Source organism: Ranitomeya variabilis, chromosome 1 (assembly GCF_051348905.1).
Source record: "Ranitomeya variabilis isolate aRanVar5 chromosome 1, aRanVar5.hap1, whole genome shotgun sequence".
NCBI lineage: Eukaryota > Metazoa > Chordata > Amphibia > Anura > Dendrobatidae > Ranitomeya > Ranitomeya variabilis.
Window position 1 is genome coordinate 445,718,991 of NC_135232.1, and position 144,179 is coordinate 445,863,169.

The following is a 144,179-nucleotide window of genomic DNA, read 5'->3' on the forward strand; positions in this document are numbered from 1 at the left end:
AATATCACAGGGCGCTATGCGAGGGTGCGATGATCCCGGATGTGTACAGTTAACACATCCGGCATCATCGCGTCCCAGAAAGGGGGCGGCCATCCTGACCGTGGACACGTACCCTTACTGGTCTGTAGGAGCCAGAACTCTTAATGGTCGGTAGGTGACCAAATACTTATTTCTCACTGCGAAATGCAAATAAATTTATAGAATTTATACAATGTGATTTTCTGGATTTTATTTTTGATATTCTACTGTATCTCTCAATGTAAAAATTAACCTACCCGTAAAATTATAGATTGTTCATGTCTTTGGGCAAACTAACAAAATCAGCAAAGGATCGAATAATTATTTCCTTCACACTACATACAACACCAAACAATACAAATGATCTGATTATACCCTCTACTTTGTGAATAACTAGCGTCGTGTGACTGACGTCGCAATGCGTCGTTTTGGAGAAAAAGTTGCCCGCAGGATGCGTTTTTTCTCCATAGACTTGCATTAGCGACGCATTGAGACGTATGGCTACATGTCGCATCCGTCGTGCGACAGATGCGTCATGTTTTGGGCAGCAGAGACGCACAAAAAAAATGTTCACTGTAACGTTTTTTTGTCCGTCGGTTCCGCTTTTTCCGACCGCGCATGCGCGGACGGAACTCCGCCCCCTCCTCCCTGCTCATCACACTGGGCAGCGGATGCATTGTAAAACTGTATCCGCTGCCCACGTTGTGCTACATTAACACACTGTCCGTCGGTACGTCGGCCCGACGCGCCCGTACGTTGGACTAGTGTGAAAGTAGCCTTAGGTAGTACAGTAAATACAGAACATTACTTAGTTGTATAGGTATACATATTCTTGAGAGATATATTAAAAATTCTGTCTGAAAATAGAATAGAATTTTTAATGAGAAAATTCTATTTTTCATGATTTATCTGCTATTAGTTTTGTTTAATTTAATTAAACAGGTTTCTCTCTTTAAATCTAGAACATCCTATACTTTGAACCTACCTTATTTTTACTGTGGCAATTAATTATCAGGTATCCCAGTATGAGCCTAAATTTGTAAGTATTAGTAAATTTGTAAGAAAAAAAAACAAGGCCTTGTTCCTGGGTCCGTCCACTCTGTGCATGGGGAGACCTGCCCCTGCCAATATCTACAAACGGGTAATCTATACTCTATTTGCTCTTTAGGGTCTCTGCTTCAGGCCAGTCTCACACGTCCAGATAATTCCGGTACCGGAAAAATCGGTACCGGAGTTATCCATGTCTGTGTGTCCGTGTGCTCACGTGGCACATCAGTGTGGCACACGTGCGGCGGCTGTGTGCCGCCCATGTGCCGACTGAGGACCACAAGGACCGGGAAGGAGACAGCGCTAGAGTTAAGCGCCGTCCCCTGCGTGTGGTGCTGAAGCCGGCATTCATTCCTTCTCCCCAGCAGCGTTCCCTGGAGATAAGGAATGAAAAATCAATGTTTTTTTATTTTTTTTCTGTTTAAAATAAAGTTCCTGGTCACCTAACGCCTCCCACCCCCTGTGCGCCCGCCCACTTGCATTAAAATACTTACCCAGCTCCCCCGATGCTTCCTCTCAGCGCCAGCAGCTTGTCCTGTGTGAGCGGTCATGTGGTACCGCTCATTACATTGATGAATATGCGGCTCCACCCCTATGGGTGACCGCTCACACAGGAGAAGCTGCCGGCGCTGAGATGAAGCATTGCGGGAGCTGGTTATTTAAATGCAAGCGGGCGGGCGCACAGGGGGTGGGAGGCGGGAGGTGACCAGGAACTTTATTTTAAACACAAAAAAAATTAAAAAAAAATGATTTTTCATTCCTTCTCTCCAGCGAACGCTGCTGGGGAGAAGGAATGAATGCTGGCTTCAGCACAATACGCAGGGGGGACAGCGCTTATTGTAGCGCTGTTTCTCCTGCGGCGATACGTGCACACGGAGGAGAGTGCACACTGTTCTCCGAGTGCACGTGTGTGGGATGCTTTGCGGACCGTGCTGCCAGAGAAAAACGGACATGTCTCCGTGTTTTGCACACGGACACACGGTCCTCAAAAAATCACTGACAAGTGCAGAGACACACTGGTTTTTTAGTGTATACGTGTGTCAGTGTCTCCGGTACGTGAGGAAACTGTCACCACATGTCAAATTGCGCTCCTTCCCATTCAAACCCTGACGTGTGCTCGGTCGTTTTCCACCACATATAGAGTATCGGCGTGCTCAGGAAAAATTCCTCAATAAATTATATGGTGCAATTTCTCCTGTTAACCTTTTGAAAATGTAAAAAACATTGCGGCTAGAAGAACATTTTTGTGGGGAAAATTAGATTTTATGTTTTCACAGCTCAATGTTATAAACTTCTGTGAAGAACCTGGGAGTTTAAGGTGCTCACCACACATCTAGATAAGTTCTTTTAGGGGGATAGTTTACAAAATGGAGTCACTTGTGGGGAACTTCTACTGTTAAGGCACATCAGGGGCTCTCCAAACGCGACATAGCGTCCATTCTCAATTCCAGCAAATTTTGGGTTCAAAAAGTCAAATGGTGCTTCTTCCCTTCTGAGCCTTGCCATGCTCCCAAACAGTAGTTTTCCTTCACATATTCCTTATCAGTATATTCACGAGAAATTGCACTACAAATTTTGGGATCTATTTTCTCTTGTTACCCTTGTGAAAATTAAAAAATTGGGTCTAAAATAAAAATTTTGTGAAAAAAAGTTAAATGTTCATTTTTTCCTTCCACATTGCTTCAGTTCCTGTGAAGCACCTGAAGGGTTAATAAACTTCTTGAATGTGGTTTTGAGCACCTTGAGGCATGCAGTTTTTAACATGGTGTCAATTTAGTGTATTTCCTGTCACATAGGCCCCTCAAAGTCACTTTAAGGCTGCCGTCACACTATCAGTATTTGGTCAGTATTTTACATCAGTATTTGTAAGCCAGGAGTGGAACAATTAGAGGAAAAGTGTAATAGAAACATATGCACCACTTCTGCATTTATTACCCACTCCTGGTTTTGGCTTACAAATACTGATGTAAAATACTGACCAAATACTGCTAGTGTAACAGCAGCCTAAATGTGATGTGGTCCCTAAAAAAATGGTTTTGTAAATTTTGTTGGAAAAATGAGAAATTGCTGGTCAGTTTTTAACCTTTCCAACTTTCTAACAAAAAAAATGATGTTTCAAAAATTGTGCTTGTGTAGACATGTGGGAAATGTTATTTATTAACTTTTTTTCTGTGGCATATCTCTGGCTTGAGGGCATAAAAATAAAAATGTTGAAAATTGCTAAATTTTCATTACATTTCTGATTTTTTTACACAAGTCATATCAAACAAATTTTACAACTATCATGAAGTAATATATATATATATTTCATGAAAAAACAATTGGCTGTCCTGAGTTATCTGATGAGGGATGATGGGAAGTTTCCAACATATACCTCTTCTCATAAATCATGAGGAAAGAACCAAGTCCTCTTGGGCCTCTAGAGGCAGATTAATAGTAGTGATGAGGGAACGTGCTCAAATAAGGTGTTATTCGAGCATGCTCAGGTTCTAAGTGATTGAATTCGGTGTGCTTTAAAAATGTTTGAGTCCCTGCGTCTGCATGGCTATTCGCAGCCACAACACATGTAGGGATTGCCTAACAAACAGGCAATTCCTGCATGTTTTGTGGCTGTTGAACAGCAGCGAGACATGCAGACGCAGGGAATTGAACATTTTTTGAGCATGCAGAAAACACTTGGTTAGCACACAAGAATGCTCGGATAACACCTTATCCGAGTACGTTCACTCATCAATAATTATTATCATAGAGACCTGTTCCCACTTAATTTTTTGCAAGAATCTGGGACTCATGAGGATTGGCGGGAACACATAAGCTAACCTGAACTTCCACAGTATTGATTGAACATCTGGAACCCATGGCCTGTCGCTCTAGTAGAGGGACCAGAAATGATCTACTGTCACATTCTCAGAGGTGGCTATCAGGTCTTGAGAATACCCCATAGCTTTGTAAGGGGAAGTAAGATGTTCCATTCCATGGACCATTCCATTGACAGCGGTAGATTACGACAAAGGCCGGAGTCACACTATCGTATAATACGGATGAGTGCTATAAGATAAAAAAAATCGCATAGCACTCGGACCAGTATTCCTCTATGGGTCAGCTCCCATTACTGTTTTTTACCTCGGCCATTTTCAGTGTGCGAGTGAAATCGCAACATGCTGCGATTGTCACCGACACTCGGCCGAGTCTCTGCTCACTCGCACCCATATAAGCCTATGTGTGCGAGTGACACAATGCACATCACTCGAATATGATCCAAGTGATGTGCGTTATACACTGACCCCGGCAATGAAGGAAATGGAGAAATTAGTTAGGAGGATGGCTCCCCATTGGTGCTGCGTTGACTGGTGAATTATCTCATTCATGACAATCAATCGGCAGTCTGAAATCTGACATGGACAATCAACATCTCATCCAATCATTGGTCGGACTGTGCCCTCATACACATCGACCATCGGCTGAACCTGTAGGTATTGGCTGGTTCAAATGACATTAGTCCAATATGTATTGGGGCCTTAATTGACCAGACACTGTCTTTATATCTATTGCTGTAGATAAGCAGAGTATTACTGACTTAAAAAAATATGGAATTCAACACCTATACACATATATTACGAAATAAGTCACAACAAAATTTAGAATGTTTTTTTCAGCAATTTTCTCTTATTTCGCTGTTTTTTTCCATCATGTTAATTATCTGTTGTTTATTTATGCTAGTTTCTGTGACACTTTTCCATTTTAATGTATTTTCTTAATACGGTCAAGTTTAGTCAGTTACATATTTTTTTGCCTATTTCATCATTTGTGACTTTTATAAACGTTGATAAAAGCAGACTGTACGAATTATTACTTTAAAAAGGCATAAAATGAGCGAAAGAGAAACAAAAACATCTTTAAATTTGTGCAAAATTCTCCAAAAGTTTTGATGAATTTGATGAAAAATCTGCTGTTGACTATATTTTGTGCCCCGCCAAAATGCAGGACATTGAACAGGAGTATATGGACACAATATGTTAGGGTATTATGTCTTTGAATGTTCCTGACAGAGAATTTTAATTGCAAAGACTATAGTCTGACTTGACTATTAGTAATTAAATTCATATAAAGTTAGCCATACATGTAAGATAGCAACCTAACGTTCACAGGACCAACGATTATTTCCTCCAACCTTCCATAAACATGCAAATTCAGAAAAAATGTATTTTCATGTGGAGTGAGAGATAAGCTACGGTCACACGCTTCTACCTCTCATCACAACAAAGGATCAAGCATATTGAAATCCAGCAACAAGTGTTTTTGCTGAAATCAGCTGTTGGTGTCATTCAGGAAGGTCCCATGCACATTAATCTAATGAACAGTTTGTCTTGTTTTTAGTACAGAGAATTAGGGATGTGTCTATGCAATTGTAACAGGGGGGAAAGGTGCCTTTAAGAAGACACCAGTGTTATAAATAGCATGTGGCTGATCCCCTTACACAAATTTGGCACAGTATTTTAACGAGGTTTTATAAAGATGTGAAAAAGTCACTCTGAGGCAGGGAATGGTATTAAAACATCAAAATTAACAAAAGGATCAATACTGACCAAAACTCACCTGCCACTTCAGCATTATGCCTTAGTTATCTTCATTGGTCTTTGTCTCATTGACTGCGGTAATGATGTCTGAGGCTACTCATTCCACCAATTGAGCCGTTACAGTCAATCACTGGTCTCACCAGTCTGGTTCTTTACATTGTTGAGGATAGCATTAGACTGATGTCATGTGGTTAGACAAGGACAATATCACTGAAGGCAACAAATGGCAGGGACTGACGGGGACCACCAGAGCAACAGCAGGCCAATATAATATGCTCTGCAACTTATGGAACTCACAAAGATATATATAAAGTATTCTAGGAAATGCAAAATAGGATGCCATCCTAAAGAAATGTGCAGTTGTCAGAAGTGCAGCCCCCATCTGTTTGACAATTATGGCATACCATGTAATGTTTGGGATGGAAACACCCCATTGATGTTATTTTTGTGTGTTTATTTAGATTTGATTTTGTTAAACCTAACTAGAAATTACAAAACTCATTTAATAAAACTCCAACAAAAACCATGTTAAAGGGAACCTGTCACCCCCAAAATGGAAGGTGAGCTAAGCCCACTGGCATCAGGGGCTTATCTACAGCATTCTGTAAGTACGCCTTGTGCCAGAGCCGCAGCATGAAGACAAGAAGAGGACATCATCGTAAGAAGATGGGAGATCCCGGACCGGACCGCGACGCCCATCGGACCAGAGCAGAACCGGGACCGCCCCTGAGTGAGTATAATCTAACCTCTTTTTCTCATCTTTCAGGATACATCGGGGGCTTATCTACAGCATTACAGAATGCTGTAGATAAGCCCCTGATGCCGGTGGGCTTAGCTCACCTTCCATTTTGGGGGTGACAGGTTCCCTTTAAAAACACATAAGGTAAACTTAAAGGCCCCGATTCATTAAGACTGATGTTGTGCATGCCGGTCTCGATGAAAGGGCATGGTGGCGTAAGAGGCAGCTGATTTATTAAGATGTGCATGCCACTTAATGAATCAGCTGCATCATACATGAAATCTTCCTCCAGTCAGAAACTAGAGCAACATTTTAATCATAATCATGCATTAGACAGGAACTCTGTGTTGGAAGCTCTGAGATTAGAACTTGAGGTTGCATAGCCATCCTTTGTTAGTTTTTTAGGGAAGCTTTATATATCATTAATTTGCCCCTTAATACAGCTTTAGCTGTATTCCAAAACAAGGTTTATTGGGACACGCGTTCTTTTTTGCCCCATTCAAATTCCCTCTATCACTTGTGTAGAGTTTTAATAAATTCATCATCCGTTGGGAGAAATGTTGGGAATATCCATTTGTTGTCATGCCCTTTAACAAAGCTGTCTTCCATTTGAATAACTACTGATGAGTGATCAGAGATGACAAAATCCTGTATCTCTATTGATTTCAGCCTATTTAGTATATTGTCAGATCCTTAGATATAGTCGATCCTTGACCATAAACCATGAACCTGTGAGAAATGGGTGAATTCTCTTGCATCAGGGTGTAACCATCTCCACGCATCTTTTATACCTTTATTACATTAAAAGCAAGGTAGCGTGTGTTTTCATTGACATTGGGGTATGAGCCCTCCTATCCTCTCTGATATTCTTAAAAGAATTCATAACACCCCAATTATCAGCAATGGGGAAATGTAAAAGGAAGGGTATCCTCTGCAAAATATTAACCTTATGGTTATCAAAGGGGAACTCTCCCCTTGACTATTAATAATTAATATCCACTTAATAATGCCTCAACGTTTTCCTTATACTATATACTAACTGAGACAAAACAGTGTAACAATAAAGGATATTTATAACACACACACAAGTCTGCAGTCTATAACATACATATATATTTATACCCAAGCTGGCGACTATAAATATATGTATGCATATATTAGTACTACAACACTAATACAGTAATAACATAACAATACCACACATTCAAAACCCACAATTAAGATATGACACAGTAAAAACCCATAATTAACTGCCCAAATTATCCAAATCGCACATTCAATATTAGCCCTCCCATCCATAGCCCTAATGAAGAATACAGGGCCTATTAAGAAAAGGGGATACAGAGTATACTTAAGCCACCATGTAAGTCCATCCTTGTCCCAGGAAGCCAGCAAGGCAAAAGATAGAGAGAGCCACATGATCTTGTCCCTTTTATGTGACCAGCTAAGGCTACTTTCACACATTAGGTGAGAAACCGGATCCGTTCCATCTGGTTGGCATCCTTTTCTTCTGTTTTTTCATCCGGTTTTTGACGGATCCGGTTTTTAAAAACGCCCCTGGGAGGCTCCAAAATGTGATTGGCCCCCTGAAAACTATATATACAGTGTTCCTACAGCCCATCTGTGACAGGTTGGAGAGGAGCAAGTGTTTGGAGAGCAAGATGGATGTTGTTATTGCGAATATTCTGAAGAACAATGTGGATTTCATTGTGTAGGCGAATCGCTTGAAAACAATTGTTCTGGAGAAGGAGCGAGAGAGACAGCGAATTCTGAGTTTGCGCCGAAGGCGTTTGTGGATCCACCTCTTCACTGCGCAGAGAATGACACGTGGGGTGTTTTCTACACTGTACATGGAGCTACGAGGAGACCCAGAGAAATTTTTCTCATATGTGCGGATGAAAGCGGAGAACTTTGATCTATTGGTGGACTGAATTGGACATCTAATCCGAAGGAATGATATGTACTGCCGATTCTCTATTTCATCGGCGGAGCGTCTGATGGTCACTCTTTGGTAAGCCATTTTTATTGTATGTACTTCTGTAGCACACTTTAATGTTTTTGCTCTTGTTTTTTTTTGTAAAACTTTTTGTGATGTTTTTTATAGTATCTCCTACTGCCTTTATAACTGTAATGTTATTGCTGTGATTTTGTAGTAATTTTTGCCTTGCTTTTATTCACAGATTCCTTGCTACTGGAGAATCCCTTTCGTCACTCCATTTCCTGTTCAGACTTGGGATTTCCACCATCTCTGGAATTGTCAAGCACACTTGCCGTGCACTGTGGGACTCTTCGCATGGTGAATTTATACCATATCCCACAATTCAGAGTTGGTTGGAAGTAGCCGAGAAATTCCAGCAAGTGTGTCAGTATCCCAAATGCTTGGGCGCGGTGTACGGGAAACATATTTGTATCGTGAAACCAGCTGGTTCTGGCTCGGAATATTTCAACTATAAAAAATACTTCTCCATTGTGCTGATGGTCATCGCCGATGCGGAGTACAAATTTATAGCGGTGGATATTGGGGCGTATGGCCGCTCAAATGATTCTCAAGTTTTCAAACTGTCTGCAATGGGGCATCATTTGTATGGAAACACCTTTCAATTCCCCCCCAAGACCACTGCCTCAAACCTCTGGGCCACCAATGCCTTTTGTTTGTGTTGGGGATGAAGCGTTCCAACTATCGGAACACCTGCTGAAACCCTACTCCAGCAGTGGATTAACGCAAACTAAAAGAATTTGTAACTACCGCCTCACACGCGCACAAAGAATGGTGGAGTGCGCTTTTGGGATTTTGACCGCCAAATGGAGAGTTCTACTGACAGCTATAAACTTGAAGACTGACACTGTTGACGAGGTGGTGGAAGCGTGTGTTGTCCTGCACAATTATATGATATGCAAGGAACAGATTTCCATTCAAGACCACTCTGAAGAAACCACCTTGGCTGATTATAACAACATTACGCATAGAAGTTCTGTGGCAGTTTCCCGAATGAGGGACCAATTCGCAGAATACTTTATTTCACCTGAAGGAAGAATAGACTGGCAAGATGAGAGAGATTGAACAATTTTTCTTGCACCTTATAACCGTATTTTTCCCACATAGTACCCATTTGTATACCTGTTTGGGTTGTACCCAAAGTGTTTTACATTCCCCAACTTGTGCACCTGTTTGTGTTGTACCCAAAGTATTTTACCTTCTTTTACCCAAGTTGTGTACCTGTTTGTGTTGTACCCAAAGTATTTTACATTCTTTTACCCAAGTTGTGTACCTGTTTGGGTTGTACCCAAAGTGTTTTACCTCTAACCAATAAACCTTTTTTATTAACCCAACTTATTTAACTATACCTTATAAAAAATAATAGAAAGTTGGTTTAAACAAAACAGTTTTATTACACATTTTGGGGAAACACAAAAATAAACTTTTATTTTGCAAAACCAAAATAAACTTTTATAAGTTTGAATAAGTCGGGGTGGAGAGATTGCCGGAGGGGCTATCAGATTGGGACATTTCGACAGTGGGAGTGTGGAGAGAGGAATGTGTTGTTGGTGGTGAAAAATCAGTAGGTAGCGGTGAAGGGGTGGAGAAAGCAAGTGAACGGGTGGACAGGAAACTGGGAGTTGGATTAGGAATTTGGTATGATGGAGGGGTGTAGCTGATGGATTGGGAGGCAGAAAAGGCGATGGGAGGAGAAGAGTGGTTGGGTTAGTGACATGATGGGTGAAGGAGACTGGTGGTAGTGGGCAGGGAGAGGAGGCGTGGAAGAGGTTGTTGGGAACTAGTATGGGGCGGCAAGTTCGTACTCGTCAGGTTGGTGTGATTGGGCACGGGTGGGATGCTGGTACTGGTCTGGATGGTGGGACGGAGCACAGGCAGGATGCTGGTCCTGGTCTGGATGGTGGGATGAGGCTCGGGCAGGATGCTGGTACTGGTCAGGATGATGGCATGGGGCACGGGCACGATGTTGGTAATGGTGAGGTTGCTGGGACGGGGCACGGGCAGGATGCTGGTATGGGTCAGGAGGATGGTAGTGGCTGTAGTGATGGACAGTGGCTGGAGGGGGGGAGGTGTGGTGGCTTGGGAGGTCACGAGCGCTAGAGCAGACTGGCATGATTCCATTACTTGCATCTGGTGATCTGGAGATAGCTTATCCATGCGCTCGAGTACCGACCAGAAAAGTGTGGCTCGGTGACTGACTTGCCTCTCAATGCATCCGTAGCAGAAGTGTATGCAACTCGAGAATGCTTTTAGTTATTAAATTGAAACCTGCAGCCATTTGCTCGGACAAAACTTTGAGACAGTTCTGGAAGGATGCATTCAGGTGCAAGAACTCAGGCGCATAGCTCTGTACCTGACCCCTCTGCCGCTGTCACCCCGAAGCCACAGGTGTACTAGAGGTGGCAGCAGCAGAGGGGTGGGGTACAGGAAAAGATATATCCTCACCAGCAGATTCATGCAATGAAGCCGGCCAGGATGCTCCAGGGCTGGTGGATGGTACCGAGGGATCAGATGTGTGGGAAGGCTGGGAAGGTACAGAGGGGCCGGGACTGTCGAAGTGTCCCTCGGTGGCGGACTCCTGAGGGATCGACCCAGAAGGGTTCAACTCAGCTGCAGGCTCCTGAGTGCTCCCAATGGTGCTGTGGAGGAAAGAAAAAATATATAATTAATATACTGACATTGAATGGCCCTGGCTGAAACAGAAAAAGAGGGTTAGACATGTAAAACATTGGTTATTAAATGTGGTGGGTAATATTTACCTTCGGCTCACCATTCTTGATCTGAGGAATGACAGGGCTTGGGCATATTTGTATCTGCTCCTGCATCCTCCAGATCCACTCGGGGCCCGCATCTCTTTGTTGAACTCCTTCTTAAAGTGATCGCTGATCAACCGCCACCGCTTGACAATCCTCCCACCTGTAAAAAATGGAGAAATACAAATTGGTTAGGATACAATACTTTGAATCCATCAACATAACTGAACTGTGTATACTTACGTGCTTGATTCTGGGCCCGAACATCGAGGTCCTCCCAGTTGTCTACAAGCTGTTGGCAGACTTGCTCCCAGAGTCGATGGGTCACTATGATATCAGCATGGCGGCGGTCACCCATGTTCCACAGTGGCTCCCTGTCTCTGATCAGATCAATGAGGAGGGCAATATTGAGCCTGACCTCCTCACCGTCTGAATCAGGGGCACGCTGTGAAGCCTGTTAAAAAAGCACAAAAAAATAAAATTAGATTCAAAACAACATAAAGAACAAAAAAAAATGGTGCTTACACGATGACGGCCGCCTGCACTCTCATGCCGACGACCCTGGGAGCCATTGGGAGGACCTCTGCATCATGCACCAGAATCCGAACACTAGAAGAAAAATAACATAAAAATTATGTGCTTGTAGGTAGCCTTTTTATGTGTTGTGTGCATTTTGATATCTATAATTATCATTATGTGTATGTTGTGTGATGTCTGTAATGATCTGTTTGTTTGTATGTGTTGTGTGAAGTGTTCTTTCTGTAAGGATCTTTTGCTTTTATGTGTTCGTTGTTGTGTGAGGTTGTGGTTCAGCGATGCATGAAAGAAACATACCAATTGCGATACCACTCCAGGTCTCTCTCCACTCCTTCGGTCTTCTTCTGGAAGCACTTCTTCTGCTAAAGCAGCAGCAGCTTCCTGCAAAAATGAAAGATTGATACATACATTAATATATATATAGATACACAGAAAGAGAGAGACAGAGAGAGAGGAAGAAAATCAATAAAAGCAATATATATTTACCTCAGTGAGCTGCCAACGCGGGGGAGGGCTCCCAGAAGAAGACATGGCTCTCTGCTGGCATGCAGGCTCTCAGGCTGGCAGGGCAGGCTCTCTGCTGGCAGGCAGGCTCTCAGGCTGGCAGGGCAGGCTCTCTGCTTGGAAGGCAGGCTCTCAGGCTGGCAGGGCAGGCTCTCTGCTGGCAGGCAGGCTCTCTGCTTGGAAGGCATGCTCTCAGGCTGGCAGGGCAGGCTCTCTGCTTGGAAGGCAGGCTCTCAGGCTGGCAGGGCAGGCTCTCTGCTGGCAGGCAGGCTCTCAGGCTGGCAAGGCAGGCTCTCTGCTGGCAGACAGGCTCTCAGGCTGGCAGGGCAGGCTCTCTGCTTGGAAGGCAGGCTCTCAGGCTGGCTGGGCAGGCTCTCTGCTTGGAAGGCAGGCTCCCAGGCTGGCAGGGCAGGCTCTCTGCTGGCAGGCAGGTTCTTTGCTGGCAGGCAGGCTCTTTGCTGGCAGGCAGGCTTTTTCTTGCTGGGTGTTGGCTCTCTGGCTGGCAGTATGGCTGGAAATGAGTGAGGGCCTCAATGGCATTGTTTTATATATGTGTCCTGGGAGCAGGCCAATAGGTCTGAGCATGCTCAGATTAAAAAACCGGATCAGGCTGCAGGATCCGCCTTTTTACGAATCCGGCGCATTCCGGCGTCCATAGACATGCATTGTAGTGAAAAGCCGGAAGAGCTGAATCCGGCCCTTCCGTTTTTTTCACCGCAGACAAAAAATGTTACTGTAGACGTTTTTTTCAGATGCCGGAATCGAAATTTTCACCGGATCCGGAAAAACACGGAAGGAAATCTGGGCCATGGAGCGCAATCCGACACTAATACAAGTCAATGGGAAAAAAATGGTTCCGGTTTTTATTTTCGCCAGTTCCGGTTTTTCTAAAAATAGCCGTAATGTGTCTGAATGAAAAAACCTGATGTGTGAAAGTAGCCTTAAAGAGGTGTGTCCAGCCCCAGGTGTGTGGGGATGATGTCACAGTATATTGTCCACTAAGATACATCCCCTCAGTCCTAAATGAAACTTGTTTTTCCAGCTCATGGCAGCTTTGTTTTACAGCAGGCTGGAGGGGGGACTTTGCTCCATGTGGATTACATGTGGGGGATATACCCAAAACATGCACTGAGCACATCTCTATGTAAAGATGTACATTTTGGGGCACCTCCCTTCTACAATCCCTCTGTTGTCGAGAACACGACAATGAAATTTGAGGGAAGTATTGTGCTGGGATTTATTTGCCTACTCAACCCCATTTATAACTTGTGACAATTCAGGATGGAATGAAGTATGATTCTGCACTTAGGTACTTAGACATCATCCACACCGCCATCAGCTCTTCCCTGTTTTTCACCGTAACCCAACATCTCAATCCACAGAGTACACCTTCTTCTTTCTTGGATCTTAATCAAAGTCTTATTGTTGTCAAATCAGTCTTTTGCTATCAAAGTCTTCTTGCTATGTCTTTTCTCTGTGGTCATGTCATTACCGGTCTTCAGGTGTCGGCCTATCCTAATATCATCTTAGTGGTCAGACTCTGGAAAGGCTTCACCCTTACAGTCCATAGGTCAGCCAGCATCATGCTGTGCGTACCCTTCACCCTGCCAGAATTCACGTTACTCTATTTTGAGTATATCTGGCTTGATGAGACAGCTGGGTGTCACAGTCTGTAGATGGGCCTCATGGTATTTTTGTAGCGGAGGCACGACTTCAATCAGGCACGACTTCCATCAGGCATGACTTTACTTTCATCAGAAATGCATCAGACACGATTTCCATCAGGCATGTCTCCTTTATTCTTGATTGAAGATCATTTATGAGGTTCCTCCATAGATAGATACGCAGATCTTTACTAGGCAGGTCAGAATTTCTGGAGTAGGGAGTGATGTCACAATATCTAAGTTGACTGCGGGAAATAACACCATCTAATTCTAACCGACATTCAATCTATCCCTTACGAACTTCACCATTGCTAGGGTTAAAGTGGCAAATACCTTAATTGAGGGGACCTGTCCCTAGAGAACCTTACTCTTTTTCCCCATTCACCTCCCATTCTCACAAAACACATATTACAATTCCATAATGCAAATAGAGACTTAAGCTCTACTGGCTGTAAATGCATAGACACCTTCAGATGAACACACTTACTGAGTATGTCCAAGTACAAGTAGTCCTGCACCCACACCTAAAGTGTCTATATGCACACATATGGAATTTACTACACAATAACACGACAATGAATAAAACACATTATTTATATACAATATACTGTATATATATTGGATTCGGAGTAAAGGACTGGATTTTTCTTATGTCCTTAACCCCCTTCATCGGCTGAGTTAATGGTGCTCAGCCTGACTTCCGTGCATTTGGGTGTCCAGTCTTTTGGTCCTCCTGCAGATCATAAACAGTCCAATATATATAAAATAACGACCAGGAGGAAAATGACAGGAAGAAGTGGTGTTGGGTTTTATTACAGTCTCCTCCTCATGGCTGAAATCTGAGAGGAGATGTTCCAGCTCGGCACCAAAGATAAGAGGGGTGTTCTGGAGTCTCTGAGGGGCAAAGGTCAAGTCTTCTTTCTTGAGTGATAGGTGTTCCTCTACATCGATACCTAAAATGGGATTAAGGGAACAAATACCCTCTGAGAGATCTCCCAGTGCAGTTAATAAACATCCTTATTTGATGTTTCCCTGTCCCACTTAACTCACTCATTCTTTCCTTCACGGTGACCTCCCCGTGTTAACCTTTCTTGAGCTGCCCAGTAATTAGCTGATGCCTCAACTCTCCTGAACCCCACAAAATGAATGCAATTTTCCTTTAGTAATATTCTAGTCAATTGCTTCTGTTCAAAAGAGTAACACACAGCCCTCGCAGCTACTTAACACACTAGGAAAACTAAACATAAAGCTAAGGTACAATGACTTTAGTTGTATCCTGCATCACTGTCAGGACTCTGAACATTTTTTACCTTTTGTGCATTACTGCCCTCTTCCAAGATGGCGTCTTTGGTCTCATGTGCACTGTGTCTTCCTGCTATAAAACTCCACCCCAGCCTTCAGTCTGTGCTAGAGTATTCTGTCTTGCATCCAGCTCTTGACTCTGATTACTCCCTGGCTATACACCTGCTCCTGTGAACCTGTGTGTTGATCCTGCTACTCTGCTCTGAGTTCCTGCTGCATACACAAGTTTCCAGTAATCCTCCTTCATCTGCTGCTCGTGTTTACTTCATCTGCATTTGCTGGACATGTAAGCTGCTGCTGCTTTGCATTAACCTGAGACTATTAACCAGGCCTCCCTGGTTGAGCTAAGATATGATTTGAACTGCCTATAAGCATATCTATCTGTGTCTGGACTAAGTCAAGGATTTATTCGTGTCAAGTATCCTCAAGAATAACTGTGCTTCATAGACTTTCTGCGTGATTGCATTTTCCTCTGAAGTTTCCTATAGACTGCTAAGCTGCGTTTATTATTTGCACCAAGTGTTGTGGACTTGAGTTTCTCTCTGCACCTGTTTGAATCACCGTGTGATAATATAGACTTTACCACTTATAAAACTGTGTCCTGTAGTTGTCTTGTTCCACACAAAGAGTCTCCTGAGTTATCCCCTATAATTATTACAATCATGTTTTAAACAAAACCATGTTATCCGTCCAAACTTCAAGGTCTAAGTACACAGCATAACACGACACTCCATCGTGTATGTCCATTATCTGTCCATGCTTCTCCGCCTGTCTTAGATCACGTAACAACAACCTTTATCCAATCTAAAGGCCCCGTCTCACACAGCGACGCTGCAGCGATACAGACAACGATGCTGATCGCTGCAGCGTCGCTGTGTGGTCGCTGTGTGGTCGCTGGGGAGCTGTCACACAGACAGCTCTCTCCAGCGACCAACGATCAGGGGAACGACTTCGGCATCGTTGAAACTGTCTTCAACGATGCCGAAGTCCCCCTGCAGCACCCGGGTAACCAGGGTAAACATCGGGTTACTAAGCGCAGGGCCGCGCTTAGTAACCCGATGTTTACCCTGGTTACCAGCGTAAATGTAAAAAAAACAAACACTACATACTCACCATCTGTTGCCCGTCAGGTCCCTTGGCGTCTGCTTCCTGCTCTGACTGATCCGGCCGGAAAGTGAGAGCACAGCAGTGACGTCACCGCTGCGCTCTGCTCTCACTGTACGGCGGCTCAGTCAGAGCAGGAAGCAGACGCCAAGGGACCTGACGGACATCAGATGGTGAGTATGTACTGTTTGGTTTTTTTTACATTTACGCTGGTAACCAGGGTAAACATCGGGTTACTAAGCGCGGCCCTGCGCTTAGTAACCCGATGTTTACCCTGGTTACCAGTGAAGACATCGCTGGATCGGTGTCACACACACCGATTCAGCGATGTCAGCGGGACCTCAACGACCAAAAAAAGGTCCAGGCCATTCTGACACGACCAGCGATCTCACAGCAGGGGCCTGATCGCTGGTACGTGTCACACATAGCGAGATCGCTACTGAGGTCGCTGTTGCGTCACAAAACTTGTGACTCAGCAGCGATCTCGCTAGCGATCTCGCTATGTGAGACGGGGCCTTAAGATGCACAGGAAAATAAACAAAGTCAATTTTACAGCTGAACTTCAAGGCCTAGGTGAACTCACACCTCCCTACCTATCTTAGTTCAAGCAACAAATCGAGCATCCATGGATGTGACTCTATTATCCTTCGATCTGTGTTTCTCTTATCATTATGAATTCTATGGAAAACTGGAGCTAAAAATACAATTACCAGTAAATAAACCTCATTTACTTCACAGGGGGTCTGGTAGAAAACAGCAAACAACCAACAACTAACAAATCCTGTTATCATTGCAATCACAATGAACCTCAGATAAAGCCTTTCTGCCTCCTGTCTGGTCTGAACCTCTCTGGTCTAAGGCCATGTGCACACGTTCAGTATTTTTCGCATTTTTTTCGCGTTTTTTCGCTATAAAAACGTGATAAAAACGCGAAAAAAACGCTTACATTTGCCTCCTATTATTTACAGTGTATTCCGCATTTCTTGTGCAAATGTTGCATTTTTTCCTCTAAAAAATCGCATCGCGGAAAAAAAAGCAACATGTTCATTAAATTTGCGGAATTGCGGGGATTCCGCACACCTAGGAATGCATTGATCTACTTACATTCCGCATGTGGCTGTGCACACCATGCGGGAAGTAAGCAGATCATGTGCGGTTGGTACCCAGGGTGGAGGAGAGGAGACTCTCCTCCACGGACTGGGCACCATATAATTGGTAAAAAAAAAAGAATTAAAATAAAAAATTGTGATATACTCACCTTCGATGGCCCCCGGAGTCTTCCCGCCTCTCAGCGGTGCATGCTGTCGCTTCCGTTCCTATAGATGGTGTGTGTGAAGGACCTGCGATGACGTCGCGGTCTTGTGATTGGTCGCGAGACCGGGCATGTGACCGCTCACGTGACCGCGACGTCATCGAAGGTCCTGCACACATACACCATCTATAGGAACGGACGGCGCTGAGGAGATCGGCTGTCTGCAGGTGAGTATAACCATTTTTTAAATTTTTTTTATTTTTTTTTAAATATTCTATCTATTACTATTGATGCTGCATAGGCAGCATCTATAGTAAAAAGTTGGTCACACCTGTCAAACACTATGTTTGACAAGTGTGACCAACCTGTCAGTCAGGTTTCTAAGCGATGCTACAGATCGCTTGGAAAACTTTAGCATTCTGCAAGCTAATTTCGCTTGCAAAATGCTAAAAAAAAACGCGAAAAAAACGGGGGGAAAAAACGCAAAAAAAATGTGGATTTCTTGCAGAAAATTTCCGGTTTTCTTCAGGAAATTTCTGCAAGAAATCCTGACGTGTGCACATACCCTAACAATACATTTCAATGACAAAAGAGCAAACTTAGCAAATAGAAGAAGAGTAAAAGAAACTAAAACAAAACAAACAATCAGAAAGACTAGAGGCCAGATTGAAACTCTGAAAACTGAGTTTACATCAAGGCCTCACTAGCCTCCCTAGTTGTAATCAGCCATTTGGAGGAGTCTGCACATGGATGGGCACATGACACTGAGAGAAAATGCCATTATGTCTGTGAAAATGCCTGTTCTCCTTGACAATATTGCTAGGCCCCTCACAATTACTTGTGCAATAACAGTTCCTCGCAATATGTCCAAAATGACCACATTTAAAACATTTCACAGAATGATATTTCCTCTCCCTCATTGTACCCGGCCATTTGCAGTACCTGGCAATATGGCCGGAGCCAGCACAGGCATAACATCTAACACATGCCATTCCTGATTTAGGGGCCCTGACAGAACATACTGGAACTTTTAAACACTTCCATTACTATGGATGCACTCTTAACAATGTTACTTTTGTATTTTCTTTGTAATTTGGACAGCACATACCTGTCATTACATTTCTTTATTGGATCAAAATTTGATAAAATATTTGATCCCTCACCTGTTCCTTCACTCCCCCCTTTTTGCCCTGCATAGGGCACAATTGGTCAGGGATCTGACCTTGTTTTCATAAACAAAGAGAAGGCCGGCACCACATTTGAAAAATCATTGATGATATTTTTCAGACTAGTAATCAGTTGGGAACTAGTATCCAGCTCCAGACTGCACTGATTAATAATGGCATCACTAGCTGCTGCCATTTCCTTCACAGCTTTGATCTCAGCCCCAGACTGAGTCAGCTGTGCTTCCATATCAACACAATAATTCTTCATATCGAGAAGTTATGATTCAAGACTGGCAATCTGCTTTTCTCTGTCCACATGATACTGATCGATCTCTGCCAGTTGTGTCTGTAAGGCACACATTCTCTGCACATTAGTCACACAACACTGGCAGTGGAAATTTGGGGAATCTACATTACACAGGGATTTCTCATACACACAGATCAGTTTTGCAAACATCTGAAGTCGTCTGCTTGACTTATTCAAGACCTACCGTCTGTCTATGTGCATGCTATCATGCTCTAATGCTTGTTCCAATAGGGCAGACCACAGCAATTCTGCAGATTTGGGTATAGTGGGGGTTACTGGATGAAATTTATTGTGCTTTGCTAATCTTTTAAGGGACGATAAGTCCATACTCACGCTTCCTGAAGCCATCTTGGTCGTCTTCCTTGTCCCTTCTCTGCTGCTTGCAAAGGTCCTTTTATCTCTGGAGCGCCTTTTTCTGAGCAGCTGGACTTTTACCTTGAGAACGACTATGACTCTTTGGAAGAATGGACTGGCAAAGATCACCCCAAACTCTCAAAGATTATCAAGCAAAGGAAAAAGAAAAAAGTTAAAAATCAGAAGACTGGGTTCTCTGTTATTGATTTTGTTCCATGTACAGCTTGTATTGAAAATCTGGGTCACTCGTCTGAACTGTCAGCGCTCTGAATGCACAGAATTACACAACAGTTCACCCTGTATCAATGCAATGTAATCTGTCCACATCCCTATGGCCTGATCAGTTTACAGATGATGACCAGAAATTCACACAACAAAACATGAAAAACAAAATCTAAAACAGTGGGCCTGTAGCTCGCCATTGTAAAAGGATGCGAGTTATACCCTAAAAATACATCCATCATAACCTTTTGTTACAATTCTTTGAAAAAACTTTTATTGGAACCATTACGGCCATATGTATAATAAATACTATAAGTTTCTTCCCCAAACAGGATCATGGGGTGCATTAAAAGAGGTCTGGATACACATGATGAGAGCATTATACTGCCTCTGTACAAATCCCTAGTTAGACCGCACATGGAGTACTGTGTCCAGTTTTGGGCACCGGTGCTCAGGAAGGATATAATGGAACTAGAGAGAGTACAAAGGAGGGCAACAAAGTTAATAAAGGGGATGGGAGAACTACAATACCCAGATAGATTAGCGAAATTAGGATTATTTAGTCTAGAAAAAAGACGACTGAGGGGCGATCTAATAACCATGTATAAGTATATAAGGGGACAATACAAATATCTCGCTGAGGATCTGTTTATACCAAGGAAGGTGATGGGCACAAGGGGGCATTCTTTGCGTCTGGAGGAGAGAAGGTTTTTCCACCAACATAGAAGAGGATTCTTTACTGTTAGGGCAGTGACAATCTGGAATTGCTTGCCTGAGGAGGTGGTGATGGCGAACTCAGTCGAGGGGTTCAAGAGAGGCCTGGATGTCTTCCTGGAGCAGAACAATATTGTATCATACAATTATTAGGTTCTGTAGAAGGATGTAGATCTGGGGATTTATTATGATGGAATATAGGAATATAGGCTGAACTGGATGGACAAATGTCTTTTTTCGGCCTTACTAACTATGTTACTATGTTACTATGTTCAAATGTGATGTGAATCCAGCGTCCCTGGTCATCATGTTCTTGTGTCAGCAAGGTGTATGTGAAGTGTTTGTGAAATAGAATCGTGTCTTTCCTGAGCGACTAACCCTAAAACCTCCCATACCCACAAATGATTAAGTCTAAAAAAATCCACTTAAAAATGTATCCGCTACAGTAACATGCTTTTCTAATACTAACTGCACCACTAAATGCACTATGGACTTCTCTTTTTTTCTGGTGAGCTGGACCTCAGAATATCGGGCTAAAATAAAAACTAGAAAAGATAAAAGAAGTGACTCTTCCCACACCTGGATTAACCCATTCACCGACAGGGTGTTTGTAACATCATAACCTTAATCATTTCTGTATGATTAATAACTCTATGCCAACATTGACATACATTTTTAAAGACAGTACTTCATCCTTCTCCTTACTGGTCAGAGAAATATAAAATTTCCACATGGAGAATAAGGATGATGTCAACAAGCAATATATTTCCTGCTATGTTAGCCAGTATGGGGCATAACTTTTTCAACAATTAAAAACCCATTCTAAACAGGTAAAAAAGGAAGTCCAACTAGCTTGAGGTGATGATTACTCTTCAAGTAGGTGATCTGCTCCGGTGTCTACAGTTTGTTTTCTTTGGGCCCTTGGTGTTAAGTATGTTCCGTCTTCTTCCCTTTCACCTATTTCCCTTTCTGCCTCTATGTCTTGGTGATTCAGAGAGGTGAGAGTCCATGTCCTTTTCAGCCTCCTCAGGTGACTTCGCCGTTTTCCTGGAAAATTCTTAGTACGGCAGGATATTTGAGCATGAATTTTTCTTTGACTGGAACAAAGTTGAGCTAATTTTGCTAAAGGCTCTCCTATGTTTTGGCAACATTAGCTGAGTAATCTTCAAATAGCAAGAGCTTCATTCCTTTAACCCCTTCACCACCTTGGGATTTTCTGGGTTTTTTTTGCTCCCCGTCTTCTCAAAGCCATAACTTTTTATTTTTAAGTCAATATGGCCGTGTGAGGGATTGTTTTTCGTGGGATGAAGTTTGAATGACACTACTGATTTAACCATATAGTGAACTAGAAAATGGGAAAACAATTACAGGTGTGGTCAAATTGCAGAAAAAATTGAATTCTACAATTATTTTGGTTTTTTTACATCATGTTAACTAAATGCTAAAACTGACCTGCCATTATGATTCTCCAGGTCATTACGAGTTTGTGGATACCAAATATTTATAGGTTTTTTATTTAAGTGATGAAAAAAATTCCCAAGTTTGTAAAAAAGAAAAATGGCACCATATTCTGAGTTCCATAGCGTCCAAAGTGATGGCTTAGTTTTTTGGTTCAAGTACAAAACTAGTCCAATATAAGTCCTTATGAGACAATGAAGAAATCCCACAAATAACAATCAAGATAAAAACAAGAATTTTATTGCACAAAATATAAAAACAGAAATAGATCAGCAAGAATAACTGTAGTAGGGGACGCCAACCAAAGTATAAAGAGGGCTAAACACTGCAGCATCGAAAGAACACCCAAATATATAGCTGAAATAGCTTTTAAAACAATAGTCTAATGATATATAGTGCTATAAGGAAATGCTGACAGAATGCTCTAAAAAATTAACAAAAGGAGCCCTTAACAGGATAGATTACACATTACTGGGCAGTACCATATATTATGGGGTCACAAAAACAATGTAATTGTATCAGCTTATCTAATATATAATTGCCTAGAATACTACTTCCTGCAATTTGTGCCAACTTCCGTGGCTTTGTCCGGAGCTAATGTCCGGAGATAATGTCCGGAGCTAATGTCCGGAGCTAATGTCCGGAGCTAATGTCCGGAGATAAGTGACGTCACCAGTGTCCTACACCCAGGCAGAGCACAGTGGCCCCAGGCAGAGCACAGGGGCCCCAGGCAGAACATGGGGCCCCAGGCAGAGCACAGGGGCCCCAGGCAGAGCACAGGGGCCCCAGGCAGCATATGGGGCCCCAGGCAGAGCACAGGGGCCCCAGGCAGCATATGGGGCCCCAGGCAGAGCACAGTGGCCCCAGGCAGAGCACACACCAAATCGGAGGCCGAGGGGCCCCGCCAACCAAATCGGAGGCCGAGGAGCCCCGCCCACCAAATTGAAGGCCGAGCGGCCCCGCCCACCAAAGCGGAGGCCGAGGGGCTCGGCCCCGCCCACCAAAGCAGAGGCCGAGGGGCCCCGACCACCACATCGGAGGCCGAGGGTCCCCGCCCACCAAATCGGAGGCCGAGGGTCCCCGCCCACCAAATTGGAGGCCGAGGGGCCCCACCAACCAAATCGGAGGCCGAGGAGCCCCGCCCACCAAATCGAAGGTCGAGGGGCCCCACCCACGAAAGCGGAGGCCGAGGGTCCCCGCACACCAAATCGGAGGCAGAGGGACCCCGCCCACCAAATCGGAAGCCGAGGGGCCCCGCCCACCACATCGGAGGCCGATGGGCCCCGCCCACCAAATCGGAGGCCGAGGGTCCCCGCCCACCAAATCGGAGGCCGAGGGTCCCCGCCCACCAAATCGGAGGCCGAGGGTCCCCGCCCACCAAATCGGAGGCCGAGGGTCCACACCAACCAAATCGGAGGCCGAGGGGCCCCGCCCACCAAATCGAAGGCCGAGGGGCCCCGCCCACCAAAGCGGAGGCCGAGGGTCCCCGCACACCAAATCGGAGGCAGAGGGACCCCGCCCACCAAATCGGAGGCCGTGGGGCCCCGCCCACCAAAGCGGAGGCCGAGGGTCCCCGACCACCAAATCGGAGGCCGAGGGTCCCCGCCCACCAAATCGGAGGCCGAGGGTCCCCGCCCACCAAATCGGAGGCCGAGGGGCCCCGCCCACCACATCGGAGGCCGATGGGCCCCGCCCACCAAATCGGAGGCCGAGGGTCCCCGCCCACCAAATCGGAGGCCGAGGGTCCCCGCCCACCAAATCGGAGGCCGAGGGTCCCCGCCCACCAAATCGGAGGCCGAGGGTCCACACCAACCAAATCGGAGGCCGAGGGGCCCCGCCCACCAAATCGAAGGCCGAGGGTCCCCGCACACCAAATCGGAGGCAGAGGGACCCCGCCCACCAAATCGGAGGCCGAGGGGCCCGGCCCCGCCCACCAAAGCGGAGGCCGAGGGTCCCCGACCACCAAATCGGAGGCCGATGGTCCCTGCCCACCAAATCGGAGGCCGAGGGTCCCCACCCACCAAATCGGAGGCCGAGGGTCCCCGCCCACCAAATCAGAGGCCGACAGTCCCCGCCCACCAAATCGGAGGCCAAGGGGCCCCGCCAACCAAATCGGAGGCCGAGGGGCCCCGCCAACCAAATCGGAGGCCGAGGGGCCCCGCCAACCAAATCGGAGGCCGAGGGGCCCCGCCCACCAAAGCGGAGGCCGAGGGGCCCGGCCCCGCCCACCAAAGCGGAGGCCGAGTGGCCCCGCCCACCACATCGGAGGCCGAGGGGCCCCGCCCACCAAATCGGAGGCCGAGGGGCCCCGCCCACCAAATCGAAGGCCGAGGGTCCCCACCCACCAAATCGGAGGCCGAGGGTCCCCGCCCACCAAATTGGAGTCTGAGGGTCCCCGCCCACCAAATCGGAGGCCGAGGGTCCCCGCCCACCAAATCGGAGGCCGAGGGGCCCCACCAACCAAATCGGAGGCCGAGGGGCCCCTCCCACCAAATCGGAGGCCGAGGGTCCCTGCCCACCAAATCAGAGGCCGAGGGGCCCCGCCAACCAAATCAGAGGCCGAGGGGCCCCGCCCACCAAATCGGAGGCCGAGGGGCCCCGCCCACCAAATCGGAGGCTGAGGGTCCCCGCCCACCAAATCGGAGGATAAGGGGCCCCGCCCACCAAATCGGAGGCCGAGGGGCCCCACCAACCAAATCGGAGGCCGAGGAGCCCCGCCCACCAAATCGAAGGCCGAGCGGCCCTGCCCATCAAAGCGGAGGCAGAGGGACCCCGCCCACCAAATCGGAGGCCGTGGGGCCCCCCAACCAAAGCGGAGGCCGAGGGTCCCCGCCCACCAAATCGGAGGCAGAGGGACCCCGCCCACCAAGTCGGAGGCCGAGGGGCCCCGCCCACCAAAGTGGAGGCCGAGGGTCCCCGCCCACCAAATCGGAGGTCGAGGGTCCCCGCCCACCAAATCGGAGGCCGAGGGTCCCCACCCACCAAATCGGAGGCCGGTCCCCGCCCACCAAATCGGAGGCCGAGGGTCCCCACCCACCAAATCGGAGGACGAGGGGCCCCACCAACCAAATCGGAGGCCGAGGAGCCCCGCCCACCAAAAGTAAGTGCGGCCCCAAAAGTAAGTGCGCCCCCGGGTGCAAAAGTAAGTGCGCCCCCGGGTGCAAAAGTAAGTGCGCCCCCGGGTGCAAAAGTAAGTGCGCCCCCGGGTGCAAAAGTAAGTGCGCCCCCGGGTGCAAAGTAAGTGCGCCCCCGGGTGCAAAAGTAAGTGCGCCCCCGGGTGCAAAAGTAAGTGCGCCTCCGGGTGCAAAAGTAAGTGCGCCCCCGGGTGCAAAAGTAAGCGCGCCCCCGGCCCCGGGTGCAAAAGTAAGCGCGCCCCCCAGTCCCGTGTGTGAAAAGTGCTGCTGTAAAGCTGGTAGCGCTGTTCAAGCACCATGTATTTCCTTCAGGAAATGCCCATCTATATATATAATTGTCTAAGGGTTTTTCCGTCTGTCTGTCTGTCTTTCTGTCTGTCTGTCTTTCTGTCTGTCTGTCTGTCTGTCCTGGAAATCCCGCGTCTCTGATTGGTCGAGGCCGCCAGGCCTCGACCAATCAGCGACGGGCACAGCATGGCGACGATGATGTCATAATGGAAATCCCACGTCTCTGATTGGCGACCAATCAGCGACGGGCACAGTATCGACATAGATGTCATAATGGTTGCCATGGCGATGATGATGTCATAAAGGTTGCCTCGACCAATCAGCGACGGGCTCAGTCTGCCACGAATTCTGGAATCATCATTGTCCATATACTACGGGGACATGCATTTTCTAGAATACCCGATGCGTTAGAATCGGGCCACAATCTAGTCTAATATATAATTGCCTAGAATACTACTTCCTGCAATTTGTGCCAACTTCCGTGGCTTTGTCCGGAGCTAATGTCCGGAGATAATGTCCGGAGCTAATGTCCGGAGATAATGTCCGGAGCTAATGTCCGGAGCTAATGTCCGGAGATAAGTGACGTCACCAGTGTCCTACACCCAGGCAGAGCACAGGGGCCCCAGGCAGCATATGGGGCCCCAGGCAGAGCACAGTGGCCCCAGGCAGAGCACAGGGGCCCCAGGCAGCATATGGGGCCCCAGGCAGAGCACAGTGGTCCCAGGCAGAGCACAGTGGTCCCAGGCAGAGCACAGGGGCCCCAGGCAGCATATGGGGCCCCAGGCAGAGCACAGTGGCCCCAGGCAGAGCACAGGGGCCCCAGGCAGAACATGGGGCCCCAGGCAGAGCACAGGGGCCCCAGGCAGAGCACAGGGGCCCCAGGCAGCATATGGGGCCCCAAGCAGAGCACAGGGGCCCCAGGCAGAGCACAGGGGCCCCAGGCAGCATATAGGGCTCCAGGCAGAGCACAGGGGCCCCAGGCAGCATATGGGGCCCCAGGCAGAGCACAGTGGCCCCAGGCAGAGCACAGGGGCCCCAGGCAGAACATAGGGCCCCCGGCAGATCACAGGGGCCCCAGGCAGAGCACAGGGGCCCCAGGCAGCATATGGGGCCCCAGGCAGAGCACAGGGGCCCCAGGCAGCATATGGGGCCCCAGGCAGAGCACAGTGGCCCCAGGCAGCATATGGGGCCCCAGGAAGAGCACAGTGGTCCCAGGCAGAGCACAGGGGCCCCAGGCAGCCTATGGGGCCCCAGGCAGAGCACAGTGGTCCCAGGCAGAGCACAGGGGCCCCAGGCAGCTTATGGGGCCCCAGGCAGAGCACAGTGGCCCCAGGCAGAACATGGGGCCCCAGGCAGAGCACAGGGGCCCCAGGCAGAGCACAGGGGCCCCAGGCAGCATATGGGGCCCCAGGCAGAGCACAGGGGCCCCAGGCAGCATATGGGGCCCCAGGCAGAGCACAGTGGCCCCAGGCAGAGCACAGGGGCCCCAGGCAGCATATGGGGCCCCAGGCAGAGCACAGTGGTCCCAGGCAGAGCACAGGGGCCCCAGGCAGCCTATGGGGCCCCAGGCAGAGCACAGTGGCCCCAGGCAGAACATGGGGCCCCAGGCAGAGCACAGGGGCCCCAGGCAGCATATGGGGCCCCAGGCAGAGCACAGTGGTCCCAGGTAGAGCACAGGGGCCCCAGGCAGCCTATGGGGCCCCAGGCAGAGCACAGGGGCCCCAGGCAGCATATGGGGCCCCAGGCAGAGCACAGGGGCCCCAGGCAGCATATGGGGCCCCAGGCAGAGCACAGTGGCCCCAGGCAGAGCACAGGGGCCCCAGGCAGAGCACAGGGGCCCCAGGCAGCATATGGGGCCCCAGGCAGAGCACAGGGGCCCCAGGCAGCATATGGGGCCCCAGGCAGAGCACAGCGATATTTTGGACCACTGTGCGGTGTTTCAGACCCCCTGTGTGATGTCTGGGGCCCTGTTCTTAAGTATATTAAAGATTAAAGTAACGTATATTAAAGTATATTATAGATCAAATTTGACACGTTTATGAGCACCATTGAGTGATATACTCAAGAATGACATAATTTTTCAACATTTTATGGTTTCAAACTGTAAACACTCAGAGTTTTTTTTACTTCAACCAGAAAACCTTAACGGTTCATAAAAAACTTGACTGTTCAGGATATGATAAAAGTCATAGTATTCTGAATCTTTAACTTATAAAGATACCTTTACATGGGGTGATTATTGGTTCCAGATAGGCTTTCGGCCGATAATCGTACACATGGCTGGTGACAGGACAATACAGTATAAACGTTCAAAGGTAAACACTGATAACATTAAAATCTAATATATAATTGCCTAGAATACTACTTCCGGCAATTTGTGCCAACTTCCGTGGCTTTGTCCGGAGATAATGTCCGGAGATAAGTGACGTCACCAGCGTCCTACACCCGCTCAGGGTGGACAAAGATATATGCCTTCGTGGTGCGCGGCACTTTTCTGATTGGTTGCCGCCTGCCGCGAGCGACCAATCAGAAATGTGCCGTACTGTCAAGAATTGTCAAGAGCTGGTGAGTGCAGCCATTTTTTGTTCTTTCTTACTATTATTTATTAATTGTATTATTCTTACATTTGAATAAATAAAGTATATATGGATTCTAGACTCCCGATTCTTTAGAATCGGGCTGCCATCTAGTATACAGTATAATGCCCTACTTTCTGGTACGCCTAAAGTAAAAAAAGATATTTTGTAACCAATCTAACCCAGCTCCAAAGGGGGAACAAGACTGTTTCAGGTTGGCCTTCAGGTTTTTGGATGTTTGGTGTTGTGTTTTTCCCACCATTCGCACCAACCTTTGAAGACATCTCTTGTCAATTTTCTTCTTTCCCCCACGTCCAGGAAGGTTCTTGATGGTTACATCTGAAGTCATCATTCAATGGCAAATTCTTCACATGTGCCTTCAATTAATCACAGGTGATTCTCATTTGTGATTTACCACAGGCGAGTCCATATGTGTTTCTACACTAATTTAATGTAAAGGCTGCCAATACCAGTGTCACAGCAAGCTTTAGGTTTTATTTATTTTTCCCTCCCTGTCATGATACCGGTCTGGGTTATAGTTCTGTCTGCCCTTTTCCCGGGCTGATCATGACAAGAGTTAACTTTGGTCTGCCTCATATTGGGTTCAGGTTTGCTATTTAGCTTCGTTGCATCCTGCAGGCGGTGTCAGTTATAACTTCTGCCTACGGCGTGAGTAGCTGACTCTGGTTATATCCTGATTTGTCTGTCCTGTGTAAGTTTATTCCCCTTCCCCATTCCAACTCAGTGTTTTCCCTTTGTGTTTGGACTCTCTGGTACTTGACTCGGCTTTGTCTCAGACCTGTCTTTGTCTTTTGCTCCTGGTACTTCTGATTCCATCTGGTATTGACCCTCTGGCACGCTTCTGACTCTGAGTTGATTTTCCCCTTTGTACTATGTTACTATCCTGGTTTTTGACTTGGCTTGTTTGATTACCCTGTTGCCACCTGGTGGTGGCCTCGCTGCAGGTCTGCTCTGGCAAGTGTTGCAGTCTTCCCTCCACTCTACTGCCATCTAGTGGAGTGTGCATCTACCTGCATAGTGCGGCGTGACACTCCCATAGTTTTTTATTTAACCCCTTAGTGACAGAGCCAATTTGGTACATAATGACCGAGCCAATTTTTACAATTCTGACCACTGTCACTTTATGAGGTTATAACTCTAGAACACTTTAACAGATCCCGCTGATTCTGAGAGTGTTTTTTCGTGACATATTGTACTTCATGTTAGTGGCAACATTTCTTCGATATTACTTGCGATTATTTATTAAAAAAATGGAAATATGGTGAAACTTTTTAAAATTTTGCAATTTTCAAACTTTGAATTTTTATGCCCTTAAATCAGAGAGATATGTCACACAAAATAGTTAATAAATAATATTTCCCGCATGTCTACTTTACATCAGCACAATTTTGGAAACAATTTTTTTTTTTGTGAGGAAGTTATAAGGGTTAAAAGTTTACCAGCGATTTCTCATTTTTACAACAAAATGTGCAAAAACATTTTTTTAGGGACCATCTCACATTTAAAGTCACTTTGAGGGGTGTACATGAAAGAAAATACCCAAATTTGACACCATTCTAAAAACTACACCCCTCAAGGTGCTCAAAATTTGTTGTGCAATTTCTCCTGAATACGCCGATACCCCATATGTGGGGGTAAACCACTGTTTGGGCGCACGACAGGGCTTGGAAGAGAAGGAGCGCCGTTTGACTTTGATCGGATGCTGTCATGATTCTCAATGGCGAGAGAACATAGCCCAGCATATATGAGAACTAGCTCTTGGAAGATGGAAACTATACTGACCATGAACTAAACCTGCCGCACAACTAGAAGTGGCCGGGTAGCATGCCTACGTCTTTTAACCCTAGATGCCCAGCGCCAGCCGGAGAACTACCTAATCCTAGCAGAGGAAAAGACAGTCCTGGCTCACCTCTAGAGAAATTTTCCCAAAAGGCAGACAGAGGCCCCCACATATATTGGCGGTGACTTCAGAGGAAATGACAAACGCAGTATGAAAATAGGTTTAGCAAAATCGAGGTCCGCTTTCTAGATAGCAGGAAGACAGAAAGGACACTTTCATGGTCAGCAGAAAACCCTATCAAAACACCATCCAGAAATTCCTTTAAGACTCTAGCATTAACTCATAACACCAGAGTGGCAATTTCCGATCACAAGAGCTTTCCAGACACAGTAACGAAACAGCAGCTGTGAACAGGAACAAAACGCAAAAACACACAAGGACAAAAGTCCAACTTAGCTGGGAGTTGTCTAGTAGCAGGAACAAGCACAGAAGGCTTCTGATTACATTGCTGACCGGCAAGAAACTGACAGAGGAGCAAGGTTATATAGCGACTCCCACATCCTGATAGGAGCAGGTGAACAGAGGGGATGATGCACACAAGTTCAATTCCACAAGTGGCCACCGGGGGAGCCCAGAATCCAATTTCACAACAGTACCCCCCCCTCAAGGAGGGGGCACCGAACCCTCACCAGAACCACCAGGGCGATCAGGATGAGCCCTATGAAAGGCACGGACAAGATCGGAGGCATGAACATCAGAGGCAGTGACCCAAGAATTATCCTCCTGACCGTATCCCTTCCATTTGACCAGATACTGGAGTCTCCGTCTGGAAACACGAGAGTCTAAGATCTTTTCCACAACGTACTCCAACTCACCCTCAACCAACACCGGAGCAGGAGGCTCAACGGAAGGCACAACCGGTACCTCATACCTGCGCAACAATGACCGATGAAAAACATTATGAATCGAAAAGGATGCAGGGAGGTCCAAACGGAAGGACACAGGGTTAAGAATCTCCAATATCTTGTACGGGCCGATGAACCGAGGCTTAAACTTAGGAGAAGAAACCCTCATAGGGACAAAACGAGAAGACAACCACACCAAGTCCCCAACACAAAGCCGAGGACCAACACGACGACGGCGGTTGGAAAAAAGCTGAGTCTTCTCCTGGGACAACTTCAAATTGTCCACCACCTGCCCCCAAATCTGATGCAACCTCTCCACCACAGCATCCACTCCAGGACAATCCGAAGATTCCACTTGACCGGAGGAAAATCGAGGATGAAACCCCAAATTACAGAAAAACGGGGACACCAAGGTGGCAGAGCTGGCCCGATTATTGAGGGCGAACTCCGCCAAAGGCAAAAAAGCAACCCAATCATCCTGATCCGCAGACACAAAACACCTCAAATATGTCTCCAAGGTCTGATTAGTCCGCTCGGTCTGGCCATTAGTCTGAGGATGGAAAGCAGACGAAAAAGACAAATCTATGCCCATCCTAGCACAGAATGCCCGCCAAAATCTAGACACGAATTGGGTCCCTCTGTCAGAAACGATATTCTCAGGAATACCATGCAAACGAACAACATTTTGAAAAAACAGAGGAACCAACTCGGAAGAAGAAGGCAACTTAGGCAAGGGAACCAGATGGACCATCTTAGAGAAACGGTCACACACCACCCAGATGACAGACATCTTCTGAGAAACAGGCAGATCCGAAATAAAATCCATCGAGATGTGCGTCCAAGGCCTCTTCGGGATAGGCAAGGGCAACAACAATCCACTAGCCCGAGAACAACAAGGCTTGGCCCGAGCACAAACGTCACAAGACTGCACAAAGCCTCGCACATCTCGTGACAGGGAAGGCCACCAGAAGGACCTTGCCACCAAATCCCTGGTACCAAAGATTCCAGGATGACCTGCCAACGCAGAAGAATGAACCTCAGAGATGACTCTACTGGTCCAATCATCAGGAACAAACAGTCTACCAGGTGGGCAACGATCAGGTCTATCCGCCTGAAACTCCTGCAAGGCCACTGTCATGATTCTCAATGGCGAGAGAACATAGCCCAGCATATATGAGAACTAGCTCTTGGAAGATGGAAACTATACTGACCATGAACTAAACCTGCCGCACAACTAGAAGTGGCCGGGTAGCATGCCTACGTCTTTTAACCCTAGATGCCCAGCGCCAGCCGGAGAACTACCTAATCCTAGCAGAGGAAAAGACAGTCCTGGCTCACCTCTAGAGAAATTTTCCCAAAAGGCAGACAGAGGCCCCCACATATATTGGCGGTGACTTCAGAGGAAATGACAAACGCAGTATGAAAATAGGTTTAGCAAAATCGAGGTCCGCTTTCTAGATAGCAGGAAGACAGAAAGGACACTTTCATGGTCAGCAGAAAACCCTATCAAAACACCATCCAGAAATTCCTTTAAGACTCTAGCATTAACTCATAACACCAGAGTGGCAATTTCCGATCACAAGAGCTTTCCAGACACAGTAACGAAACAGCAGCTGTGAACAGGAACAAAATGCAAAAACACACAAGGACAAAAGTCCAACTTAGCTGGGAGTTGTCTAGTATCAGGAACAAGCACAGAAGGCTTCTGATTACATTGTTGACCGGCAAGAAACTGACAGAGGAGCAAGGTTATATAGCGACTCCCACATCCTGATAGGAGCAGGTGAACAGAGGGGATGATGCACACAAGTTCAATTCCACAAGTGGCCACCGGGGGAGCCCAGAATCCAATTTCACAACAGGATGCCATGTCGCGTTTGGAGAGCCCCTGATGTGCCTAAACAATGGAAACCCCACACAAGTGACACTATTTTGGAAACTAGACCCCTTAAGGAACTTATCTAGATGGTGGTGAGCACTTTGAACCCCCAAGTGCTTCACAGAAGTTTACAATGTAGAGCCGTGAAAATAAAAAAATCACATATTTTACACAAAAATGATCTTTTCGCCCACAAATTTTTATTTTCACAAGGGTAACAGGAGAAATTAGACCAAGAAAGTTGTTGAGCAATTTCTCATGAGTACGTTCATACCCAATATGTGTGGGTAAACCACTGTTTGGGCGCATGGCAGAGCTTGGAAGAGAAGGAGCACTCTTTGACTTTTTCAATGCAGAATTGGCTGGAATTGAGATCGGACGCCATGTCGCGTTTGGGGAGCCCCTGATATGCCTAAACAGTAGAAACCCCCCACAAGTGACACCATTTTGGAAACTAGACCCTTTAAGGAACTTGTCTAGATGTGTGGTGAGCACTTTAAACCCCAAGCGCTTCACAGAAGTTTGTATTGTAGAGCCGTGAAAATACCCCATATGTGGGGGGACCACTGTTTGGGCACACATCAGGGCACGGAAGGGAAGTAGTGACAATTTAAAATGCAGACTTTGATGGAATGGTCTGTTTGGAGACCCCCTGATGTACCTATTGTGAGATGTGACTGCTCTATAGGCCTCCCGCGATGCACTGACAGGAGGTAATGGCTCCTGCAGTGCATCACTGAAGAGGTTACCGGAGTTCAGGCTCTCACTTTACGGCACCACTGGGTGAGAATTTTCTCACGCCAGCGTTGCCGGTGACTGCATAAACTCAGGTCACCTCTCTCCCAGCGGCGGAGGGATACACTGTGGAGGATTACCTCTGCTCAGTGTATGCCGGAGGGCCTTGTAGAACAGTGACATCTCTCAATGTCACTGTTCTATACGGGAGATCGTCGTGGGACACGCGTTATTAAATGGACTACATCGGAACAGGGAGTATACTGTTGGTTTATTATTTTATTTTTGTTACAGGAGAACGAGGGGATCGGGGACTAGGTGATTGGTGAGTATGTACTGTATGTTGTATTTTTTTTTACTATTGAACACATGCATCGTCTGATGGGACTACTGCCCCATCAACGGCAATGCTGTCACTGTCATATGTGACAGCATTCATAGCCGGATGGGAGCAGTAGTCCCATCAGACGATGCCTGGCTACACAGACCCGCACACACCAGCACACACAGGGACACACGCACACAGACACAGACACCCGAACACAGACACACACAAACACCCACATACAGACACACACAGACCCGAACACACACATACAAGCAGACCCCGCAGACAGATACGCACATAGTCTCCGCCTACACACTCTTCCTCCTTCCGATCTGCATCGTTTCTCGCACGCAACTCAGCAGCAAAACCGCAGATCTTTTTAAACCTGTGGTTTTGTGGCGGATTTCACAGAATCAATGGAAGTCAATGGGTGCAGAAACGCTGCAGATCCACAAAAAGAATTGACATGCTGCGAAAAATGAAACGCTGCAAATCCGCGCGTAAACCCTAAACTGCAGCATGTGCACACTAATTCTCAATTTACCATTGACTAACATTGGTTGTGCACTACACAGCGGATTTGATGCAATTCTGCACATCCAAAAACGCTGTGGAAACCCATCAAAATCCGCAACTCATGCACATAGCCTTAGTCTGCGTGCATGCTCCCACTAGGATCCCTGTGGTGGGCCTAAACTCAGGACTTACCAACAGAAAACTGAACATCCTATATCTGAGGATAGCTGATAGTCCATTCACCTGTTAGCTGGGAGGCCAAGAAGTGGATCCTGGACTTATCACCTGCAGCGTAGTTACAGCCCAATCGGCTAAAGGGGGACCCTCCATGTCACAGCAGATGCCTTGGGGGGAATTCAGCTCTGCATCCAATGGTAGATGCTCACCCAAAAGTAATTGTTAGTCTCTAACAGGAATCATAGGAACAAGTACACTTTTCTCCAGTACTCTGAGCAGTTTCTAGCATACAGAGAAATCTCAGCTTCCCGAATGGCAGACAAAAAGACCCCCTCCAGACTCCTCTCACTTCCTTCTCTAAAAAACACCATGAGGTTTGCCACAGAGTCTGTTTAAGAGGCAACAGTGACCTCTTCTGGTCAGAGTCCGGTATTGCAACAATGTCTATTCATGATCTTCTTATACACGCAAATCACCAAGATCCGGGCTGCTCTCAGCAACATGAGCAACATGCAGCCTGGCATTTTTGTCTTGAAAATAGCTCCTGAGACACTTTCATATTCCCTAGTGAAGACTTCTTCATGGCATTACCCACATGGTCTCCAGACTCATCTCCAGCTGTTATTCTGCTGAAGACAAAAGAAGAACTCATTGCTGAAGAAGATAGACCTCCATTCCAAACTTCATTGCCTCCTTTCTCTGCACTCAGGGCCGGACTGGCCATAGGGCACTTCTGGCAAATGCCAGAAGGGCCGGTGCCAGTGGTGGGCCGCTCAATCCGCCGCCCCCGCCGTCGCATTCAACTATACCGGCGTATAGACGCCGGTACAGTTGAATGCAATGATGGAGGAGAGAGCGTCTACAGACGCTCCTCTCCCATCATTCCCCGCTCTGCCTCTGACACTGCGGGTGCGCGATGATGTCATATCATCGCGCACCTGCTGTGTCCCGGGCAGACTGCAGCTGCTGAGACAGGAGCAGGAACCAGGAACCAGGAAGCAACGCTGGGCACGAGGAGAGGTGAGGAGAGTTTTTTTTTTTTCTGGACTGTGGGCCATTCTCGGAGGAGGTGAGGGGAGGAAGAGAAGAGATGTGGGCTGTATATAGTTCTCTGTGGGCTGTGCTCTGTGCTGTATATAGTTCTCTGTGGGCTGTGTATAGTTCTCTGTGGGCTGTGCTCTGTGCTGTATACTGCTGTGGGCTGTATATAGTTCTCTGTGGGCTGTGCTCTGTGCTGTATACTGCTGTGGGCTGTATATAGTTCTCTGTGGGCTGTGCTCTGTGCTGTATACTACTGTGGGCTGTATATAGTTCTCTGTGGGCTGTGCTCTGTGCTGTATACTGCTGTGGGCTGTATATAGTTCTCTGTGGGCTGTGCTCTGTGCTGTATACTGCTGTGGGCTGTATATAGTTCTCTGTGGGCTGTGCTCTGTGCTGTATACTACTGTGTGCTCTGTGCTATATATAGTTCTCTGTGGGCTGTGCTCTGTGCTGTATACTGCTGTGGGCTGTATATAGTTCTCTGTGGGCTGTGCTCTGTGCTGTATACTGCTGTGGGCTGTATATAGTTCTCTGTGGGCTGTGCTCTGTGCTGTATACTACTGTGTGCTATATATAGCTCTCTGTGGGCTGTGCTCTGTGCTGTATACTGCTGTGGGCTGTATATAGTTCTCTGGGGGCTGTGCTCTGTGCTGTATACTGCTGTGGGCTGTATATAGTACTCTGTGGGCTGTGCTCTGTGCTGTATATAGTTCTCTGTGGGCTGTGCTCTGTGCTGTATACTGCTGTGGGCTGTATATAGTTCTCTGGGGGCTGTGCTCTGTGCTGTATACTGCTGTGGGCTGTATATAGTACTCTGTGGGCTGTGCTCTGTGCTGTATATAGTTCTCTGTGGGCTGTGCTCTGTGCTGTATACTGCTGTGGGCTGTATATAGTTCTCTGTGGGCTGTGCTCTGTGCTGTATACTGCTGTGGGCTATATATAGCTCTCTGTGGGCTGTACTCTGTGCTGTATACTGCTGTGGGCTGTATATAGTTCTCTGTGGGCTGTGCTCTGTGCTGTATACTGCTGTGGGCTGTATATAGTTCTCTGTGGGCTGTGCTCTGTGCTGTATATAGTTCTCTGTGGGCTGTGTATAGTTCTCTGTGGGCTGTGCTCTGTGCTGTATACTGCTGTGGGCTGTATATAGTTCTCTGGGGGCTGTGCTCTGTGCTGTATACTGCTGTGGGCTGTATATAGTACTCTGTGGGCTGTGCTCTGTGCTGTATATAGTTCTCTGTGGGCTGTATATAGTTCTCTGTGGGCTGTGCTCTGTGCTGTATACTGCTGTGGGCTGTATATAGTTCTCTGTGGGCTGTGCTCTGTGCTGTATACTACTGTGGGCTGTATATAGTTCTCTGTGGGCTGTGCTCTGTGCTGTATACTGCTGTGGGCTGTATATAGTTCTCTGTGGGCTGTGCTCTGTGCTGTATACTGCTGTGGGCTGTATATAGTTCTCTGTGGGCTGTGCTCTGTGCTGTATACTACTGTGGGCTGTATATAGTTCTCTGTGGGCTGTGCTCTGTGCTGTATACTGCTGTGGGCTGTATATAGTTCTCTGTGGGCTGTGCTCTGTGCTGTATACTGCTGTGGGCTGTATATAGTTCTCTGTGGGCTGTGCTCTGTGCTGTATACTACTGTGTGCTCTGTGCTATATATAGTTCTCTGTGGGCTGTGCTCTGTGCTGTATACTGCTGTGGGCTGTATATAGTTCTCTGTGGGCTGTGCTCTGTGCTGTATACTGCTGTGGGCTGTATATAATTCTCTGTGGGCTGTGCTCTGTGCTGTATACTACTGTGTGCTATATATAGCTCTCTGTGGGCTGTGCTCTGTGCTGTATACTGCTGTGGGCTGTATATAGTTCTCTGGGGGCTGTGCTCTGTGCTGTATACTGCTGTGGGCTGTATATAGTACTCTGTGGGCTGTGCTCTGTGCTGTATATAGTTCTCTGTGGGCTGTGCTCTGTGCTGTATACTGCTGTGGGCTGTATATAGTTCTCTGGGGGCTGTGCTCTGTGCTGTATACTGCTGTGGGCTGTATATAGTACTCTGTGGGCTGTGCTCTGTGCTGTATATAGTTCTCTGTGGGCTGTGCTCTGTGCTGTATACTGCTGTGGGCTGTATATAGTTCTCTGTGGGCTGTGCTCTGTGCTGTATACTGCTGTGGGCTATATATAGCTCTCTGTGGGCTGTACTCTGTGCTGTATACTGCTGTGGGCTGTATATAGTTCTCTGTGGGCTGTGCTCTGTGCTGTATACTGCTGTGGGCTGTATATAGTTCTCTGGGGGCTGTGCTCTGTGCTGTATACTGCTGTGGGCTGTATATAGCTCTCTGTGGGCTGTGCTCTGTGCTGTATACTACTGTGTGCTATATATAGTTCTCTGTGGGCTGTGCTCTGTGCTGTATATAGTTCTCTGTGGGCTGTGCTCTGTGCTGTATACTGCTGTGGGCTGTATATAGTTCTCTGTGGGCTGTGCTCTGTGCTGTATACTGCTGTGGGCTGTATATAGCTCTCTGTGGGCTGTGCTCTGTGCTGTATACTACTGTGTGCTCTGTGCTATATATAGTTCTCTGTGGGCTGTGCTCTGTGCTGTATACTGCTGTGGGCTGTATATAGTTCTCTGTGGGCTGTGCTCTGTGCTGTATACTGCTGTGGGCTGTATATAGTTCTCTGTGGGCTGTGCTCTGCTGTATACTGCTGTGGGCTGTATATAGTTCTCTGTGGGCTGTGCTCTGTGCTGTATACTACTGTGGGCTGTATATAGCTCTCTGTGGGCTGTGCTCTGTGCTGTATACTACTGTGGGCTGTATATAGTTATCTGTGGGCTGTGCTCTGTGCTGTATGCTACTGTGGGCTGTATATAGTTCTCTGTGGGCTGTGCTCTGTGCTGTATATAGTTCTCTGTGGGCTGTGCTATATATAGTGCTCTGTGGGCTGTGCTGTATATAGTACTCTGTGGGCTGTGCTGTATATAGTACTCTGGGCTGTGCTGTATATAGTACTCTCTGGGCTGTGCTTTATATAGTACTCTGGGCTGTGCTGTATATAGTACTCTGGGCTGTGCTTTATATAGTTCTCTGTGGGCTGTGCTGTATATAGTTCTCTGTGGGCTGTGCTGTATATAGTTCTCTGTGGGCTGTGCTGTATATATTACTTTGTGGGCTGTGCTGTATATATTACTTTGTGGGCTGTGCAGTATATATTACTCTGTGGGCTGTGCTGTATACTACTGTGTGGACTGTGCTGTATACTTCTACGTGGGCTGTGCTGTATACTACTGTGTGGTCTGTGCTGTATACTACTGTGTGGTCTGTGCTGAATACTGCTGTGTGGGCTGTGTTATCTACTACGCGAGCTGTGCTATAGTATGCAGGCTGTGCTGTATACTATGCGGTTTGTGCTATATAATATGCGGGCTTTGCTATATACTATGGGGAGTATATTATATTCTATGGGGGAGGCCATGTTATGTACTATGTGGCTGTGTTATATACTATTGTGGGGGTATATTATATTCTATGGGGGAGGCTGCGTTATATACTATGGAGGGCTGCATTATATTCTATGGGGGGCTACATTATATATTATGGGGAGGTGGGCTGTATTATATTCTATGGGGGTTACATACTCTGGGGTGGCTGCATTATACTCTGTGGGGTGGCTGCATTATACTCTGGGGTGGCTGCATTATACTCTGGGGTGGCTGCATTATACTATATGTGGGCTGCATTATACTGTATCGAGGACTATGGGGAATACGTTATACTATATGAAGAACTATGGGGTGCATTATACTATGGGAAGTGAATTGTACTACATGGATGACTGTGGCGGTGCATTATACTATATGGAGCACTATGAGGATTGTGTTATGCTATATGGAGGACTATGAGGATTGTATTATGCTATATGGAGGACTATGAGGAGTGTATTATACTATGTGGAGGACTGAGCAGTGTATTTTAATATATGGAGGACTATAGGGAGTGTATTATACTATATGGAGGACTATGGAGCACATTATAATATATGGAGGACTATGGGGTGTATTTTACTAAACAAGTAAAATGCTGCATATTCGGATTGTTTTTGCTGGAACAAAAAGCCTTGTTGTCAGCAGCACATTGCCAGTGTAAACTGTAGATGTGCTGCTGAAAACATGATACTGTATGGTGATCTATTAGTGATCGTTCTGTCTCATCATTATTCCTCAGCTGGTGGAAAGAGGCCGGGAAACAAGCGTTGAACAACTTCAGTATTGTCGATCAAACTCGTTTAGCGGCCTGAACTCAGCGCACGTAAATACAACAGAAAGGCTTCTGTGTGATGTGCAATATGTTAGCATTTGGGGACCCATTTTAAACTTTGCCTAGGGCCCCACTTTGCCTAAAACCGGCCCTGCCTACAAGTGTACAAAGATATTATACAGTCACCATGTGACAAGTGGGCCTGTGTAACTTCAAATGCCAGGGCTGAATTTTAGTCCCAGTCCGGCCCTGTCTGCACTACTAGCCTTTAAAAATGGGGGTGTGAAGTCAATAGAACACCTGTTTCTGGACGTCTGGCTCAAAGCCCAATGTTATACAAATGCCTTTTTATGTTTTGTGTAGCCACTATTTGATGCCTTTGACTTGGTATGTGACATCTAATTTCACTTGCAGTAAAGAGGCCTTCACAAGGAAACGTCACACTGGTCCTACTCCCAGGATTGTGGTGTGGGGTGACATAATGTACGGTAACTGTAGCCGTCTTATCTTCATTCCAGGTACACTAGCAGCTTGGAGTTAAATTGATTTGGTTTTGTAGTCAGTGGTGCGGCCATTTCTCCAACATGTGAGCAGTATGTGACCTAGTGTGCTACCATGCCCTGCAGTGTCTTCGGTCTCCCATTGAGCACATCTGGAACATCATTAAAGGGAACCTGACAACCCCAAAATAGAAGATGAGCTAAGCCTACCGGCATCAGGGGCTTATCTAGAGCATTCTGTAATGCTGTATATAAGCCCCCATGTATCCTGAAAGATGAGAAAAAGAGGTTAGATTATACTCACCCAAGGGCATTCCCGCAGCAGTCTGGTCCAATGGGTGTCGCGGTCCGGCGCCTCCCATCTTCTTACGATGACGTCCTCTTCTGGTCTACATGCTGCGGCTCCGGCATACTTTGTCTGACCTGTTGAGGGCAGAGCAAAGTACTGCAGTGCGCAGGCGCCGGGAAAGGTCAGAGAGGCCCAGGACCTGCGCACTGCAGTACTTTGCTCTGCCCTCAACAGGTCAGACAAAGTATGCCGGAGCCGCAGCGTGAAGACAAGAAAAGGAAGTCATCCTATGAAGATGGTAGGCCCCGGACCGGACCTTGACGCCCATAGGATTGGACCGCCCCTGGGTGAGTATAATATAACCTCTTTTTCTCATCTTTCAGGATACATCGGGGGCTTATCTACAGCATTACAAAATGCTGTAGATAAGCCCCTGATGCCGGTGGGCTTAGCTCACCTTCGATTTTGGGGGTGACAGGTTCCCTTTAATTATTTGCATAAACAAGTGCATTCGGCGTGGCAGAACATTCCTCAGACAACCATTAATAACAGCATTGATAGCATGTATAAGCGTGTGAGCGTATTTCTACGTGTGACGCTCATAGTCTTTAATGGATAAATCGAGATGTTTTGGAAATGTTGTTTCCATTTTTTCAACATTTGCATATCATTAATATGTCTGTCCATCTTTTTCATAATTGCATGATTTTTTCCTTCTTGGTGTTGCAATTTCAATATGTAGAAGTGTCTATATTTTGCTCATAAACAATAACAGAACTATTTTTGTGGATAACACTGCCCTCTTGTGGGAAAAAACATATTTTTTCTGACTAAAGATTGTTCTGTGGTCTATGGTTTCCCTATATCTTGTTTTAAGAAGATATATTTAGATCTTTGTCCTTTATTTTTCAACATAAAATTGAGAATTGTGGACAATCCTATGGTACCTTAATGGGCCACTCAGACCATAAATAGCAACTAAGCTTTTTCTTGCAAGTAACAAGCGTCAAGCAAGTGATGGAGCAGGCAGAATCACTATACTGTAACAGTGCATAAGATCCCTCAACATGCCATTGTGGTGTGGGTGCAAAGGGGATAAAAGATTAACTATAAATAAAAACAAAAGAAATAAAACCTGGTGACAGTTTGACGCTTTAAGTCAGCTTCAAATGTCATCTGCAGATCATTGGAGCCCTGTGTAAGAGCCCACCATGTGCTCCTCTGCCACCTGACCATGAGTAGTTGCCATAATTTCTGAACAATGACTTTAAATCACATTTTCCATTTTCTGACTTGTGTATGCCTTTTCACGCATGAAATGTTTAAAGGCCCAATACAATTTAGACTAAAGTTGAATAAGACTAATTATTTTCTAATAAGTATGGCAGCATCCAGAAAACTCTTTGACAAATGATGTTGGGGAGGGAAGCAGAGGCATACCAATCATTGAATGGAGCGGAATGGGGCCACCAACACCAGTGACTTTTTCATCTGGTTGTGCATCCTCAGATGCACATTCAGTTGAAAACATGTTGCAGGGCAGAGAGCTACTGACTCCCTGCACTGTAATAGCTATACAAGCCTTACAAGTAGCTGATATCGGTATGTCCAGATGGAGGACAGAATAGGAGACATTATTACAGGATGGTGGCCCGGATGAAGGACATTATTACAGGGTAGGTGCCAAGCACCTGACAGATTGGGGGCCAGAACAGGGGACATTATTACAGGATGTTGGACATTATTTCAGAATGGGGGTCAGGACTGAGAACATTATTACAGGATAGGCGACATCATTAAAGGTCAGGGGATATTGCTACAAGATAAGGCCAGTATGGGTGACATGATTATAGGGTGGGGCCAGGACATTAATACAGATTGGGGGACATTATTACAGTATAGAGAACATTGCTACAGCATGGGGCCAGTATGTGTGATTATTAGAGAGGAGCGGATCAGGCAAGATTCTAATTTGCCTACTCGTTTTAGTGGGAAATTTGATTCATGGAAAAAGCTTGGGAATTTCAATGCTATCGACGTAGATCCAAAAAATGCAATGAAGGCCAGATATCTGGCGGTGAGGAGCAGAAGGGCCAAAAAGGTGAGTATAGTGTTTTGGTTTTTTTACTTTGTAACATTTTGATGACCTCTTATGGTTCAGAAAAATTGTGGCCAGTAGAATGCTACAGGGGCCCATAAATCTGGCCAACACATCATTGGGGGGACATGGTAACATTTTTTAACTGGATCCCAGATACATCTCTAGAGAGAACGTTCCAGCCAACTGCTTTTCAGTGTTTGATCCTTTTGTTCTCTGGCAGATAAATTGCCACCTGGAGGAGTACAAAGGAGATTGGCAGTGGCTCTCTCATAGAGAATACTGAAACACTCCTAGTTTGATAAGTTTAGGGGAGTCGGGGGTGATAGCTATTGAGGGGTTTAACAGTGAGATACATTTTATGCATGTCTGTTTGTGTAATCTATATTCTTATTGCTCAACAATTTTTTTCCTTTGGCCTTATGGTTGGTTGGGTGTTTAGCACCGTATAGATTTTTTTCTGCATGTGATTAACCGGCTCATTGATAACATTTGTTTTTTGAATAGTCATATGTTGATGTGTCATATTTTAAAATTTGGAAATATAGCAATATAGTGCCATTATCTAGTAACAATATGATAGTGTTATCTAGTCATGGTATAGTACAGCTGTATTATTAAAAATGATCACAAGAACTGTGAGCAAAAATCCCAGAGCCACACGGGGTGACCTAGTGAATGACCTGCATAGAGCTGGGACAACCATAACAAAGGCTACCAACAGTAACACACTACGCAGCCAGGGACTCAGATTCTGCAGTGCCACACGTGTCCCCCTGCTTAAGTCAGTACATGTCCAGGCCCATCTGAAGTTTGCTAGAGAGAATTTGGATTATCCAGAAGAGTATTGGGAGAATGTCCTGTGGTCTGACGAAACCAAAGCGGAACTGTTTGGTAGAAACAAATCTTGTTGTGTTTGGAGGCTTTGGGTCTGTTTCTCTGCAAAGGGACCAGGACGACTGATCTGTGTTCATGAAAGAATAAATGGAGCCATTTATCATGAGATTTTGAGTGCAAGCTTCCTTCCATCAGCAAGGGCATTGAAGATGAGACGTGGATGGGTCTTTCAGCATGATAGTGATCCCAAGCACACCACCAGGGCACTGAAGGAGTGGCTTTGTAAGAAGCATATGAAGATCCTGGAGTGGCCTAGCCAGTCTCCAGATCTCAACCCCATAAAAAACTTTTGGAGGTAGTTGAAAGTCTGTGTTGCCCAGCGACAGGCCCAAAACATCACTGCTCTAGAGGATATTTGCATGGAGGAATGGGCCAACATACCATCAACAGTGTGTGCCAACCTTGTGAAGACTTACAGAAAACATTTGACCTCTGTCATTGCCAACAAAGAATATATAACAAAATATTGAGATGAACTTTTGTTAATGAACAAATACATATTTTCCACCATAATTTGCAAAATAAATCTTGCCAAATCAGGCAAAGTGATTTTCTGGATTTGTTTTCTCATGTTGACTCTCATAGTTGTGGTCTACCTATGATGTCAATTACAGGCCTCTCTCATCTTTTTAAGTGGAAGAACTTGCACAATTGGTGGCTGACTAAATACTTTTTTCCCCACTGTATTTAATTATTAAAAGATTTTTTTGAAAAAAATGGCGTGTGCACCCGCATAATTTTATTAGCCAGCAGAGGGAAAGCCAATGGCTAGGGGCACATGTTTATAGCCTGGGAAGGGGGTAATACCCATGAAGCATCCCAGGCTATTAATATCAGCTCACAGCTGTATGCTTAACCTTTACTGGTTATTAAAATGTGGAACCCCAAAAAATGACAAAGGTTCCTGCTATAATTAATAGCCAGCAAAGACTAGTCAGACAGCTGTGGGCTGATATTAATAGCCTAGGAAGGGGCCATGGATATTGCCGCCCCCCAAAAAACGCTTCTATAAGATGCGCCAATTCTGACACTTAGCCTCGCTCTTCTCACTTGCCCTGATGCAGTGGCAAGTGGGGTAATAGTTGGGGGGTTGATGTCACCTTTGTATTGTCAGGTGACTTCAAGCCCGGCGGTTAGTAATAGAGAGACGTCAATAAGACACCCCAATTACTAACACCATAGTCATAGTGTACAAAAACACACACAGAATAAAGTCCTTTAATTGAAAGAATGACAGGCTCCTTTAATAAATCTTAATTAAACCATACTCACATCATCGCCCATTCCAGTGATGCCATTGTCCCCTGCAAGAGAATTAAAATAACAAACAATATTTCTCACCGCTCCTCAGAGAAGATGATAATCCATTTGTCCAATGATGGGTCTAGCTCTGCTACATCTAGATGGAAGGTGGCATGGTTGCATGATGCAACCATACAGCCTACCATCCAGCAGAGACACTGAGCAGCGACTGTTACCACTGCTCAGTATCTCATGGTGAACTCCTAAAACCTGTCTGACATAACCGTTCTCACGCTTGCAGTGCTGTCAGAATCACCCTGGGAGTTCACAGTTCCTTCACCTAACTGATGTCAGATCGAGCGCTGTGGGTAAGGTTTGAACGGTGCTCACGCTTATGTCAGTTGAAGGTGAAGTGATTTCATTGGCTGTGAACTCCCAGGACATTTCTGACTTATAGACGCCTCTCCATTACTAACTTCTGGGCTTGATGTCACCTGACAATACAAAGTTGACAGCAACCCCCCAATTACCCCACTTGACACCGCATCAGGGCAAGTGGGAAGAGCGAGGCTAAGTGCCAGAATTGGCACTTCTTATAGATGTGCCTTTTCTGGGGTGGCAGAGAGCTGATGTTTTTAGCCCGGGCAGCGATATCCATGGCCCCTTCCTAGGCTATTAATATAGGCCCACAGCTGTCTAGCTATTGCTGGTTATTAAATTTTGGGGGACCCTACATCATTTTTTGGGGGAGTCCCCCATTTTAATAACCAATAAAGGCTAAGTAAACAGCTGTGAGCTGATATTAATAGCCTGGGAAGCTCCATGGGTATTGCCCCCTTCCCAGGCTATAAACATGTGCCCCCAGCTATTGGCTTTCCTTCTACTCATTAAGAAAATTATGCAGGAGCCCATGCAATTTTTTACAGAAAAATAATCTTTTAATAATTAAATACATATACAGTAAGCTGCACATGCCCTGTGCTAATTGTATATGTGACTGACATCTATATATATATCTATTCTATGTGTATACTGTATACTGTATGTAATCCATCTATTCTATCCTGTTGGGTCCTGCTGTGATTTTACTGTATGCGGCTGCTGAATTGCCGGCTTTTCATCCACCTATCTAATCTATGTATACATCTAATCTATGTATATATATATAGTGTGTTTTGAAGAATATTTCCTTTGAAAACTATGTGTAAATAACAGAGAATTGCTCTATGTAAAAGCTCGTGTTAAAATTGCATTGCAATCGGATAGCAATCACACTGCATTCAGGTGTAAATCGGATGCTAGGTCTGAAAAATCAGATTGTACTCGCATGAAAATTGCATGACACTTGCGTGAGTCTAGTCCTACTTTTTTTTAACCAAAATTGGAATTTTTTTTTCATATATATTGGTATGAGCCCTTAGAATGAGAGTGAAGTGGCCACTGATTCGCAGCAGGGCTCTCATGGCATAAAATGTCATGCAAGTCCCGTGAGACTAGACACCGACATTGCTGAAACAGTATACAGTACAGACCAAAAGTTTGGACACACCTTCTCATTTAAAGATTTTTCTGTATTTTCACGACTATGAAAATTGTACATTCACACTGAAAGCATATGAATTAACTATGAATTAACACATGTGGAATTATATACTTAACAAAAAAGAGTGAAACAACTGAAATTATGTCTTATATTCTAGGTTCTTCAAAGTAGCCACCTTTTGCTTTGATGACTGCTTTGCACACTCTTGGCATTCTGTTGATGAGCTTCAAGAGGTAGTCACCGTTAATGGTTTTCACTTCACAGGTGTGCCCTGTCAGATTTAATAAGTGGGATTTCTTGCCTTATAAATGGTGTTGTGACCATCAGTTGTGTTGTGCAGAAGTCTGGTGGATACACAACTGATAGTCCTACTGAATAGACTGTTAGAATTTGTATTATGGCAAGAAAAAAGCAGCTAAGTTAAGAAAAACGAGTGGCCATCATTACTTTAAGAAATGAAGGTCAGTCAGTCCGAAAAATTGGGAAAACTTTGAAAGTGTCCCCATGTGCAGTGGCAAAAACCATCAAGCACTACAAAGAAACTGGCTCACATGAGGATCGCCCCAGGAAAGGAAGACCAAGAGTCACCTCTGCTTCTGAGGATAAGCTTATCCGAGTCACCAGCCTCAGGAATCGCAGGTTAACGGCACCTCAGATAAAAGACCAGGTCAATGCCACACAGAGTTCTAGAAGCAGACACATCATTACAACTGCAAATTCAAAAAATTTCATTTTGTTTCTCATTAATGTATACTCTGCACCCCATCTTGACTGAAAAAAAAGAAATGTAATTTTTGGAAATTTATTAAAAAATAACTGAATTATCACATGGTCATAAGTATTGAGACCCTTTGCTCAGTATTGAGTAGAAGCACCCTTTTAAGCTAGTACAGCCATGTCTTCTTGGGAATGATACAACAAGTTTTTCACACCTGGATCCTCTGCCATTCTTCCTTGCAAATCCTCTCCAGTTCCATCAGGTTGGATGGTGAACGTTGGTGGGCAGCCATTTTCAGGTCTCTCCAGAGATGCTCAATTGGGTTTAGGTCAGGGCTCTGGCTGGGCAAGAATGGCCACTCCTTTGTTATTTTAGCTGTGTGCTTAGGGTCATTGTCTTGTTGAAAGGTGAACCTTCAGCCAAGTCTGAGGTCCAGAGCACTCTGGAAGAGGTTTTCAACCAGGATATCTCTGTACTTGGCCGCATTCATGTTTCCTTCAATGACAACCAGTCGTCCTATCGCTGCAGCTGAAAAACACCCCATAGCATGATGCTGCCTGTTATGGACCTGGTGGTTAGGAGCACCCGGAATGACCTGATGAGTAAACTAATAATCGGAACAAGCTCTGGGAAAGTGGGAACTCTGCTGACCGCAAACTCTACTCCTATCACACACACTAGAAATAGCCGTGGAGCGTACCTAACTCTCCCTAGACGCCTCTTCACAGCCTAAGAGCTAACTACCCCTAAAGATAGAAAGAGAAGCCTAACCTTGCCTCAGAGAAATTCCCCAAAGGCAAAGGCAGCCCCCCACATATATTGACTGTGAGTTAAGAGGAAAGTCACAAACACAGGAATGAAACAGGTTTTAGCAAAGGAGGCCAGACTTCACTAAATAGTCAGAGGATAGAAAAGGGAACTATGCTGTCAGCACAAAACCACGCAGAGTAAGCAAAAAGACTCCCCACACCGACTCACGGTATGGAGGTGCCACTCTGCACCCCAGAGCTTCCAGCTAGCAAGGGAATATCATGATAGCAAGCTGGACTAGAAATTAGCAGTACTAAGAAATATATTCAGGAAGCAGTAACAACAAATGAACTAGCAAAGACTTAGCTTCTGCTGGAGTAGACAGGTCCTCAGAGAAGTCCAAGAGAGATCTGAACCAATACTGAAACATTGACAGCTGGCATGAAGTAACGATCTGAGTGGAATTAAATAGGGAAGCCAGCATAGCAATAAACGAGAGCAGCTGACAAAACCAACCTCAGTGACCAGCAGTTCCACTCAAAGCCACCAGAGGGAGTCCAAGAGCAGAACTAACCAAAGTACCATTCATGACCACAGGAAGGAGTCCGAGAACGGAATTCACAACAGTACCCCCCCCCCCCCTTGAGGAGGGGTCACCGAACCCTCACCAGGGCCCCCAGGCCGATCAGGACGAGCCAAATGAAAAGCACGAACTAAATCGGCAGCGTGGACATCGGAGGCAACAACCCAGGAATTATCCTCCTGACCATAGCCCTTCCACTTAACCAGGTACTGAAGCTTCCGTCTCGAAATACGAGAATCCAAAATTTTTTCCACCACATACTCCAACTCCCCCTCAACCAACACCGGGGCAGGAGGATCAACGAAGGGAACCATAGGCACCACGTACCTCCGCAACAACGACCTATGGAGCACATTATGGATGGCAAAAGAAGCTGGAAGGACCAAACGAAATGAGACAGGGTGGAGAATTTCAGAAATCTTATAAGGACCAATGAAACGAGGCTTAAACTTAGGAGAAGAAACCTTCATAGGAACATAACGAGAAGACAACCAAACCAAATCCCCAATACGAAGTCGGGGACCAACACAACGACGGCGGTTAGCGAAACGTTGAGCCTTCTCCTGGGACAACGTCAGATTGTCCACTACGTGAGTCCAAATTTGCTGCAACCTGTCCACCACAGAATCCACACCAGGACAGTCAGAAGGCTCAACCTGCCCCGAAGAAAAACGAGGATGAAAACCAGAATTGCAAAAAATAGGCGAAACCAAAGTAGCCGAACTAGCCCGATTATTAAGGGCGAACTCAGCCAATGGCAAGAAGGTCACCCAATCATCCTGATCAGCAGAAAAAAAGCATCTCAGATAGGTTTCCAAAGTCTGGTTGGTTAGTTCAGTTTGGCCACTTGTTTGAGGATGGAAAGCCGAAGAAAAAGACAAATCAATGCCCATCTTAGCACAAAAGGACCGCCAAAACCTAGAGACAAACTGGGAACCTCTGTCCGACACAATGTTCTCCGGAATGCCATGCAAACGAACCACATGTTGAAAAAATAATGGCACCAAATCAGAGGAGGAAGGCAATTTAGGCAAGGGTACCAAATGGACCATCTTAGAAAAGCGATCACAAACCACCCAGATGACAGACATCCTTTGAGAGACAGGAAGATCTGAAATAAAATCCATGGAAACATGCGTCCAAGGCCTTTTCGGGACTGGCAAGGGCAAAAGCAACCCACTGGCACGAGAACAGCAGGGCTTAGCCCGAGCACAAGTCCCACAGGACTGCACAAAAGAACGCACATCCCGAGACAAGGAAGGCCACCAAAAGGACCTAGCCACCAAATCTCTGGTCCCAAAAATCCCAGGATGACCAGCCAACACTGAGCAATGAATCTCAGAAATAACTCTGCTAGTCCATCTATCAGGGACTAATAGTTTCTCCGCTGGACAACGGTCAGGTCTATCAGCCTGAAACTCCTGCAGCACCCGCCGCAAATCAGGGGAGATGGCAGACAGAATTACCCCCTCTTTGAGAATACCAGCCGGGTCAGGGACTCCCGGAGAATCAGGCACAAAACTCCTAGAAAGGGCATCCACCTTCACATTCTTAGAACCTGGAAGGTATGAGACCACAAAATCGAAACGGGAGAAAAACAGCGACCATCGAGCCTGTCTAGGATTCAACTGCTTGGCAGACTCGAGATAAGTCAGATTTTTGTGATCCGTAAAGACCACCACGCGGTGCTTGGCTCCCTCAAGCCAATGTCGCCACTCCTCGAATGCCCACTTCATAGCTAGCAGCTCCCGATTGCCAACATCATAATTACGCTCAGCAGGCGAAAACTTTCTAGAAAAGAAGGCACATGGCTTCATCACAGAGCCATCAGAACTTCTTTGAGACAAAACAGCCCCTGCTCCAATCTCAGAAGCATCAACCTCGACCTGAAAAGGGAGCGAAACATCTGGCTGACGCAACACAGGGGCCGAAGAAAAAGGACGTTTCAGCTCCTGAAATGCCTCAACGGCCGCAGAGGACCAATTCACCACATCAGCACCTTTCTTTGTCAAATCAGTCAAAGGTTTAACCACACTAGAAAAATTAGCGATGAAGCGACAGTAAAAATTAGCAAAGCCCAGGAATTTCTGGAGGCTCTTCACAGATGTAGGTTGAGTCCAATCCAATCATAAATGGCCTGAACTTTAACAGGGTCCATCTCGATATTAGAAGGGGAAAAAATGAAACCCAAAAAGGAAACCTTCTGAACTCCGAAGAGACATTTAGACCCCTTCACAAACAAGGAATTAGCACGAAGGACCTGGAATACCATTCTGACCTGTTTCACATGAGACTCCCAATCATCCGAAAAGACCAAAATATCATCCAAATATACAATCATGAATCTATCCAGATACTTTCGGAAGATGTCATGCATAAAGGACTGAAACACAGATGGAGCATTTGAAAGCCCGAATGGCATTACCAGGTACTCAAAATGGCCCTCGGGCGTATTAAATGCTGTTTTCCATTCATCGCCCTGTTTAATACGCACAAGGTTATACGCCCCTCGAAGATCTATCTTGGTGAACCAACTAGCCCCCTTAATCCAAGCAAACAAATCAGACAGCAGAGGCAAAGGGTACTGAAATTTGACTGTGATCTTATTGAGAAGGCGGTAATCTATACAGGGTCTCAGAGAACCATCCTTCTTGGCCACAAAAAAGAACCCTGCTCCCAACGGTGATGAAGACGGGCGAATATGCCCTTTCTCCAAGGACTCCTTTATATAACTCCACATAGCGGCGTGCTCTGGCACAGATAAATTGAAAAGTCGGCCCTTAGGAAACTTACTACCAGGAATCAAATTTATAGCACAATCACAATCCCTATGAGGGGGTAGGACACTGGATTTGGGCTCATCAAATACATCCTGGTAATCCGACAGAAACTCAGGGACTTCAGAAGGAGTGGAAGCAGAAATTGACACCAACGGAACATCGCCATGTACCCCTTGACAACCCCAACTAGACACAGACATTGATTTCCAATCCAATACTGGATTATGAACCTGTAGCCAAGGCAAACCCAACACAACCACATCATGCAAATTATGCAACACCAAAAAGCGAATATCTTCCTGATGTGCAGGAGCCATGCACATGGTCAACTGAGTCCAGTACTAAGGTTTATTCTTGGCCAACGGCATGGCATCAATTCCCCTTAATGGAATAGGATACTGCAAAGGCTCCAAGAAAAAACCACAGCGCCTAGCAAACTCCAAGTCCATCAAATTCAGGGCAGCGCCTGAATCCACAAATGCCATAACCGAGTAGGATGACAAAGAGCAAATCAGAGTAACAGACAAAAGAAATTTAGGCTGTACAGTACCAATGGTGACAGACCTAGCGAACCGCTTAGTGCGCTTAGGACAATCAGAGATAGCATGAGTGGGGTCACCACAGTAAAAACACAGCCTATTCTGACGTCTGTGTTCTTGCCGTTCAGTTCTGGTCAAAGTTCTATCACATTGCATAAGCTCAGGCCTCTGCTCAGAGGACACCGCCAAATGGTGCACAATTTTGCGCTCACGCAAATGCCGATCAATTTGGATGGCCAAGGACATTGATTCATTCAGACCAGCAGGCGTGGGGAATCCCACCATAACATCCTTAAGGGCTTCAGAAAGACCCTTTCTAAAAATTGCTGCCAGGGCACACTCATTCCATTGAGTAAGCACAGACCATTTCCTAAACTTCTGACAATATATCTCTGCTTCATCCTGACCCTGACACAAAGCTAGCAAGATTTTCTCTGCCTGATCCACTGAATTCGGTTTGTCATAAAGCAATCCAAGCGCCAGAAAAAACGCATCTACATTAAGCAATGCAGGATCTCCTGGCGCAAGGGAGAATGCCCAGTCTTGAGGGTCGCCACGCAACAAAGAAATAATAATTTTTACTTGCTGAATGGGGTCACCAGAGGAGCGGGGTTTCAAAGCAAGAAACAGTTTACAATTATTTTTGAAATTCAGAAACTTAGATCTATCCCCAGAAAACAAATCAGGAATTGGAATTCTAGGCTCTAACATTGGATTCTAAACTACATAATCTTGAATGCTTTGTACTCTTGCAGTGAGATGATCCACACAAGAGGACAGACCTTGAATATCCATATCTACACCTGAGTCCTGAACCACCCAGAGATTAAGGGGAAAAAAGAGACAAAACACACTGCAAAGAAAAAAAAATGGGTTCAGAACTTCTCTTATCCCTCTTTTGAGATGCATTAACACTTTGTTGGCCAGCTGTACTGTTATAGACCTGGTGGTTAGGAGCACCTGGAATGACCTGATGAGTAAACTAATAATCGGAACAAGCTCTGGGAAAGTGGGAACTCTGCTGACCGCAAACTCTACTCCTATCACACACACTAGAAATAGCCGTGGAGCGTACCTAACTCTCCCTAGACGCCTCTTCACAGCCTAAGAGCTAACTACCCCTAAAGATAGAAACAGAAGCCTAACCTTGCCTCAGAGAAATTCCCCAAAGGCAAAGGCAGCCCCCACATATATTGACTGTGAGTTAAGAGGAAAGTCACAAACACAGGAATGAAACAGGTTTTAGCAAAGGAGGCCAGACTTCACTAAATAGTCAGAGGATAGAAAAGGGAACTATGCTGTCAGCACAAAAGTCTACAAAAAACCACGCAGAGTAAGCAAAAAGACTCCCCACACCGACTCACGGTGTGGAGGTGCCACTCTGCACCCCAGAGCTTCCAGCTAGCAAGGGAATATCATGATAGCAAGCTGGACTAGAAATTAGCAGTACTAAGAAATATATTCAGGAAGCAGTAACAACAAATGAACTAGCAAAGACTTAGCTTCTGCTGGAGTAGACAGGTCCTCAGAGAAGTCCAAGAGAGATCTGAACCAATACTGAAACATTGACAGCTGGCATGAAGTAACGATCTGAGTGGAGTTAAATAGGGAAGCCAGCATAGCAATAAACGAGAGCAGCTGACAAAACCAACCTCAGTGACCAGCAGTTCCGCTCAAAGCCACCAGAGGGAGTCCAAGAGCAGAACTAACCAAAGTACCATTCATGACCACAGGAGGGAATCCGAGAACGGAATTCACAACAGCTGCCACCACCATGTTTCACTGTTGGAATTGTATTGTCACGTGATGAGCAGTGCCTGGTTTTCTCCACACATACCCCTTAGAATTATCACCAAAAAGGTCTATCTTCATCTGATCAGACAAGAGGATCTTATTTCTCATAGATTGGGAGTCCTTCATGTGTTTTTTTAGCAAACTCTATGTGGGCTTTCATATGTCTTGCACTGAGGAGAGGCTTCTGTCTGGCCACTCTGCCATAAAGGCTCGACTGGTGGAGGGCTGCAGTGATAGTTGACTTTGTGGAACTTTCTCCCATCTCCCTACTGCATCTGCAGCGCCCCAGAGTCCTGGTCGTTGCAGTACTGTGGCTCCGCCACTATGGGGAGCTATGGTGCGTCTGATGGCACTGAAGGAGTTCATCTGATCAGGTATCACAGACACCAATACATTTCACAGCCGGGCCTCCGGGGGGAGCTAAGGGTTCTATTCACTAGGCCACTCCCCACCATAGTGGGTAAACTGGGGGTCAGGCAGGAAGTTAGATCAGAAAGCTGACTGGGTTGGAACCAGGCAACACCTTTCTGTAAGCATAGCAGGGAAGGACCGCAACACATAGCGCTAGAAGGAAGGCACAGATTTCCACCTGCTAAGAGAACTCTGGAGGTGCCATTGGACCGGCCGGACTTGTGCAGCCTGGTTATCCAGATTCTGGACTGAGGACCCAGAGATCTTCAGTAAAGAGGTAAAGAGACTGCAACCTGGTGTCCTCGTTATTTACTGCACTGCACCACTAACATCATCGATCCATCATATCTATCACTGTACGCCCCTCGGCAGGGTCACGGACTGGGCCTAGCCACCGTGACGACCCCAGAGCAGAGACTCAGAGGCCCGGTACCGGGTACCCCTCGGCCCTGCGGCGGTGGGGGCGCTACAACTTGGCGTCACGAACAGGATCTACTTAAGCCTGAAGAATCAGGTCATGTGTGCCTTGGAATTGTGATTTGTTGTGCTTGGACTGTACTTTATTGCAAAGACTGTGTATTGCCACTTGCCGCCAGAAGTTCCCGCCAAAACCGCCGCCATTACAGCGCTAAGGAGAGCGCAGGAGAAGAAGAAGGGCGTGGAGTGGGCGTAGACAAGCTGGAGAGCGCGAAAGACAATGGCCGCCCAGTCTAAATATTTCAGCCCCTTGAGGACGTGTCCGTCAGCAGCCGAGATCCGCCTACTGATCCTCAATGGGGGGCGGAGACAACGAAAGCGAAACTGCCCACGAAGGAGAGAGCGGGAAAAGGACCAGGAAGAAGAATTCAGCGACATGGAGGACGCCATGGCCAGCCGCCCGGAGCCGGAGCGTGGGGGTTGGAGCCGAGGACTCCCCCAGCTACCCGGAGAGGCACCGCAGCCAGACCTCCATAGTTGACGCTGACCTCCTGCAGACCGGAGCGGACGAGCTGATCCACCAACTCCCGCAGACGCAGCTGAGCACTGAGGCCGGGTGGAAGAAGATCTTCATCGGGAGCCTCACCAGACATCTGTCGGCAGCCTCGTCTGGTCCGGAGCAAGAAAGAAGTTCCAGCGCTCCGAAGCCAGAAAGCAAGGCCCTGCCGGAAAGCGAGATGCTGCAACCGAAGATGACAACGCCGCAGCGCAAGGCCCTACAACTAGCGTTCCTGACCCCAGCGGAGACGGAGCAGACCGGCACCGGAGGGACCGCATCTGAAGCAGGTATGAAGGACGACCCTGCCCTGACGACCGACACCACTCCAGTGACTGCTAGTGCCACAACTGCTGACTCCATTCCAGTGACTGATCTTGCAGCGGCCGCTACCTCTGCTGCAGCAAATGCCCATACTCAAGCTGCGCAGACCTCCATCGCTGCGCATGATTTAACTGTACAGGAAAGACGGATTAACGGCGTTTGTCCAGCACTGGGTGTAACCCTGGACCTCACTTTTCCCAGGCCAAGAAGGGTTAAGTGCCAGGTACAGCCCTGGAAGCCGTCCAACTAAACCTCGGAAACCTGAATATGTAAATAGTTAACTGTTTGTTTCCCTGCTTTTTGCTGCTTTAAACCCGTCCAGGGTTAACTCTTAAAGGGATCCCTTTGTTGACCCGGGATCCCTATTGTTTTTGTTTGTTTTCTACGTTTTGCACAAGTTATCAAAGAACTGCTGAATCATGAACAATGCATGATACAAACTCCTTGTAAATAGTTTGCACCTTCTTAAAGGGGCTTCTTACTGGTTTTACATACAAGAAGGACTCTTTGCGAAGATACGGTTCTTGGAACCCGCACCGGAGTCCTTACGGTGTACGGACTGGTAGCTGAAGAAGCTGCGCTACCTCATAAAGACTTGGTCCCCTCTTAAAGGGGATGTTCATCGATAGCACTTAAGGAATGATGATGCTTTGAAAGAAGAAGTAATAATGTTGATATGTGAAAGTTATATGTATCCAACTAGTTAATTGTAAAGAAATGCTGATGATGTTCCCTGAAAGAAAGTGAAAGCTAGAAGAAGGTTTAATGTTATATAGAAAATGTTTGATAATGTTGATAGACAACGAGGATAGAAGGTGAACCCTGAGTCCTCCTAGGAGCCATATAGAAATGGCTCAGTGCTCTTAAACTGGAAGTAATGTTATGCTCTATACTGTGTATAGTAGTTGAAAAGGCAGTAGGCCCGGGCTGAACGGGGCGGTCCTGTAACAGAAAGGAGAGGCAGAAGGTCTGGTGCCGTTAGGACAGGCGGTCCTGCAGATTTAAAGTAGGAGAATGAAAAAAGTTAAATTGCCTTATAATGTGATTATAAGAAGGTCTTTAGTGGATTCAGAGTGTACGTCCTTAAAGGCAATGTTAAATTATTGTTCGAGCATTTGTACTAAGTAGAATACCCGGTTGGGTAAGAAAAGTTATTTATAGCATGTTGCTATGATATCTAACCATGTTTGTAACGTTCAAGTGTCCTCACCTCCCATAAAGGGAAGCTCTGTTTAAGTATACTTATTGTTATTGCACTCAACAAAACTGTATGTCTTTTTGCTAACTTGTATTGTTGTTTTCTTCTCAGTCCCGGAGTACTGTGTTTAACCAGGGGGGAGTGCAGCGCCCCAGAGTCCTGGTCGTTGCAGTACTGTGGCTCCGCCACTATGGGGAGCTATGGTGCGTCTGATGGCACTGAAGGAGTTCATCTGATCAGGTATCACAGACACCAATACATTTCACAGCTGGGCCTCCGGGGGGAGCTAAGGGTTCTATTCACTAGGCCACTCCCCACCATAGTGGGTAAACTGGGGGTCAGGCAGGAAGTTAGATCAGAAAGCTGACTGGGTTGGAACCAGGCAACACCTTGTGGCAGAGGGTGTTGTGGGGGAAGATACAGTAGAGTCTCTGTCAGGGGTGGGATCCTGACAGAGGCTTGGCAACTTGAACGAACGTAACGGGACCGTGCCTGCTCAGGATAGCGGCGGTGCCCAAGGAAGGACCAGAAGCGAGATAGATTGTGCTGAGTGAGAAACGAGATCAAAGCAATAGGAGACATACCAGTAGGGGTCGTGCTGTAAGACCGAAGCAACACCCTACTGAGGCGCACTACCGGTGGCCGGAACGCCGAGGGAGTATTACAACATTCAGCTTCAAGCGATACTCTAAACAGCGGCAGGACAGTCAGTCTAAGGTGGGCTGTCTAACTTAAATCACCTATGCAGTCTTGGGGGGCAACTTGTGGAGAGGGGCGACTCTAGGGTCCCAGAAGAGCTCCGAGCCTACCCGTCAAACGGGTGCCGTCCCAACCAGAACATCAGGGAGGGACGGAGGATTAGCAGAACATCATCTAATCGATTTGTGATGGAACTTAAGAAACAGACACAACAGTTGTGGGGACTTTCTGTAAGCACAGCAGGGAAGGACCGCAACACATAGCGCTAGAAGGAAGGCAGAGATTTCCACCTGCTAAGAGAACTCTGGAGGTGCCATTGGACCGGCCGGACTTGCGCAGCCTGGTTATCCAGATTCTGGACTGAGGACCCAGAGATCTTCAGTAAAGAGGTAAAGAGACTGCAACCTGGTGTCCTCGTTATTTACTGCACTGCACCACTAACATCATCGATCCATCATATCTATCACTGTACGCCCCTCGGCAGGGTCACGGACTGGGCCTAGCCACCGTGACGACCCCAGAGCAGAGACTCAGAGGCCCGGTACCGGGTACCCCTCGGCCCTGCGGCGGTGGGGGCGCTACACATCTCTGGAGCTTAGCCACAGTGATCGTGGGGTTCTTCTTTACCTCTCTCGCCAAGGCTCTTCTCCCATGATTGCTCAGTTTGGCTGGATGGCCAGGTCTATGAAGACTTCCAGTGGTCCCAAACTTCTTGCATTTAAGGATTCTGGAGGCCACTGTGCTCTTAAGAACCTTGAGTACTGCATACATTCTTTTGTAACTTTGGCCAGATCTGTGCCTTGCCACAATTCTGTCTCTTAGCTCCTTGGCCAGTTCCTTTGACCTCATAATTCTCATTTAGTCTGACATGCACTATGAGCTATGAGGTCTTATATAGATAGGACTTGATTTGGAAAGGCACACACCTATCAGTTTAATTAAAGACAGCTGGACTCCACTGAAGGAGTAGAACCATCTCAAGGAGGATCACAAGGAAATGGACAGCATGTGACTTAAATATGAGTGTCTGAGCAAAGGGTCTGAATACCTATAACCATGTGATATTTCAGTTTTTCTTTTTTATTAAACTTGCAAACATTTCTACATTTCTGTTTTTTTCAGTAAAGATGGGGTGAAGATTGTACATTAATGTTAAAAAAATGATCTGAATACTTTCCGTACCCACTATATATATATGTATATATATATATATATATATATATATATATATATATATATACACTCACCGGCCACTTTATTAGGTACACCATGCTAGTAACGGGTTGGACCCCCTTTTGCCTTCAGAACTGCCTCAATTCTTCGTGGCATAGATTCAACAAGGTGCTGGAAGCATTCCTCAGAGATTTTGGTCCATATTGACATGATGGCATCACACAGTTGCCGCAGATTTGTCGGCTGCACATCCCAAAGATGCTCCACACAAGGCAGGATGGATCCATGCTTTCATGTTGTTTACGCCAAATTCTGACCCTACCATCCGAATGTCGCAGCAGAAATTGAGACTCATCAGACCAAGCAACGTTTTTCCAATCTTCTACTGTCCAATTTCGATGAGCTTGTACAAATTGTAGCCTCAGTTTCCTGTTCTTAGCTGAAAGGAGTGGTACCCGGTGTGGTCTTCTGCTGCTGTAGCCCATCTGCCTCAAAGTTCGACGCACTGTGTGTTCAGAGATGCTCTTAGGCCTACCTTGGTTGTAACGGGTGGCGATTTGAGTCACTGTTGCCTTTCTATCAGCTCGAACCAGTCTGCCCATTCTCCTCTGACCTCTGGCATCAACAAGGCATTTCCGCCCACATAACTGCCGCTCACTGGATTTTTTTTCTTTTTCGGACCATTCTCTGTAAACCCTAGAGATGGTTGTGCGTGAAAATCCCAGTAGATCAGCAGTTTCTGAAATACTCAGACCAGCCCTTCTGGCACCAACAACCATGCCACGTTCAAAGGCACTCAAATCACCTTTCTTCCCCATACTGATGCTCGGTTTGAACTGCAGGAGATTGTCTTGACCATGTCTACATGCCTAAATGCACTGAGTTGCCGCCATGTGATTGGCTGATTAGAAATTAAGTGTTAACAAGAAGTTGGACAGGTGTACCTAATAAAGTGGCCAGTGAGTGTATATATATATACATATATATATATATATATAGTGGTAGGTAGATCGGCTTACTTGGCAGCACATGGAGGTAGACACAGGTACACTGCGGCTTTAAGAACTTCCTTTGGTTTATTGTAGGCAGCATAGACCAAGGTGCTGTAAAGAAAATACAGCCCTCTGGGCAAAACAGGAAAACAAAACATAATGGTGGCAGAACTAACACAGTCCTTCTGTGTTCGGGATTCCTCCCACTCATGGCTGGCAGAACACACACTGTTCAAGTTCACAAGTCCATGCAACACTTTCCTGGAGTTCTCCCTCTCGAGGCACACATTGAACACTGAAAGCTCTGGCCTTCAGCCATTTAAGCCTAGAACTTGTGACTCTTCCATCATGTGACTGATCACATGATCTTGACATCACACAGTTTCTGTCAGGTATGGCGGACCCCCTCCCACCTTTTTCTTTGAAGGTCCACTAAAACCAGACCATAATATGACTCTCATTTCATCCTCTCAACACGTAGTGTGCTGGAGGAAACTGCTCTCGTTTTACATCACTGACGCCATCATGCACAGTTATACGTATCTCACCTCCATCACATTTTTTTGCCACAATTTTACAGATTACTCTTATTTTATTGTATGTATAGCCTGTCACATCAATAGATGAGCAATAAGACTAAATACAACCATCACACTGAAAATTAATTTATTGAAATACCTGAGCATAATAACAAAACCCAGCCACTTACGTCTGTTCAGAGAGCACAGTGACAGTGGAAAATGTTCTTATCATTGTAGATTTAAATGCACATTTCCATAATACAATATTCATAATGACTTGTCAAATTGAATGCTCTTCACTACTGTAGCTATTAAACTATGTTAAATAAAGAGTAACTCCAGTCAGATGAGAAAAAATATCTTTGTAAAATCCATATTCTTGTCCTCACATTGCAGCATTATGTAACATAACACTATAGAAATGCAATGGCAGTAGTTGAATGGAATCCAATTATTAGTTAACCACGTATCTCAGACAGACATACGTATGTAGCAGTTGCCACCGCCACACACCTTTTTCAATAGAGCAGTTTCTACTTTGTCCTTTAGAATTATGGAAAATAAATTAGGATAAAGATGATTAGCAAACCCCAGATGTGATTTACTATGGCTCTGATGGTAACATGAAATATGTGAAGTATGTGTCCGGAGTAACGTTTGAAAGCACAAAGGGCCCTATTTTTTGTCAATATTTTAAGTGTTTTGCACCATGGTCATATTTCCGTTTGTGCCTTTTTTTAAAATACATATTTTATGAGTTTGTTTTTTTCTTTTTATTTTGCCACTGTATTTGCGGAGTATATGGTTTACAGATGTTTTCGACCCAATTTATCACTTTTCATTTGATCTCCAGTCACCTTCATGGAATGATTGTATGTAGACCTAAAATTTTTATGTACATTTTGTGACATTTTGAACAGGACATGTGACTTTTCGTCCTAAAAAAAAAAATCACAAAACAGGTTAAAAGAAGAGGCAAAAAAGAGCATTTTTTTATGTTGTGCAAAACGCATGCATCATTTTGATGAATTTGGCACAAAAAACGTCAGTGAATACAATAAGACAAAAATGGAAAACTGACTTAAATAAACTGCTAATGGTGAATGGACTCTGTAGTTTGCAACTTAAAATACTGTCTATTCTGGAGGTTTGTTAAAATGCAATATTAAAAAAGAAACAAAACTAAAATTATTGATATTGACAAATAGTGTCCCATTTACCTATAATGGTGTCCAACATCATTACATCGGGGTACTATAATTTTTTCTAACAAGAAAAGCGTTGGAAAAGATGTTATTCTTGTTAGAAACACTAAGAGAAAGACTGGTAAAATCCAAATGTGAACAGAGCCTAAAACTATAGCCATAAGGGATTAGTTTAAAAAAGAATTAACAAGGTAACATTTGATGAGGATATAACATGATCTTCATAAAAAATGCAGAAAAACTCTGAATTTACACAATACTTTGACTAGTGAGATGCACAAATCTTGAAAAATAGCATCTTAGAACCTCTCAGCAACAGTGCCAAGTCACAGAAAACATCCAAAGAAAATACATACATCCTACTAGAAAAAAATAATGGAAAAAACGATAACTATGGAATGTTTAACACTGATAAGCAGATGAAGTCTCACACTGAGATGAATTTCTCTGTAGCTCAGAACTGTGCAATTCTTTCCCTGGACTTGTATGTTTCCATTATAAGAGAGATGACAGGAACTAGACAGAACACAACATAAAATATTTATACTCCGATTCCGGATTGGAATAGTATACAAGCCTTCACTTCATTGTCTTCCAGCCTCAACGTGACAGATACCGCAAGTGCCGTGTAGAAAAGGTATTACGGCTTGTAATGCAGGAAATATCATTATATAAATACATCAATAAATAAGATTCTCTGTATTTGTAGGAAATAGAGGCAAATTCTTTTCTCGTCATGTCGGCAGAATCTAAAGTCTTATCCAATTAAGATAAGACAAGCCTTTCAAAGTCCCTAATGAGACTCATGACTGTGGAAAATGTCCACTAAATTCCCATAGTGATTGCACCGTAGAAGGATCTGTATGTTTATTATCGTCCCGCGGTAGTTCATGTAATTTTCACAGGTGATTTCTTGTGAGCGCAGAGTAAGCTGACATAGGGAACTCCAATAAAAGCCCACTTTTCACTAGGCCAGAATTTAATGACAGGTCCTTGCTCTGGGATTTCAGATGCAGCATCAAAGTAGGCGAAGCAAACACAGCCAAGATAAGCAGCCAGACAGATGAGAATGTGCCTGCAAGACACAAGAAACGTAATAAACTCTCCATCCCGATACCGCTCTCTATTTATTATCCATGAAAGGCCGGCTCTGGAGCTCATCTTACAGTCATTAAAATCTGATATATTCTGTCTCATATTAAACTGGAAATTATACATTCTTTTGAAAAGGTTTGGAAGATCAGTTCTCAATGTTACATAATACATTTTAAATCAAAGAAGCTGTCAGCTTATGAGGTGAGGCCATTTACTGTTCATATCACTATGTTTATTAGTCTAAGGCTGGTGTCACACTACCATAGAATATGGGTGAGTTTATTTTCCCAGGCGTATTCAACATGCGTTTAAAATCACAGCATGCTGCGATTGTCACCGAGACTCGGACGAGACTTGTCAATGCAAGCCTAGGGGTGCAAGAAAAAAATCGCACAGCACTGGGACCATGTGAGTGCTGTCCGATTTTTACACACCGGTGTCCTGTGAAAAGCCGGCAATTCATGTGCAGCATACAGTAAAATCACACTGACAGGTTAGAATAGAATAGATAGAATAGATATACAGTGGGTACGGAAAATATTCAGACCCCTTTAAATTTTTCACTCTTTGTTTCATTGCAGCCATTTGGTAAATTCAAAAAAGTTCATTTTTTTCACAATACTGTACACTCTGCACCCCATCTTGACTGAAAAAAAGCAGAAATGTAGAAATGTTTGCAAGTTTAATAAAAAAGAAAAACTGAAATATCACATGGTCATAAGTATTCAGACCCTTTGCTCAGACACTCATATTTAAGTCACATGCTATCCATTTCCTTGTGATCCTCCTTGAGATGGTTCTACTCCTTTATTGGAGTTCAGCTGTGTTTAATTAAACTGAGAGGACTTGATTTGGAAAGGCACACACCTGTCTATATAAGACCTCATAGCTCACAGTGCATGTCGGACCAAATGAGAATCATGAGGTCGAAGGAACTGGCCAAGGAGCTCAGACAGGATAGTAGCAAGGCACAGATCTGGCCAAGGTTACAACAGAATTTCTGCAGTACTCAAGGTTCCTAAGAGCACAGTGGCCTCCATAATCCTTAAATGGAAGAAGTTTGGGACCATCAGAAGTCTCCCTAGACCTGGCCGTCCAACCAAACAACAATTGTGGGAGAAGAGCCTTGGTGAGAGAGGTAAAAAAAAAAAACAAGATCACTGTGACTGAGCTCCAGAGATGCAGTAGGGAGATGGGAGAAAGTTCCACAAAGTCAACTATCACTGCAGCTCTCCACCACTTGGGCCTTTATGGCAGAGAGGCCCAATGGAGGCCTCTCCTCAGTGCGAGACATATGAAAGCCCGCATAGAGTTTGCTAAAAAACACATGAAGGACTCCCAGACTATGAGAAATAAGATTCCCTGGTCTGATGAGATGAAGATAGACCTTTTTGGTGATAATTCTAAGTGGTATGTGTGGAAAAAAACAGGCACTATTCATCTCCTGCCCAATATAATCCCAACAGTGAAACATGGTGGTGGCAGCATCATGCTATGGGGGTGTTTTTCAGCTGCAGGGACAGAACAACTGGTTGGTATTGAGGGAAACATGAATATGGCCAAGTACAGAGATATCCTGGATGAAAACATCTTCAAGACTGCTCTGGACTGCTCAGACTTGGTTGAAGGTTTACCTTTCAACAAGACAATGACCCTAAGCACACATCTAAAATAACAAAAGAGTGGCTTCAGAACAACTCTGTGACCATTCTTGAGTGGCCCAGCCAGAGCCCTGACCTAAACCCAATTAATCATCTCTGGAGAGACCTGAAAATGGCTGTCCACCAACGTTCACCATCCAACTTGACTGAACTGGAAAGGATCTGCAAGGAAGAATGGCAGAGGATCCCCAAATCCAGGTGTGAAAAACTTGTTGCATCATTCCCAAGAAGACGTATGGCTGTACTAGCTCAAAAGGGTGCTTTCTAGTCAATACTGAGCAAAGGGACTGAATACTTATGATCATGTGATCATGTGATAATTTGCAAAAATTACTACATTTCTGTTTTTTTCAGTCAAGATGGGGCGCAGAGTGTACATTAATGAGAAAAAAATGAACTTTTTTGAATTTAATGGCTGCAATGAACGAGTGAAAAATTTCAAGGGATATGAATACTTTCCGCACCCACTGTATACACATAGAATACATAGATATATAGATGTCAGTGACACATGCATATATATACAGCGGGGGAAATAAGTATTTGATCCCTTGCTGATTTTGTAAGTTTGCTCACTGACAAAGACATGAGCTGTCTATAATTTTAAGGGTAGGTTAATTTTAACATTGAGAGCTAGGATATCAAAAATAAAATCCAGAAAATCACATTGTATAAATTACATAAATTTATTTGCATTTTGCAGTGAGAAATAAGTACTTGATCCCCTACCAGCCATTAAGAGTTCTGGCTCCTACAGACTAGTTAGACGCTCCTAATCGACTCGTTAACTGTATTAACCCCTTCATGACCCAGCCTATTTTGACCTTAATGACCTGGTCGTTTTTTGCAATTCTGACCAGTGTCCCTTTATGAGGTAATAACTCAAGAACGCTTCAACAGATCCTAGCGGTTCTGAGACTGTTTTTTCGTGACATATTGGGCTTCATGTTAGTGGTAAATTTAGGTTGATAATTTCTGTGTTTATTTGTGAAAAAAACGGAAATTTGGCAAAAATTTTGAAAATTTTGCAATTTTCACATTTTGAATTTTTATTCTGTTAAACCAGAGAGTTATGTGACACAAAATAGTTAATAAACAACATTTCCCACATGTCTACTTTACATCAGCACAATTTTGGAAACTAAATTTTTTTTTGCTAGGAAGTTATAAGGGTTAAAATTTGACCAGTGATTTCTAATTTTTACAACAAAATTTACAAAACCATTTTTTTTAGGGACCGCCTCACATTTGAAGTCAGTTTGAGGGTTCTATATGGATAAAAATACCCAAAAGTGACACCATTCTAAAAACTGCACCCCTCAATGTGCTTAAAACCACATTCAAGAAGTTTATTAACCCTTCAGGTGTTTCACAGCAGCAGAAGCAACATGGAAGGAAAAAATGAACATTTAACTTTTTAGTCACAAAAATGATCTTTTAGCAACAATTTTTTTATTTTCCCAAGGGTAAAAGGAGAAACTGGATGACGGAAGTTGTTCTCCAATTTGTCCTGAGTATGCTGATACCTCATATGTGGGGGTAAACCACTATTTGGGCGCACGGCAGGGCTCGGAAGGGAAGGAGCGCCAATTGACTTTTTGAATGAAAAATTGGCTCCAATCTTTAGCGGACACCATGTCGCGTTTGGAGAGCCACTGTGTGCCTAAACATTGGAGCTCCCCCACAAGTGACCCCATTTTGGAAACTAGACGCCCCAAGGAACTTATCTAGATGCATAGTGAGCACTTTAAACCCCCAGGTGCTTCACAAATTGATCCGTAAAAATAAAAAAGTACTTTTTTTCACAAAAAAATTATTTTAGCCTCAATTTTTTCATTTTCACATGGGCAACAGGATAAAATGGATCCTAAAATTTGTTGGGCAATTTCTTCTGAGTACGCCGATATTTCATATGTGGGGGTAAACCACTGTTTGGGCGCACGGCAAGGCTCAGAAGGGAAGGCGCGCCATTTGACTTTTTGAATGGAAAATTAGCTCCAATCGTTAGCGGACACCATGTCGCGTTTGGAGAGCCACTGTGTGCCTAAACATTGGAGCTCCCCCACAAGTGATCCCATTTTGGAAACTAGACCGCCCAAGGAACTTATCTAGATGCATAGTGAGCACTTTAAACCCCCAGGTGCTTCACAGAAGTTTATAACGCAGAGCCATGAAAATAAAAAATAATTTTTCTTTCCTCAAAAATGATTTTTTTAGCCCGGAATTTTTTATTTTCCCAAGGGTAACAGGAGAAATTGGACCCCTAGTGTTGTTGTCCAGTTTGTCCTGAGTATGCTGATACCCCATATGTGGGGGTAAACCACTTTTTGGGTGCACGGCAGGGCTCGGAAGGGAAGGCACGCCATTTGGCTTTTTGAATGGAAAATTAGCTCCAATCATTAGCGGACACCATGTCGCGTTTGGCGAGCCCCTGTGTGCCTAAACATTGGAGCTCCCCCACAAGTGACCCCATTTTGGAAACTAGACCCCCAAAGGAACTTATCTAGATGTGTGGTGAACACTTTGAACCCCCAAGTGCTTCACAGAAGTTTATAACGCAGAGCCGTGAAAATAATAAATAAGTTTTCTTTCCTCAAAAAAATTTTTTCAGCCCAGAATTTTTTAATTTTCCCAAGGGTAACAGGAGAAATTTGACCCCAAAAGTTGTTGTCCAGTTTCTTCTGAGTACGCTGATACCCCATATGTGGGGGTAAACCACTGTTTGGGCACATGCCGGGGCTCGGAAGGGAGAGAGCACCATTTGACTTTTTCAACCCAAGATTGGCTGGAATCGAGTGAAGTGAAGTAGTGACGTTTTGAAATGCAGACTTTGATGGAATGCTCTGCGGGCGTCACGTTGCGTTTACAGAGCCCCCGATATGCCTAAACAGTAGAAACCCCCCACAAGTGACCCCATTTTGGAAACTAGACCCCCAAAGGAACTTATCTAGATGTGTGGTGAGCACTTTGAACCCCCAAGTGCTTCACAGAAATTTATAACGCAGAGCCGTGAAAATAAAAAATCATTTTTCTTTCCTCCAAAATAATTTTTTAGCCTGCAATTTTTGATTTTCCCAAGGGTTACAGGAGAAATTGGACCCCCAAAGTTGTTGTCCAGTTTCTGCTGAGTATGCTGGTACCCCATATGTGGGGGTAAACCACTGTTTGGGCACACGTCGGGGCTCGGAAGGGAGAGAGCACCATTTGACTTTTTCAACCCAAGATTGGCTGGAATCAATGGTGGCGCCATGTCGCGTTTGGAGACCCCCTGATGTGCCTAAACAGTGGAAACCCCTCAATTCTAACTCCAACACTAACCCCAACACACCCCTAACCCTAATCCCAACCCTAGCCACAACCCTAACCCCAACACACCCCTAACCCTACTCTTAACCCTAATTCCAACCCTAACTCTAATTCCAACCCTAACCCTAAGGCTATGTGCCCACATTGCGGATTTGTGTGCGAATTTTTCGCACCGTTTTTGAAAAATCTGCAGGTAAAACACACTGCGCTTTACCTGCGGATTTACCGCGGATTTCCAGTGTTTTTTGTGTGGATTTCACCTGCGGATTCCTATTATGGAGCACGTGTAAAACGCTGCGGAATCTGCACAAAGAATTGACATGCTGTGGAAAATACAATGCAGCATTTCCGAGCTGTATTTTCCGCACCATGGGCACAGCGGATTTGGTTTTCCATAGGTTTACGTGGTACTGTACAACGTATGGAAAACTGCTATGAATCAGCAGCGGATCCGCAGCCAAATCCGCACCGGATCCGCAGCCAAATCCGCACCGTGTGCAAATAGCCTGATTCTAACCCTAATTCCAACCCTAGCCCTAATTCTAACCCTAACCCTAATTGCAACCCTATGTTAGGGGTCGAGTTCCCGCCTCTGGGGAGTGGAAACGGAGCCAGGGTATTCCCAGCAGAATCTCATCCATTCCCTTGGGAAGGACAAGAAGGGAAATAATCTCCTGGTGGGAAGGGGACATGGACAACGTGAAAGGGACAGTCTGGTGTGTGATCTGTAAAGGGAGTGTTGACCCATTCACTACTCTAGCAGTTACTGGTTTGGCGAGCGTCACCAAAGGTATTGCGTGGCGCAGAGCAAAAGCAGAGGACATGAAATTTCCCTCTGCCCCAGAATCCACACAAAGCTCGACAGTTAGAGATGATGAGCCTAACATGATTGTCCCTTTGAAGGACAGCTTGGAGGAAAACGCCGCTGTGTCTAGTGAACCCCCTCCAATGGTTATTAGACGCGATCGTTTACCCGACCACCGTGGACATTTATTGACATAATGTCCTTGTTGTTGTCAATTTCTACAAACCACGGGTACTCGAGCGGTCTGAGACTTAGGTTCCACTCGAGAAACCTCCATGGCCTCATGGGAGTCAGACGCCAGAACATGAGATTCTAGAGGTCTGGCGAAGGTGGGAGCCAGCCGAAACCTCTGCCTACACTGGGTCCGCTCTAACCTCCGCTCGTTAAAACGAAGGTCGATGCGGGTAGATATAGAAATGAGCTCCTCCAGTGTGGCGGGAATCTCCCTGGTGGCCAAGGCGTCCTTAACATTGTCTGCCAGTCCTTTCCAGAACACCGGAATAAGAACTTTATCTGGCCATTCTAGCTCAGAGGCTAGAGTCCGGAATTGGACGGCAAACTGGCTGACCATGGACGAACCCTGAGTTACTGCCAATAATTGGAGCGCGGTATCGTGGGTGACACGGGGTCCCAAAAAGACCTGCCTCAGAGCGTCCAGGAAGAGAGGAGCACTCTGCACCACATGATCATCACGCTCCCAAAGCGGCGTTGCCCACTCCAACGCCCTGCCAAAAGAGATAAAATAAATCCCACTTTCGCCCATTCCGTAGGAAATCGTGCAGCCAGGGGCTCAAGATTTATGGAGCACTGACTCACGAATCCCCGACATAGCTTACTGTCACCAGAAAACTTGCCTGGAAGCGGGAGACGAGAAATAGTCGGAGCAAGGGTGGCAGCGGACAGACTGGCTGCAGCTACACTTGCAGCCTGAACAGTGACATCCACAGCTGAGGTTGTACGCTCTAGAGCCGCCAACCTACCCTCCAGCTGCTGGATGTACCACTGTAGATGCTGATCGTCTGCCATTTACTAGCCAGACCCTGGCGCTAGTGTTCTGTTAGGACTGGCGGAACGCACCGAGTAAATAGAGAGGTGTGATCAGGTGCGTTCGCAGTCCGGGGTCCACCGTGCAGGAGAGAACCTGCTGCTAGCAAATGGCAGCGCTATATGGCGGTGGAAGCGAACTCTGTTAAGTCACAGGGCCGCGGTACCGCACAAAGAGCGCAAGCGAGGAGTCTCAAGACTCGGGATTTGAGTCTGTCTAGACTTCTTGCGCTTAACACCGCTACTGGGTGTAAGAAATAAACTACAATAATATTTAAACACAAGAGTGCGAGCTGTGCCGTACTGGCAGACGCCACCAACCACCCAGGCTTGGGCTAAGAAAGCGCTCTAATGGCGCGTGGCGCCGTACTGGCGGTCACAGCAGTAGACGCTGTTGTGTGTTTAAGTGCTGACAGTTCAGCCAGGCGCTAGATAGCAGCCATACACCATACGCGAACAGTCATACAATAGGGGTGGGATATTTAGGAACGACTTGCACTCATCAACACACACACGTATACAAATGTACACTAGCGCATGACCGTGCGGTCATGCGAACCTTTTATAGCTGCAGCATGTACAGGACCTTCCCAAAAGGACCAATGGGAGGCTGCCACAGAAGTTGAGCACCTTCAGGACCTTCCTGGAGGACCAATGGGACCTGCTGCATTATCTGAACATGTGACCCTCGATCTCCAACAGGAGATCTTGCCCTGGGCATACCTAGAAGAGGAAAAGCAGGACTTAGTCCCAAAAGTGTCTGCTCGCCGCTGCCCAGCACTGGCTTTAATGGCAGAAGCTGGAAAAGCAGCAGTAACCCTTTGCACACAGTGAGACTGAGCAAGACGCTGGGACCGACGTCTCCGCTGAGCAGGCTCCACTGCGGCAGAAGTGGAATGGGAGACCGCAGCGGAGATGGCCCGAGCTTCCCCCTGTGCAGAGGCGGGAACTCGACCCCTAACACCCTAACCCTAATTCTAACCCTAACCCTAAGTGCAATTCTAGCCCTAAGTGCAACCCTAACCCTTAGTGCAACCCTAAGTGCAACCCTATCCCTAAGTGCAACCCTAACCCTAAGTGCAACCCTAAGTGCAACCCTAACCCTAAGTGCAACCCTAACCCTAAGTGCAACCCTAACCCTACCCCTAACGGAAAAACAAAAATAAATATATTTTCTGCATTTTATTATTGTCCCTACCTATGGGGGTGATAAAGGGGGGGGTTTATTTACTATTTTTTTTAACCTATCACAGCGATCAAAATGTACACGGAACAAATCTGCCGGCCGGCAGATTCGGCGGGCGCACTGCGCATGCGGCCGCCATTTTCCAAGATGGCGGCTCCCATGCGAGAAGACCGATGACACCGGGAGGGACATCGGGACTAGGTAAGTATGGGGGGGTGCGATCGGACAGCGGGGGGCGGAGGGGAGGACGGGGGAGGGTCGTAGGGGAGAGGAAGGCGCTTAGGACAGGACGGAGGGGTAGGGAACACTGACGGCGGCTGCAGATCGCCGCCATCAGTCGGTGGGGGGGCCAGATCGGGGTCTCCAGCCATGGCCAATGCATTTGCAGCATCGGCCATGGCTGGATTGTAATATTTCACCAATTTTCATAGGTGAAATATTACAGATTGCTCTGATTGGCTGTTTCACTTTCAACAGCCAATCAGAGCGATCGTAGCCATGGGGGGGCGAAGCCACCCCCCCTGGGCTGAAGTACCACTCCCCCTGTTCCTGTAAGTCGAGTGAAATTGGAGTTAACCCTTTCACCCGACCTGCAGGAACGCGATCATTCTGTGACACAGCATATGCGTCACAGGGCGGATTGGCACCGACTTTCATGATGCATACGCTGTGTCACAGGTCGGGAAGGGGTTAAAGATAGCTGTCTTACATAGTCATCTTTATAAAAGACTCCTGTCCACAGATCAATTAATCAGTCAGACTCTAGCCTCTACAACATGGGCAAGACAAAAGAGCTTTATAAGGATGCCAAGGACAAGATCATAGACCTGCACAAAGCTGGAATGGGCTACAAAACTTTAAGTTAGATGCTCGGTGAGAAGGGGACAACTGTAGGTGCAATAGTAAGAAAATGGAAGAAATACAAAATGACTGTCAATCGACATCGATCTGGGGCACCATGCAAAATCTCACCTTGTGGGGTATCCTTGATCATGAGGAAGGTGAGAGATCAGCCTAAAACTACGCAGGGGGAACTTGTTAATGATCTCAAGGCAGTTGGGACCACAGTCATCAGCAAACCATTGGTAACACATTAAGCCGTGAATGTTTAAAATCCTACAGTGCACGCAAGGTCCCCCCTGCTCAAGAAGGCACATTTGCAGGCTCGTCTGAAGTTTGCCAATGAACACCTGGATGATTCTGAGTGATTGAGAGAAGGTGCATTGGTCAGATGAGACAAAAATTGAGGTCTTTGGCATTAACTCAACTCGCCGTGTTTGGAGGAATAGAAATGCTGCCTATGACCCAAAGAACACCGTCCACACTGTCACAGGACTACTTCACAGCATCAATGGAGGAATGGATGGAGCTATGTACCGTAAAATCCTGAGTGACAACCTCCTTCCTCCGCCAGGACATTAAAAATGGGTCGTGGCTGGGTCTTCCAGCCAGACAATGACCCAAAACATACAGCCAAGGCAACAAAGGAGTGGCTCAAAAAGAAGCATGTTAAGGTTATGGAGTGGCCTAGCCAGTCTTCAGACCTGAATCCCATAGGAAAATTATGGAGGGAGTTGAAGCTCCAAGTTGCCAAGCGACAGCCTCAAAATTTTAATGCTTTAGAGATGATCTGCAAAGAGGAGTGGACCAAAATTCCTCCTGACATATGCGCACACCTACTTGTTTCTCAGTGCAAAATGCTAATAAATATATATTATTTATACAATGTAATTTTCTGGATTTTATTTTTGATACTCTATCTCTCAATGTTAAAATTAACCTACCCTTAAAAATATAAACTATTCATGTCTTTGTCAATGGCCAAACTTATAAAATCAACAAGGGATCAAATACTTATTTCCCCCACTGTATGTATATATATTACATAGATAGATAGAAGAAAAGCTGGTAATTCATCTGCCGTGTTCTGTAAAATCACTGTAGGAACCGACAGGGCAGAAGATGGATTATATTCGGTAAATACATATAGAATAGATATATATATATATATCTATGTCAGTGACAAATGGGGGGTAGTATCCATGGCCCCTTCCTAGGCTATTAATATCAGCCCAGCGCTATGTGCATAGTCTCTGCTGGTTATTAATTATAGGGGGACCCTACGTCATTTTTTTAGGGTCAGCTGTGGGCTGGTAATAATAGCCTGGGAAGCTCCATGGATATTACCCCTTCCCAGGCTATACACATCTGCCCCCAGCCGTCGGCGTTCCCACTGCAGGTTACGAAAATTGCGCGAGAGCCCACGCCATTTTTTTCTGAAAAATAATCTTTTAATAATGAAATACATGTACAGTAATTTGCACACACACACTGTACTAATTGTATTTGTCACTGAAATCTATATATCTATCTATTCTATATGTATTTACTGTATGTTATCCAGCTAATCTATCCTGTCGGCTCCTGCAGTGATTTTACAGAACACGGCAGATGAATTACCGTCTTTTCTTCTATCTCTCTATGTAATTATATATATACATACAGTGCCTAAAAGTAGTATTCAACCCCCTGCAGATTTAGCAGGTTTAATAAGATGCAAATAAGTTAGAGCCTTCAAACAAGAGCAGGATTTATTAACAGATGCATAAATCTTACAAACCAAAAAGTTTTGTTGCTCAGTTAAATTTTTATAAATTTTAAACATAAAAGTGTGGGTCAATTATTCTTCAACCCCTAGGTTTAATATTTTGTGGAATAACCTTTGTTTGCAATTACAGCTAATAATCGTCTTTTATAAGACCTGATCAGGCCGGCACAGGTCTCTGGAGTTATCTTGGCCCATTCCTCCATGCAGATCTTCTCCAAGTTATCTAGGTTCTTTGGGTGTCTCATGTGGACTTTAATCTTGAGCTCCTTCCACAAGTTTTCAATTGGGTTAAGGTCAGGAGACGGACTAGGCCACTGCAACACCTTGATTTTTTGCCTCTTGAACCAGGCCTTGGTTTTCTTGGCTGTGTGCTTTGGGTCATTGTCTTGTTGGAAGATGAAATGTAGACCCATCTTAAGATCCTTGATGGAGGAGAGGAGGTTCTTGGCCAAAATCTCCAGGTAGGCCATGCTATCCATCTTCCCATGGATGCGGACCAGATGGCCAGGCCCCTTGGCTGAGAAACAGCCCCACAGCATGATGCTGCCACCACCATGCTTGACTGTAGGGATGGTATTCTTGGGGTCGTATGCAGTGCCATCCAGTCTCCAAACGTCACGTGTGTGGTTGGCATCAAAGATCTCGATCTTGGTCTCATCAGACCAGAGAACTTTGAACCAGTCAGTCTCAGAGTCCTCCAAGTGATCATGAGCAAACTGTAGACGAGCCTTGACATGACGCTTTGAAAGTAAAGGTACCTTACGGGCTCGTCTGGAACGGAGACCATTGCGGTGGAGTACGTTACTTATGGTATTGACTGAAACCAATGTCCCCACTGCCATGAGATCTTCCCGGAGCTCCTTCCTTGTTGTCCTTGGGTTAGCGTTGACTCTTCGGACAAGCCTGGCCTCGGCACGGGAGGAAACTTTCAAAGGCTGTCCAGGCCATGGAAGGCTAACAGTAGTTCCATAAGCCTTCCACTTCCGGATGATGCTCCCAACAGTGGAGACAGGTAGGCCCAACTCCTTGGAAAGGGTTTTGTACCCCTTGCCAGCCTTGTGACCCTCCACGATCTTGTCTCTGATGGCCTTGGAATGCTCCTTTGTCTTTCCCATGTTGACCATGTATGAGTGCTGTTCACAAGTTTGGGGAGGGTCTTAAATAGTCAGAAAAGGCTGGAAAAAGAGATAATTAATCCAAACATGTGAAGCTCATTGTTCTTTGTGCCTGAACTACTTCTTAATACTTTAGGGGAACCAAACAGAATTCTGGGGGGTTGAGGGGTTGAATAATAAATGACCCTCTGAAAAAACTTTTCACAATTTTAATAAAAAATAAACAAAGAAATAACATTCTTTTTTGCTGCAGTGCATTTCACACTTCCAGGCTGATCTACAGTCCAAATGTCACAATGCCAAGTTAATTCCAAATGTGTAAACCTGCTCCCCTGCAGGGGGTTGAATACTACTTGTAGGCACTGTATATACACTCACCGGCCACTTTATTAGGTACACCTGTCCAACTTCTTGTTAACACTTAATTTCTAATCAGCCAATCACATGGCGGCAACTCAGTGCATTTAGGCATGTAGACATGGTCAAGACAATCTCCTGCAGTTCAAACCGAGCATCAGTATGGGGAAGAAAGGTGATTTGAGTGCCTTTGAACGTGGCATGGTTGTTGGTGCCAGAAGGGCTGGTCTGAGTATTTCAGAAACTGCTGATCTACTGGGATTTTCACGCACAACCATCTCTAGAGTTTACAGAGAATGGTCCGAAAAAGAAAAAAAATCCAGTGAGCGGCAGTTCTGTGGGCGGAAATGCCTTGTTGATGCCAGAGGTCAGAGGAGAATGGGCAGACTGGTTCGAGCTGATAGAAAGGCAACAGTGACTCAAATCGCCACCCGTTACAACCAAGGTAGGCCTAAGAGCATCTCTGAACGCACAGTGCGTCGAACTTTGAGGCAGATGGGCTACAGCAGCAGAAGACCACACCGCGTACCACTCCTTTCAGCTAAGAACAGGAAACTGAGGCTACAATTTGTACAAGCTCATCGAAATTGGACAGTAGAAGATTGGAAAAACGTTGCTTGGTCTGATGAGTCTCGATTTCTGCTGCGACATTCGGATGGTAGGGTCAGAATTTGGCATAAACAACATGAAAGCATGGATCCATCCTGCCTTGTATGGAACATCTTTGGGATGTGCAGCCGACAAATCTGCGGCAACTGTGTGATGCCATCATGTCAATATGGACCAAAATCTCTGAGGAATGCTTCCAGCACCTTGTTGAATCTATGCCACGAAGAATTGAGGCAGTTCTGAAGGCAAAAGGGGGTCCAACCCGTTACTAGCATGGTGTACCTAATAAAGTGGCCGGTGAGTGTAGATAGATAGATAGATAGATAGATAGATAGATAGATAGATAGATAGATAGATAGATAGATAGATACGTTTGTGTCACTGACATCTATATATGTATGTACTCAGTGTGTATATATTTATTCTGTCTATTCTATTCTAATCTGTCATGCTGTGATTAAACTGTACGCGACACATGAATCGCTGGCTTTTCTTTCTATGTAATACATATACACTGTGTTCCAAATTATTATGTAAATAATATTTCCTCATATTTTCTCTAAATTACCTATCTGAATTGCAGTCATTGTTATTTTCCAGTCATCTACTATTCTAGTATAATTGCAATGTTTTGGAAAAAACTGCCTACGAAAACAGTATCTTTTAAAAAAAAAATAAACACTCAAAATGCATGTTCCAAATTATTATGCACAGCAGAGTTTTCAGCCTTTTTTTTTTATTTTGAACAAAAAAATGGTCAATTGTGAAGTTATAAGCATTATCAGCTTATTACAAAATGAAATCAAACAGTTTTCAAGTGAAAACTTTATTCTAGGTGATGTTACATTTGCACGTAGGACCCCTTGTTCAAAAGAAGCTTCTGAACTCTCTCGTCCATTCAATTTGTCAGTTTTTGGATGGTTTCTGCTTCAATTGTTTTGCATGTGGACAGAATACCCTCCCAGAGCTGTTACTTAGATGTGAACTGCCTCCCGCCATCATAGACACTGCTTTTGATGATGCTCCAGAGGTTCTCAATGGGGTTGAGGTCAGGGGAAGATGGTGGCCACTAGTGTTGAGCATTCCGATACCGCAAGTATCGGGTATCGGCCGATACTTGAGGGTATCGGAATTCCGATACCGAGATCCGATACTTTTGTGATATCGGGAATCGGTATCGGGATTAATATCAATGTGTAAAAGAAAGAATTAAAATAAAAAATAGGGATATACTCACCTCTCCGACGCAGCCTGCACCTTACCGAGAGAACCGGCAGCCTTCTTTGCTTAAAATGCGCGCGTTTACTGCCTTCCGTGACGTCACGGCTTCTGATTGGTTGCGTGCCGCCCATGTGACCGCGACGCGACCAATCACAACAAGCCGTGACGTAATTTTCAGGTCCTGAATGCCTAATTCTAGGCATTCAGGACCTGAAAATTATGTCACGGCTTCTGATTGGTCGCGTGCCGCCCATGTGACCGCGACGCGACCAATCACAACAAGCCGTGACGTAATTTTCAGGTCCTGAATGCCTAATACTAGAATTAGGCATTCAGGACCTGAAAATTACGTCACGGCTTGTTGTGATTGGTCGCGTCGCGGTCACATGGGCGGCACGCGACCAATCAGAAGCCGTGACGTCACGGAAGGCAGTAAACGCGCGCATTTTAAGCAAAGAAGGCTGCCGGTTCCCTCGATAAGGTACAGGCTGCGTCGGAGAGGTGAGTATATCAATATTTTTTGTTTTAATTCTTTATTTTACACATTAATATGGATCCCAGGGCCTGAAGGAGAGTTTCCTCTCCTTCAGACCCTGGGAACCATCAGGGATACCGTCCGATACTTGTGTCCCATTGACTTGTATTGGTATCGGGTATCGGTATCGGATTAGATCCGATACTTTGCCGGTATCGGCCGATACTTTCCGATACCGATACTTTCAAGTATCGGACGGTATCGCTCAACACTAGTGGCCACACCATAAGTTTGTCCTCTTTTATGCCCATAGAAGCCAGAGATGCAGATGTGTTTTTTGCAGCATGAGACGGTGCATTATCATGCATGAAAATGATCTTGCTGCGGAAAGCACGGGTTCTTCCTTTTAACCATGGCAGGAAGTGTTGTTTTAGGAACTCCACATAGATTATGGAGTTCATCTTTACCCTTTCAGGGATCATAAAGGGGCCGACAATCTCTCTCTCCCCATTATTCCAGCCCAAAACATTACTCCACCTCCTCCTTGTTGGTGCCTTAGCCGTGTTTTCATGGGGTGTCCATCCTCCACTCCATCCATCTGGACCATAGAGCGTTGCACGGCACTCATCGGTGAACAAAACAGTTTGGAAGTCAGTCTTCATGTATCGTTTGGCCCACTGGAGCCGTTTCTGCTTGTTGCAGTGGATAGAGGTGGTCGACAGGATGGCTTACACACAGCTGCAAACCTCTGAAGGACCCTGCATCTTGTTGTTCTGGGGACGTTGGAGGCACCAGCAGCTTCAAAAACTTGTCTGCTACTATGACAAGACATTTTTGAAGCTGCTCTTTTAACCTTACGCAATTGCCTGTTGGAAAGAGTCCTCAATTTTTCCTTACCAGCACGCACACGTGTGTGCTGGGAATCAGCTACATACTTCTTGATTGTGCGATGATCATGATGAAGTGTCTTGGCAATGTTGATTGTAGTCATGCCTTGACCTAAATACTCCACAATTTGTTGCTTCTCAGCAGCCGACACATCCTTTTTCTTTCCCATTTTGGCAAAAAATGTAGGCTGCTTAATAATGTGGAACAGCCTTCTTAAGTAGTTTTGCCTTTATTTGGACACACCTGCCAAACTAATTTGCACAGGTATCTGCAATTGCTTTCAGTGATATAAAGAGCCCTGACACACATCACCATCAATGAGTTTAAATGACAAACAAAAAAATTCTAACCTTATCACTCCTAAACTCTATGTGCATAATAATTTGGAACACAGTGTATGTGTATATATACAGTATATATATGTGTGTCTGTTTTGATGAATATTTCCTTTGAAAACGATGTGTAAATGACAGAGGATTGCTGTATGTAAAAGCTCATGTTAAAATCGCATTGCATTCGGATAGCAATCGCACTGCGTTCGGATGTAAATCGGATGCTAGGTGGGAAAAATCGGATTGTACTCGCATTACACGCGTGCGACTCTCAGCAGGGAGACTCGGACCGATTTTTCACATGTTTAGTGTGACTCCAGCCTAACTAGTACTATTAGTCTGACATGTTTGTATCACTCTGCCTGTATGCTATGCAATATTATCTATCTATCTATGTATCTATATCTATCTCTCATATCTATATCTATCTATCTATCTATCTATTTCATATCTCTATCTATCTATCTATCTCATATTTATATATCTATCTACCTACCTACGAATCTATCTCATATCTATATCTATCTACCTACCTATCTATTTCATATATCTATCTATCTATCTATCTCATCTACTATATAATTGTCTAAGGGTCACTTCCGTCTGTCCTTCTGTCTGTCTGTCACAGATATTCATTGGTCGCGGCCTGTCTGTCATGGAAATCCAAGTCGCTGATTGGTCGCGGCAAAACAGCCACGACCAATCAGCGATGGGCACAGTCCGGCGGCAAAATGGCCGCTCCTTCCTCCCCGCAGTCAGTGCCCGCTCCATAATCCCCTCCAGTCAGCGCTCACATAGGGTTAAAGGCAGGGGTAACGGACCGCGTTATGCCGCGGTGTAACGCACTCCGTTAACGCTGCTATTAACCCTGTGTGACCAACTTTTTACTATTGATGTTGCCTATGCAGCATCAATAGTAAAAAGATCTAATGTTAAAAATAATAAAAAATCATTACATACTCACTGTCCGTTGGCCCAAGCATCAAAAACAGGCCTTTCCCGCTCCTCGCGACGCTCCGGTGACCGCTCCATGCATTGCGATCTCACAAGATGATGACGTAGCGGTCTCGCGAGACCGCAATGCACTCTTGAGACTGGAGCGCGCGAGGAGCGTCGGTAACCGCTTCGCCTGGATCCGGGGGCCAACGGAAGGTGAGTATATAACTATTTTTTATTTTAATTCTTTTTTTTAACAGGGATATGATGCCCACATTGCGATGTACTGCATGGGCTGTGCGATGTACTGCGTGGGCTGTGCGATGTACTGCGTGGGCTGTGCGATGTACTGCGTGGGCTGTGCGATGTACTGCGTGGGCTGTGCGATGTACTGCGTGGGCTGTGCGATGTACTGCGTGGGCTGTGCGATGTACTGCGTGGGCTGTGCGATGTACTGCGTGGGCTGTGCTATGTACTGCGTGGGCTGTGCAATGTACTGCGTGGGCTGTGCAATGTACTGCGTGGGCTGTGCAATGTACTGCGTGGGCTGTGCAATGTACTGCGTGGGCTGTGCAATGTACTGCGTGGGCTGTGCAATGTACTGCGTGGGCTGTGCGATATACTGCGTGGGCTGTGTGATATACTGCATGGGCTGTGCGATATACTGCGTGGGCTGTGCGATATACTACGTGGGCTGTGCGATATACTACGTGGGCTGTGCGATGTACTACGTGGGCTGTGCGATGTACTACATGGGCTGTGCAATGAACTACGTGGGCTGTGCAATGTACTGCGTGGGCTGTGCAATGTACTGCGTGGGCTGTGCAATATACTACGTGGCCTGTGCAATATACTACGTGGCCTGTACAATATACTACATGGCCTGTGCAATATACTACGTGGTCTGTGCAATATACTACATGGCTGTGCTATACACTGCGTGGGCTATGTTATACAATACGTGGGCTGTGTTATACACTACGTGGCCTGTGTTATACAATACGTGGCCTGTGTTATACACTACGTGGCCTGTGTTATATACTGCATGCGTGGGCTGTTATATACTACGTTGCTGTGTTATATGCTATGTGGGCTGTTATACACTCCGTGTGCAGTGCAATATACTACATGGCTGTGCTATATACTCCGTGTGCTGTGTTATATACTATGTGGCTGTGCTATATACCCCATGGGCTGTGCTATATACTCCGTGGGCTGTGTTATATACTACGTGGCTATGCTATATACTACGTGGCTGTGCTATATACTACGTGGCTGTGCTATATACTACATGGCTGTGCAATATACTACGTGGCTGCTATTTACTACATGGGCTGTTATATACTACGTGGCTGTGCTATATACTACGTGGCCGGCCGCGAACAATCAGCGACACGCGCAGTCCGGCCGAATCCTGTGTATTAAATGTATTATTCTAAAATCTTCATAAATAAACCACATACATATTCTAGAATACCCGATGCGTTAGAATCGGGCTACCATCTAGTATCTATATATCTATGTATCTATAAATCTATATATCTATCTATCTCATATCTATCTATAAATCTATCTATAAATCTACCTATCTCATATCTATATCGTATCTATCTATCTCATATCTATCTATCTATCTAGAAACAAAAAAGGAACAGCACAGTATAATACTTATCTTCAGGTGCAAGGCCCCCAGATTGATTATCCAAACTTCATAGAATTCCAAGAAAGGCTCATTTGTAGCCGAAACGTCGCCCAGACATGTGGGTTGATTAAAATCCTGCACATTTTCCCACTGAAACAATGGAGTACTGCCTCTTTCTTGGAATTCTATCTATCTATCTATCTATCTATCTATCTATCTATCTATCTATCTATCTATAAAGCTATCTCATATCTATATCTATCTATCTATCTCATATCTATATATCTATCTCATATGTATCTATCTACCTATCTCATATCAATCTATTCATCTATCTCCTATCTATCTATCTATCTATCTATCTATCTATCTATCTATCCATCCATCTATCCATCCTTCCATCCATCCATCCATCTATCCATCCTTCCATCCATCCATCCATCCATCCATCTATCCATCTATTTATCTACCACAGAAAATTGGAACAGCACTTTACCAACAGGTGGGTGCACGCCTCCCAGACAAAATATCCAAGACTTGCCTCAATCCAGACATAGGAAAAAATTCAGGCAGCACTCCATAGCTTAAAGGTGAAAAAAAGTGGTTTTAATTCAAACCCACAGGCCACATCATGCGGGTTTGAAATAAAACCACATTTTTTTTCACCTTTAAGCTATGGAGTCCTGCCTGCATTTTTTCCTCTATCTATCTATCTACAGTTGTGGCCAAAAGTATTGACACCCCTGCATTTCTGTCAGATAATACTCAGTTTCTTCCTGAAAATGATTGCAATCACAAATAATTCTTTGGTATTATTATCTTCATTTAATTTGTCTTAAATGAAAACACACAAAAGAGAATGAAGCAAAAAGCAAAACATTGATCATTTCACACAAAACTCCAAAAATGGGCCAGACAAAAGTATTGGCACCCTCAGCCTAATACTTGGTTGCACAACCTTTAGCCAAAATAACTGCGACCAACCGCTTCCGGTAACCATCAATGAGTTTCTTACAATGCTCTGCTGGACCATTTAGACCATTCTTCTTTGGCAAACTGCTCCAGGTCCCTGATATTTGAAGGGTGCCTTCTCCAAACTGCCATTTTTAGATCTCTCCACAGGTGTTCTATGGGATTCAGGTCTGGACTCATTGCTGGCCACCTTAGAAGTCTCCAGTGCTTTCTCTCAAACCATTTTCTAGTGCTTTTTGAAGTGTGTTTTGGGTCATTGTCCTGCTGGAAGACCCATGACCTCTGAGGGAGACCCAGCTTTCTCACACTGGGCCTACATTATGCTGCAAAATTTGTTGGTAGTCTTCAGACTTCATAATGCCATGCACACGGTCAAGCAGTCCAGTGCCAGAGGCAGCAAAGCAACTCCAAAACATCAGGGAACCTCAGCCATGTTTGACTGTAGGGACCGTGTTCTTTTCTTTGAATGCCTCTTTTTTCTCCTGTAAACTCTATGTTGATGCCTTTGCCCAAAAAGCTCTACTTTTGTCTCATCTGACCAGAGAACATTCTTCCAAAACGTTTTAGGCTTTTTCAGGTAAGTTTTGGCAAACTCCAGCCTGGCTTTTTTATATCTCGGGGTAAGAAGTGGGGTCTTCCTGGGTCTCCTACCCTACAGTCCATTTCATTCAGATGCCGACGGATAGTACGGGTTGACACTGTTGTACCCTTGGACTGCAGGGCAGCTTGAACTTGTTTGGATGTTAGTCGAGGTTCTTTATCCAACATCCGCACAATCTTGCGTTGAAATCTCTTGTCAATTTTTCTTTTCCGTCCACATCTAGGGAGGTTAGCCACAGTGCCATGGGCTTTAAACGTTTTGATGACACTGCGCACGGTAGACACAGGAACATTCAGGTCTTTGTAGATGGACTTGTAGCCTTGAGATTGCTCATGCTTCCTCACAATTTGGTTTCTCAAATCCTCAGACAGTTCTTTGGTCTTCTTTCTTTTCTCCATGCTCAATGTGGTACACACAAGGACACAGGACAGAGGTTGAGTTAACTTTAATCCATGTCAACTGGCTGCAAGTGTGATTTTGTTATTGCCAACACCTGTTAGGTGCCACAGGTAAGTTACAGGTGCTGTTAATTACACAAATTAGAGAAGCATCACATGATTTTTCGAACAGTGCCAATACTTTTGTCCACCCCCTTTTTTATGTTTGGTGTGGAAATATATCCAATTTGGCTTTAGGACAATTCTTTTTGTGTTTTTTCATTTAAGACAAATTAAATTAAGATAATAATAACAAAGAATTTGTGTTTGCAATCATTTTCAGGAAGAAACTGAGTATTATCTGACAGAATCGCAGGGGTGTCAATACTTTTGGCCACAACTGTATCTATCTATCTATCTATCTATCTATCTCATATCTATCTATAAATATCATGTCCATCTATCTATATTTATATACAGATGTACTTTATTTATATATTTTTTGCACCTTTCTCCTAGTTAATAACTTTCAACAGTGAGGCCCCTTTGCTGTGTTGTAAGCTGTGTTACGGACTGTGGCTTTTTATGTAAAATGCAGGTAAACTTACTGGAGTTAATCAGAATCACTTCAATGATGGCGGCTCATTCAGATGTCTAATTTTTGTGTGTGAGTGCTATCTGTGGTTTTCAAGGATAGCACTTGTACCTGTGATAGTTTATGAAGCCATTCACATATCCGTGATTTTCTGTGGACTAAACGGTCAGCGAAAAATCACAGGACCATAACAGATTTTGATCAGACAGTCGGATAAAAATTGACATTGCAAGACGATGGGTTCAGGAAAAAAAAATCAGACCGCATTCAGATGGCATTCAAGTGTGGTCCATGTGTTTTAAGGATTGTCACATAGAAGAAGGTTGAGAAACTTTTTTTTCTCCACGCACTAGAAAAAAAACAGATGACACTCCATACTCTGTTCAAAGTCTAATCAAAACAATCTATTTGCTTTTCTCGTACGTGAGAAAAAATTACGCCTGAATGAGGCCTTAACTTCAGTTTAAATGTCATTGTCTAATTCTGAACATAACCACATCCCCAATTATAAGAAGGTGTTAACGCTTATGTAACAACATTATTTTAGTCGTGTTATTTTTATTTTCCCACCTCAAAATCATTTCAGTTTGTTTCTCAATGGATTTGTACAGATTATGGGTGGCATTAACGGTGGAAAAAGTTCTGAAATTATTCTTTTTTTGTATGACTTTTTTGTACATGAAAAAAAACCTGCTTTTTAACAGAGGTGTGTGGAATTATTATTTACATACTTTATCAATCTATTACATGATGAAACTACTTACCATACACAATGGAGGTAGGGGAAGTTGAAATGGGCCCACATTTCACAAAACGCCTTATCACTGATCCAGCAGACTAAAGCTAATGTCCACCAAAAGCCAGACATAAGCCCCAACTTGTAAACTCTCATGTTGTCACATCTAGAAGATAAAAATAATGAGATCATCATAAGGCATATATGTCATCCAAATCTTATTAATCAGTTAATCTGTCACACACTGAGATTCCAAATTTTCTACCTGCTCTGCTCTTGAGTGACAACTGTGGCATTCATCTAGGAGTTTTCTAGAGCAATTGCTCAATGGCAGATGGGGGAGGTTGTGAAACATTCAGTGCAAAGAGCCCAAAACATATCAAAGGTAATGCCCCTTGGGTACTTGGAATTCTAGTTAACAGAGGATTTAATGGAGTTTACCCATGAACAAAAGTGAATTTTATTCAATAGATCTTGGAATAATAATGATTTCCACAATTGGATGTGTTTAAATAAAATGTTCCTGTGCCGAGATAATCTTGTAAATGTGCCCCTGCTGTGTACTGTGCAATGGCTGTGTCTGACCGTACAGGGACATGGTCTGATCATACCACATCTACTGGGCAGGGTAAGGGAGTGTATGGATATTTCAGCATGGGATCACCAATGATTCTTTATTTGAGGTAAAACACTGTTTAAGAAAAGGCAGGGAAATGTTTTATCTCACAAAAAGAATTAGCTGTGATTCCATGCTGTCTTGTCGGTATACTCTCTTTTGCTTCCTCCCCTGCCCAGGAGCTGTGGTATGATCAGACTATGTCACTGTACGGTCAGACATGGCCATTACACAGTACACAGCAGGGGCACATTTATAAGATTATTTCGGCACAGGAACATTTTATTTAAACATATTCAATTGTGAAATGTATTATTATTCAAAGATCTATTGATTAAAATCATTTTTTGTTTGTGGGAAAATCCCTCTAAATAGTGATGAGCGAATATACTCGTTACTCGAGATTTCCCGAGCACGCTCGGGTGACCTCCGAGTATTTTGTAGTGCTCGGAGTTTTAGTTTTCCTCACCTCAGCTGAATGATTTACATCTGTTAGCCAGCATAAGTACATGTGGGGGTTGCCTGGTTGCTAGAGAATCCCCACATGTAATCAAGCTGGCTAACAGATGTAAATCATTCAGCTGCGGCGATGAAAACTAAATCTCCGAGCACTAGAAAATACTTGGAGGTCACCCGAGCGTGCTCGGGAAATCTCGAGTAACGAGCATATTCGCTCATCACTATTTAGAGGGATTTTCCCACAAACAAAAGTTGATTTTAATCAATAGATCTTGGAATAATACTACCTTTCACAATTGAATTGAGGATGGTAACCATAGAGGTCCTTGAGACCTCTATGGTTACTGATGCATGCCTGCTGTGAGCGCCACCCTGTGGTCGGCGCGCATTCAATTCAGCGATGATCTGATGATCGCTGCTATGTAGCATAGCCGATCCAGTGGTGACAGATTGCAGCCTCCCATGGAAGCTATTGAAGCATGGCAAAAGTAAAAAAAAATGTTTTTAAAAATATGAAAAAAAAAATAAAATAAAAAATTAAACCACCCCCCTTCCGCCCCATCCAAAATAAAACAATAAAAAAATCAAACCTACACATATTTGGTATCGTCGCGTTCAGAATCGCCCGATCTATCAATAAAAAAAAGCATTAACCTGATCGCTAAACGGCGTAACGAGAAAAAAATTAGAAACGCCAGAATTACCTTTTTTTGGTCGCTGCGACATTGCATTAAAATGCAATAACGGGCGATAAAAAGAATGTATCTGCACAAAAATGGTATCATTAAAAATGTCAGGTTGGCACGCAAAAAATAAGCCCTCACTCGACCCCAAATCACGAAAAATGGAGACGCTACGGGTATCGGAAAATGGCGCCTTTTTTTTTTTTTTTTTTTTTAAAAAAGCAAAGTTTTGCATTTTTTTTCACCAGTTAGATAAAAAATAACCCAGTCATGTTAGGTGAACTCGTAATGACCTGGATAATCAGAATATCAGGTCAGTTTTAGCATTTAGTGAAGCTGGCAAAAAAGCCAAATAAAAAACAAGCTTGGGATTGCACTTTTTTTGCAATATCACCGCACTTGGAATTTTTTTCCCTTTTTCTAGTACAAGACATGGTAAAACCAATGAGGTCAATCAAAAGTACAACTCGTCCCGCTAAAAAAAAAGCCCTCACATGACCATATTGACGGAAAAATAAAAAAGTTATAGCTCTGGGAAAGAGGGGAGCGAAAAACGAAAACACAAAAACGAAAAAGGGCCGCGGCGGGAAGGGGTTAATAGTTAGAAAGGCTCTTCGCAGTGTTAGACAACCTCTTTGGAGTGTGGGAGGAAACTCAAGTACCCAGAAGAAAACCACACAAACATGGGAAGAACATATAAACTCCTTGAAGATGTTGTCCTTAGTGGGATTTTAAACCAGGACCCCAGCGGAGCAAAGCAGTACTGCTAATCAATGAGCCACCATGCTGCTAAGTATTACCATTCTACATGTACAGTATATCACAGTAACAGCAAACAACAAAGGGTTATGTTCCAGTCTCTCCAAAATGAATTGGAGGAAAGGAAAAACCAAGTGGTTGGTGTTTTTATCCTACAATGGATATCCTACAATGGAAAGCAAGCTACAAATGGGAAATTGAAGTTGATTTTTTTGTTCTGGCTTTCTTTTCTCTGATAACAAAATTGTCATGGTTAAACTGTTCATGGAAGCCTGGCAGCTGTTAATAGAGCTTCCATGGTCCAGTTTAACGCAAGCCACTCCATTTACCAGATCCCAATGATTGCCCTAGCCTTCACCCTTTGTCCCCTGTGCAAGGATCTGGGCTTACACAGGGACACTTGGGCTAGGGCCACAGAGACAGCTGCTGACCAGTGGAACTGGTGGCAATAATGGTCGTCACGTGGGGCCAATACCAAGAGGTGATGTCAGGGATAAAATCATAAAACAACTGGGTGATCAAAATACAAGTCAAAGGCATAAAATGGAATAAATCAGGAAGGCACAACAATAGCAAGGAATAGGGCTGTAGACCATGTTAGCGTAACTTGTTGACTGGCAGAGGAAGCCAGAGATTCAAGGGTTTAAATAGCAGATAGCCCGGCCTGAGACTCTTGGGAAGACACAATCAAAACCAGTCAAGAACCATCTCAGTGGATCGTTGATTTAGCGTCCCATTAATAAATTAGGACTTTTGTGGCACCCACAAAAAATGCAGAGATGCCCAGGGGCTGAAGCAGGAACAGAGGAGTGAGGAAATGGAACAGATGTTACAAAAATGAACCACTAAATCTTTACCCTGTTGAAAAAGAACATTCGACAGCTCTTGCACTAAATCTATTCCACAAGTAGGTTAGTACATACTGATTACTGTAAAAAAAAAAAAAGGCAAATGATGACATATGTGGAGAAAATTCTAAGAAGACTGCATATCTAGTGACAGCAATATCTGACATTTTGCGTAAAATGGACAGAATGAAGGATCAGATGTCTCTTTTCCAGGAAACATGAGGCCACATGTTTGTGAACAATGACAGTGCTGAAACGGCAACATTTATCAGCATCTCCAGTGAGCGCACACAGGAAGACGGCGGCCTGCAGCTTCATCAGCAATGCCTCCCAGTCATGCCATCCATGTTATTGTTTTTGTTTTTTACTCCATAACTAGTTTTAGCAGCCCACACAAAACGTGAAGATGATATTTAAGAATATATTTAATTTCATTTGCTTGTTTTCCTATCTCAAAAGATGGGACTAGTAAGGAACATAGAAACCACAAGCAAGATCAGTCAGTATTTCTCTTCCCATTCTTCTTCACTTTTCTGGTTCTGTGAAAACCCACAAATGCATCATTCCCTGCCATAAAGCCAGCAGAATGTACTTACATTTATGTATCATCAGTGGCGTATATAGAAGAAAGGGTTCCTAATGGTAAAAAACAAAATTGTCCCACAATTACGGGCCAGGTTTTGTACTACAGGACAGAAACGCGCACATACACACACCTTCAGTCCATCTGTATAGGAATCTGTATTGCAATTTTTCTCCAGCTTTTACATACTTTTACATACTTTCTAGTACTGTTTGGGTAACAGAACACATGGCCACCTATTATAACAAAACCCCATTGATTTTACCTGTCGTATTGCATCATTTTTGTGATGTAATGTTCTGTTTGTCTCCCAAGGTTATGTCCTGTGCCAGCATATGGAAAGAGGCTTAAATCTTTTTAAGCCTAGTACATTCATCTATAATACATATCCTAGGGCAACAATGGGTTCTATTGGTATACTCACCTCTTAAGCTCAGTAATAAGTAGAATTGTACAAGGTATTCCCAATGTCATCAGAGATATACTATTAATTACAGGTTTGACAAATGCCAAAACTGTGGTGATGCCAGAGAGAACTCCAACAACAGCTTTAAATCTCCATCTATGACAAAAAAAAATCAATGTTAAAATCATCCTTTTTAGGATAATGGAGAATTTTAAAACTCAAAAGGAAACGTTCATATTTTTCCAGCTATGTAAAACTTTTAATTATACTGTAAACTCTTTTTTTATACATCATCGGTATGGCAAGTCATAAGTGAGATGAACCACACATGAAGGGTCAAGGGTGTGATGGTCAACTGGCACGTGAGTAAGGGGGGCCCATCGGGGTCAGCACTATTTTCAATTGAAGGTGCATTCTCGGATGCACTTATAGTTGAAAACTATTTTGGAGCAATGAAGCACTGGCTCCCTGTCCTGCGCTTATTCCACAGCCGCTGGCGTATTAAAGACCCGCAGCTGTCGAGCATTCTGGCATAACTTCGATGTCGCATGCGGGGCTTGCAACCTGATGCCTGTGTGTCGTCATTATGCAACATGATGCCGGAGTGCTCTGCAGCTGCGCAGTAGGAGAGGCGCAGGGAGCCACCCAGAAAAAGGTAGTAGAGGACTGGATCACTTGGTGTGGGAAAGGGTACAGCTAAGGCTAGGTTCACATTAGCGTTTCTGTGCGCAGCGTATCATCTGCATGCGCAAACGCATGCCAAAACATCATCTTGCGCATGACGCAAACAAAAGCGCTGCGTGCGCATGCATTTAAATGCCTGTTAGTATGCGTTTGCGTTTTTTATGTGCATGGTGGAGGTGGTGACATCATTTTCTGGACATGCGCTGTGTAAAGTACGCATTCTTTCGATACGCATGCGTACCTTACACAGCGCATGTCCAGAAAATGATTGTCCACATTGGCAGAGCCATTGAGATGCCAAAACAGCAGAACCCCCCATATGTGACTCAATTTTACAAACTACACCTCTCAATGAATTCATTTAAGGGTGTGGTCATCATGTTGACACTACAGGTGTGTCACAGAATTTTACACCATTGGACACTGAAGAAAAAACAATCACATTTTTACCACTAAAATTTTGTTTTAGCCCCAGATTTTACATTTTCACACTAGGAAATTAGTAAAAATGGCACCAAAATTTGCCACACAATTACTGCTGAATGTGGAAATATCCCACATGTGGCTGTACAGTACTGCTCAGCCATAGGGTCAGACTCATGAAGGATGGAACGCGATTTGCATCCTGGAGTGCAGGTTTTCCTAGAATAGTTTATGGACTTCATATACAGAACCCCTAAGTGCTAGAAGAGGAGAATTCCTCCTCAGGTGATCCCATTTTGAAAATTATACTCCTTTGGTAATTTATCTACAAGTATAGTGACGATTTTGACTCTATTGGTGTTTCCCAGAAACAAGCAGCAATGAATGCTGCTCAGTGAAAATTGCAAACTGCCATTGTAGTGCCCGTACATTGTAGTCAATAGTACATTGTAGTGCCCAGTACATTATACCCAGCTCATGCTTCTGGATAAATGCACCCATAAATTAGTTGGGTTCTCATCGCTACAGAAATGCGAAACATGTGGATGCTAAATGTTGTTTTAAGCACACTGTTGCTCAGAAGGGAGAGGGGCATTTGGATTTGGGAGCACAGAATTTGCTGAATTTTTTTTTGGGGGGGAGAGCGAGGAGGCAATTCACTTTTTCAGAGCCTTTGTACTACCAGTAAGGTGGAAACCCCCTAAATTTATGTTAACAGATGACAGACCTGAGTGTGGATTTGCTTTTTTTGTGGATTGAGTTGAAGCTTTTATTGGGAACATTTTACATAACTTTTGGGATCATATGCATCCAGCACTCTACGTTGAGCACTTACATTGGGGTTTCCATCTAAATCTCTGAGCTGAGCGACGTGATTCAGATGAAACCCCCGAGGGACTCATTCACTATGAGGCAGCAGAGTTACTCAGGATTCTGTCTGCTATCTGTTCAGCGGTGTCCTTCTTTTCAAAGGTGCACAAAACTGTGTCGGACCGCGCTCTTATGCGCGCCTAAAAAGGCAAACACCGTCGGATGATAGGTCAGACAGCGTCCACAGTGCCTCCATCTCATTATAGGGAATCTTCCACCAAGATGTTACATCTGAATCACTTAAAAAATTTACTGGTGTAAATGCACAGCGCAGAGCACAAGATAAATGTGAGCTGAGCCTTACTTCGATCTTTGGGAGGCAGAATGAAAAAATCAATAGCAGGTGAAGAATTGGTTTTATTTATTTTTCTCATGCCGTATAAGTGATTAGACGACTTTATTCTTCGGGTCGTTGCGAATACAGCGCTATCAAATTTATATATTTTTTTCTGCTTGGCTGCTGTCACTATAAAATCCCATCAGTATCATACACACACCACTACCGGCAATGAAACCGAAGAAGCACAATATATTCATAGTAAGACAAAAATTATTTTAGTAATCCCATATTTAAAACCACTTACAAATCAGAAAACCAAAACACAAAAACCAAAATATCTCAGATTGAGAGGGACCGAATGATCACTATTCACATACAGCATATGATAAGAGCGTAAATATTAATAATGCCTAAAAGGGCTATAGTGAACACCAAATATCCAACCACTCTATGCAGACTGTGCAGCAGCCTAATAGGGGTAGTGGGTCTAAAGCCCAATATATCCCTGGTTATAAACTATCAAGAGCGTACTAAACATCTCCTAATTATCAATATTATTCAGGACGCCCCCTGAAGTGTTTACGAAATGCGCGTCGGGGTTGGAGGGACCGGGACTCTTCACTAAGCTATGTAAGTTAAGCGCTATTCATGTTTTCAACTTTGTATTATTCTCTTGGTTTATATATTGATAATTAGGAGATGTTTAGTACGCTCTTGATAGTTTATAACCAGGGATATATTGGGCTTTAGACCCACTACCCCTATTAGGCTGCTGCACAGTCTGCATAGAGTGGTTGGATATTTGGTGTTCACTATAGCCCTTTTAGGCATTATTAATATTTACGCTCTTATCATATGCTGTATGTGAATAGTGATCATTCGGTCCCTCTCAATCTGAGATATTTGGGTTTTGTGTTTTGGTTTTCTGATTTGTAAGTGGTTTTAAATATGGGATTAATAAAATAATTTTTGTCTTACTATGAATATATTGTGCTTCTTCGGTTTCATTGCCGGTAGTGGTGTGTGTATGATACTGATGGGATTTTATAGTGTAATTAGCACAAATTGATTTTGGATTATTAAGTGTTTACAAATTGGCTGCTGTCACGCATTAAAAACTATTTTACAGAAAAGATTATTATTTTTGCAGAGTTATAACTTTTTTATTTTTCAGCTGATGGAGCTGTATGGCAGCTACATTTTCGTGGTACAAGATGACGTTTTCAGCGGTACCATTTTTATTCACATTTGTCTTTTTGATCGTGTTGTTTTCCAGTTTTTGTTTGGCGATATGATGATAAAGCATCATTTTTCTGCCTTGTTTTTTAATTATTTATGGTGTTCACTGAAAGGGTTAACAACTAGTGGGATAGTTATATACGTCGGTTCGTTCCGGACCCAGTGATACCAAATATGTGTACTTTTTTTTTGCTTATTTTTGTTGTCACATATATTCTATTAATATTTTTCTTTTTTTTATTCTTTATTTTGTGATTTTTTTTTTTAAATATTTTTACAATTTTGCAAAACTATTTTTTTTTATTTCTTTTTTACATTGTCCCAGGATGAGACATCAAGTTTACACTGACTGATCGAAGAACAGTCATTAGAACAGTGAATCACAGGCAGGGAGGAGGCGGGTCAGCTCTTACTCTAAGCAGAAGCTTACAGGCCACCATCCGTGTGTGACCCGGAGTCCATCTTTTGGCCCATGGAGACCATCGGCACAATGCATTCGCAATCGCGTTCTGCCGATTGGAGCAGAGAGGGAAATCTCTCCCTCTGCGATGCCTATCGATGTCGTTTCACTATTGACAACAGCATCAGAGGGGTTTAACGCCCACAATTGGTGCGAACACCGATCGTGGGCCTTGCTGCAAGGTGTCTCATATGGAGCTGACACCTGCACTTGATCGCAGCGGCGCTAAGCCTGAGCCCGCGCGATCGCCAGGAAGTATATGTACAGCGATTTGCTGTACATATACGGTGCATGTTGGGAAGGGGTTGAGGGGTCAAGAGTGGAAGACATTATCTTATGAGGTCAGAATTTGAAGACATTATTATCTTATGACACCAGGATTGGAAAATATTATCATCTTATTGGGCCAAAATGTAAAAATATTATCATGCTATGGAGCCAAAAATTGGAGGACATTATTATCTTAATGGTCCATAACTGAAAAACATTATCTTATGGAGCTCAAAATTTGAAAACATTAATATCTTATGGAGCCCAGAATTGAAGGACATTATTATCTTATGGTGCTAGAATTATTATTATTGTTACCTTAAGGGGGTCAAAAATATAGAGGACATTATTATTTTATGAGGTCAGCATTTTAGGACATTATTATCTTAAGAAGTCAGAATTGAGGAGAATATTATCTTATGGAGCCAGAATATGAGAATATTATTATCTTATGGGAAGCAGAATAGTAGGACATTATGAATTGATGGGAGCCAGAATGAGGACATTATTACTACATGGAGCCAGAATTGTAGTACAATATTACAATATGGGGACCAGAATTCGATGGACATTATTAGTAAACGCAGGCCAGAATTCAAGGACATTACTATACATAGGCCACACTGGGGGACATTATTACCTTATTGTGGCTACATAAGGGGACTTTATTAATGTTTAGGGGTCACATAAGAGAAAAGTTAGTAATGTATGGAAACACAAAGTGAAAAATTCCTACTATATTGGGGCCATACAGAGGCACATTACATCTATATGGTGGCATAATACAGTATATTTGGAAATACTTCCAATTAAGCATTTTAGAATTGGTGTGCAAGTATGGCGGATAGCAAAGTTAACTGTTATCTGTACATGCAAACGCTCTATATAGGAGATGGAAGGTAAATATACAAATTCTGTTATCTATGTTGTTAGTTACCTGTCATGACGGAAAACTCTTGGAAGGTGTCTTTTAGGAAACCACATTGCTAATGCAGACATAAGTACCCAGAGGATAGCCAACTCATCAAGCATCTGTCCCAGGAAACTAAGGGTTGCATGAAAGTAAACCGACCCAATGCCTGTATAAGTAAAAGAGACATACTAGTTTTACCTATGGTATGTAGCAGGAACTCCAAGTATGCTCATGTACAGAAAGCATGCACTGCATTATTGTCATGTAAGGCCCAATGTAGCAATGTGTGACAGGCAGACATGTATTTTTGTATACAGGGTGTGATGCACACGTAGGACACAGAGACATACTATAGTAGACGCAACACATTGTAAGCACCAAGTTGCTGTCACTACCTATGGAAACTCAATATTTAGCATCATCAAGTCATAAGAGGTCAGTATCACTGTGAGGATAATGCTTTACAGTACTGACCAACTTGTGGCCACCTGGAATACGCCTCTAAAGAAATCTGGCACGTCCTTGGGCTACCCATGGGCCAGAAAATGAAATCTATACTAGTTACGCACTCAAACAAAACTCAGCTGCTATTTAGGCTAGTTTTCTGGATAAATTTGTCAGCTGCAGCTTTTACTATTTTATCAGAGTGAATGTTCACCCTGATGGAATACTGATGTGCTGCAGCCAATGACTGACTACATGTCAGGACATGATGACCCAACACACCAAGTCACTCTCCGGGAACAGCGCCACCGACATTGCTGCAAATGCATCTCTACAGATGGTATTATTTTTATTTTAATTGGGGGTCTTCAAATGATTAAGCTGGGGTCGTCCAAACCCTTTAATGATGTTAAACTATATAAATGAACCATTGGCATTTTGAAGGTTTTCACCTAGCAAACCTAGTACAGCCTATGCTACAATCTAATTTGCAACATATTACAGAAGGAAAAGGGACTGTATACTTTTACCTAAGCAGTAACAAAAAAATAGTGATGAAAGTGCGTCAGTAAGGAGAAAAAGAACATAGTCTACATCATTAAATGTCGCATGTCGTATGTACTGGGTCAGATATACGAGTCTGACAATACCCAGGAACTTCTAAGGAGACAATGTGAAAACTATTGTTTTGCTGGAATATTCCGTACTGTAGTCCAGGATGTAAACCCTGACCCGTCTGCATGCTGTACTAATCCATTCCAGAGATATGTGCTTGGGAGAAAGGCAGCAAACAGGAAGCTGATAAGAAATCTTTTCCCATACACGTCATGTTTAGAAGACACCCACACACTTACCAACTACTACGAGCAGGATCCATATTAAATATATCCCACTGTTGAAGTAAGTTGCATATTGTCGGAACAGGTACATGCATATGGGAGGCAGCACAAAAAACAAAATGTTGCTGATCTATAATATAAAAAAGGAAAGTCAAAATCAAAAAGTGAAGCAAATAAACAAATCTAAAGCAAATAAAATAATAGGAATAAAGTAGTAAAATAGAAGCATGGAAGTGGAATGTAGTGCCATATCATCTGTTAGGCCGGGGTCACACTTGCGAGTCTCGTGAATCAATACCCGGCACATAGAAATGCATGCAGCTGAACGGAGCTGAGTGCCGGCGGCAGTGCCGGGTATTGATGCGAGAGACTCGCAAGTGTGACCCCGGCTTTAGGGCTCATTCAGACATCAGATTTTCGCGTACGATTGCTATCCGTGTTTATCATTAGTACCTGTGAGGGTCGGATCAAAATAAGCAATGCAAGTCAATTGGTCCGTGAAAAAAATCAGACTTAATTCGGAAGACTTCCACAGGCAGTTTGATTTTCTCAGATGGAGAATTTTTTATTTAAATTTCTCTATGTACGAGAAAATCAGATGACACTCAGACCACACTCTGATCCAACTCCAACCTGTCTGATCAGAATAATCGGTCCAATTTTCTCATAGATGAAGAAAAATCAAATGTCTAAATGAGCTCATAAACTGCTTTGGTGCTGACGAAGAACTGCCTTTTGTGGGGCACATATCAGAATTCCAAACGTGGCTCTGTTCACATTGCAGATTCCATTATTTTTGCTCAAACAACACAACATCCCACACTGTTAGGTCACCAAGATGGAAGCATGATGAACCCCATAACATCAATAGTGTATCTCAAGAGTCGCTGGTTTTGGGCATTTAAGGGGTATGGCAATAACAGGGCTGTAGAGTTGGTAAGCCAAATCCAGACTCCGATTCTAATTCAAACTCCTCAATTTCCCTGACTTCCGACCTCACAGCATTGCCTCGCTACTGAGCCTGTACATAAAGTGCAGCACAGATTCATCTCAGCTAAAAGCCGAAATCCTTACATCAGGAACAGAACAGACATTTATAGGACATTTCATAACTTTCCCATAGTTTTATCAAAACATTTACAGCCAAGGCGTAGCTAGGGTTTTGATCGGGGTGGGGAAAAACTTCTGAGTGGGCCTCTAACCAGGTAACCTTGATTACAACTGGGTAACGCACCCTAAGGCCGGCCTCACACTTGGCGTAAGACAATACGCCACGTATTATACGTCCGTACTACTGCCGTAATACAGAGAAATGTTCCCAAAATATTGATCCGTAGTCAGGGTGTGTCAGCGTATTTTGCGCATGGCATCCTCCGTATGTAATCCGTATGGCATCTGTACTGCGAGATTTTCGCGCAGGCTTGCAAAACCGACATCTAATGGATTTATGTGCTCAAATGTTCGGGAAAACATATATACAGTATATATATATATATATATATATGTCATTGAGACACATATATATATATTCTGTATTTAGATTTCATTCAGCGCGATATCTGTGAACAGCCGGTAATTCAATTGCCGGCTTTTCATTTCTCCTGCACAAACCCGACAGGATATGAGACATGATTACATACAGTAAACCATCTCATATCCCCCTTTTTTTTTGCATATTCCACACTACTAATGTTAGTAGTGTGTATGTGCAAAATTTCAGCGCTGTAGCTGCTGAAATAAAGGGTTAAATGGCGGAAAAAATTGGCGTGGGCTCCCGCGCAATTTTCTCCGCCAGAATGGTAAAGCCAGTGACTGACGGCAGATATTAATAGCCAGGAGAGGGTCCATGGTTATTGGCCCCCCCGTGGCTAAAAACATCTGCCCCCAGCCACCCCAGAAAAGGCACATCTGGAAGATGCGCCTATTCTGGCACTTGGCCACTCTCTTCCCACTCCCTGTAGCGGTGGGATATGGGGTAATGAAGGGTTAATGCCACCTTGCTATTGGAAGGTGACATTAAGCCAGATTAATAATGGAGAGGCGTCAATTATGTCACCTATCCATTATTAATCCAATTGTTGGAAAGGGTTAAAAAACACACACACACATGATTTAAAAGTATTTTAATGCAATAAACACAGCGGTTGTTGTAATAATTTATTGTTCTCTCAATCCATCAGGAACACCCTCGCTTTGAAAAATAATAAACGCACAAGATACATACCTTCTGGTGAACCGTCTCGTCCCACGAAGTAATCCATCTGAAGGGGTTAACTAATATTACAGGCAGGAGCCCTGCTAAATGCAGCTGTGCTCCGTGCCTGTAATCCCCGGCGAATGAATGAAATGTAGGTCATTGACCTACATTTCCTTCAGTCGCGGTGATGCGCCCCCTGGTGGATGTCCTCATATGACCTGGAGCGTGTGAAAAAGTTCCCAGGCTGCAGTTCATGAGAACATCCACCAGAGGGCGCCTCACCGCGACTGAAGGAAATGTAGGTCAATGACCTACATTTCATTCATTCGCCGGGGATTACAGGCACGGAGCACAGCTGCATTTAGCAGGGCTCCTGCCTGTAATATTAGTTAACCCCTTCAGATGGATTACTTCGTGGGACGAGACGGTTCACCAGAAGGTATGTATCTTGTGCGTTTATTATTTTTCAAAGCGAGGGTGTTCCTGATGGATTGAGAGAACAATAAATTATTACAACAACCGCTGTGTTTATTGCATTAAAATACTTTTAAATCATGTGTGTGTGTGTTTTTTAACCCTTTCCAACAATTGGATTAATAATGGATAGGTGACATAATTGACGCCTCTCCATTATTAATCTGGCTTAATGTCACCTTCCAATAGCAAGGTGGCATTAACCCTTCATTACCCCATATCCCACCGCTACAGGGAGTGGGAAGAGAGTGGCCAAGTGCCAGAATAGGCGCATCTTCCAGATGTGCCTTTTCTGGGGTGGCTGGGGGCAGATGTTTTTAGCCACGGGGGGGCCAATAACCATGGACCCTCTCCTGGCTATTAATATCTGCCCTCAGTCACTGGCTTTACCACTCTGGCGGAGAAAATTGCGCGGGAGCCCACGCCAATTTTTTCCGCCATTTAACCCTTTATTTTAGCAGCTACAGCGCTGAAATTTTGCACATACACACTACTAACATTAGTAGTGTGGAATATGCAAAAAAAAGGGGATATGAGATGGTTTACTGTATGTAAACCATGTCTCATATCCTGTCGGGTTTGTGCAGGAGAAATGAAAAGCCGGCAATTGAATTACCGACTTTTCACTAACACCGCTGCGTATTTCTCGCAAGTCACACTGCAGGTCCGTGTGGAATCCGTATTTTTCTCGCCCCCATAGACTTTCATTAGCGATTTTTTTGCGCAATACGCTGACAAACGCAGCATGCTGCGATTTTGTACGGCCGTAGAAAGCCGTATAATACTGAACCGTAATATACGGCTAATAGGAGCAGCCCCATTGAGAATAATTGTGCCGTTTATTTTGCGAGTTTTACGGACGTAATTTCTGCGCTCTTACGTCCGTAAAACTCGCTAGTGTGAGGCCGGCCTAATTGTGGATGTAGAAGATGACCGCGCTGTGACTGGAAATAATCTCTATATAAAGACTAACATGGATATCACCGCCATATGGTCAGTGGTAAATACCAGCCCTACAGAACATATAACAGATCACAGCACAGTTATAGATAGTGACTTACCGCTGACGTTCTTTCTGATGGAATCGGTCACTTTTCCCGTCTTTTCCATCTGGCCCAGACCGACATGACAACTTCTTCCAGCAACGACTCACCTGCAGAAAATACAACAAAGACACATTTCACTTCTCACATTCCAGCCCCATCACCATCTATTCCCAACCTGCACAAACTCCTCATCCTGCTGATACCCCAATACTGAGCCGCTGCTGCCGTATGTGTCCCAATTACTGCACCTGCTGTGTGGTTCTCTGTGCCTTGTAAATTCTAAGCAACCTCTAGAATATAGTAATGCCGGGTGCAAGTGCTCTAGAAAACAGTGCCCACATTTTGTCCCCTAGAAAGTAATGTTGCCCTCTGTGTGCCCCTTTGACAGTCACCATAACCTGAGTTCCCCTATAACAATAAGTGCCCACTTTACATTTAATAATGTCCCGAGTCTCCCCCCTGTACAGCTCTTGTATACACAGTATGATGCCCCCTCACTGTATATATACTGACCCTTTAGTGTCCCCCCAAAATTGTTTGATGGCTCCAACACTGTATGATGGCCCCTAGATAGCCTCCATATAGTATAATGCACCAGATAGACCTAAATATAGTATAATGCACTTGCCATGGGCAGACTGTAATATAAAGCAGCCCCCCATAGGCAGACTGTAATATAATGTGCCCCCCAGGCAGACTGTAATCTAAGGCAGCCCCCCATATGCAGACTTTAATATAATGCACCCCTAAGAAGACTCTAATATAATGCAGCTCCCATAGGCAAACTCTAATATAATGCAGCCCCCCATAGGCAGACTCTGATACAATGCACCCCCTAGGCAGACTCTAATATAATACACCCCCCAGGCAGACTCTGATATAATGCACCCCCCAGGGAGACTCTAATATAATGCAGCACCCCAGGCAGACTGATATAATGCAGCCCCCCCATAAGCAGACTTTAATATAATGCACCACCCAGGTCGACACTAATATAATGCAGCCCCCCATAGGCAGACTTTAATATAATGCACCCACCGGGCAAACTCTAATATAATGCACCCCATAGGCCAACTCTAATATAATGCAGCCCCCCATAGGCAGACTCTGATATAATACACCCCCCAGGCAGACTCTGATATAATGCACCCCCCAGGGAGACTCTAATATAATGCAGCACCCCAGGCAGACTGATATAATGCAGCCCCCCCATAAGCAGACTTTAATATAATGCACCACCCAGGTCGACACTAATATAATGCAGCCCCCCATAGGCAGACTTTAATATAATGCACCCACCGGGCAAACTCTAATATAATGCACCCCATAGGCCAACTCTAATATAAGGCAGCCCCCATAGTATCTATAGTATGATGCACCTCCATGAAAAAATCCAATACTCACCTCATTTCCTCCTGGTTCCTGCGCTGCTCCGAGCTCCCGCTCATCTCCTGACAGTGGGTGCCGGGTAGTGACCGCTGTCAGTGTTGGCGTCGGTGACGTTAGACGCTGACAGGGGGATGATGGGAGAGGGAGCGTAGCGCTCCTTATCTCATCAATGCGGTCAGCTGTATCAGTATCTAGCCAATACAGCTGAACCTGCGATGACAGGCGGGGGGCCCACTGCCCGCACTGGAGCCCCCGCCACCTGATCAAGGGCCTCACGGTGGCTGGGCAGCAGAGCAGGGAGATCGTGTCTCCCTGCTCTGCCACAGAATGTAAGTGTATCGGCGCAATGATAATTTCCTAATCCTGTGATCCAACATCTGGCCACGCTATGACTAGACTGTATCCAGCCTCCCTCAATACACCAGCACTGAGCTAGGCCACACCCTTCTGGTATTCACGTGACACCATGTATGCAAATCACATACTTGCAGTCACGAGCCCGCTGCTCCCTGTGCCAGCACCAAAGAATCCTCGCAGAGCGCGAAGTGAGGACTCACAGCGTGCAGTTACATAGAGTGACTGCAGATGTATAGCCTAAGGTTAAATAACCCCTTTAAGGGCTCGTTCATAAGAGCGTATAGCATGGCAGAGTGCTATGCAATGTTTTATCGCACAGCACTCGGACCAGTAATATACCATGGGGCAGCTCAGATCTGTGATATTTTTCTCACGCCAATTCGGCATGACAGAACAATCACAGCAAGCAGCGAGTGGCTGTGAGTACTGGCTCATAGACTTGTATGGGCGAGTGTGAAATATCGGACTGCACTTGAATGTCATCCGAGTGCAGTCGATTACCGCGTACACAGGCGAAGGAGAGATTACTTTCTCTGTCTTCTCTGCTGCGTTTCTCTCATGCTAGAGAATCGGATTACACTAACATGACACTCGGATCAGACGCTGATAGAGTTTTGAGTTTGATCCCAGAATATTTGCATAATCGGACCCGAATCTGTTGCTTGAAAGAATCGACGGCCATGTGGCCCTAACTATTAGTATCTACCATTATGACTTTGTGTTTTAGTGCTATATGGTGTTAGCTGCTATGTATTTTCATTTTGCAAAGGCATGTAAGTTTCATACTACTTTTTGCATGTAAAAAGCATGGTAATTTATAAAAACTCTCATCCTTCATAGAAAAAACTGTACATAATGGTCCCATACAAGAATTGTTACTAAATAGAATCTGAGATTCTTTTCATGACAAGAATGCAGAGTAGTCACAACACAAGCTGACGTCATTTTCTTAGAAAATAGACTTGTGGCTAACTGGGCAGGAAGAAATACATGGAAGTGTTGACATTGATATCAATTGTCGTCTATATGGTACAAAGCCAAGCTGATAAAATCAAGAAGTTACTCCTGTGGCTCTGGTGACATAACGGATACAAAGAGCAGAACACTGTGTGTTCACTATATGAATAATTTCTAAGAGACGTTTCTAATCTTTTTAATCACATCACAGTTCTTAGTAAATGTCTCCTTCTAGGAGAAATCCCTAAAATGTGGCTCTACCTAGTGGTTAAATAAAGGTACTGCGTTAAGCAGAAGTTACTAGAAAAGCTAAAAATGTACAGCCTACATAGCTCACATTCAAGCTAGCGTCTGGGCCAAGATCAGTAAAATATGCACTGAAATTCTTCATCTCAGAGCCATGAAAATTGTATATATACATATTAGTATGCATACACTGTATTCTCTGCAAATTTTGGTACAGCATCACAATAAATGGGACGTTAGGCAATGTCCACAATACCTAAAAATAAAAAGGAAAAAGGAATATTAACAGGTGTATTTGTATAGTGTCAAGTTTTTTTTAATGTCTTAAGCTGTTGAGTTTTTTTTTTACACTTGGTTTTCTGCCTGACCAACTTTAGCACTAAGTGCACTGGGTGTATTCTTGCATTTTACATTGCAGGTGCAGACTTAAAGGGATTGTTCCCTTTTGGCCATGGATGTAGTTTAATACACCGTGTTGCACTCACCTTACCGGGGTCCACCGGTGAGTCTCCTCCGCTGCTCCCGCTGTCTGGCATTGGCGCTGATGGCATGTCAATAGGGCAGCAGCCAATCAGTGAGTTCAGCGGCATGGCCAGTTCAGACAGAATGTGGCCGGAAGTATGTAAATTGCGTACTGTGGTCATGTAACCCCCCCACCAAGACCTAGAGTGACTGCAGACTGTTAGGACTGAACAACCCCAATATTTTCATAATAAATGAGTTTCCCTACCACCGCACGCCTCCTTTTAAAATCATCTCAGCAATTCCCTAAAGGAGATAAAGCCAAGGGAAAGGTTTAGAGAACAGTCCAAAAGAAAATCCCATCTTTGTTGTCCTTAGCAACCAGTCACAGCACAGCTTTCATTTTATCAGTGAAGTTAAAGAAACTGAAAGTGGAGCTCTGATTGGTTAAGAAAACTTTTAAACGGACTTCATAAATGAAGTATATTGTGTTATGTCATTTCTATTTTTATCATTTACATGAATGACCTAATCACCTCATTAAAATGATTATATGTGCTTAATGCCTTATTGTCGTGATACATTGTAATAAAAATCCTGTCATTCTTGTTTCACAAATATATCATGTGTAGTACGTAGGAAGTGATTTACAATATGGGAATGTAAAACCACTACCTGTACACATACATCAAGAAATCGTGCACTCCATACACCCCTGTGGCTTGCAAAAATAAGGCCAATATTAATATAGTAGCATACAGTGGCTTGCGAAAGTATTCACCCCCTTTGCATTTCTTGTGTCTTGCTACCTCACAACATGAAATTTCACTGTTTTTTGATTGTTTGCATCAGCTCATGTACACATCTGGTTTTCTTTTTATTGTGAAGGAAGCAACAAATAGGACAAAATAACTGAAAACTACAATGTGCATAACTATTCACTCCCCTAAAGTCAGTACTTTGTAGCGTAGCGTCTTCTTTTGCGGCAGTTACAGCTGCAAGTCACTTTGGATAAGCCTCTATGAGCTTTCCACATCTGACACTGGGATTTTTGCCCATTCCTTAAAGCAAAACTGCTCCAGCTCCTCCAAGTAAGGGTACGTGTCCAACTTTAGGATGGCCGGCGGTTTGGACGGAGCGGCAAACCCACTTCGCCCTAAGCTCCGCCCCCTTCTGTGACGCGATGATTCCGGATGTGTTCATTGCACACATCCGGAATCATCGCACCCCACACATAGGGCCCTGTGTTTCACCTTGTGGCGGCGCGGCGGCGCCGCAAGGTAAACGGACATGCTGCGATCTTAAAAGACGCGCCACATGTCCGGAATCGCAGGGCCGCCGGGTGCGTGTTACCACGCATAGTGGAGACGGGATTTGATAAAATCCCCTCCACTATGCTGTAACATCTGGACGCTGCGTGTTTGACGCTGCGGCTCTGCGCAGCGTCAAACACGCAGCGTTTCCTGAACATGGACACATACCCTTAGATGGTTTCCTCTGGTGAACAGCAATCTTCAAGTCTGACCACAGATTCTCAATTGGATTAAGGTCTGAGCTTTGACTAAGGCCACTCCAAAACATTTACATATTTCCCCTTAAACCACTCGAGTGTTACTTTAGCAGTATGCTCTGGGTCACTGTCTTGTTGGAAGGTGAACCCCTGTCCCAATCTCAAATCACTGACAGACTGAAACAGGTTCTGCTCAAGAATATCCCTGTATTTCACACCATCCATCTTCCCTTTGACGCAGATCATTTTCCCTGTCCCAGTCTCTGCTTGGGACCTCAGCAGCTCCTTCAGGGTTACCTTTTGTTCTCTGTGCTGCCTCTCTGATTAATGCCCTCCTTGCCTGGGCTGAGAGTTTTGGTGGACAGCCCTGTTTTGGCAAGTCTGTTATTGTACCATGTTCTTTCCATTTGATGATAATGGATTTGATGTTGCTCCGGGAGATCATCAGCGATTGGGATATATTTTTTTATTATCCAACCCTGACTTGTACTTCTCAACAACTTTGTCCCTGACTTGTTTGGAGATCTCCTTGGTCTTCATGGTGATGTTTGGTTAGTGGTGCCTCTTGCTTAATGGTCTTGCAGCCTCTGTGGCCTTTCAGAAAAGGTAAAGTGTATATACTGACAGACCATGTGACACTAAAGGTACCGTCACACTAAGCGACGCTGCAGCGATACAGACAACGATGCCGATCACTGCAGCGTCGCTGTGTGGTCGCTGGAGAGCTGTCACACAGATCGCTCTCCAGCGACCAACGATGCCGAGGTCCCTGGGTAACCAGGGTAAACATCGGGTTGCTAAGCGCAGGGCCGCTCTTAGTAACCCGATGTTTACCCTGGTTACCAGTGTAAAATGTAAAAAAACAAACACTACATACTTACATTCGCGTCCCCCGGCGTCCGCTTCCTGCACTGACTGAGTGCCGGCCCTAACAGCAGAGCGGTGACGTCACCGCTGTGCTGTGCTTTCACTTTAGGGCCGGCGCTCAGTCAGTGTGGGAAGCGGACAGCGAGGGACGTGTGACAGACATCAGAAGGTGAGTATGTACTGTTTGTTTTTTTACATTTTACACTGGTAACCAGGGTAAACATCGGGTTACTAAGCGCGGCCCTGCGCTTAGTAACCCGATATTTACCCTGGTTACCATTGTAAAACATCGCTGGTATCGTTGCTTTTGCTGTCAAACACAACGATACACGGCGATCTGACAACCAAATAAAGTTCTGAACTTTAATCAATAACCAGCGATATCACAGCAGGATTCTGATCGCTGCTGCGTGTCAAACACAACGATATCGCTATCCAGGACGCTGCAACGTCACGGATCGCTAGCAATATCGTTTAGTGTGACGGTACCTTTAGATAGCACACAGGTGGATTTCCTTTCACTAAGCATGTGATTTATAAAGGTAATTGCTTGCACCAGAAATTTTTAGGGGCTTCATAGCAAAAGGGTGAATACATATGCAAATGCCAATTTTTAGTTATTTGATCCCATAAATTAACTTATGCCTATATTTTGCTCGCTTCACCAACTTAAACTATTTAGTACTGATGCATCACACGCAAATCAGATTACAAAAATATTCAAACACAAGTTGCAATGTAGCAAAATAGGTAAATAGCCAAGGGGGTGAATACTTTCACAAGTCACTGTATTACAATTTAAGCAATTGTCTACATACATTTCTTTATAAAGTATCTGTGAATGCAGTTGTTCAATTTCCAGTCCTATTACTACTTCCATACTGAGATGTCCTTGAAGGTGGACTCTGCCTATGGGACAAATAAACAAGCACAAGGAGTCTGCAAATGTGGCCCCGGCTTTAGGCACAGTAGTCATGCACTGAATTAAATATTGGTTGACTTTCTGCATACACTCAAAAATGAGATATAAGGATATACTGTGAAAAAAAACTTCTAATGGAGATGTGAACACAGCCTAAGCTCTGTGTTTCATGTCTGACACTCACAGTCAGTGATATTTAGATAGGCCACGTGCTGGCGTGGACGTGGACAGCAGAAGCCGAGCAGCACCTGAAGGAGATCATCAGTGAGGTAATTATGAAAAATGTTTATTTTTCTTTATAAAATTATTAAATGGGTGAGGGGGAGGTGGAGAGGGACTGCAAATCATGAAGTGAGGGGGATGGCAGATGATGAAGTGAGGGGGGAGGGGACTGCAAATGATGAAGTGAGTGGGGAGAGGGATAGCAAATGATGAAATGAGGGGGGAAGGAAATGATGAAGTGAGTGGGGGAAGAGGGACTGCAAATGATGAAGTGGTGGTGGGAGGGGGACTACAAATGATGAAGTGAGTGGGGAGAGGGATAGCAAATGATGAAATGAGGGGGGAAGGAAATGAAGTGAGGGGGAGAGAGGGGCACTGTAAATGATGAAGTGAGTGGTGGGAGGGGGACTACAAATGATTAAGTGAAGGGGACTGCAAATATTGATGTGAGTGGAGGGAGGGGGACTGCAAATAATGAAATGATGGGGGAGGGAGGAGGCAAATGATGAAGTGAGTGGGGGAATGGGACTGCAAATGATGAATTGAGGCTGGGGGACTGCAAATTATAAATTTAGGGTGGGGGGAGTAAATGATGATGTATTGAGACTGGAGGATGGGGGACAGTAAATGATGATGAATTGAGAGAGGTGAAAAAAATGAAGATGATGTGGGGGTGAGGCAGCAAATAATGATAAATTGAGGTGGGGAAGAGTAAAGGTACCTTCACACTAAACAACTTTACAACAAGAACGACAGCGATCCGTGACGTTGCAGCGTCCTGGATAGCGATCTCGTTGTGTTTGACACGCAGCAGCGATCTGGATCCCGCTGTGATATCGCTGGTCGGAGCTAGAAGTCCAGAACTTTATTTGGTCGTCAGATCGGTGTGTATCGTCGTGTTTGACAGCAAAAGCAATGATGCCAGCAATGTTTTACATGGAGCTAACGACCTGCGAGAACGATAAGTGAGTCACCGCTACGTCACTGGATCGCTCCTGCATCGTTCTGGAGCTGCTGTGTTTGACGTCTCTACAGCGATCGGCTCGTTGTCTATATCGCTGGAGCGTCACTGAGTGTGACGGTACCCTAAATGATGTATTGATTGTGGAGGAGAGCAGTTGATAATGAATTGATGGTGGGGATAAGAGAGAGAAGACATGACAATGAATTGGGGCAGAAGGGACGTGTAAGTATAAAGAATCGGGGGGAGCAGGAGTTACATAGTGGGGGGCATTGAGGATTCAGTGGCTGGTACTGAATAGAGGAAAATAGTACAGGTGCTAATTAATTTATATATTTATTAGATGGGGAAAGTGGCTACTTATAGTTAGTGAGGGCACAGTGGTGGATTACAATTTATATTTGGAATGGTGGGTTGCATAATAACTAATTATATATTAATGGTGGGTATTGTGCTCTGGAAAAAGTGGGTATTGTGCTCTGGAAGCGGTGCTCTAGGTAACCATGTATTATTTTATGCAGAGACAAGTTCTTCCTGGAGGAAGTAATGGCGGTCTGTACTGGATGAAAAAGAAAAGCAAAGATTAAGGACTTCAACTACAGACATCACTGGTGAGTCACTGTATTACCTGTACATTGACACTATATACTGTATACTATGTACAGAGCTCTTGTGTATAATGTCACTGGTGATCACTGCATTACCTGTACACGTACACTATATACAGAGCTTCTGTGTATGTCACCGGCGATCACTGTATTACCTGTACAATGACACTATACACAGAGCTCCTGTGTATAATGGCACTTAGTATTGTGTTATTTGTATTAATGGTCAGTATTGTAGTATTCGGTCACTATGTGGTGGAAATATGTGGTTTGGTCATGGTGTGGCGGTATTTGTTCCTAGTATGTGGTATAATTCTGTTACTATGTGATGGTAATATGTGGTCTGGTCATGGTGTGGTGTTATTTATACCTTGCATGTGGTATTCTTCGGTCACTATGTGGTGGTAATATGTGGTCCAGCCATGGTGTGACGGTATTTGTCCCTTGTACATGGTATTAATGGTCATTTTTTTAAAATGTATGTGACTCATTCCCTTAAAGAAAAATAAAGAAAAATATATGTGTGATTGGTGAGGACGGGGTGCAGAAGTGGAGTTTTTTTAAGAGTGGGTGGTAAGAGTGTGGAATGTTCCAGGGGAGGAGGCAGAACTGGGGTGGAGCCTGGGCGGAGTCTCAAAGGAACCCAAAAATGTTACCAGTATTGGGTCCTGAAATTCCTGGTGGTAGCCCTGTGCATAATAAATGATGGATTAACGAGGGAATAGCCTATGCAACTCATTAAAGAGCTTTTCAGATAACTGTCCAATTACTTTTGGTCCCGTTAAAAAGAGGCAGCTACATCTTAAAGAGCTGCATTTATTAAACCCAAGAGTCTTCACTATGTTGATTATATAACTGTATCTTGAATATGTTTTGATAAACAGTTTAAATGCCAAAACTTATGTCTCCAGCCAGATATTAGGTCATCTTATGAGGGGTTCTCTTCATGGTACAACCACTTTAGCTAAACATTACTTGCTAGGTTGTGTATGGAGTCTCTTAAATGTCCCCTGTGTCTGCTGCTTTTTCTGAGCAGATACTTGTTCTTTATATATATATATATTTCCTTGGCAGTCATTCAAATTATAGGAACTACAAACTCCCGTTCCAGTCCCCTCAATATAGAAACCAGAATAATCATTTGCACTGAATGAAGCCAAGATATGGAATGTCACATTCTGTGCAATATCCGCCGTAACATGCGATAATCGCACAAATAGGGTCTGTATTTAGCCAGCAGTAGTTATGATAGAAATAGTACAGATTATCTTCTTGTTATCTATGAAGTATTCAACTAATTTACTGGCCAAAGACTTAAGTTAACTCTTAACTGAATGATCATTTGGTCAACTGTCATAAGTCTCCATAAAACAGGTTGTGGTTAGGAGGGCAAAAAACAATCAGGTGATGGTGAGGAGAGCCCAAACAAGAAACAAACAGGTGATGGTGAGGAGGGTCCAAACAAGAAACAAACAGATGATGGTGAGGAGGGCCCAAACAAGAAACAAACAGGTAATGGTGAGGAGGGCCCAAACAAGAAACAAACAGGTGATGGTGAGGAGGGCCCAAACAAGAAACAAACAGGTGATGGTGAGGAGGGCCCAAACAAGAAACAAACAGGTGATGGCGAGGAGGACCCAAACAAGACACAAACAGGTGATGGTGAGGAGGGCCCAAACAAGAAACAAACAGGTGATGGCGAGGAGAGTCCAAACAAGAAACAAACAGGTGATGGTGAGGAGGGCCCAAACAAGAAACAAACAGGTGATGGTGAGGAGGGCCCAAACAAGAAACAAACAGGTGATGGTGAGGAGGGCCCAAACAAGAAACAAACAAATGATGGTGAGTAGGGCCCAAACAAGAAACAAACAGGTGATGGTGAGGAGAGCCCAAACAAGAAACAAACAGGTGATGGTGAGGAGGGTCCAAACAAGAAACAAACAGGTGATGGTGAGGAGGGCCCAAACAAGAAACAAACAGGTGATGGTAAGGAGGGCCCAAACAAGAAACAAACAAATGATGGTGAGTAGGGCCCAAACAAGAAACAAACAGGTGATGGTGAGGAGGGCCCAAACAAGAAACAAACAGGTGATGGTGAGGAGAGCCCAAACAAGAAACAAACAGGTGATGGTGAGGAGGGCCCAAACAAGAAACAAACAGGTGATGGTGAGGAGGGCCCAAACAAGAAACAAACAGGTGATGGTGAGGAGAGCCCAAACAAGAAACAAACAGGTAATGGTGAGGAGGGTCCAAACAAGAAACAAACAGGTGATGGTGAGGAGGGCCCAAACAAGAAACAAACAGATCATGGTAAGGAGAGCCCAAACAAGAAACAAAACAGGTTATGGTGAGCAGAGGCCAAACAAGAAACAAAACAGGTTATCATAAGAAGTACTCAAACAAGGAGCAGAGATCTCTCTGATGCAAGCTCCCAAACACAAACTATTGAGAGCTTGCCCTGACAGTAAAAGTGACCTTAAAGGGATTGTCCTCTTTTAACTCTTTTTAGCAGAGAAGATCAATGATTTATACCCAGATCCAGCCTTGTATCTCTCAGTTGCCCCAGTCGTTGACAATTACCAGCATAAGTAATGTCACTTCAAGAGCACCGCAGCATATCACTTAATTCAGTGGCTCCACCAAAAGCCACTTTGCTCATTGATTGGCTGGAGCACGGTCTATGTGACCTTAACTCGGTAACTGATCTAGAAACACAGGAGTAGTGGTAGAAACACAGAGATAACCAGGGGAGGGTAAGTAGAGGCCAGTTTGTTATTTTAAATGTCATTAACCCTGTTGGATAAAATTAGTGAAAACTGTAAAGGAGACAACAGCTTCAAAAGCACCATAACTGCTAAGCACTGGTAGAACATTTTTACAATCTATGGTATACACGTAAGCACAATCTGCTGATGGGTAAAATTCAGCATAATGAATGGCTTTTAGCACACTTGTAATAGACTACTGTGTGAAGAAATCAACTAAGATGTCACAAGGTCTGAGACATTCAGATCATCTGCTCTATGGTGTACTGATATGCTATGGTAGTCAATAACAATGTGTGCAAAATGCTGTCAACTATGTAAGCACTGCGGAAGGAATCATACTCTATGGCAAGTTAGGGGACCCCAACAAAGGTTGCTCAACCACTTGAAATTTTTTAATCTTACTGACTACCTGAGATGCCTTAGGCTGCTTTCACACATCAGTTTTTTGACCAGAATGGGAAAAAAAAAAAACCAAAGCATGCTCAGTTTTAAAAAAACGGAATCCGTCACTTAATTCCATCAGTTGATGGATCCGGCACCATAGGCTTCCATTACAGCAAGCGCCGGATGGCGCCAGATCCGTCGCTGTCTGTTTTTTCGATGAACACAAAAACTTCCTCTGTACATTTTCTCCGGCCGCTGGACCGACAATTTTCGACAGATCCAGCGACAAACAGATGACATGTAAGGCCATCCATCTCAATCCGTCGCTAATACAAATATATGAGAAAAAAACGGATCCGACGGAAACTTTTGCCGGAACAGTTTTTTTTTTTAAATTCGCCGGATTGTGCCTGATGGCAAAAAACTGATGTGTGAGAGCAGCCTTAGATGAATGCGGACATGTAAGTACAGCAGGCATTCGCTACAGTGGACACAACTGGTCACTGCTGTGGTCGCCGTCATATGTCCATGCTGAAATGTCACCACTGTAGACTACGATACAGAGATCAATGGCAGTGGTGGCAAGGGAAGAATAAGATAAGTCTTACTCATTTTGCCATTTTGCACCATTCTAAGTTTTAAATAAAAAATCAAGAAGCTAGACAATACTTTAATACATGGGTCCTGAATCCCAGCTCTGGAATAATGAAGATGGCCATAGATAAATATTGATTTGTGGCCCAAAGATAACCACAGAGCTAACAAGTTTACAGATAGGTGCGGTAAATATATATTTAGGTTGGATCCTATTTCACCTCGGCTTCAACTTGATCATTATTAGGCTAGGGTCACATGACAATATTTTCTCTCATCCGAGAGAATCCGGTTGAGGCCGGGGTCCGACTTGCGAGTGTGATGCACGAAACTCGGCAAGTCTCTAGCATCAATACCCGGCATTGCCGCCAGCACTCGGAATTGGAGTGTGCGGCTGCATGTATTTCTATACGGCTGCACACTCTGGCCAAAATCTGATCAGTGTTTGATCAGAGTGTGATCCAATTTTCTCGGAAAAAGATAAGATGGAGAAAAAAAAATGTCTCCATCTCTCTCCATTTTGTCAGTCCATGAAAAATCGGATTGCACTCAAATGTCATCCAAGTGCAGTCCAATGATTTCCATGGATTCACTGACTTGCATCGCCGAGTGTGATTCGAATATCAGATACAAATTGAGCATGCTGTGATTTTTAACCTGGGATGGACTGTTGGAGGAGAAAATCGGACATGTGTATGGTCACATAGCATAACCTATAACCTTGGTCTGTGTGAGATCTGATGTTTTGCCGGATCACACTCAGACCAAAAATACGGTCGTCTGCGTGAGCCCTTAGACAGATCAATATCTTCTCGCAATTGGAATCTTTACGAGCGCTATACAATATGTATCAAGATACAAAAACAATGTCGCAAACTCTAATACTAACCGTATTGTAAAACTCGGCAATAGTGGGGACAATTTTGTAATTGTCTTCACACCAGTCCACCTCTGAGCTTCCAGCCTGAAGATGATCCCATATCTTCAATGATGCCATCGCTGGATAATTTTTTCGATATTGGGTCAAATATGTATTGTTTCAGCTTTGTAGTTCGGACCCTTGAGATGTCAGTTTTTCTCTTCTTTGTGCTCTGAGTTCATAGAAGGCTTCGTGATCTTCTCCGTAGGTGCCTTGACGAAACAGACTGATGATCACCCTGGCACCACAGTTTCTCTAGCACTTCCCTGGATCAATGTCTGTGCATTGAAAGGAGAAGCCTACACAGATGTTCGAGCTGCCTCTGGATCCTGCATAGATCTCACAGCTCAGTAGTCATCCACCACAAGGCAGTAATGAGGACAAGGCAGAGTCAGTGTACTGCTTGTCCCTTCTCAGCCTGTTCCTTACCATCTGCTTGATTCTGCACTGAAGCTAATACTTGAAGGCGTCCATAAGCTGAAGGCGATCCCTCCCAGTAGGTGTGATGGACATGAGCTGCTTCCACGCCTCTGCCAGCCTCCAGATTGTTTACATGCAGAAGGGAGTATCAGGCTGAGTGTAGATGATCATGTCTGCCAGTCACATCCGCCTCCCTGTGGGTATATGAGTGTGGGCTGTATTCTCCCTGCCACTGCTGCCTGTCTTCATCATGTGTGTCAGTGCCAGCCAGTAATTCAACACAATGATCACATGGTGTTGTACATGAGAAGGAATGTGTACGGAAAGCATCCACGTCATTTCACAGCTACGTCATGTGCTTTGTAGTAAGAGATATTCGCAGTCAGCGAGAGAAAAAACAATAGTAACGATAGACCGGAAAACTGCTCAGAGCCAACACAAACATCAAAAAGCAATAAAACTACCCATATTTGGTAGAACAAAAAAAAAAGAGAATTTCGAACCTGCTATATTATGGATTATCAAATATTAGGCCAGACAAAATCGCCAAATATTCTTATTAGTTCAATGCTGAAGACAATTGCTAGACTATCATACTGATTATTCAATGCCAGAACAATGGAATTTAGCGTTTCGCTCACTGTGGAGCAAATTGCAACCGATTTATAGATGGAGAAAAAAATTTCTCCATCTTTTCCATTCTGTCAGTCCGTGGAAATCGCACTAATCTCAGGTGTCATCTGAATACAGTTTGATGGTTTCCATGGACTCATTGACTTGCATGGCCAAGTGCGATATGAATATCAGATCAAACTCAGGCATACTGCGATTTTTTTCCTGAGACAAACTCTGTCCATGGTAAAAATAAGACGTGCAAAACCCTGTGAAGAATATGGGGGATAAAATTTCATGCCTGCCGACTGTATCATATCCGGTCTGAGATTATAGACCTCCTTCAAAGTGTGAAGCTGAGAATGGACACCTGGCTCAGCTAGTGGTTCCTCTTCAAAAGCTCCAAGTGGAAAAGCTCTCAATCCCTAGCAGCCTAGCTGGTACCAAGATCTTTCTGGCAGGACAAACGCCTGCTGGGAGCCCTAGCTGCTTAACTGCTTCAAAGATCAGATGTACGGGAGCCATCATTCCATAAGGAGTTATCGTACGTTCTAGCCGTATACTGGTTACATTTTTGAGATCTTGGGAATAGGTAGAACGCACGGGTCCTCCACCTGTTCTAGCACCCCGGGGTGGGCAGCTACGTAGAATAGCTAGTGGAAGTCATGTTTGATCTCCAAGAGTAATGGGGGCTGAGCCAGATCCGATGGCGCCAAAATCGCCTCCCTATAACCTTCAGTTGAGAAGTTATGATCCATCATAGGTTTTGGAGCTTCATCTACCAGACCCAAAGGGACGGTTACAAGGACTATTCCGGGAGCGGGAAAGGGAGTGACTGACCAAGGGGTGAATTGCTCATGCGAGGCTGTGGCCCTTGTTCTCTTCTAAGAGAGGTCACGCCGTGTATAGTGTTGGAAGAAACTGGAAACACCTGGCACCCCCACATTTCTCATGTGGCTGCCAGCGCCAAGGCCTAACATCCAATTGGTAACTGACCTTTGTATCAACTGCTTATGCTTATTGTACTACCACCTGTATTTGCATATCTGACCATGGTATATGTATATCCATTGTGTATATAGTTTTTTGTCTAAACAGGAATCCCAAACTGATGAACCACAGATTGCTGCACAAAGTTACCTGCAGAACCGGAATCCAAGTACGCCGTCACAGAAAATTGTCCGCCACCAGCCGACACTTATATAGGCACAGTAAGGGGTAGAGAGGATTCACTTTCACCTAGGAAGGCCTCTCTTTCCATACCTAGGTGGAGAAGTTTTCCAGCTTCTTGGGACATTGGTGGCGAAAATGGGTAGCACTTCCACAGTGCAGACACAGCTTCTTGGCAAACCTCTCCTCACGTTGTCGTTCACCCAACTTGATGTGGTCGACCTCCATAGGCTCGAGAACCGAGGTTGGAGCTTGATCAGATGGGATGAGGGGTCTTTGGAAAGATGGAGCTAAACGGGGAAATCGCCTCTCCTGGACTCTTGCCTTGGTCAGTTCCTGAAGGCGGAGATCAATTCGGATGGAGAGAGAGATGAAGTCATCCAGGGTATCGGGTAGATCCCGAACCTCCAATTCATCCTTAAGTCTCCCTGATAACCCACATCGGAAGACTCCAATCAAGGGTTCGTCAGACCACTGTAACTCCGAAGCCAGAGTTCGGAACAGGATGGCATACTGACCGACCGAGAGAGAACCATGTTGTAGGTTGAAGAGAGCCTCCATCGATGATACCACACGTCCTGGCTCGTCAAAGATCTTGCAGAAGGTGTCCAGGAAATTTTGGAGATGGGACACAATAGGATCGTCTAGCTCCAGTAATGGATTAAACCATGCCAAGGCTTCTCCTTCCAAGTGAGAAGCAAGGAAGGCCCCTTTAGCTATGTCCGTCGGATACTGCTGGGGCAACAACCGAAAATGCAGCTAACACTGGTTCAGAAACCCCCTGCACAACTTGGGATTACCAGAGTACTGAGTGGGTTTGCAGAGGGAAAGTGAAGGACCGGATACAGCGGCAATCACTGGATCGGGCACTTGTACCGATACAGGAGGAGAAGTGGCAACCATCTGCATGTTGGTTAGACATTCATCCACAGAGTTCATATAATTCAACATCCAGGTTTGCGTCTCACATTGCCGGTCAAGTTCCAGATGTAAATCCACAAGTTGAGTAGCATTGGGGGGTTCGGCAGCCTGGAGAGAACTGAGACGGGCATCCAGTGACTGCATAAAAGTTACCAGTTGGTCCTGACTTTGTCAAAGACGGGCTAGTTCGCTTTGGGCAGAGAATCGGGTATCAGTTGGGTCCATGGCCTGAGCAAAAACTGTCACGCCAAGGCAGGCGGAACGAGGTAGTGAACCCACTAGACCAGAGAGGACACTGTGGAAGCTGAACCCTTAGGAACCAGCCGTACAAGGACATTAGATGAATTGCAAGGCTTTATTGAGACACTTAAACAGGAGAACCCACAAGGGAGAACCCCCTGAACTGAAACACCGAATTCCCCCGAGGGAGCACCAGCAAGTGAACCCCTTAACAGGGATTGACCCGGCTCAGCCAAGGAGGCTCAAGTGCAACAGTTCTAAGACCAAAGGATCAGACCCAAGAGGAACAGTGAAACTGAGGAGGGAGGAGTAAAAGGTCCTGGGAACCAGAGAAGATGAACCAGAAGGTACAAAAGGTACCATCAGAGTCCGCAGGTAGATGGTAAGTAGACAGGACACCGGCAGCAGGGGAAAACACTGGGTATTAGTTCAAGGCAAAATAAGACTGAACAAGGAGGCGCTGGTCTGGGACCTGAGAACGGCAACTTAGAACAATGCACAAAGTTGCCCAGGCACCTCCCAAAGGAAGTTAGGGCCTTAAGTATACACAGGCCTCTTAGCGATTGCCTGAGAGGTGTGTACAGGAAAAGGGGCACTGGTCCTTTAAATCATTTGACAGCAGCGCGCATGCCCTATGATCGCTCCCCCACAACCTGGAAAAAGGGGTCAATAAGACAAAAGCAAAGCTAGCCCAGCAATTCTACTGGCTAAAGATGGGGGGCTGATAAGGCTGCCTACTGCCTTTCATGCGACACTTGTCAAGGGGTGAGGAAGTGGGGGTCACACCTCAAAACTTCACTGGTAGCTGGGGGGATTCTGAAATCGGAGCCTTGGAAAGTGGATGCCATTGCGTCCTGGCCCACCCCCAGGATCAAGAAACAGGTCATGTCCTTCCTGGGCAGGGTCAGGTACTTTAGGAGTTTCATTCCCCATAATATTAGCCTGGCAAAGCCCCTGATGGACCTCACAAGGAAGATGCTGCCCTCCACAGTTGATTGGACCACCCTTTCCAGCTTCCTGGTACTACAAGCAGACAACTTCACACGGCCTTTTGTAGTACAGATGCCAGTGACTTTGGCCTCAGTGCATTACTCAGCCAGGTCAATTCTATAGGCCAGGAACACCCTGTTTTGTTCCTGGGCCAGAAGTTCCTGCTGAGAGAGGTGGCCTACTCCATGATGGAGAAGAAATGCCCAGCAGAGGTGTGAGCCCTGCAGTGTCTGCTGCCTTACTTGTATGGACGCCAATTCACCATTGAGATAGACCAAAACCCCCTTACCTGATTACACACCGTATCCAGAATGAATGGGAGGTTGATATGTTGGAGTCTTGCGCTCCAGTAGTACCACTAGCATGAAGTGAGGTTGCGGACCTGGTGCTAGTTGTGTATATAGTGTTTTGGCTATTGTGCCCTTGAGGTGATTAAATAACCAATTTAACCTTTGGCTGCTCTTTTATCTCTATCCTCGAATCTGTCCGTATTCTTGGTTTAATGTCATATGCTACCGGGGCTGATTTCTGTCCGCTGTAATCCCACTAATGGAACAGGGTTATATCTAACAAGGAACTGGTGTCAGTCCTACCAGGCTGGCAAGGCTCTGTTTCACTGGTGTTAGTGAAAGGGGTCTCTAATCCTGTCAGGCTTGTGATCGAGTGTTGTGCCACTTCGGCGGTCACGTGGGCCACCCTCTCTCACTCCCTGTGCCCGTGTAGACAGAGAGTGTCTGTGTAAAACTGTGCAAAACTGACCTTACATATCCCCCAGACAGTGACGCTGCTACCATGAGGCGACTTGAGCTCTTTGGCTCAGGCGGCAGAAGAGAGGGGGCGGCAGATTCTGTAACTGGATTTGCGCTGCTAGGTTTTTGGGGTTTTTTTTAACTCCGGGGTCAAGTGCCCCCCCCCTCCTCCCTCCCTCCCTCCCACAGGGGAGAAGGATGGGGGAGCCACGCACCCAGGGGAGAAGGATGGGGGAGCCAAGCACGCAGGGGAGAAGGATGGGGGAGCCACGTACGCAGGGGAGAAGGATGGGGGAGCCACGCACGCAGGGGAGAAGGATGGGGGAGCCACGCACGCAGGGGAGAAGGATGGGGGAGCCACGCACGCAGGGGAGAAGGATGGGGGAGCCACGCACGCAGGGGAGAAGGATGGGGGCACCACGCACGCAGGGGAGAAGGATGGGGGAGCCACGCATGCAGGGGAGAAGGATGGGGGAGCCACGCACGCAGGGGAGAAGGATGGAGGAGCCACGCACGCAGGGGAGAAGGATGGGGGAGCCACGCAGGGGAGAAGGATGAGGGAGCCACACACGCAGGGGAGAAGGGTGGGCGAGCCACGCACGCAGGGGAGAAGGATGGGGGAGCCACGCACGCAGGGAAGAAGGATGGGGGAGCCACGCACGCAGGGGAGGAAGATGGGGGAGCCACGCACGCAGGGGAGGAGGATGGGGGAGCCACGCACGCAGGGTGGGAGTATGGGGGAGCCACGCACGCAGGGTGGGAGGATGGGGGAGCCACCCACGCAGGGTGGGAGGATGGGGGAGCCACGCACGCAGGGTGGGAGGATGGGGGAGCCACGCACACAGGGTGGGAGGATGGAGTATTAATATGGAGTATAAATACTAGGCCCTATAGGGGGGACACAGTGTGTATAGAAAGGAGAGGTCAGTGTGAAGAGCATGTACCATAAGAGGGACAGTGTGGGGGTCATATTTTGTGCAGACAATATAGTGAGGGGCAATTTATTATACAGGAGCATTATAATGACACTCATATCTTTAAGGGCGTCTTGTGGAGACTTTCTGCAAAAGAGCGGAGAAGATGGAAGTCTGCAGAGACGGCTGTGGATGAGAAAACTCATCATGGGTCTGGACAAGATGAATAAAAGGAGAACGACTCCAGAGACAACGTCATCTATAAGGTACCTGGATGTAAATGTTATTTGTGATACTGACTAACTCTCATGTTTTTATTTATGTTAGGAGCATTAAAGGGGATGTCCAGGTTTGTGATGAGTCTGCAGTCATTCTTTGTGACTGTAGACTTCTGACTTCTCACAGTGCGCCCTGCACGCTGTCAGGATTCTCTCATGCTGGCGATTTACATACATGCGGTCACATGCTGACTAGACATGTGTGGCCTCACTCAATGAAAATGAACTGAGTGAGGCCGGGCACGTCTAGTCGGAATGTGGTCAGAAGTATACAAATCACATTCTTGTGCTGACATGACCGGCCACCGGCAAGGGAGAATCCTAAAAGTGTGCAGTGCATTAGTTGTGAGAATTCAGAAGCCTGTGATGTCAGGATTCAGCTCTGCAGGTTCCAGTCGTCACATGGACACGTCACTCATATGCGATTTTCATACTCATGGTCCTGTGACAACGAGCTTCTCTTCTGCTTCTCTCAGTTTTTCACTGAACATTGAGAGCATTAGGAAGAGGAGCTCGTGGGTACATGACTGAGTGTGCAAATCGCATATGTCCTTGGTTAGGGGGGGGGGGGGGCACCAAAATGAATTCTTGCCCCTGGTGCCAGAAACCCTAGATACACCTCTGCTGGTATGCTACTGTGAGCGGCGATTACCGGGTTCGGTGGAGGGATGTGTGTGCACAGGCAGTGAGACAGGGACTGTGTGTGTGTGTGGGGGGGCGCCATTTTTCCTTTCGCCTCAGGCAGCAGAGAGGCTAGGTTCTCCCCTGCCCCCAGAGGGTGCGGGATGTCACATTGGTGAAAGTGGGGAGACCGTACCATGTGTCACACGATGTATTAGTGATGTCAGGCGGGGCTGCAAGGTGTGGTTCTTCACAGGCCCTATAGACTAACATTTGTGCAAGTGAGCCCAAAGCCCGCACACAGCCGCATCTACCTCATACCTGGGTTCTCTACAATACAAATCTCCACTCCCCAGGCCAGGTCAGGCCAGGGGTCATCATAATCCCAGAAGTAGAACCAATATGTCATTCCCTTGTGAAGACCTTTTCATAGGGTTGCCCACGTGGTCTCGAGATGGAGACCACAGGCTGGAATGGAGCAATGGAGATCTATCCTCTTCAACCAACCTGCCCAACCTTAGTCTTGGATGCAATGATAGCCAGAGATTGGATGGAGACCACATGGAAATGCCATGAAGAGGACTTACGGACAGAACGTCACACTGGTGCTACTCCTGGCATTGTTTTGTCATAGCATAATGTACGGTAGCTGGACCCCTTTAGTTATCATTCAAGGTATACTGAAGATGCTTCACGCCACGGTAGCACATTTAGGCCAGGCAGGTTACTGCTTGGACAACAACCTTGCTTTGTCATATTCCCTATTATTACAGACCCGCTCATCCCTTGGCATCACAGACTTGGCCCTATCCTGGATCTCATCATACCTAACAGACCGGACAATCAGCGTCTCCCACTCACACACCACCTCCTCACCTCGCCCCTTATCTGTCGGAGTCCCACAAGGTTCAGTCCTAGGGCCCCTGCTCTTCTCCATTTACACCTTTGGCCTGGGACAGCTCATAGAATCTCATGGCTTTCAGTATCACCTCTATGCTGATGACACACAGATCTACATCTCTGGACCAGATATCATCTCCCTACTAACCAGAATCCCTCAATGTCTGTCCACTATTTCATCCTTCTTCTCCGCTAGATTTCTGAAACTTAACATGGACAAAACAGAATTCATTATCTTTCACCCCATCTCACGCGACCCCCCCAACGAACCTATCCATTACAGTAAATGGCTGCCCACTCTCCCCAGTCCCACAAGCTCGCTGCCTCAGGGTAATCCTTGATGCTGATCTCTCCTTCAAACCACATATCCAAGCCCTTTCCACTTCCTGCCGACTTCAACTCAAAAATATTTCACGAATCCGTACATTCCTCAACCAAGAATCTGCAAAAACCCTAGTCCATGCCCTTATCATCTCTCGCCTTGACTACTGCAACCTCCTGCTCTGTGGCCTCCCCTCTAACACTCTTGCACCCCTCCAATCTATTCTAAACTCTGCTGCCCGACTAATTCACCTGTCTCTCCGCTATTCCCCGGCCTCTCCTCTCTGTCAATCCCTTTACCGGCTCCTCATTACCCAGAGACTCCAGTACAAAACCCTAACCATGACGTACAAAGCCATCCACAACCTGTCTCCTCCATACATCTGTGACCTCGTCTCCCGGTACTTACCTACACGCAACCTCCGATCCTCACAAGATCTCCTTCTCTACTCCCCTCTTATCTCCTCTTCCCACAATCGTATACAAGATTTCTCTCGCGTATCACCCCTACTCTGGAACCCTCTACCACAACACATCAGACTCCTGCCTACCATCGAAACCTTCAAAAAGAGCCTGAAGACCCACCTCTTCCGACAAGCCTACAACCTGCAGTAACCACCGATCGACCAAACCGCTGCATGACCAGCTCTATCCTCGCCTACTGTATTCTCACCCATCCCTTGTAGATTGTGAGCCTTCGCGGGCAGGGTCCTCTCTCCTCCTGTACCAGTTATGACTTGTATTGTTTAAGATTATTGTACTTGTTTTTATTATGTATACCCCTCCTCACATGTAAAGCGCCATGGAATAAATGGCGCTATAACAATAGATAATAATAATAATAATATTCAGAAATGTCTTCTGGAACACTTTGAACAAATTTCCATACCACTAGTTTCACGATTGATTCATTCTGTACTGCAAGTGAAATAGGATGTTCCATACCAAGACTAAGGGTACTGTCACACAGTGGCACTTTGATCGCTCCGACGGCACGATCCGTGACGTTGCAGCGTCGCTTGATTATCGTTCCAGCGTCGTAGACTGCGGTCACACTTTGCAATGCACGGCGCTGGAGCGATAATTTCATGACGTAGTTGCGATGTAGAAGTCATACGGGACATTGGGAATATCGTGCACACCTTTGTTACACGCTGCGATCATGCCGCCACAGCGGGACACTTGACGACGAAATAAAGTTTCAAACGATCTGCTACGACGTACGATTCTCAGCGGGGTCCCTGATCGCAGTAGCGTGTCAGACACAGCGATATCGTAACTATATCGCTGGAACGTCACGGATTGTGCCGTTGTAGCGACCAAAGTGCCACTGTGTGACAGTACCCTAAGGCATCAATTAGTATCTACACAAATAATCAGAATGCGTTTAGATAACATTGAGCTACGAGCTACAGCTACATGATTTCCATTGACCTCACATCACTGCTTGCAAAGGCTATAGTGGGGCAAAGCATGATAGCAATGGATGATGGAATAGAGGTCACACCAGTTCTACTACTGGGATTATGGTTTAGAGTGGAATAATGTACAATTGCCAGACCCCTCTAATCCGCATTCCAGGAACACTAACAGCTCGGCATTACATTAATTTGGTTGTGAAAACAGTGGTGCAGCCATTTTTCCGAAGTGTCCCAAGAGCCATTTTTCAACACTATGATGATAGTCCCTATTTTGCTCATGTTACTATGAGCAGCTTTGGTTGCCTAAACATGCTACCATGACCTGCAGCATCTTTGGTCTTGTCTCCCACTAAGATTATTTGGGACATCGTGGTTGGCAATTGCAAATGGAGCATCCAGAAGGTGTATCTTACTGATTTGCGTGCCCAGTGCATTCAGTGTGGCAGAACATTCCTCACATGACCATTAATAACCTCATTGATATCTTGCCCTTACATACAACTGCATTCATTTCTGCATGTTGGGCTGAATGCTGAATAAATCGAGAGTCGTTTTGAGCATTTTGTTTCCATATTCCATTTGCATATCATTACTATCTATCATATTTTTTCCATAATTCAACGACTTTTCATTCTTGGTGTTTACAGTTTCAATCTGGAGAAGTGTATATGCCTATGAGGCTGTTTTGGGTGAAACAGAGATACATGAATGCAGAATGTTTTTATCTAATTTTCATCACTATATGGTAAATATTTCAGTTTTTACCATCAGTGCTTCATCAGTAATTTTCTCAAAGATAATAAATTGTATAGCTTCTCCTACTCATTGCAATGTTAAAAATGGTCAGCACATGGACTGTACACGAGGCCCATAAACTCCTATGGTTAATTTTGATTGGTGACTCGGATCAAAAACAGACATGTCTTTAGATATGTGAACAGCAACATAGACTATTAAGGGTTAGTGTTCTATCCATGTAAAGCATGGATTGAACACTCATGTGAAAAACGGACGCCTGAATGAGGCCTTTGCTGCCAGGAAACTCTGAAAGCGAGAAGTAATGCTGATGCCCTCACCTAACTCAAGAGGAACCTGCTTTACAGGAAGTTATTATCCATCCTATTTCATTTGTACCATGAATCAGGAATTCAGTGTTAATGCCGACACCACTACCCCACCCTCTCACCTACACCCAGCATTACTGTAAAGTGGCTCTGTTAGTAGTCACCATGCAGCTCTTAAACGGCTTCTACAAACAGGCTTAGCGCAAGCTACTCTGTTTCCCAGAGCTCAGGTGTTGCCTTGGCCCTCACATTTAGCAGGGTCAAAACCAGGAGGGCAGGAAAGATATAAAATTGTTTGGCACGAGAAGCGTCAATAAAAAAGGGAAAGTCAAAACAGAAAAGCACAAAAACAACAAAGGAGCAGAAACCACAGACCTAAACCAGGAAAGCATAATGCAATATCTGACGCTTTCAGCAGTAAGCTGGAAGCTAAAAAAAAAATGGCAACAAGATTTTGCTACCTCATCTGACAGCAGCATGATGTAGGGAAAGAGACCCTGAATCCAACGATGTATCACTTAGGTTACTGGATGCAGCTTTTCAGAGTTTCTAGATTTAGCAGTGCAGCAGAGCTGAGAACGCTAACCACACTGCACCAAGCTCGTTATGTACATTGTCTATAGACAGTGAGCTGCTTATCACAAAAGGGACGGAGTCAGACTTGAAAGAGCATACCGGAGAGTCACAGCAAAGATAATAACCAGGTCATTACAACTTCAGTCTAACTAAACAACACCACACAGCTTGATATGTCACACTTAGTTGAATTCTGTTTTTTAACCCCTACCTCATGCTGTCCTTGTGACAGATTCCCTTTACGTAAGGTGCAATGCTCTCCGATTGGTTGGAGCAGGGTGTCAAACTGGACTGTACCGCAGGTCCCAGCCACCCAAATTTAAATGGTTGGACAGAGCCTGTGCCGTACAGAGCTTCTGGTTCCAACATTCCTTCTATCAGGAGTATTGCCACAGAATTAATACTGGCGAACAAAACAGTTGCCGCAAGAGCAGGTCCTTGTGGACATGTGACAAATACACTTTCAGCTGTATCTGAATCCTGAAATGGGAAGAATTTTTTTTTTTTTAATCATTGACACATTGTAGGGCCATTATACTATTTGGAGGACTATATGAGGGTCATGATACTATTTGGAGGGCTATTTGTGAGCCATTATATTATTTGGAGGGCTATGTGGGAATCAATTATACTGTTTGAAGGGCTTTGTTGGGGCCAATTATATTGTTCGGAAGGCTATGGGGGGGCCATTCTACTGTCTGGATGGCTATGTAGGGGCCAATTATACTGTTTGGATGGCTATGTTAGGAGACCATTATACTGTTTGGAGGGCTATGTGGGAGGAGGCCATTATATTGTTTGTAGGGCTAGAATGGGGAACAATATACTGTATGTGAGTCATTGTACAATGTGGAAGGTTTTGTAGAGGGTTGTGTGTGAATCATTATACTGTTTGGAGGGCTATGTGGGTGCAATTGTATTGTTTGGAGGGCTAGTGGAGGCCTTTATACTGAATATGGCCATTATACAGTGTAGAGGGTTGTGGGGGGTCCACCATACTGTGTGGAGGCATGTGAGGGCCATTATACAGTTTAGAGGGCTAACTGGGGGGTCATTATACTGTTTGGAGGACTAGGAAAACACTGAAGACAGGTGGAGGGTAAATCTACCTGCTAACAAGAGATTTCCAACACCACAGAGATAAAATAATGTATTCTTTCTTGATATACAATATCATTTAAAAAGACAGGGTATGAGACCTGCAATAAAGAGAGGGAAAACTGTTGCAAGCCACATATTATACTGTTGATAATGGAGAGTTAAGGCCCCGTCACACATAGCGATTTACCAACAATCACGACCAGCGATACGACCTGGCCGTGATCGTTGGTAAGTCGCTGTGTGGTCGCTGGGGAGCTGTCACACAGACAGCTCTCTCCAGCGACCAACGATCAGGGGAACGACTTCGGCATCGTTGAAACTGTCTTCAACGATGCCGAAGTCCCCCTGCAGCACCCGGGTAACCAGGGTAAACATCAGGTTACTAAGCGCAGGGCCGCGCTTAGTAACCCGATGTTTACCCTGGTTACCAAAAAAAACAAACAGTACATACTCACCATCTGATGTCCGTCAGGTCCCTTGCCGTCTGCTTCCCGCTCTGACTGAGTGCCGCCGTACAGTGAGAGCAGAGCGCAGCGGTGACGTCACCGCTGTGCTGTACTTTCACTTTGCGGCGCTCAGTCAGAGCAGGAAGCAGACGGCAAGGGACCTGACGGACATCAGATGGTGAGTATGTACTGTTTTTTTTTTTTTACATTTACGTTGGTAACCAGGGTAAACATCAGGTTACTAAGCGCGGCCCTGCGCTTAGTAACCCGATGTTTACCCTGGTTACCAGTGAAGACATCGCTGGATCGGTGTCACACACACCGATTCAGCGATGTCAGCGGGACCTCAACGACCAAAAAAAGGTCCAGGCCATTCCGACACGACCAGCGATCTCGCAGCAGGGGCCTGGTCGCTGGTACGTGTCACACATAGCGAGATCGCTACTGAGGTCGCTGTTGCGTCACAAAACTTGTGACTCAGCAGCGATCTCGCTATGTGTGACAGGGCCTTTAGGCACAGAGAAAGCAAGTCAAAAGGAAGGGTGGTGAAATGAGGCTGTATGCTTATAGCAGATAAGCGAGTGTACCAGTGAATGCTGTGCAGTCCCTTGTGAGGCTCTGCAGAATATGCAAATATAATTGCTTATTGCCACAAGAAGGGAGCCTATATAAGGTGTAAATGAAAAAACCCTTCCCTCAGTACTATATATATATATATCACTATAAATGCATAAGATTATGATTAATTACCTCCAGAGTGCAGTCAGGATGGCGTGCAGGTGTTCCCCTCACACCCAAAGGGCACCGTTTCGCTATTGGACATTCCATACCCTGTCTTTTTACATGGTTTTAATTTTGTATATCATAAAAAAATACATTATTTTATCTCTATGATGTTGGGAATCTCTTCTTAGCAGGTTGATTTACCCTCCACCTGTCTTCGGTGTTTTCCATGAACTTTTGAAGTGCCTAACGCTTAATTTGTGCATTTTAGACTTTATGATTTTTGTTTGGAGGACTAGTGGGGGACACTATATAGTGTGTGGGCCATTATACAGTGCAGAGGGTTGTGTGGCATCAATCATACTGTGTTGAGGCATGTGAGGGCCATTATACTATATGGAGGGCTATTATACTGTATGGAGAGCCATATACAGTGGGGCAAAAAAGTATTTAGTCATTCAGCAATAGTGCAAGTTCCACCACTTAAAAAGATGAGAGGCGTCTGTAATTTACATCATAGGTAGACCTCAACTATGGGAGACAAACTGAGAAATAAAAATCCAGAAAATCACATTGTCTGTTTTTTTATCATTTTATTTGCATATTATGGTGGAAAATAAGTATTTGGTCAGAAACAAACAATCAAGATTTCTGGCTCTCACAGACCTGTAACTTCTTCTTTAAGAGTCTCCTCTTTCCTCCACTCATTACCTGTAGTAATGGCACCTGTTTAAACTTGTTATCAGTATAAAGACACCTGTGCACACCCTCAAACAGTCTGACTCCAAACTCCACTATGGTGAAGACCAAAGAGCTGTCAAAGGACACCAGAAACAAAATTGTAGCCCTGCACCAGGCTGGGAAGACTGAATCTGCAATAGCCAACCAGCTTGGAGTGAAGAAATCAACAGTGGGAGCAATAATTAGAAAATGGAAGACATTCAAGACCACTAATAATCTCCCTCGATCTGGGGCTCCACGCAAAATCCCACCCCGTGGGGTCAGAATGATCACAAGAACGGTGAGCAAAAATCCCAGAACCATGCGGGGGGACCTAGTGAATGAACTGCAGAGAGCTGGGACCAATGTAACAAGGCCTACCATAAGTAACACACTACGCCACCATGGACTCAGATCCTGCAGTGGCAGACGTGTCCCACTGCTTAAGCCAGTACATGTCCGGGCCCGTCTGAAGTTTGCTAGAGAGCATTTGGATGATCCAGAGGAGTTTTGGGAGACTGTCCTATTGTCTGATGAAACCAAACTGGAACTGTTTGGTAGAAACACAACTTGTCGTGTTTGGAGGAAAAAGAATACTGAGTTGCATCCATCAAACACCATACCTACTGTAAAGCATGGTGGTGGAAACATCATGCTTTGGGGCTGTTTCTCTGCAAAGGGGCCAGGACGACTGATCCGGGTACATGAAAGAATGAATGGGGTCATGTATCGTGAGATTTTGAGTGCAAACCTCCTTCCATCAGCAAGGGCATTGAAGATGAAATGTGGCTGGGTCTTTCAACATGACAATGATCCAAAGCACACCGCCAGGGCAACGAAGGAGTGGCTTCGTAAGAAGCATTTCAAGGTCCTGGAGTGGCCTAGCCAGTCTCCAGATCTCAACCCTATAGAAAACCTTTGGAGGGAGTTGAAAGTCCGTGTTGCCAAGCGAAAAGCCAAAAACATCACTGCTCTAGAGGAGATCTGCATGGCGGAATGGGCCAACATACCAACAACAGTGTGTGGCAACCTTGTGAAGACTTACAGAAAACGTTTGACCTCTCATTGCCAACAAAGGATATATTACAAAGTATTGAGATGAAATTTTGTTTCTGACCAAATACTTATTTTCCACCATAATATGCAAATAAAATGATAAAAAAACAGACAATGTGATTTTCTGGATTTTTTTTTCTCAGTTTGTCTCCCATAGTTGAGGTCTACCTATGATGTAATTTACAGACGCCTCTCATCTTTTTAAGTGGTGGAACTTGCACTATTGCTGACTGACTAAATACTTTTTTGCCCCACTGTATAAGACACTTCACCAACAAATACACATGATCACAGTCCAAATTCTATTCCAAAACATCTATACATGAACCTCATGTGCAATTTCCAACTTGAATGGACACATCAAACAAGGCACATAACCAGTTACCAAAAGGAACAATGATGTACACATCCAAATCCATAAAATATTGTATCTTTATTATAAGAATATATAAAAGTTAACACAGGTAGAAAAATAGAGAACAGGGAAGACGCATAAAATTACACCATAGTTGTAAGCACCATCAATATACATATAGCATCTATGATATTACCACTATCAACACACAGAAGGATATATTGCCAAATGCAAGCAAGCCATATGACATGTATATCATTGTTCCTTTTGGTAACTGGTTATGTGTATGGAGAGCCATCATACTGTATGAAAGGCTCTGTGAGGGCCATCATATTGGGTGGAGGGCTGTCTCGGGACCATCATACCCTGTGTGAGGGACTACAGGGACCATCATACTGTGTTGGAGTCACTGTGGTGGTATCATACATCATGACTGTAGCATCATCATACTTTGCATGTAGAGGGTATTGTTGTGGAATTCACTGTGGGGTATCGAACTGTATTGGAAGGGCACTTTTCATTGGATTACACTTGACAGGGGCCATGAAAGTGGTATCTTAGTGCTTGGGAACACTAAGGGCTTCAACAGGAGAAAAATTATTTTGTAAGGGCTGCTAAGTTGTGAGATATGTTCTTATGTGACCCTACTGAACATTATATTTTTGTAAGTGGTGGAGCCAAATTAGGACTTTTGCAATAGGGCCACTTGATTTTTATGTACACTACTGATACTGTTCATATATTTATAGGAAGCAAATAGATATCTTGGATAGTAGCTTAGTCCCTAAATTTGTGAAGTTTACATATATAGTGAAGAATATTACATTTTTTCAAGTATGTTATTAAAATAATGTGATTCACAATTGACTGTAAAAGTAATGTACATGTACATTAGAATAAACACGCCTTCAATTACTACTTTTTCCATAAACAAAATGAAAAAAATTCAGATCTGGTTTAGTATAATTCTAGGATGCACCCTGGTTTTAACAAAAAAAAATATTCTTTTTTGAACACTAAGCTGCATTTTAATTTCATTTAATTATGTAACAAAGTTTTGTTTCAATTTGGGACAAATTTACATGCTCAAAGATAACACGTCTAATAAAGGAAATGGTGTTCTAATTATAGAACTAGACAGTTACTATATTTTTGGCACATTAGAAGTGCACTACAAATTAATTTGTATGCACAAGAACATCTTGCATAAAATTATTCTCGCACTTGTTGTTTTTATTCATGTAAATAAAATAGGTAACACGTCACATTAAATATGTAGTCCAATCTGCAGCCTTCCTGTTATAGAGCAGAAATAGCTGAGCAGACTGATACATAGATTTGTTATAAAATAAATAGAATTGTGAAAGTGAACAGGGAGATCACACAGATCCCAAAGCGGCAATCAATTTGTCACGAGAACACAGCTGGGGAATCACGTACATCTCCCGGCTAGTACCAATTGTCAAGAACAAACACTCCACTGCCTCTGATTGCCGGGACAATTATGCAATTGACTAACGAGTGATGGACGAGGCCAGTTATTGGGGAACTCACAGTGAATGTATAGTATATACACATCTAATTCCAATGCATGGAATATATATATATATATATATATATATATATATATATATATATATATACTGTATATATATCTATATACTAGATGGTGGCCCGATTCTAACGCATCGGGTATCCTAGAATATGTATGTATGTATGTACGTCGCGCTGTGAGTGGGGGTTAAATTCCGTTCCAATATCGCTGATTGGTTCCGCCCGCTGGCCGATCATCGAAGCGTGGTTCAAATCTGGCACCAATTCGCAGCCGGACTGCGCCTGTCGCTGATTGGTTGCAGCCGGCCGAGCGCGACCAATGACCGAAGCGGTGTTTAAATACCATGCCAATATCGCTGATTGGTAGCTCACGGCAGGGCGCAACCAATCAGCGAAGCGTGGTTTAAATCACATGTCAATTCGCAGCTGGACTGCGTCTGTCGCTGATTGGTCGCAGGATGTCGGGGGTTCGGGGCACTGGATGTCGGGGGTTCGGGGTACAAGAGATAGTACAGCCACGTAGTATATAGCACAGCCACGTAGTATATAGCACAGCCACGTAGTATGTGGTATATAGCACAGCCACGTAGTATATAGCACAGCCACGTAGTATATAGCACAGCCACGTAGTATATAGCGCAGCACGTAGTATATAGCACAGCCACGTAGTATATAGCACAGCCACATAGTATATAGCACAGCCACATAGTATATAGCACAGCCACGTAGTATATAGCACAGCCACGTAGTATATAGCACAGCCACGTAGTATATAGCACAGCCACGTAGTATATAGCACAGCCCACGTACTATATAACACAGACAGCCACGTAGTATGTAGCAGAGCCACGTAGTATATAGCACAGCCACATAGTATATAGCACAGCCATGTAGTATATAGCAGCCACATAGTATGTAGCAGCCACATAGTATATAGCACAGCCACATGGTGTATAGCACCCACGTAGTATATAACACAGCCCACGTACTATATAACACAGACAGCCACGTAGTATATAGCAGAGCCACATAGTATATAGCACAGCCACGTAGCATATAGCAGCCATATAGCATGTAGCAGCCACATTGTATATAGCAGCCACATAGTATATAGCACAGCCACGTGGTATATAGCAGCCACGTAGTATATAGCAGCCACGTAGTATATAGCACAGCCCATGCAGTAAATAACAGAGCCCACGCAGTATATAACACTGCCCACGTAGTATATATCAGTCACGCAGTATATAACATAGCCCACGTAGTATACAGCAGTGTGGGCACCATATCTCTGTTAAAAAAAAGAATTAAAATAAAAAATAGTTATATACTCACCCTCCGGTGTCCACCGAAGTTGTCCCGATGCGTGCGAGGCTGCTGCCAGCTTCCGTTCCCAGTGATGCATTACAAAATTACCCTGATGACTTAGCGGTCTCGCGAGACCGCTAAGTCATCTGGGCAATTTCGCAATGCATCTCTGGGAATGGAAGCTGGCAGCAGCCTCGCCACTTGCGCGCATCGGTGGATGGCGGAAGGTGAGAATAGCACCATTTTTCTTTTTTATTATTTTTAACATTATATCTTTTTACGACTGATGCTGCATAGGCAGCATCAATAGTAAAAAGTTTGTCACACAGTGTTAATATCAGCGTTAACAGACTGCGTAACACCGCGTTATGCAGCAATGTAATGCAGTTGGTTTAATGGACTGCTAAAACGCTATGTGGGCGGTGGGCGCTGACTGGGGGGGGAGTATGGAGGGGGCACTGACTGCAGGGGAGTAGGGAGCGGCCATTTTGTGGCTCGACTGTGCCCGTCGCTGATTGGTCACGGCCGGCTGGCTGCAACCTATCAGCGACTTGGGATTTCCGTGACAGACAGACAAACAGACAGACAAACAGAAGTGTGTTGTGAAATTGGATTCTGGGCTCCCCCGGTGGCCACTTGTGGAATTGTACTTGTGTGCATCATCCCCTCTGTTCACCTGCTCCTATCAGGATGTGGGAGTCGCTATATAACCTTGCTCCTCTGTCAGTTTCATGCCGGTCAACAATGTAATCAGAAGCCTTTCTGTGCATGTTCCTGCTACTAGACAACTCCCAGCTAAGTTGGACTTTTGTCCTTGTGTGTTTTTGCATTTTGTTCCTGTTCACAGCTGCTGTTTCGTTACTGTGTCTGGAAAGCTCTTGTGAGCGGAAATTGCCACTCTGGTGTTATGAGTTAATGCTAGAGTCTTAAAGTAATTTCTGGATGGTGTTTTGATAGGGTTTTCTGCTGACCATGAAAGTGCCCTTTCTGTCTTCTTGCTATCTAGTAAGCGGACCTCGATTTTTGCTAAACCTATTTTCATACTACGTTTGTCATTTCATCTAAAATCACCGCCAATATATGTGGGGGCCTCTGTCTGCCTTTTGGGAAAATTTCTCTAGAGGTGAGCCAGGCTGTCTTTTCCTCTGCTAGGATTAGGTAGTTCTCCGGCTGGCGCTGGGCATCTAGGGATAAAAAAACGTAGGCATGCTACCCGGCCACTTCTAGTTGTGCGGCAGGTTTAGTTCATGGTCAGTATAGTTTCCATCTTCCAAGAGCTAGTTCTCATATATGCTGGGCTATGTTCTCTCGCCATTGAGAATCATGACAGTTTGACCGGCCCAAAAAAAAGGGTTAAATTACTGGCTGAGAAAGGAGAGAAAAAAGAAGTCTGCTACAATTTTTTTTTTTTTTTTTTCCTCTAGTTCTGAGTGTGCTCTTAATTGGATCACTTGCTAGTCTGCCTATACTGCAGCCTTCCTCTCTTTCTCTCCTTCTTATCCTTGAATGGCTCTGTGTTCACCTGTTTCAAATGGATCTTCAGAGTGTAGCTACAGGTTTGAATAATCTCGCCACAAAGGTACAAAATTTGCAAGATTTTGTTGTTCATGCACCTATGTCTGAGCCTAGAATTCCTTTGCCTGAATTCTTCTCGGGGAATAGATCTCACTTTCAAAATTTTAAAAATAATTGCAAATTGTTTTTGTCCCTGAAGTCTCGCTCTGCCGGAGACCCTGTACAGCAGGTCAGGATTGTAATTTCCTTGCTCCGGGGCGACCCTCAAGACTGGGCTTTTGCATTGGCACCAGGGGATCCTGCGTTGCTCAATGTGGATGCGTTTTTTCTGGCCTTGGGGTTGCTTTATGAGGAACCTCATTTAGAGCTTCAGGCGGAAAAGGCCTTGATGTCCTTGTCTCAAGGGCAAGATGAAGCTGAAATATACTGCCAAAAATTCCGCAAATGGTCTGTGCTTACTCAGTGGAATGAGTGCGCCCTGGCGGCGATTTTCAGAGAAGGTCTCTCTGATGCCATTAAGGATGTTATGGTGGGGTTCCCTGTGCCTGCGAGTCTGAATGAGTCCATGACGATGGCTATTCAGATCGATAGGCGTCTGCGGGAGCGCAAACCTGTGCACCATTTGGCGGTGTCTACTGAGAAAACGCCAGAAAATATGCAATGTGATAGAATTCTGTCCAGAAGCGAGCGGCAGAATTTTAGACGAAAAAATGGGTTGTGCTTCTATTGTGGTGATTCAACTCATGTTATATCAGCATGCTTTAAGCGTACTAAGAAGCCTGACAAGTCTGTTTCAATTAGCACTTTACAGTCTAAGTTTATTCTATCTGTGACCCTGATTTGTTCTTTGTCATCTATTACCGCGGACGCCTATGTCGACTCTGGCGCTGCTTTGAGTCTTATGGATTGGTCCTTTGCCAAACGCTGTGGGTATGATTTGGAGCCATTGGAGGCTCCGATACCTCTTAAAGGGATTGACTCCACCCCATTGGCTAGTAATAAACCACAATACTGGACACAAGTGACTATGCGTGTTAATCCGGATCACCAGGAGGTTATTCGCTTTCTGGTGCTGTATAATCTACATGATGTTTTGGTGCTGGGATTGCCATGGCTGCAATCTCATAACCCAGTCCTCGACTGGAGAGCTATGTCTGTGTTAAGCTGGGGATGTAAAGGAACTCATGGGGACGTACCTTTGGTTTCCATTTCATCATCTATTCCCTCTGAGATTCCTGAATTCTTGTCTGACTTTCGTGACGTTTTTGAAGAACCCAAGGTTGGTTCACTACCTCCGCACCGGGAGTGCGATTGTGCCATAGACTTGATCCCGGGTAGTAAATACCCTAAGGGTCGTTTATTTAATCTGTCTGTGCCTGAACACGCGGCTATGCGAGAATATATAAAGGAGTCCTTGGAAAAGGGACATATTCGTCCTTCGTCATCTCCCTTAGGAGCCGGTTTTTTCTTTGTGTCTAAGAAAGACGGCTCTTTGAGGCCGTGTATTGATTATCGACTTTTGAATAAAATCACGGTTAAATATCAATATCCGTTACCACTGCTTACTGATTTGTTTGCTCGTATAAAGGGGGCCAAGTGGTTCTCTAAGATTGATCTCCGTGGGGCGTATAATTTGGTGCGAATCAAGCAGGGGGATGAGTGGAAAACCGCATTTAATACGCCCGAGGGCCATTTTGAGTATTTGGTGATGCCTTTTGGTCTTTCAAATGCCCCTTCAGTCTTCCAGTCCTTTATGCATGACATTTTCCGCGATTATTTGGACAAATTTATGATTGTGTATCTGGATGATATTCTGATTTTTTCGGATGACTGGGACTCTCATGTCCAGCAGGTCAGGAGGGTTTTTCAGGTTTTGCGGTCTAATTCCTTGTGTGTGAAGGGTTCTAAGTGTGTTTTTGGGGTTCAAAAGATTTCCTTCTTGGGATACATTTTTTCCCCCTCTTCCATCGAGATGGATCCTGTCAAGGTTCAGGCTATTGGTGATTGGACGCAACCCTCTTCTCTTAAGAGTCTTCAGAAATTTTTGGGCTTTGCTAACTTTTATCGTCGATTTATTGCTGGTTTTTCTGATGTTGTAAAACCATTGACTGATTTGACTAAGAAGGGTGCTGATGTTGCTGATTGGTCCCCTGATGCTGTGGAGGCCTTTCGGGAGCTCAAGCGCCGCTTTTCTTCCGCCCCAGTGTTGCGTCAGCCTGATGTTGCTCTTCCTTTTCAGGTTGAGGTCGACGCTTCTGAAATCGGAGCTGGGGCGGTGTTGTCGCAGAGAAGTTCCGACTGCTCCGTGATGAGACCTTGTGCTTTTTTTTCCCGTAAATTTTCGCCCGCCGAGCGGAATTATGATATTGGGAATCGGGAGCTTTTGGCCATGAAGTGGGCTTTTGAGGAGTGGCGTCACTGGCTTGAGGGGGCCAGACATCAGGTGGTGGTATTGACTGACCACAAAAATTTAATTTACCTTGAGTCTGCCAGGCGCCTGAATCCTAGACAGGCGCGCTGGTCGTTGTTTTTCTCTCGGTTTAATTTTGTGGTGTCTTACCTACCGGGTTCTAAGAATGTTAAGGCGGATGCCCTTTCTAGGAGTTTTGAGCCTGACTCCCCTGGTAATTCTGAGCCCACAGGTATCCTTAAAGATGGAGTGATATTGTCTGCCGTTTCTCCAGACCTGCGGCGGGCCTTGCAGGAGTTTCAGGCGGATAGACCTGATCGTTGCCCACCTGGTAGACTGTTTGTTCCTGATGATTGGACCAGTAGAGTCATCTCTGAGGTTCATTCTTCTGCGTTGGCAGGTCATCCTGGAATCTTTGGTACCAGGGATTTGGTGGCAAGGTCCTTCTGGTGGCCTTCCCTGTCACGAGATGTGCGAGGCTTTGTGCAGTCTTGTGACGTTTGTGCTCGGGCCAAGCCTTGTTGTTCTCGGGCTAGTGGATTGTTGTTACCCTTGCCTATCCCGAAGAGGCCTTGGACGCACATCTCGATGGATTTTATTTCGGATCTGCCTGTTTCTCATAAGATGGCTGTCATCTGGGTGGTGTGTGACCGTTTCTCTAAGATGGTCCATCTGGTTCCCTTGCCTAAGTTGCCTTCTTCTTCCGAGTTGGTTCCTCTGTTTTTTCAAAATGTTGTTCGTTTGCATGGTATTCCGGAGAATATCGTTTCTGACAGAGGGACCCAATTCGTGTCTAGATTTTGGCGGGCATTCTGTGCTAGGATGGGCATAGATTTGTCTTTTTCGTCTGCTTTCCATCCTCAGACTAATGGCCAGACCGAGCGGACTAATCAGACCTTGGAGACATATTTGAGGTGTTTTGTGTCTGCGGATCAGGATGATTGGGTTGCTTTTTTGCCTTTGGCGGAGTTCGCCCTCAATAATCGGGCCAGCTCTGCCACCTTGGTGTCCCCGTTTTTCTGTAATTCGGGGTTTCATCCTCGATTTTCCTCTGGTCAAGTGGAATCTTCGGATTGTCCTGGAGTGGATGCTGTGGTGGAGAGGTTGCATCAGATTTGGGGGCAGGTGGTGGACAATTTGAAGTTGTCCCAGGAGAAGACTCAGCTTTTTGCCAACCGCCGTCGTCGTGTTGGTCCTCGGCTTTGTGTTGGGGACTTGGTGTGGTTGTCTTCTCGTTTTGTCCCTATGAGGGTTTCTTCTCCTAAGTTTAAGCCTCGGTTCATCGGCCCGTACAAGATATTGGAGATTCTTAACCCTGTGTCCTTCCGTTTGGACCTCCCTGCATCCTTTTCGATTCATAATGTTTTTCATCGGTCATTGTTGCGCAGGTATGAGGTACCGGCTGTGCCTTCCGTTGAGCCTCCTGCTCCGGTGTTGGTTGAGGGTGAGTTGGAGTACGTTGTGGAAAAGATCTTGGACTCTCGTGTTTCCAGACGGAAACTCCAGTATCTGGTCAAATGGAAGGGATACGGTCAGGAGGATAATTCTTGGGTCACTGCCTCTGATGTTCATGCCTCCGATCTTGTCCGTGCCTTTCATAGGGCTCATCCTGATCGCCCTGGTGGTTCTGGTGAGGGTTCGGTGCCCCCTCCTTGAGGGGGGGGTACTGTTGTGAAATTGGATTCTGGGCTCCCCCGGTGGCCACTTGTGGAATTGTACTTGTGTGCATCATCCCCTCTGTTCACCTGCTCCTATCAGGATGTGGGAGTCGCTATATAACCTTGCTCCTCTGTCAGTTTCATGCCGGTCAACAATGTAATCAGAAGCCTTTCTGTGCATGTTCCTGCTACTAGACAACTCCCAGCTAAGTTGGACTTTTGTCCTTGTGTGTTTTTGCATTTTGTTCCTGTTCACAGCTGCTGTTTCGTTACTGTGTCTGGAAAGCTCTTGTGAGCGGAAATTGCCACTCTGGTGTTATGAGTTAATGCTAGAGTCTTAAAGTAATTTCTGGATGGTGTTTTGATAGGGTTTTCTGCTGACCATGAAAGTGCCCTTTCTGTCTTCTTGCTATCTAGTAAGCGGACCTCGATTTTTGCTAAACCTATTTTCATACTACGTTTGTCATTTCATCTAAAATCACCGCCAATATATGTGGGGGCCTCTGTCTGCCTTTTGGGAAAATTTCTCTAGAGGTGAGCCAGGACTGTCTTTTCCTCTGCTAGGATTAGGTAGTTCTCCGGCTGGCGCTGGGCATCTAGGGATAAAAAAACGTAGGCATGCTACCCGGCCACTTCTAGTTGTGCGGCAGGTTTAGTTCATGGTCAGTATAGTTTCCATCTTCCAAGAGCTAGTTCTCATATATGCTGGGCTATGTTCTCTCGCCATTGAGAATCATGACAGAAGTGCCCCTTAGACGATTATATATATAGACTAGATGGTGGCCCGATTCTAACGCATCGGGTATTCTAGAATATGTATGCGTAGTGTATAGCACAGGCCACGTAGTACATTGCACAGCCACGCAGTACATTGCGCAGCCCACGCAGTACATTGCGCAGCCCACGCAGTACATTGCGCAGCCCACGCAGTACATTGCGCAGCCCACGCAGTACATTGCGCAGCCCACGCAGTACATTGCGCAGGCCACGCAGTACATTGCGCAGCCCACGTAGTACATTGCGCAGCCACATAGTATATTGCGCAGCCCACGTTATACATTGCGTAGCCCACGTTGTACATTGCGCAGCCCACGTTGTACATTGCGCAGCCCACGTTGTACATTGCGCAGCCCATGTTGTACATTGCGCAGCCCATGTTTTACATTGCGCAGCCCACGATGTACATTGCGCAGCCCACGTTGTATATTGCGCAGCCCACATTGTATATTGCGCAGCCCACGTAGTATATTGCGCAGCCCACGTAGTATATTGCGCAGCCCACGTAGTATATTGTGCAGCCCACGTTGTATATTGCCCAGCCACATAGTATATTGCCCAGCCACGTAGTATATAGCACAGCCCATGTAGAATATATTCCCAGCCACGTAGTATATTGCCCAGCCCATGTAGTATATTGCCCAGTCATGTAGTATATAGCACAGCCCATGTAGTATATTGCCCAGCCACGTAGTATATTGCCCAGCCACATAGTATATAGCACAGCCCATGTAGTATATTGCCCAGCTCATGTAGTATATTGCCCAGCCCATGTAGTATATTGCCCAGCCACGTGGTATATAGCACAGCCCATGTAGTATATTGCCCAGCCACGTAGTATATTGCCCAGCCCATGTAGTATATTGCCCAGCCACGTAGTATATAGCACAGCCCATGTAGTATATTGCCCAGCCATGTAGTATATAGCACAGCCCATGTAGCATATTGCCCAGCCACATAGTATATAGCACAGCCCATGTAGTATATTGCCCAGCCCACGTAGTATATAGCAATGTGGGCATCATATCCCTGTTAAAAAAAAGAAATAAAATAAAAAATAGGTGTATACTCACCTTCCGGAGCTCCAGATCCAAGCGAAGTGGTTCCTGACGCTGCTCGTGTGCTCCGGTCTGAAGAGTGCATTGCGGTCTCGCGAGATGATGATGTAGCGGTCTCGCGAGACCGCTACATCATCATCTCGCGAGATCGCAGCATGGACCGGTTACCAGAGCGTTGCGAGCGGGAAAGGCCTGTTGTCGATCCGGAGGCCGAAGGACGGTCAGTATATAACGATTTTTTTATTTTTTTTATTATTTTTAACATTAGATCGTTTTACTATTCATGCATAGGCAGCCTGAATAGTAAAAAGTTGGTCACACAGGGTTAATAGCGGCGGTAACGGAGTGCATTACACCGCAGCATAACGCGGTCCGTTACCGCTGCCATTAACCCTGTGTGAGGGCAGACTGGAGGGGAGTACGGAGCGGGCACTGACTGCGGGGAGGAAGGAGCGGCCATTTTTCAGCTGGACTGTGCCCGTCGCTGATTGGTCGTGGCTGTTTTGCCACGACCAAATCAGCGACTTGGGTTCCATGACAGACAGAGGCCGTGACCAATGAATATCCGTGACAGAAAGAAAGACAGAAGGACAGACAGACGGAAGTGACCCTTAGACAATTATATATATATATATATATATATATATATATATATATATATATATATATATATATATATATATATATATATATATATATATACATACATACACACATACATACAGCTCATTAAGAGGCCACCACATCAAAGCCCTGTCATGGGCAGCCCAATCTCCAGACCTGAACCCTATTGAAAACCTCTGGAATGTACCGTAATTAAGAGGATGATGGATAGTCACAAGACATCAAACAAAGAAGAACTGCTTAACTTTTTGCCCCAGAAGCAGTGTGAAAGACTGGTGGGAAGCATGCCAAGACGCATGAAAGCTGTGATTAAAAATCATGGTTATTCCACAAAATATTGATTTCTGAACTCTTCCTGAGTTAAATCATTAGTATTGTTGTTTCTAAATGATTATGAACTTGTTTTCTTTGCATTATTTGAGGTCTGAAAGCACTGCTTTTTTATTTTGACCATTTCTCCTTTTCAGTAAAAAAAATTACAAAATTTATTGCTTGGAAATTCGGAGACATGTTGTCAGAAGTTTATTGAATAAATGAACAATTTACATTTTACTCAAAAATATACCTATAAAGAGAAATATCAGTGCTCTCTTAATTTTTGCCAGAGCTGTATATACCCAGGTAGGTCACTGTCAAACTTTATAATAAGAAAACGAACTACCTGCCACCATCAATCGTTTATACTGGCCAATCGGCTATCTGTTACAGATAGTGTATGTCTTCAGGCAGTTTATAGAGCAAGAGGAGTGAAGCTATTAAATTTTATACATTTACAGTATTCCAAAAAGTAGGCAGTGTTTATAGAAATATACAAATATGTTGCAAAATGAGGACAAAACAATACAGTATATACTGTACAATCACATATAATAAAAAGGAGTAACAAAAGAAGTTACTAAATCTGCGTCATGGAAATAGCACGGATCGTGGTGGCGTGAAGCACTCATTTTAGGGAAATAGTACAGAATCACAGCGCACAATGTCTTCCAGGACTGACAATGGCAAAAACTCACAATCTGCTTTTATTGGATAAAAATCATGCCCACATACCTCTCTTCGGTGAGCTAATATGGTGACTGGCTGTGGGATGTGGTTAGGATCCCAAATTTAACCCCTTAGTGACCAAGACAATTTCGATCTTAATGACCAAGCCAAATTTTACAATTCTGACCACTGACACTTTATGAGGTAACAACTCTGGAAAGCTTCAACATATCTTCATTATTCTATACAATTTTAGGGGCTTTCCCTTCATTCTCTCTTCTCGTCCCATACACATTTCATATATTCATTGTTATCGTGGATTGTCTATACCTCGGGTATATCTTCTTTTTCTTGCTGCTCAGGACTCCCAGGAGTTGCGCATTCGCTCTTATTTATTTTCAGCGCGCACTTGCTGAGTTTGCGCAGGTCCGGCTTTCCGGCGCCTGCGCTTTGATCATAGTATGGGCAGAGATGTCTGCCCTTACGTGACGTATTCCTTTCATGACGCTACTTCATCTTCCGGTTTCGGAACCCCGGCGCACACCGGTACTCACTGACCACCATCGACTCAGGTATTTAAACTTGAATTAATCACATCTCGTCACTTCCACTGAGGAAGCCGTTCTTCGTACGGCGATACGCGTGGGGCACGTCTGGTCTCCCCCCCCCATATTTTTCTCGGTCTGGACGGGTCACAGGTTGCCTCTATTTGGTATTTATCCTTTTAGGCTTATTTTGAGGCCTTTTCCAAAAACCAATAAAGCACTCACAGCACAGCCTTCTCTGCTTATAGTGGACTATTGTGGGGTCATGGTATGTAATGGCGGATTCTAGGTCCACAAGGTCTCTGGTTGGTCTGGGGCTGTCCTATTGACACTCCACTCCCCTGAGCTTATTACATACAGTATATGCTGTATGTTAACAAACCATGAGATTTATGTGTGTTTAGGGTTCATTGACCTGATAATTAGTGTTATTGTGCTGTGATATTCATTTCATGATGTTTTTGCAATTGAGGGGATATGTTAACCCCTGATTGATGTATCTTGCACACCTTATTGGGGTTATTCAGCATATGGGGGCACCCATTATCTTTTTACTTGTGTTTTAATTAATACATGTGTGTTAATAAAGTTTTTTCAATTTTATTATTACAGTGGTTTTGCATATCATACAGTGGTCTTTTCTCTTTTTCTTGTTGTCATTGGTTTACCACTGTCATTGCACCCCTGTTATTTATATTTGTACTAGATGGTGGCCCGATTCTAACGCATCGGGTATTCTAGAATATGTATGCGTAGTGTATAGCACAGGCCACGTAGTACATTGCACAGCCACGCAGTACATTGCGCAGCCCACGCAGTACATTGCGCAGCCCACGCAGTACATTGCGCAGCCAACGCAGTACATTGCGCAGCCAACGCAGTACATTGCGCAGGCCACGCAGTACATTGCGCAGGCCACGCAGTACATTGCGCAGCCAACGCAGTACATTGCGCAGCCAACGCAGTACATTGCGCAGCCAACGCAGTACATTGCGCAGGCCACGCAGTACATTGCGCAGCCACGTAGTATATTGCGCAGCCACATTATACATTGCGTAGCCCACGTTGTACATTGCGTAGCCCACGTTGTACATTGCGCAGCCCACGTTGTACATTGCGCAGCCCACGTTGTACATTGCACAGCCCTCGTTGTACATTGCACAGCCCACGTTGTACATTGCACAGCCCACGTTGTACATTGCACAGCCCACGTTGTACATTGCACAGCCCACGTTGTAAATTGCACAGCCCTCGTTGTATATTGCGCAGCCCACGTTGTACATTGCGCAGTCCACGTTGTACATTGCGCAGTCCACGTTGTACATTGCGCAGCCCACGTTGTACATTGCGCAGCCCACGTTGTACATTGCACAGCCCACGTTGTACATTGCACAGCCCACGTAGTATATTGCGCAGCCCACGTTGTACATTGCGCAGTCCACGTTGTACATTGCGCAGTCCACGTTGTACATTGCGCAGTCCATGTTGTACATTGCGCAGCCCACATTATACATTGCACAGCCCACGTTGTATATTGCCCAGCCACGTTGTACATTGCGCAGTCCACGTTGTTCATTGCGCAGTCCACGTTGTACATTGCGCAGCCCACGTAGTATATTGCGCAGCCCACGTAGTATATTGCGCAGTCCACGTTGTACATTGCGCAGCCCACGTTGTACATTGCGCAGCCCACGTTGTACATTGCGCAGTCCACGTTGTACATTGCGCAGTCCATGTTGTACATTGCGCAGTCCATGTTGTACATTGCGCAGTCCACGTTGTACATTGCGCAGTCCATGTTGTATATTGCCCAGCTCACGTTGTATATTGCGCAGCCCACGTTGTATAATGCCCAGCCACATAGTATATTGCCCAGCCACGTAGTATATTGCCCAGCCCACGTAGTATATAGCAATGTGGGCATCATATCCCTGTTAAAAAAAAAGAAATAAAATAAAAAATAGGTATATACTCACCTTCCGGAGCTCCGGATCCAAGCGAAGTGGTTCCCGACGCTGCTCGTGTGCTCCGGTCTGAAGAGTGCATTGCGGTCTCGCGAGATGATAACATAACGGTCTCGCCGGTGGACCGGTTACCGGAGCGTCGTGAGCAGGAAAGGCCTGTTGTCGATCCGGGGGCCGACGGACGGTGAGTATATGCAGCGCCCCAGAGTCCTGGTCGTTGCAGTAACGTCGCTCTGCTGCTAAGGGGAGTGATGTTGCGTCTGATTGCACTAGGGGAGTTCACCTGACCAGGTATCACACACTACACTTCACACTCCGGCCACCGGGGGGGGTGGTTCTATCTAGCAGGCCACTCCTCACACTCTGGTAAAACTGGGGGTTGGACAGGAAGACAGGGAGAGAAGTAACTGGGAAGAGCTAGAGATAGGACCAGTCAGGGATGGGATCCTGGCAGACTCCTAAGAGAACAACGCAACAAGTGAGCAAAGGGAATACAGCAAAGAGGCAATAGGACCAGAAGGAGTCGTGCTGTAAGATCGAGGCAACATCCTTCTGAGGCGCAAACAGTCGGTGGCCAGAACGCCGAGAAAGTAAGAGACTTTAAGCATTACTTCAAACCACGGCAGGACAGCCAATTATAGGTTGGCTGTCTCACTTAAACACCTAAGCAGACAACGGAGGCAGCTGTGGGAGAGGGGCGACTCTAGAGTCCCGGAAGAACTCCAGGCCTACCCCGTCATACGGGTGCGTCCTAGCCATATCACCTGGGGGACGGAGAGAGAACGAACATCAGAGGCAGACAGAATCAGTTGTGAGGACTATCCTGGGGTGCTCAGCAGGGAAGGACTACAACACATAGGCGCTAGCAGGTAGACGCTGATTCTCACCTGTCAAGGGAACTCCTAATGTGCCTTTGGACCGGCCGGTCTCAGACAGCCCTGTTAACAGTGCTCTGGATTGACTATCTCAAAGCCTTCAGTAAAGAGGTAAAGAGACTGCAACCTGGTGTCCTCGTTATTTACTGCGACCTGCACCGCACCACCACAACATCATCACTATCCACACCTTTCATTGGACGCCCCTCCGCAGGGTCACGGACCGGGTCTAGCCACCGTGACAACCCCAGAGCAGGGAGTCAGAGGCCCGGTACCGGGTACCCCTCGGCCCTGCGGCAGTGGGGGCGCTCCAACTTGGCGTCATGAACAGGATCTACTTAAGCCTGAAGAAACAGGTCATGTGTGCCTTGGAACTGTGATTTATTGTGCTTGGACTGTGACTTATTGCAAAGACTGTGCATTGTTATTGCCGCCAAGAGTTCCCGCCACAATTCGCCATCGCCGCGCACGGAGGGAGGAGCCTTAGCTTCGTGGGCGGAACCGGTCAAAAAGAAGCGCGGAACGAGAAAGCGCGGTAAAGTGCCAACCCCGGAAGAGGAACTCCGACCTCCAGCAGGTTAGTGGGAGGAAGGAACAGCCATGTCTGAGTCAGGGGGAGCGGAGGCGGCGGTCGCAGCTGTGGACGCAGAGGCAGCTCTGGTACCCGTAGCGGACGTAGCCGCGGCCCTAATACCACCACCGGTGGCCGCAGAGCCCGCTGCCCCCATCAGCCAGTCGGACACTGCTGCTACCACAAAGGCCATAATGCCCTTCTCTATGCCGTACTTGCCCGGAGCGGCCTGGCTCCCGCGATACTCCGGGGAGTCGCACACATTAACTGATTTCAAAGAAGGAATCTGCAGCCTGCTCGAGTTCTATCCCCTGACGGAGCCTCAGAAGGTTCATATGATAATCGGCCAACTCTTCGGGGCGGCTATGAGAGAAGTGAAGTCCTGGCCCACCGTGGATAAGGGAACTGCACAGCAGGTTTTTGCAAAGCTTAAAGCCACCTTCGATACCCGCACTGCTACAGAAATTAAACTGACTTTCTATGGATGCAAACAGAGACCGCAGGATACCTTACGGGACTATGCCCTTAATCTCCAGGAGGCGCTGCGGGCCATTAAGCAGAGTGACCCCGACAGCATGCAGGATGAGGATAAACTCCTGAAGGAGCGGTTCATTGAGGGGTTCCTGTGCAGTCACCAACGGGGCCAATTGCACTTCCTGGCCATGCAAAATCCAGACTTGACTTTTGCGCAATTCAAGGATAAAGCTATCCAGGCGTTGCAGGAGCGACAGCCCAGCCGTGCAGCGCCTCCCAGGCGTCCCGCTCTCACGTACCACCAGGAGGTGGCGTCGGATGCCCCAGTCGCCGCCGAGGCCGATGCCCAGAGCCTAGAGGACGACTCCCCTGCAGGACTCCGCCTCCAGCTGCAGGAGCTGACCAAGAGCGTTGCTGCCCTGGCCCGGACGGTGCAGTCCCTACAGGAGGCCCCCAAGGAGAAGATCCAGCTGGCCTCCAGACCAGAGGATGTCCCTTGGATGCGACAGAGGACTCCGCCGACCAGAGGACGGGACGACGATCGCTTCCATCGGGACGGACGACCCATCTGCCGCCGCTGTCACCAGGTGGGCCACCTTGCAAGGTACTGTCCTTTAAATGAGCAACCCCTGGGGCAAAGGGCCAACCCCCAGGAGTAGGACGGTCAGGCCCGCAGCATTGGAGAGCCAAACACATTGGAGGGCGACCAGTTCTTCCTGTGGTGGTTGACGGTATCCCCATGAACGCTTTGCTGGACACCGGTTCTCAGGTGACGACTATGCCCTACGTGCTTTATAAACGGTATTGGGAGGACACCGATATTACTCGTGGCCCCGATGACGATTTCACCATAATAGCCAGTAATGGTCAGCCATTGCCACAAGTGGGGCATAAAGAGGTCACCATCAAGGTGGGGCGGGTGGAATTGAAAGCCCAAGGGATTGTGATTGTTGATATTGATCGCCGAGAATGTAATCCCATGATGACTATCGGTACTAATGTTATAGAAAATTGTCTTGCAGAAGTTATTGTTTTGTTGCAACAGGTAGCAGAAACCGCTGGCCACAGTGAACAACGCGCCCTGCAAAAAGAAATCAGAGGTCTGATGCAGAGACAGCAGGTAGAGCTGACTGGTGGTGAGATTGGTCTTGTCACTGTGAATGATTCAAACCCCATCGCGATACCCCCCAGGAGTGAGATGTTAATATGGTGTCGGGCAGCCATAGGCCTCAGGGGTAAGGACTACCAGGCCTTGGTAGAACCCGTATATTCAGACAATAGGCCTACTATCCTGACAGCCCGGGGGGTGGTCGATGTCCGCCAGGGGAGGGTGCCCGTACGTGTCCTCAATTGTGGGGAGGAAGAGGTCCACCTCACCAAGTATGCCACGCTCGCCAAACTGTTCGCTGTCAATAATAGTGTGATACAGACACCTGGACCCTTGGTCCCGTCAAACGTGTGGCGGAGGACAACGGT

At 45.2% G+C, this 144,179-nt stretch overlaps 1 protein-coding gene across 1 annotated transcript; it reads right to left on the minus strand.

Annotated features, from left to right (window-relative positions):
- Nucleotides 1–59,491: 59,491 nt before the first annotated feature.
- On the minus strand, nt 59,492–111,458 carry ACER2 (alkaline ceramidase 2). Its single transcript, XM_077249702.1, has 6 exons — nt 110,759–111,458; nt 93,921–94,035; nt 92,647–92,788; nt 87,502–87,639; nt 83,158–83,295; nt 59,492–61,643 (listed from the first exon to the last, which is right to left on the minus strand). The coding sequence occupies exons 1-6, from the start codon at nt 110,864–110,866 to the stop codon at nt 61,457–61,459; spliced, it is 828 nt and encodes a 275-aa protein (XP_077105817.1). The 5' UTR covers nt 110,867–111,458; the 3' UTR covers nt 59,492–61,456.
- Nucleotides 111,459–144,179: the final 32,721 nt, after the last annotated feature.

Excerpts from the sequence above, each read along its gene's own strand:
- ACER2 (XM_077249702.1), bottom strand. The coding sequence starts at position 110,866 with ATGGCATCATTGAAGATATGGGATCATCTTCAGGCTGGAAGCTCAGAG. Across the intron at positions 94,036-110,758 it reads TTGCCGAGTTTTACAATACG|ATCAGCAACATTTTGTTTTT; the intron begins GTTAGTATTAGA and ends TTTATATTATAG. Across the intron at positions 83,296-87,501 it reads CTTATTACTGAGCTTAAGAG|ATGTGACAACATGAGAGTTT; the intron begins GTGAGTATACCA and ends TTTATCTTCTAG.